This window comes from Oncorhynchus masou, chromosome 4 (assembly GCF_036934945.1).
Source record: "Oncorhynchus masou masou isolate Uvic2021 chromosome 4, UVic_Omas_1.1, whole genome shotgun sequence".
Classification (NCBI taxonomy): domain Eukaryota; kingdom Metazoa; phylum Chordata; class Actinopteri; order Salmoniformes; family Salmonidae; genus Oncorhynchus; species Oncorhynchus masou.
The window spans coordinates 6,303,542-6,447,070 of NC_088215.1; the positions used below are offsets into that span (position 1 = coordinate 6,303,542).

General features: G+C 43.3%; 6 protein-coding genes and 1 long non-coding RNA gene across 15 annotated transcripts in view; 3 read left to right on the top strand and 4 right to left on the bottom strand.

Moving 5' to 3' along the window:
• The first annotated feature begins 5,921 nt into the window (after nucleotides 1-5,921).
• Nucleotides 5,922-16,824, top strand: LOC135522267 (SERTA domain-containing protein 2-like). 3 transcript variants are annotated; one of them, XR_010452667.1, is made up of 4 exons: nucleotides 5,922-6,255; nucleotides 10,607-10,744; nucleotides 14,413-15,901; nucleotides 16,386-16,824. XR_010452667.1 is itself a non-coding variant. In XM_064948370.1 (3 exons), the coding sequence occupies exons 2-3, from the start codon at nucleotides 10,620-10,622 to the stop codon at nucleotides 15,476-15,478; spliced, it is 1,191 nt and encodes a 396-aa protein (XP_064804442.1). In that variant the 5' UTR covers nucleotides 5,922-6,255; nucleotides 10,607-10,619; the 3' UTR covers nucleotides 15,479-16,824. The 3 variants fall into 3 exon arrangements, 2 of the variants coding, with proteins under 2 accessions (XP_064804442.1, XP_064804452.1); XM_064948370.1 differs by having other exon boundaries at nucleotides 14,413-16,824; XM_064948380.1 differs by lacking the exon at nucleotides 10,607-10,744 and having other exon boundaries at nucleotides 5,925-6,255; nucleotides 14,413-16,824.
• Nucleotides 16,825-18,111: 1,287 nt separating this feature from the next.
• Nucleotides 18,112-32,868, bottom strand: LOC135522283 (aftiphilin-like). Of its 2 annotated transcripts, XM_064948392.1 has the most exons (10): nucleotides 32,718-32,868; nucleotides 28,860-30,747; nucleotides 27,986-28,149; nucleotides 27,384-27,513; nucleotides 26,997-27,053; nucleotides 26,568-26,699; nucleotides 23,975-24,035; nucleotides 23,079-23,162; nucleotides 22,214-22,337; nucleotides 18,112-19,895 (listed from the first exon to the last, which is right to left on the bottom strand). In XM_064948392.1, the coding sequence occupies exons 2-10, from the start codon at nucleotides 30,708-30,710 to the stop codon at nucleotides 19,742-19,744; spliced, it is 2,757 nt and encodes a 918-aa protein (XP_064804464.1). In that variant the 5' UTR covers nucleotides 30,711-30,747; nucleotides 32,718-32,868; the 3' UTR covers nucleotides 18,112-19,741. The 2 variants fall into 2 exon arrangements, with proteins under 2 accessions (XP_064804464.1, XP_064804471.1); XM_064948399.1 differs by lacking the exon at nucleotides 23,079-23,162.
• Nucleotides 32,869-44,762: 11,894 nt separating this feature from the next.
• LOC135522295 (E3 ubiquitin-protein ligase pellino homolog 1-like) lies at nucleotides 44,763-89,333 on the top strand. Its single transcript, XM_064948412.1, has 7 exons — nucleotides 44,763-45,032; nucleotides 69,314-69,555; nucleotides 84,766-84,895; nucleotides 85,121-85,222; nucleotides 85,649-85,864; nucleotides 86,072-86,260; nucleotides 87,447-89,333. The coding sequence occupies exons 2-7, from the start codon at nucleotides 69,470-69,472 to the stop codon at nucleotides 88,032-88,034; spliced, it is 1,311 nt and encodes a 436-aa protein (XP_064804484.1). The 5' UTR covers nucleotides 44,763-45,032; nucleotides 69,314-69,469; the 3' UTR covers nucleotides 88,035-89,333.
• On the bottom strand, nucleotides 54,343-59,603 carry LOC135520522 (uncharacterized). The gene is made up of 3 exons (XR_010452398.1): nucleotides 59,488-59,603; nucleotides 58,986-59,077; nucleotides 54,343-58,064 (listed from the first exon to the last, which is right to left on the bottom strand). It is a non-coding gene; the product is annotated as an uncharacterized LOC135520522 (long non-coding RNA).
• Nucleotides 89,334-91,609: 2,276 nt separating the features above from the next.
• On the top strand, nucleotides 91,610-109,311 carry LOC135522303 (vacuolar protein sorting-associated protein 54-like). 4 transcript variants are annotated; one of them, XM_064948433.1, is made up of 24 exons: nucleotides 91,610-91,726; nucleotides 93,330-93,521; nucleotides 93,949-94,193; nucleotides 94,593-94,677; nucleotides 94,840-94,874; nucleotides 95,124-95,255; nucleotides 95,354-95,739; nucleotides 96,108-96,234; nucleotides 96,394-96,441; nucleotides 96,861-96,968; nucleotides 97,212-97,267; nucleotides 100,615-100,711; nucleotides 101,226-101,587; nucleotides 103,213-103,342; nucleotides 103,558-103,739; nucleotides 103,855-103,967; nucleotides 104,787-104,850; nucleotides 104,974-105,079; nucleotides 105,206-105,293; nucleotides 106,805-106,926; nucleotides 107,068-107,148; nucleotides 107,259-107,366; nucleotides 107,582-107,676; nucleotides 107,965-109,311. In XM_064948433.1, the coding sequence occupies exons 2-24, from the start codon at nucleotides 93,380-93,382 to the stop codon at nucleotides 108,068-108,070; spliced, it is 3,018 nt and encodes a 1,005-aa protein (XP_064804505.1). In that variant the 5' UTR covers nucleotides 91,610-91,726; nucleotides 93,330-93,379; the 3' UTR covers nucleotides 108,071-109,311. The 4 variants fall into 4 exon arrangements, with proteins under 4 accessions (XP_064804505.1, XP_064804495.1, XP_064804522.1 ...); XM_064948423.1 differs by having other exon boundaries at nucleotides 93,350-93,521; XM_064948441.1 differs by lacking the exon at nucleotides 91,610-91,726 and adding an exon at nucleotides 91,864-92,055 and having other exon boundaries at nucleotides 93,350-93,521.
• A 110-nt stretch (nucleotides 109,312-109,421) lies between these two features.
• LOC135522319 (UTP--glucose-1-phosphate uridylyltransferase-like) lies at nucleotides 109,422-129,135 on the bottom strand. 2 transcript variants are annotated; one of them, XM_064948470.1, is made up of 10 exons: nucleotides 128,989-129,135; nucleotides 126,607-126,722; nucleotides 123,784-123,891; nucleotides 113,795-113,980; nucleotides 113,064-113,197; nucleotides 112,501-112,798; nucleotides 112,008-112,205; nucleotides 111,525-111,767; nucleotides 111,282-111,386; nucleotides 109,422-110,046 (listed from the first exon to the last, which is right to left on the bottom strand). In XM_064948470.1, the coding sequence occupies exons 2-10, from the start codon at nucleotides 126,703-126,705 to the stop codon at nucleotides 109,939-109,941; spliced, it is 1,479 nt and encodes a 492-aa protein (XP_064804542.1). In that variant the 5' UTR covers nucleotides 126,706-126,722; nucleotides 128,989-129,135; the 3' UTR covers nucleotides 109,422-109,938. The 2 variants fall into 2 exon arrangements, with proteins under 2 accessions (XP_064804542.1, XP_064804535.1); XM_064948463.1 differs by lacking the exon at nucleotides 128,989-129,135 and adding an exon at nucleotides 127,708-127,866.
• Nucleotides 129,136-132,064: 2,929 nt separating this feature from the next.
• Nucleotides 132,065-143,529, bottom strand: part of LOC135522332 (malate dehydrogenase, cytoplasmic-like) — an 11,722-nt gene continuing 257 nt past the window's right edge. Inside the window, exons 1-9 of one of the 2 annotated variants that reach the window (XM_064948489.1) lie at nucleotides 140,948-141,118; nucleotides 139,947-140,045; nucleotides 139,611-139,707; nucleotides 138,459-138,634; nucleotides 136,172-136,294; nucleotides 135,688-135,864; nucleotides 134,892-135,005; nucleotides 134,412-134,501; nucleotides 132,065-132,508 (exon numbers count right to left, since the gene is read on the bottom strand). In XM_064948489.1, coding sequence (XP_064804561.1) covers nucleotides 132,386-132,508; nucleotides 134,412-134,501; nucleotides 134,892-135,005; nucleotides 135,688-135,864; nucleotides 136,172-136,294; nucleotides 138,459-138,634; nucleotides 139,611-139,707; nucleotides 139,947-140,045; nucleotides 140,948-140,950 — 1,002 coding nt within the window. In that variant the 5' untranslated portion in view covers nucleotides 140,951-141,118 and the 3' untranslated portion in view covers nucleotides 132,065-132,385. Of the gene's footprint in view, nucleotides 132,509-134,411; nucleotides 134,502-134,891; nucleotides 135,006-135,687; nucleotides 135,865-136,171; nucleotides 136,295-138,458; nucleotides 138,635-139,610; nucleotides 139,708-139,946; nucleotides 140,046-140,947; nucleotides 141,119-143,529 lie in introns of those variants that run through there. The other variant, XM_064948480.1, reaches the window with a different exon arrangement.

Sequence of the window (143,529 nt, forward strand, 5' to 3'; positions counted from 1 at the left end):
GTGTTTCTGGCCTTAACTTTTAACCTTGGCTTTTGTGCTGATTTATACTGAGGTGTTAAACGTAACTTTGAACCAGTCCAAAGTTCATTACGGGTTCCACTGGTCACAGATGGGAATGCCATATCTTCAGCTCCTGCAATAATTTAAAGGGAATCAGCTGCTTGTGTTGGAGAGTCCTCCGGTTTTTATTCTTGCCATCTGGTTGCAATTATGTCATGCTCTGCCTAACTCGGGGATAACCACCACATTATTGAACAGATGCCAGAGAATGGAGTAGTATGGCGCTCACATCATTCTTTCATAAATGAGCATCTGCACACAAACAGATACACAGGTGTGCGCATAGCTGCATAACGACCCACGTCCATTTGGGCATATGAGCATTTGATAAATCCCTTGATAAAAATTATTATTTCTGCAGTTTGCTTATGCTCTATTATCTGACTAAGTGTTTTGTACATGTGGCCATGCGTTTGTCTTTGAAGCTCTCTGCTGCAGCATAGTTCTAACCTGTTTGACGAGTTGAAATTTGTCTCCAGTTATCAATTGAGAAGCTGTTGCCAGAGTGACAGATGGCTAAAACCAATTGAGAGTTTCAGAAAAGGTTGGTTTGATTTCTAAGCATTATAATGGAACAAATTACACTTTGATGTAAAAGTAATACACCTTGTGATGTACGTTAGAGCTACATTGTACGAGTGATCATTGTCAACACATTTAATTTCCCCAGCAAACAAAAATGCATTACAATATTGCACTGGCTAATACCAAGATGTCTAACGTTGAATAGCTTGGATGCCTTACATAGTTGTGGTTGCTCACTTACAGAAGAACTACTTGACAAGTAACTTGACAAATGCTCCCAAGAATAAGCTATGACTATTTCTCTCAATTACATATTATTCTGCCTGAAAGCAGCCTACACACGTAATGGGTTTTGTTCTATACACTAGCTTAGGATATTTACACTAGCGCAGCAAAATCCAACAGATGTTTGTTTTATTTTAGGCTATTATGTATGTCTAGTCTGTGCATGGGGTAGCCTGGGCAGATGCTAGTTGGCGCTATGGATCTCCGTTATAGACTGGGCTTAATGTTCCACACCGGTGATACACTCGTGTCCCCTGGCGACCAATTCGTACTAAAAACCATTCTGGCTGCAAAGGCTTCGATTTCGATTTCCTCCTTAACTCGATTTAATGGCTAGAAGGCAGGAACATTTTTGAAAATGTGCATATTTTCTTCATGAAACACAATTTTCCACAACCATGCAAGAGTGGCTAAATGCCAGAGTTGCTAACTTAGCGACTTTGTCGCTATATTTATAGAGTATTCGTGGTCTTCCTGTCTGGGTTGGCGCCCCCCCTTGGGTTGTGCCGTGGCGGAGATCTTTGTGGGTTATACACGGCCTTGTCTCAGGATGGTAAGTTGGTGGTTGAAGATATCCCTCGAGTGGTGTGGGGGCTGTGCTTTGGCAAAGTTGGTTTGGGTTATATCCTGCCTGTTTGGCCCTGTCCTGGGGTATCATCGGATGGGGCCACAGTGTCTCCTGACCCCTCCTGTCTCAGCCTCCAGTATTTATGCTGCAGTAGTTTGTGTCGGGGGGCTAGGATCAGTCCAACATATCTGGAGTGTTTCTCCTGTCTTATCCGGTGTCCTGTGTGAATTTAAGTATGCTCTCTCTAATTCTCTCTTTCTCTCTGAGGACCTGAGCCCTAGGACCATGCATCAGGACTACCTGCCTTGATGACTCCTTACTGTCCCCAGTCCACCTGGCCGTGCTGCTGCTCCAGTTTCAACTGTTCTGCCTGCGGCTATGGAAACCTGACCTATTCACCGGACGTGCTACCTGTCCCAGACCTGCTGGTTTTCAACTCTCTAGAGTCAGCAGGAGCGGTAGAGATACTCCATTATCGGCTATGAAAAGCCAACTGACATTTACTCCTGAGGTGCTACCTTGTTACACCCTCGACAACTGCGATTATTATTATTTGACCATGCTGGTGTCAGGGTTGCGTCAATTCGAATCTGGTATCAGGATAAATATGACAATGAGTCACCGATTGTATGATATGTATTTTTTATTAGCCAAGCAATAAGTGGTAAATGCAATTTTCTTATATACGGGCTCTCTATCCTACCTCGCAGGGCAAAACAGAGAACTGACTTGCTCTTGACAAAGATATTATAAATATACTCTGACAGAAATAGTTCCTGCTTCCGAGCCGGCCTGTCAGAGTAGCGACTGGGCGTGGTTTAGACTCACCCAGCCTATCGTTGATTGTTGGCGCAGAGCTGGGCCCGGCCCTCGGGCGCTCCAGTTGATAGATGTAGCGGTTGCTGTGAAGAATATCTATGCACTCATGCTCGATACCGTTCTCGCACCTGGCTCCTGTTATCTAACGAAAGACCGTTTGTTCTCGCAACACTATGTTCTAAATGTACCCCCCCCCAACTCATTGCACAGTTCCTGTCTTCATGTTATTCTGTATTTTCCCATCATGAGAAAGGCCCATGGCCCTGAAACTGTTAAATGTTTCAAGTCAACTATGTTGCATAACACATACATCCGCACAAGCCAACAGCAGGTAATATTCAATCACATATATAAATAAATCACATTTTATTTGTCACATACACATGGTTAGCAGATGTTAATGCGAGTGTAGCGAAATGCTTGTGCTTCTAGTTCCGACAATGCAGTAATAACCAACAAGTAATCTAACTAACAATTCCAAAACTGTCTTATACACAAGTGTAAGGGGATAAAGAATATGTACATAAGGATATATGAATGAGTGATGGTACAGAGCAGCATAGGCAAGATACAGTAGATGGTATCGAGTACAGTATATACATATAGTAATGGTTTTCTTGTGGGGAAAGAGAGGCGGACCAAAATGCAGCGTGGTTAGTTTTGTGCATCTTTAATAAAGATGAAAGTACTACAATCTACAAAACAAGAAACATGCAAAAACCAAAACAGTCCTATCTGGTGCCACAAAGACAGGAACAATCACCCACAAAACCCAACACAAAACAGGCTACCTAAATATGGTTCCCAATCAGAGACAATGACTAACACCTGCCTCTGATTGAGAACCATATCAGGCCTAACATAGAAATGGACAAACCAGACACACAACATAGAATGCCCACCCAGCTCACGTCCTGACCAAGAAAGACTAAAACAAGGAAAACACACACGAACGATGGTCAGAACGTGACACATATGAGATGAGTATGTAAACAAAGTGGCATAGTTAAAGTGGCTAGTGATACATGTATTACATAAAGATGCAGTAGATGATCGTGTAACAGGCTATAGTGCATAACACAGAATCCTCATACTGGTCATTTATGAACATTTGAACATCTTGGCCATGTTGTATTATAATCACCCGGCACAGCCAGAAGTGGACTGTCCGCCCCTCATAGCCTGGTTCCGCTCTAGGTTTCGGCCTTTCTAGGGATTTTTCCTAGCCACCGTGCTTCTACACCTGCATTGCTTGCTGTTTGGGGTTTTAGGCTGGGTTTCTGTACGGCACTTTGAGATATCAGCTGATGTAAGAAAGGCTATATAAATACATTTGATTTGATTTATTGAGACCGCTCTAGCGACACATTTTCAAAAAAGCGACTCTTTCTGGTGTTATTGGAGACGGACGTGAAAGCACTATCGTTCTTACTCTTCTCAATGAGCAGCGGCCGTGGGCCCCGTCCCAGACCTCGCGCAGCAGTCCCTCCCAGCTGCAGTCAGAGGAGGAGATGTTCACCCCTCCGAGACCAGACTGGAAATGAACCGCGCATGCTGGAAGCTGCTGCTGGCTGATCCCGCCCCGGCTTACATAAAAAAATTAAACAATTAACCTGAATTAGGGCCAGACTAGTTACCATAACTCTCACATTGCCATTGACAGTTTTTTCTATTGTCTCTTTTTGGTCCATTTAGATTGTTAATGTAGACTGTATACATTGTTTTTTTTATGTTATGGTTAAAAATGTTCATGTTTTACTGTGACTTGTTGTAGGCTCCTAAGTGGACCATAAGGTTAAAAACCAAACCAATTTAAGAAAAATAAACTAAAAAAAAACAAACAAAAAACTAAGTAACTCTGCCGTTGTCTCTTTTGAGTCACTTTTGCTGGTCCCAAACCCGGATAAAGGAGGAGGGTTGGAATTGTGACATTAAAAAAAAACAAGAATCGATAGAAGAAAGTTAATTTGTAGTTCTAAACATATTAAGGGTGTTTTTCACTCACTTTTTGTCTCTCCCAGACGTTATTCCTCTCTCCTACAGCGTAACATCACAATTACATTCACATGGCCAATTATGCAAATTATGTGATGACGTAATTTAGTGACTTTTAGGACAGCAAATAGCTACTTTCCTTACTGAGGAGTTTTGGCAACACTGGATATCGCATTCAGCTTATCAGGTTGCAGCAGTCTGTTTTCTCACACCTAACCTAACTAATGTACCTAGCAATCTAATTTTAGCGTTTTGTAATTTATTCCAATAAATTTCAGAATTCCCCAAAATATATTTATGGAGCTAGCTAAGTTTTAATGGGTCCTCACTACAAGAATAAGCCAATTTGCCAACGCTAAAATCAGTGCCATCTATATATATATTTTTTAGCAAGCTAATTTAATAATTTTGTCTGACATGCCGAAAATGCAATCGTGTTTGCGTTGAATTGTGGTTCATATCAACCCCACAAGTGATCAAAGTTCTTCACTTTCTACGTCGAGCTAAATCGATGGCCGAGTGGGCAACGTCGTTAGTGAATTGGACCTGCATCCGGTTTCGTAGTGGATTCCCCATGGGAAAGTGGCTACCGAGATGGCTGAGGGGGTCAAAATATAGTGTTTGGACTGCAGCCCTGGTCTGATAGTTTCGAAATAAAAGTTGTACCCACTGAACATCCAGTTTTAAATGACATGTATTTGATTTCTTTGCATGAACTCTTTTACAGAACATTGTTCACAGTTTTAATGCAAAATGTTAAACATTTGTGAAGTGAAATTATAAAGTTAAAACGAGATTTAGAGTAGAATACATATGTTTTTACCACCGATGCAATTAAGTTAGCAAGTTAGGTATGTGGGTGTGGTGGTAAGTGTCATAGTAGTCAGGGATCAGTCTAGGGCACGCCAGGTAGTCAGCAGCACGACCCGGTGGGCTTGAGACAGGCAAAGCCAGGAGGAATCATCAGGCCAGGGTGTCCTCGGGCATAGAGAGAGAAATAGGGCGATTAGTAAGAGCATTCGGATCCGATTGGTTTTATCTTTTTCATTATTAATTACACTTTTCAGATTGCACACGTTTATGAACATATAATTTAATGAACCTGTAAACAAAACTATAATTACGTTAATTGCATATTGCATCTGGGTATAAAAATACATTCTACTCAATCAAATTGTAACTTTATAATTTCACTTCATAAACGGAATAATGTTCTGTAAACGAGTTCATGCCAACAAATCCAATAGGTAATTTAAAACTATGTTCAGTAAACACGACTTTTATTACGACTTTTAGCACGACTATCCTTGTTTCTTTTACGCTGCTATGTTAGGGGTGGAAAAAACAGACTGCTTCAACCTGATTGGCTGAGCGTGATACGCTACATCTGAGACTAACATTTAGTCACTTTTAGCATGGTGGTGGGAAATGGTGTTTCCAAAAAAAGAAAGTACGCATATTTCTCCCGTTTTTTATTCCTTGATATTAAATCGAGTTACAAAGGAAATCGAAGCCTTTGCAGCCTGAATAGCGAATGTTTTAAATACAAGCCGTTCGCCGGGGGACACTAGTGTATTACCGGTTGGGCACATTAAGCCAGGACGATAGTTGAGATCCATAGCGCCCACTAGTGGCTTCCCAAGCTACATGGGGGCGAGGCGTGTGCCACCGTACCAGTCAACACTGTCAGTTCAGAGCGTAATTTCACTTTACGTCATTCCTAGCTAGTGTAGTTGTAGGTCTATCTGCAGATAAAAAAAATAGCTCCGACAGTGCTTGTCCTGCTGTTCAGTGAACGGTAGTTGTCTGTGACTACTCAACGGTCTCCTCGACAGCTCGCCATTGTGCAGAGCTCCACGGCTATTTTGGAGAACCGCGGCGGGGAAATGAAAGTATAGACGGCGAAGAGTTCGATGTCTGGTGTTCCTCGTTGTAGAGCCTATGTTCTTGGCGTCAATTTGACCCCGATGCAGGATTTGAAACCCTTGCTGGAACTACATGTGGTAAGTTTATGACTGCGTTGCTTTCACCAATGTTAGGATTATTTAAACACGCTTCAACATGGAATAATTACGCGTTAATTTACGTATAAATGAATTATTAGCCGTTATTGACCTGTTTGCCATTCTCTTAAAAAAAGCATTTTGTCGCATTTTGTTGCTGTGTCTTGAGTCGAGAGGGAGAAAGCACCTCTGTCTGAGTGGCTTTTTTTTGTTACATTTAGCTACTTGTCTTATGTTGCATGTGGAAGGAGGCCCTAATATATGAAACCAGAACGTAATATTGTTTTAAAGTCTCCAGTTCAGTGAAGAGCCGACTGAGTACTTTGTGGCAGGTGGCGGTGAGTAGGCTATGGCGCCCCCATCACAGCCATAGGCTATCTGTGGCGTATGCCTTTGGAGGTCAAGGGCAGCTGTTGTGACAGCTACAGTAATACGTCAGTGACAGCTCATACAGTGAATTGATCAAACATGCGTTTTGGCATTACAGAGAACCCCAAACCATTCAATTTATAAGATGCATCAATAAACACAATCGTTGTTAGTAGGCTAGTCATCCATACCATTTCCCGCAGTCTTAGTGCCCCAGTAGTGGGAATGTCTGAATAATGTTTTTCTGACATTTTGAAAGAGCAAGTGACACCCACGCGTGACTTAGTTTCGTTTCAAATGCTAGAGCCATGTCATACCAACAGTGATCATAGGGCCTTGGCTACAGAACCACTTTTTGGTGGCATGTAAGTCGTTGGGGGAGTGGGAGGAGGAACTTCACACCAATATAGCTTTGTTCACTGAAAACGTTGCGGTTCATGTGGGTCCCAGTACAATTGCTACTTTGTAAGTACAGGAGCGTTATGTAATGTTGCATATTTTCTACATTTGAGACTTGCCCATAGCTTTGTTGTGACTCATCGGCTATAGATTTGGTCATCACATTGTAGTTGTTAGAGTGACTCATTGTCACCTTTTTATAGGAATATGATGAGCCATAGGTCCTGGAAGCTAAACTAGTAGTTTAGAAAATAGAAGGCATACATGGCTTTTCAAACTGTTTAGGCTAAAAGTTAATGAGTGCCATACTTACAGACTTCACTGGGGGAATGGGGCCTCTGAATTAATCTGATACAGCCCTCCGGTTTTGTTTTACCAAAGCTTTTAACTACTGTTGTAAAGATTTCCGAATAGTTTAGTGCTGGTTCAGAGATGTGGGTGGTAAAAAAGGCTAGTTCTGACTGCTGCCTTGTAGGAACCTAACAGTGCAAAGTGTTATTTGCATTTCAACTGCAGGGCAGAGTGACATTCATATTTGCACAGGGAAATATGGATGTTTTTTTTTTTGTAGAGTTCGGTTGCATGATTTGGAAATGATTGTGCCTTAGTTCAACTCTGAGGCCTAATGCAACATTTCCTTAATTTGATTTAATAATGATTTTAAAAAATTAACATGTGCATGAATTGCCCATAAAAACACAAAATAATTGGAGTGAGGCATTATAATTAAATATGAAAAAGAATAGTAAAGAAATCCCCCAAAGGGTTACCAACATGCAATGATCAAACACAAGGAATCTGCACAGATTTGCAGTAGGCACACAGTCCACACTATTACTAGACTCAGCATTCTATCTCCGTGACTAAAGTCCACCTTTGCTTCCTTGACTCTGTCTGCTCTGGTTTCCAGTAAACACTATTCCATTCCTCTTTTTCCTTTTTCTTCTACTATGTGAGCAGGAGGGCTGAAGTTCACCTAAATATTTCAGCAAATTGGCTCTGAAATCTCCCTCTTGGTGATCAATCAAAATAACTCTCCGTAACTCTGCGTCTCTTCCAAACAAGCTTAGGTCCTTCCAAAATGGCACCCTATCCCTGTATAGTCAGATTATTTTGACCAAGGCCCTAGTCTAAAGTAGTGCACTATATAGGGTGCCGTTTCAGACGCAGTTGGAGTCTCTTCCAAACAAGCTCAGTAAATCAGTGCTACAAGCATCCACTTGCCTGCTGGAGAAACCTAGGCAAACAATCCTAATGCCAGGCCAGCCTAGCTTCTGAGTGTGGTTTCTTGCATGACCAGAGCCCAACAGTGAACCTTGTCTTTCAACCTGGCATAAAATTATCTTCTTCCAGGATCCTTTTGGGCAAAATTGAGGCCGAAAATGCTTGCATTCCAAATATGAATGTTTAGCTTTTACTGCAATCTTGAAGGACTTGGAAGTCTGACAGAACTTTAAAGAAGTAGTGTGGGAAATAGAATGATTGTTGATGAATGAGGGTTGCAATCTCCGGTGCAGGCTGCACTGTGTGCCATTGAGAGAGAGGCTGGAAGAGCAATTCCAGATCCTGCACAAGTGTGCACAGCAGAGTTTGTATTAGAAATCGGTGTGCAACCGAGACCACCCTCAAGATGACGATGCCTGCTGAGTATGAAAGGCATGCAGCTGCCTGCTACCACCCTAAAAAAATATATAATCCAATGACATTTTGACCTTGTCCCAGATGGGGCTCTACAAATCCCTGGCACTTCATGGAAGTACACACTAAAATAACATTAATAAATAATTATCAATAACATGTGGACGGATTCTGGGTCGTATTCACTAGGAAGCAAACAGGGAGGGACTGCTTGAACTTGTCCAATAAGGAACTCCTGTTTTAGTAAAAAAAAAAAATCTCCAGTTAAAGCACGTTGTGCTACGGTGTGCACTAATGAATATGACCCTGGTATATCAGAACAGAGCTCTTGGGAGAACCAAGAAGTTCATGTTGGGACATGAGTTTGAAGTGGTCATGTGCTCGAGGGGTGGACATTGCCTCGTCCCAATCTGAGTGTAATCTGAGTGCCATCGCTGTAAGCCTGCTGCGAGTATGAAGTGAAAGAAAGCCTTCTGTGTGCCTGGAATGCTGTTGTAATCAGACACTTCTGTGTTGTTTTTGTCAACGGAAGGTGTGTTCCTATTTCTATATTGCTGCTCTTTTTTTTTCCTTTCTCAACTCTCCTTTTCACCTTCCTTTCCTCTGTCTTTCTGTCACCCCTGTTTTTCCCGGTCAGCCGAAATCCCCTGTCAGTCTTCTCTATTCTGTCTCTCGCCCTCTCTCTGCATCTCTCAACTGACTTCAGACAGTGTCAGCAGATGGCAGCGTCAAAGGGCCCCACGTGTGAAAGGAATAAGTGAACGGAGCAGGGGTAGAATACGGGGCTGATGAATCATTTTACAGAGTGGGGGAGGCATAATATTTGCAGTGAGGGAACTACTACAAAATGTAGCCCAGTTACATCAAAGTAGTGCATTAGTGAATAAGGGGCCATTTTGGATGCACTCCAAGTTGCTCTCTTACCTCCACTTCCATATCCAAGCAGCAGCACTAGCTGCAATAGTGATGGCAGCCTGAGTGAAGAAACATTTTAGTTCTTTCTTTCCTCCTTTGCTTGTCCCTCCTCCCTACCTCATCCATTCCTCCTCCCTCTCTCTCCCTGGATTCCCAGCTGACTGTATTTGTCATGGTAACAGGCGAGTGTGGAGCTATCCCCAGCCGCGCATGCACTTCCCTCCGTGTGTGGGCCCCGGGGAGGGGGGGGTTGGTGTGCTCAGTGTTCAGAGTCCAAGTTGGCGTGTGTGGCTCTAAGCAAAGCTGACACACTCAAACCCTCTCTCTTTCTCACTCAGTCACTCACTCACTCTCTCACACAGCAATGTTCTCTACAAGAACATGGTTTGGAAATGGGATAGGGAATCTCTTTTCCTCTGGCTTTCATAAAGGTAGCACACGTTACACAACGGACTGAAAGGGGCGAGTCTCTCGCAGGCTGTGTGCAGTATTTTATGTAGCGGGGTAGAGTTACACGTACCAGTGAGACAATGCACTGCAGGAGAGGTGTGCTCTGTGCTCCATCTTAGGTGACAGTTTGGGAGGCATTCTAGTGCGGCAGTTCCCAAACTAGGAGTCCCTGATACGAAAATGGGGCCGTGGGAGAATTTCCCAAATCCTGAAAAGAAAAAAATATATATATGTTGTCTTTATCTCAATCATTGTAATGTAGTTTACCTTTTAAAAATCTAAATGGAAGATAAAATTAAACCAGAGAGTGCCGCACTTAGTCGTTGCCCACTACGCTATGAAACCGCACACTACTGCAGACCGGCCGCAATTGATATGGTGAAAACCGTGTGTGAGGGCTGAGATGATTATGCATTGACTTTTTTGTTCGCTATACATGTGGTGGATGTCATTCATAAGGACATATTGTTCTGTCTCATGATTCACGAGCATGAAACGTCACAGGGCGTGTTAAGTGTGCTGCGTGGCTATATTGACGTAAAACAGGTTCCATGGTATTGAATGATGGGCTTTTGCACAGATGGGGGCGCCAGATGGGGGCGCCTCTGCCATATGGACGCATTGTGACACGTCGAGAGCAACTGGCGGTAAAAGAGCTGATTGTAAAGTACATCAAACCACATTCACTGCGCACACACCTGTTCACAAAACTGTGGAGGTAAGAGATCAGAGCATGACAATGTTCTATTTCACATTGAGGCTTGGGGCTATTGGGGGGGGGGGGGGTGTTGGAAAGAATTTTTTTTTTTTTGCATTGAGTGAGGAGCTGTTGTCATTCACAATGGCTGTAAAAGACAACCGGCTTGATTGACTTCCTGTGTAATGGAAAAAGTGTCTCATTGCCTTTGTAACAGACATATTTGGGAAACTGAACACAAGCATGCAGGGGAAATACAAAAACATTCTACAGATCAGTGGATCCAGAGAGAACTATTATTATTGGAGAGCGAGGGGGGGAACCAAAAAAATGTGGGTGAAATGTATTTGAATGGTCATCCGTCTCAGAATACCAGCTCGGGAACTCGGGCCTCTTTCTATAGCTCCGACTGTCTGACCTGAAGATCACTGACGTCATGATTTTGCCTCCATCAGGCCTCCCGGGTGGCGCAGTGGTTAAGGGCGCTGTACTGCATCAGAGACTCTGGGTTCGCGCCCAGACTCTGTCGTAACCGGCCACGACCGGGAGGTCCGTGGGGCGACGCACAATTGGCCTAGCGTCGTCCGGGGTAGGGATGTCCTTGTCTCATCGCGCACCAGCGACTCCTGTGGCGGGATGGGCGCAGTGCGCGCTAACCAAGGTTGCCAGGTACAGTGTTTCCTCTGGCACATTGGTGCGGCTGGCTTCCGGGTTGGATGTGCGCTGTGTTAAGAAGCAGTGCGGCTGGTTGGGTTGTGTATCGGAGGACGCATGACTTTCAACCTTCGTCTCTCCCGAGCCCGTACGGCAGTTGTGGCGATGAGACAAGTTAGTAGCTACTACAACAATTGGATTCCACGAAATTGGGGAGAAAAAGGGGTAAAAAAAAAAAAAAAAAAGTTAAAAAATTTTTTTTGCCTCCATATTTCTAAGAGTTCCCAGTTGTCTTGAAAGCACCATCGGTGCTCTCGTCTGGAATAAATCAAATGTCGGTCCAGGTTGGCTGTGACAGCAGAGATGAGGTGGTGGTGAGAAGATTCATTATGTCAGACAAATTATCAATTGACTGCCATAGCCCCAAATAAAAAAGTAAACATTGGATATGAATTACATCAACAAACAATTCCCATGGTTGGGGTCCTGAAAAAGTTCAGATATCAAAATGGGGTCATGGCCCAAAAAAAGTTTGGGAACCCCTGGCCTAGTGTGTATGATACTATCTTTCCCTCTTTGTTTTCTGACCTCTATCTGTTTCTCATCTCAGAAAGGCAAGCTGACAATACATAAGGGAGGTGAGTGAATGAGTTGGAATTGATATGAGGAGGTGAGTGAATGAGTTGGAATTGATATGAGGACAGAAACTACACCTCAATGATAATTATCTATACATTTTACTCCTTTCCTACCTAGTTTGCAATAGGTAGGACAGGGGGCCCGGTTATGTTGCGCTGTGTGTCTGTAAATGTATTTTTTTTTAAATGACAATCAATCAGGTGACTAAGCCGGATGTGGAGGTCCTGGGCTGGTGTGGTTACACATGGTTATGAAGCCAGTTGGACGTACTGATTATCTTGGCAAAGGAGAAATGGTCACTAACAGGGATGACAACATTTGAGAGAGAAACTTTCTTTTTTGCATATGGAAAATTTCAGACATTTTATTTCCGCTCATGAAACATGGGACCAAGACTTTTTACATGTTGAGTTTTTATATTTTTGTTCAGTATGTATGTAAGAGATATATCTATCTTACATACATGCATACTGAACAAAAATATAAAAACTCAACATGTAAAAAGTCTTGGTCCCATGTTTCATGAGCGGAAATAAAATATCCTTGACCATTTCTCCTTTGCCAAGATAATCTGTGTGTGTATACAGTTGAAGTCATAAGTTTACATACACTTAGGTTGGAGTCATTATAACTAGTTTTTCAACCACTCCACAAATATCTTGTTAAAGGCCTACCTTCAAACTCATTGCCTCTTTACTTGACATCATGGGAAAGTTAAAAGAAATCAGCCAAGACCCCTTGTGCAACTGCACAAGGGGACAAAGATCATACTTTTTGGAGAAATGTCCTCAGGTATGATGAAACAAAAATAGAACTGTTTGGCCATAATGACCATTGTTATGTTTGGAGGAAAAAGGGGGAGGCTTGCAAGCCGAAGAACACCATCTCAACCGTGAAGCACTGGGGTGGTAGCATCATGTTGTGGGGGTGCTTTGCTGCAGGAGGGACTGGTGCACTTCACAAAACAGATGGCATCATGAGGAAGGGAAATTATGTGGATATATTGAAGCAACATCTTAAGACCTCAGTCAGGAAGTTAAAGTTAAAGCTTGGTTGCAAATGGGTCTTCCAAATGGACTATGACCCCAAGCATACTTCCAAAGTTGTGGCAAAATAGCTTAAGGACAACAAAGTCAAGGTATTGGAGTGGCCATCACAAAGCCCTGACCTCAATCCTATTGTAAATTTGTGGGCAGAACTGAAAAATTGTGTGTGAGCAAGGAGGCCTACAAACCTGACTGTTACACCAGCTCTGTCAGGAGGAATGGGCCAAAATTCACGGACTTATTGTGGGAAGATTGCGAAGGCTTCCCAAAACGTTTAAAGGCAATGCTGCCAAATACTAATTGAGTGTATGTTAACTTCTGACCCACTGGGAATGTGATGAAATAATTAAAAGCTTAAATAAATCATTCTCTCTACTATTATTCTGACATTTCACATTCTTAAATCAGTTAAGATCACCACTTTATTTTAACATAGGGATTTTTTTTCTAGGATTAAATGTCAGGAATTGTGAAACTGAGTTTACATACACCTTAGCCAAATACATTTAAACTTCAAAAGTATATGTGTGTATGTGTGTGAAACTGACTTCCTGCCCGGACACAGCATAGAAAACAGGCAGAAATGGACCTGCTGTTTTATCGATTTACGCTTAAATATATATATATTTTTTTAGAGCCCAAATGTGACCATTTTAAGCGTAAATCGATAAAACAGCAGGTCCATTTCTGCCTGTTTTCTATGCTGTGTCCGGGCAGGAAGTCAGTTTCCTGTGCTGACACGTCTGTTAGCACCGTATTCTGATTGAGTCAGGTGGTTCAGTTGGGAACTTGCTTGTGTCCCAAATGGCACCCTATTCAGTGTAGTACTTTTGACTAGGGCCCATAGAGCTGGTCAAAAGTAGTGCACTATAAAAGGAATGGGGTGCCATTTGTGACTATTCCACTTTGTCAGAGCTTGCTGCCACCCACCTAGTCAGCTGACATGGCCTCACATGCTAGTTGGTCAGCTGACACCAACCACCCCCCTTATACACTGACGCTGAGCGTGTGTTCGCTGCTTGCTCATTTAATTTCTTGTCACTGTTTGCAAGGAAGCCCCTCTGCTTCCAGGAAGCTTGTGTTGTAGTTTGAGTGAGAAGTGGGTGTTTTCCACTTGTTATATTGCTGATAAAACTATGAATGAGGGATTTTCCTCTCACAGATGTTTGTTAATTTTAAACACTCATATCACGTACAAGTGTAACTGACATCTATCTCACTTCTTTTTGATGCAGTAATTCTTTCACATAGCTGTGCCTCACTGACTACTACTCACTCTTTCACATATGATGTAAAAGCAACTATATATATTTTTCTCCTGACACACCTTGTTTCTGGTCTCTCCCACAGATATATGTTGGGTAACGGTGTGAAGCGCAAACTGGATGAGGACGGCCTGGAGGAGGGCAAGGCGCTCCTCACATCAGCGGCCGGAGCAGCGGGCAGCCACTCGAGGGTTAACTACACGCTGCAGCGCCAGACGGTGCTAAACATCTCCTTGATGAAGCTGTATGGGCCGCCGCGGACGCCCGCCACTGAGCCAGCCCTGCAGCGCCGCGTGCTCATCAACAACGTCATCCGCCGCATCCACCACGAGTTCAAAGAGGAAGGCGGTGCGGGGCTGCGCGCACACTTCTTTGCCGTCCCACCGCCGGCGCCGAACATCACCGAGGATGAGGGCTACCACGAAGCTCCGACATCTGCGTTCGGCGGCGTCCTCTCCCCGCCCCTCTCGCCACTGTCGTCGCTGGACTCTGGTTTGACCCCGGCCTCGCTCCTGGATGATGACCCGCCACTGTTCTTTGCCTTCCCGCCGTCCTCACCCCACCCCCTGGGTCACCACCCTGTCTCGCTGAGACCGTCAGAGCCCCCCCCGCCTCCTGCCAAGGACAGCTTCTCCTCAGCTTTGGAGGAGATCGAGGAGCTGTGCCCCATTGCAGTGACAACCTCTACTACCTCCTCCCTACCTTTGTCTCCTCCACCTTCACCCCAGCCCCCACTCTCTCTACCAGCAGGGATAGACATGAAAGAGGAAGGGAGGACATACAGCCCGAAGGACAAGGAGTCGCTCTTGCTGGACGAAAGCCAGGCTGCAAAAACAGACCCTCCCAGCGCCCACGCAGACATATCGCCCTCCTCCGGGGGCTTCCTCACTGACTTTGCCCTGGATGACATTCTATTCACGGACATCGACACCTCCATGTATGACTTTAACCTCCCCTGCGGTGCCTCTTCAATACCGCCGAACTTGGGGGTGTCCAAAACGACCCCCATGGTCACTGCGGACGACCTGGTCAAGACTCTGTCGAGTTACAGCGGGGGAGGGGTGGGCTCTCCCCCTCTGGCACAAAACCAGCCCTTCAAAATGGACCTGGCTGAGCTCGACCACATTATGGAAGTCCTGGTGGGGTCTTGACTGACATCGGGATCGTGTTCAATAGGCACAAAAAGGAAGAACTGAATGAAACGGCAAGTTGCTTGTCCAATAAGAAATGCTCATTTACATTTTCCGTTTTGCTACGGTGTGCCCTAAGGAACACGACAAACTCGATTAAAAAGTGCCGTAGGTGGCAAAATGTTAATTCTTGTTTTTTTTTTCCTATGTCCGGAAATTGTAAGACTTTACCAGAGACGTTTTAACTACACTGTGCATGCATTGTGCTCGCCTTTCCAAAATGGAAACAAAATGTTGAATATACTGTATGGAATGCATTTATTTGATTGCAATTTGAGTGCCTTTGTCTGTACTATTTTTTTTTTTTTTCTCTTCTCCAAATGCAAAGATATACATCTTTTGCACACAGCACCATGGGTATTCACCGAAGCGTCCAAATTGAGGGTACTTATTTTAACAATATTTTGTATGTGGACAGCTTATCAATGTTGACCTTTTTCATAGGCCTCATTCAAGTTTCTTTTTTTCCTTCTATATTTTAATGTATTATTCATAATTTGTTAGTTGAATTTATCATACTGCTGTGTATGAGCTTTCAACTCTCTATTTGTAGATGGACTACGTTTCCTTTATGGCATGTTTTTGAATTTGCTCAACTGATCTGACTCAAAAGGATATCAAGTGAAATATACAAGGGTAACCTTGCAAGGTCTTTAGTTCACAGTTCAAACACAATTGCATACATCAAGAAATGTTGAAAATAATCTGTACTAAGTGATTATGAAGTTATTTATTAATTTCTGGTGTACCACATATTTATTCAAAAATGACACTAACATTTGGGTTGTACAGAACATGCAGTCAAATTCTGCTAGTAATGTGTGAAGAAATGCTGTGTAATATATTTGACCCTCGTTTTGTTTTTCAGGGAAGTGAACGCCGGTAGTCAGTGTGGTGGGCTATGTGTCTGGTGTTTGGCAATCGATCAGTCGGGAAGCAGTTAGCCAACAACTCTCAGTGATGACTTTAGTAATCCAAAGCCTTTAAAACAAAGCATTTCTCGTCAGTCAGTGGCAAAAAAATGTTATGCTGCTTACTGTTCTTTGCATTATTGTTTATTATTCTTTCTTTTTTTAAATGGAAGCAAATGTCGTCATTTCCAGTAATCTCGCCGATTTTGTTTTTAAGTTGACCTGTTTTCAAGAATGGCTGTATTTTAACACTGACCTTCAATCTGTGCCTTGTTCTATGCAATATGTATTAATTGGTCTGAAATATCTGATTTTTATGTATAAATGTGCATACGACTTTAATGCAGTTATACTTTTGTAGATTTATTTTATACAATAAATGAAATGTCAACCATTCTCAACCTGTTCATGTGTCCCATTTGAACTAATACTCTATAACTTTCAAACTCACATCTGGACCTCCATATCTTGTTCCACTGCTTTTTTTCTCCACTGTTCCCTTCTAATTACGGGACTGACTTAGATCTGGGACACCAGGTGTGTGTAATTATCAGGTAGAACAGAACCAGCAGGCTCCGGACCTCTAAGATAAGAGTTGAATACCTTTGCTCTAAAATGTGCCCATGACTACTTGTGGCCTGTGCTGGTATGCCACAGTCTGGTTTCCCTCCATAGTATAACCTGACAATCAAAGGTACTCTGAGGTAATTTCCTGTTTTGAAGTTGACAAAGGGCCTGGCACGTCTGCATTCTTTGGTTCAAGACTTTTGTTGCCATGGGAGAATCTCAATTGCATTTCCTTAGGGTTTTCTCAAGTCTGTTCTCTGTGACCTGGGAAACTGATGTGGTGTAGTGGTTCCAGTGTATCCCACAAAATAAGCTTTTATCTGCCCCAACCCCTTTTAAATCAGTTGTTGATTGTCGGAGTAGAAAATCATGCACGTTTAAGAACTATGCTATTGTTTTATCAATATGACCATCTCATTTCAAACAAGCACCTTTGTCTACCTTCCCTCTCCTCGCTACCTCATTACTTTTGAAAAAGGTGAAAAGGAGACACAGGAATTGAGCAAAGGCCCTTGACTCCTGTGCTTTTCAAAACCCCATTTGAGGTGAGGGTTGGACCTGGTCGTTTGGTCTGCTCCTGCACATCAAACCGATGTGGGACCCAAATCCCTTTGACGGACCATTTTGATTTCTTTAATATACTTGTCATCACTCCAGGTGGTCAGCATTGCCGGTCAAAGTTTAGAAACTAAGCTGCCTGCCTCAAGGTACATACCTATCCACCTGCCCATGCTTACTCGCATATCTTCTGTACACAGGTTATGGACTCTTTTGGGCAGTCCTTGGACACACCAAGCATTGGATTTTCAGTAGTCTGGCTAACTGTCTAAAACAAGCTGGCTAGAGTCCTGGCCCCAAGTCCAGTGTGTCGTGTCCTCTTCGTAAGACCACACTGCTACTCATACTTTCCCTTTCAGAACTACTGTGGACCAAGCCCAATTGCTATGAATTAAAACAGTATATGAAAACTTTCTCTAGGCCTGGTTTTAAATAAGGCCCACTTTAGGAGTTTTAGGGAATTAATAAATATAAAATGTAGAGACAAGTTTGTATGAATTAATTGTTCATTCATTCCTTGTTGGGAGAAGTAATGGAGCATGAAGGACCACTGAGCACTTCTCTTAAATTATTTTAATTTCTTGTGTACACTAAAAGTAAAATTTACACACTTAAAGTCTGAAAAGAACCCGGACATGCATGTTAACCTTTTCACAGGCTCTTCAAGTTATTTTTTTTTCCATAGGAATTTTCCCCATACATTTTACAGTCCATAGTACACAGTCTAAAGCCACAGTGAACTATGATTACATCCATTTCATCTTTACAATGTGCAAAATCCTCCTGGGAACAGGTTGACAGTGGTAGAACAACAACAAAATTGGTAGAGAATGTCAGCAAAACTAAACAAAAGAAAAATAACTTCATAAGTGTATAACCAGACACATGGAAGCAGAAATTGGTCCCTTATTCCCTTGTAATGTAGGCTGACCTTCACTCAGACCAGCTATACTGATATAACGATTGAAATTATACGAATGACTGTCAGTGGTTCAAACCATGATTCCCCCTCTTTTTACCACCCGTCCCCAAAACAGAATAAAGTTCTAAAGAATAGAATTCAACACAAAACACAGTCGTCCGTGACATACCGCCATTTTCATGGCTGTTTGACTGCATCAATGGGAGACGCAAGAAAAACTGGCTACAGTTAAATCGCTTAACGAATGAGCATACATTAAGAGCGCATTTTTAGCCATGGGTTAAGAAATCAAGTTAAGAATAAAACCTAGGCCTTATGTAAAAGAACAAAACAACTAAGGCCATTAACACAACAGGGAAAAAAACATTCAGCTGGATTTTGCAGGCAGTGTGGTTTCAAGTCACACATACACACATACGTAGTCATACACTGAGTGAACAAAACATTAGGACTGCCTGCTCTTTCCATGACTGACCAGGTGAAAGCTATGATTCCTTATTGATGTCACTTGTTAAATCCACTTCCATCAGTGGAGATGAAATGTTAAAGAAGGATTTTTAAGCCTGGAGACAATTGAGACATGGATTGTGTATATGGGTGCCAATCAACTTGACAACTGTGGTATGCATTGGGCCAGCATCCCTGTGGAACACTTTCGACACCTTGTAGAGTCCACACCCCGACGAATTGAGGCTGTTCTGAGGGCAAAAGGAGGTGCAACTCAATACTAGGAAAGTGTTCCTAATGGTTTCTACACTCAGTGTATATCCCACTTCACTTTACTCAAGCCTCGCTTTGAAGAGGTTCAACCCCAGTGTTTCATTTCCTCACAAAGACAAACATTGACACACGCCCGCCACAATGAGAAACGTAAAAGCCACCTTTGAAAACCAACACAATTCGTCCCTGATTATGTACACATTGATTCTCCTATCATAAACAAGCGGCCTCTCTCAAGGACCTTGATCTAGAAGTTAAATTGCTTTAATATGTTCTCTTGCTCTGCTATCGACAAAGCTTCGCTTTACAGGCTTAGCCTAGTTCAGGTCTGACTAAACATTCTCCATTCACAAGGACAAATCGCTAAATGCTTCACTTGATTAAAAAGATTAAAACTGAAAATAACAAATAAAAAAAAGGGAGAAAATGACAAAAAAGGATGATGGCATGGAAGCAAAAAGGATAACTTCATGATATAGTGATAGAATGACAGACGGTGATAAGGAGGAGAAGAGGAGGGCATTGATGGAGTTGAGGTGGGGTGGATCAGTCGAGTGTGGGGTCAGGGTCAGAGGAGCAGCCCAGGGGGGTCAGCGTGGTGGGGAACATCAGCACCTTGGCCTGCATGAAAGACAGGTCTGGTAGCCCTGCAATCACCTTCAACGTCTCCTCACTTAGGTTCTCCTCTTTCCGGGGCTTTCTGCAGAATCAGAGAGAAGGAGAGGGACACCATTTTTATTGGAGAGCACACACACACACAATGTATCCCAAATAGCACAATATTCCCTTTGTGGAGCACTAGGTTTGACCAAGGTGCAAATGGAATAGGGACACATTCCTTCATCCTTCCCCCTTCACTAAATTAATGAGCCACAATCAGATTCTAAATGAGCTTCGCCCCTTTCTCATGTGTCTTTCCTCACCTCCTTCTCGAGACACATTGGAGAAGGTCAGAGGGGAGAAAAAGGGGACACGAGGAATCAAGGAAAGAGAATTGAGAAGGCCAAGATGTAGCAAGCGCTCTCTGGCTGATAATACAGATGTGTTTGTCTCGCCCCCATATACATCCTGTCTGCATGCTTATGCACGCGCCCCAGTGGCCTAATGGATAAGGCACTGGCCTCCTAAGCCAGGTTTTGTGGGTTCGTGTTCCATCTGGGCTGGACTATTTTTAGGGCTCCCGAGTGGCGCAGCGGTCTAAGGCACTGCATCTCAGTACAGTCCCTGGTTCGAATCCAGGCTGTATCACATCCGGCCGTGATTGAGAGTCCCATAGGTCGGCGCACAATTGACCAAGCATCATCCGGGTTTGGCCGGCATTGTAAATAAGAATTTGTTCTTAACTGACTTGCCTAGTTAAATAAAAAGGGTAAATAAAATGTTTAAAATGTAAGTGGGTTCCGACAGTGACGTTAGAAAATCTGTCTCCATCTAGTAGACCAACGGTTTCAAAGGGTCCCCACTAGAATGTGGTTAAATTAAAGTCATTCCATCCCTGCATGTCTAGAAATACCAGGGTTGCTTGTCTCTGTTCACATTTAACTAACTTTTGACTTTAAAAAAGTATCAACTCTAACTAACGGAAAATATATTAACGTTATCCTCTTTATAGCACCATTGCTTACCCAATAACTGCACACTGATCTGGTACTCCCTGTATATAGCTCCAATCTATTGTGCATTTTTATTCCTTGTGTTACTACTTTTTTTAAACTCTGCATTGTTGGGAATGGCTCGTAAGCAGACATTTCACTGTAGTCTACACCAGTTGTATTCGGCGCATGTGACAAATAAAACTTGATTTCATGTTTGGGAGTGAGATGTTGGTTGTGTTAGATTTGTACTGTTTTGCTATTCTCATCTCCAAGGGCTGCAATAGACTCTGGTCACATCCCAAATGTCACCCTATTCCCTTTATAGTGCACTACTTTTGGTCAACGCTAGTGCACTATAAAAAAGGGAAGCGGGTGCCATTTATAATATATGCCATTTAGCAGACGTTTTGATCCAAAGCGACTTAGTCATGCATGCAGGCATGTGCGCCGATAGCGGTCTACCTGTGCCCGAGCACCTGCCCCCCTTTTCCCTCCCCACTCGCCAATTGCCCTTTTATTTCGTTTTTGAACCCAAGTCGTCGTGACGTCGTCAAGTTCGCCACCCCGTTTTAGGACTATAATTTCCTCTTCATTATTGTGCAAATGTGTCTCCACTCACCTAGGCCTAAGCTATTGATGGATTCAAGACAAGGTCATTTGTATTAATCTCTGATGCTCAGTTTAATAGCCTGTCAATTCAATCATTTGTGCGGTAGTAGAAAAGATTTTGCCACCAGCCATTTAAAATGAATTGCATGAAATGTGTTTATAAAGCAGGCACATCTCCCAGACCCTAGTCTACTATAAATGGTCCCCATGTGTGCAACTTCTGTAAGCTCCTCTACTGCTCTATGCCACTACGTAAATGCAATGATACGCAGGCAATACTTTAACATAAAAAAAGGTTTAAAAAATAAATATATAATTCGCTCTGGTACCTCAGAGGTCTTCCCCCCGCACTCACTTTTTGTTCCGGTACCTCCCAATTGACAAATTAAGCACTGAACACAGGTAGTCTAGATTCTAACTAAGCACCATATATTAAAATATCCACACAAGCCACTAGCCAGCCAGCCATTTATCATGAGTTAGAAAATTATGAATATTAGGCCTTATTATGAAGTTATTAGGAGTAATGAAGTTAAATCAAAATGAGTAAAATAATAATTGAGCGACCTAACTAGAAAATTTACACCAATCATCAACGATCAGCTGATTGGGAAAAGAGTGTGGGCTATGTCAATCATGTCTTCAGGAGGCACTGTAAGTAGCTTGCTTAAAAATGTGCGCTACAGAGGCAGTTAGTATGTTACGAATTTCAGGATATGATTTATTAAAGTAGATTTTTTTTTTTTTAAAGGGGGGATTTTCATTTTGAGCACCTTCCCCCTGAAAGATTTTTGAGGTGCAGTAATAGACCAACCTGGTAGAGGTGCTGGTCTTCTCCATAGTAGACATAAGGCGGGCAAAGGCATCAGCCACACGGGTCCCAGAGACACTGGGGTCCAGTTTAGCGGTGGTTAGCTCATACAGCTCCGGGTCCACACCTAACCACACAAACACATTATATTGGATATGTCCCAAATGGCAGCCTATCCCCTATATAGTGCACTACATTGGTCAAAAGTAGTACACTATATAGGGAATAGGGAGCTAGTTGAGACACATTCATGGTCTACTAGTACACTCAGAACAAGGGAGGGGGATGCACTTTATTAAACTTCAGTGTAGCCAATTCCCAGATATTTTGGTAGATATTCTGATTCAGTTGTTAATATTAACACAGAAAAAACAAAGACCTTGATTTAGTGAGGTCAGTATCTAAAAGCGAAGACCAGAAGACATCTAAAACAAATAGTAGAAGAGAAAACTGAGTATGGCAGAGGCTCTTTAATAATTATCATTCCTCGCATCATCCTTCAGTCCTCGCCTCTTTCCCAAAACTCATTTGGAGAAGATCCAAGCTTCTTCCACTCTGACCTCCCCCAGTGCATTTTGACAGAAGTAAGAGGAATCGGGGAAAGAATAAGGCCTTATCCCAAATGGACTCCTAGAACTCTACACCCTGTGAAGATCCATGAGGATTCAATCGGTGTAAGCCATATATGATAGTAGGTCAACCTTGCCTTACGATCAGATAGGTGGAATTATCAGTATATTGTTTTACCGCTATACAATCCTCTCCGGTCTCTGCATAGGGTGTAGAGGGAAACAGTCAATTTGGGATTCAGACAAATTTATGAAAAAAATAATCTGGCAGTCAGGGGGTTGGAGTTTCCTGTGCTGACCTGGGATGGAGGTGGAGCTGCTAGGGCCAGAGTCCTCCACGGGCCCAAAGAAATCGAGGTTGAGCAGAGACGAGCCTCCGCTCGCTTGACATTCAACATAGCGGAGAGGCAGACCAAGGCGGCAGTGGGTTATAACACAGAGAAGAAGTCAGGAAAGAGACGCACTTAAAAGACATGCAGCTGAGCTGGTCATTATTGTTAGTTACAAAGAAAGAGCACAGGGTTCGTGTTCAGTAGGCACGAAAGGTTTGAAAACATTTTGTGACTGAAAAATAAGAAACTCCAGGAGTTTCTTAAATCCAGGAAGTCCCTCCGTTTTATTCCATTTGATGCCTAATGAACATGACCCAGGGCAAGCTAACTGACGTAGCTGTGTTAATGAGAAAATACTGTGAGATTCTATCTACAGGTTAATGAAAAATCTGCATTGACATTTTGAAGTATGAATGGCATCATGGCTTTGTAGCATGAACCGTGCAGAACAAATTATTTAGCAATTTAGCTAAATGATTTGTTGCTAACAAAAGGCATAAGGAGAAGATTTGATGAGATAAATATATTTTATGCATCTGGATATGACAAGTGGTCCAATATGGCAATGAAATACACAAAAAACATGGCGCATGTGGATAAGAATTTTCTGTAATCTTATACTAGTCTTTAAAACAAAATACATGTAACGCTGTGTAAAACTATAACATGTAATGACCAATGGTTGATGAAATAAACATAAAATGATGTTGTCCAATGGAAGACAGTAGGCAAAAACAGGTCTAGGCTGCTTGTGTGTTTGGACAAAACAGATGGAGTGGTAAAAAAAAGGAATAGGCTAGCTCTGGATAGAGCCAATGGGGACAATTCATTATCTCAGCAGGTGGTTTGGGGGAGGGACCTACCGTCCAGGGGGTTCGTAAGGCCACTGCTGCTCCAGTCAAACTGGACGGGCGGGAGCACTTCCTGGTGAGGAGGAACAAACAAGCTCAGAAGAGGGTGGTGACACTCAGTAAAAGTGAACAGATTTGTCAACAGGTGATTCGCCTATGCAGGTGGTCAGGAAGCCTGCTAATGGTCTGCTTCTATCCCAGGAGGTTAGTAACAACTTAATTAGGGAGGACGGGCTCGAGGAATCAGTGGAACAGTATCAAATACATCAAACACTTGGCCTTCCATTCAATCTGTTCCAGTCATTAATATGAGCCATCCACCACTCAGCAGCCTCCACTGGCTTCTACCCTTACAACAACTCAGCAGTCTAAGGTTGAGTTCCTACCAGACTACATTGCAGACCGATGCCATATCTTACAACGCCTGGATACAGTGCCTTGCGAAAGTATTCGGCCCCCTTGAACTTTGCAACCTTTTGCCACATTTCAGGCTTCAAACATAAAGATATAAAACTTTATTTTTTTGTGAAGAATCAACAACAAGTGGGACACAATCATGAAGTGGAACAACGCCCAATTTTTCAGTTTTTGATTTGTTAAAAAAGTTTGAAATATCCAATAAATGTCGTTCCACTTCATGATTGTGTCCCACTTGTTGTTGATTCTTCACAAAAAAAATACAGGTTTATAGCTTTATGTTTGAAGCCTGAAATGTGGCAAAAGGTCGCAAAGTTCAAGGGGGCCGAATACCTTCGCAAGGCACTGTAGGTATTTAACAAATCAGCTTACCACTTCATGGGCACGTTTCTCTGCCAAGGCCTTGCTGACGCTTGCCAAATATTACAATGCCCGGATAGGTATTTCATGTATCAGCTAACCAACATCATATGGTATAGCAATCTATCAGTCAATGACACAGTCGAAGATGTGCTTTAACAAAGTTAACCATTTTCACCATACTGTCCAAAACGTCTTTCAAGATGTCAGGCATTCCCTTGGCAGCAAGAGCCTCTCGGTGGATGCTGCAGTGTACCCAAGTGGCGTCGGGAGCAACTGCTTGCACGAGTGTTACCACTCCACTATGTCTCCCTGTCATGGCTTTTGCGCCATCAGTACAGATACCAACACATCTTGACCACCAAAGGCCATTTGACATCACAAAGCTTTCCAGTACTTAAAATATCCTCTCATGTTGTCCTGGTTTCCAGAAGAGGGTGTCTTCCTTAATTGACCCTCCCATAAACGTAATGGACTGTGCCAGGCCTGCCACGTATTTTGACTCATCCAGCTGTAACGCATATAATTCACTGGCTTGTATGCGACACAGTTATTGTTTCAAAACATCTCCTGCTATGTCACTGATGCGTCGTGAAACAGTGTTATTTGGAGACATTGTCTGTATAGTTTTTTTGGCCTATTGTCCCAGCCATATCCACAGCAGCAAGAGGAATGAAGTCCTCCACAATAGTATGGGGCTTGCCTGTCCTAGCCACTCAGGAGCTCACCATATAAGACGCTTCTAGCCCCTTCTTATTAATGGTACCTGTTGCTTTTATACGTCTTTATTCAAAAGTCGTCTTTATTCTCACTCAAAAAACTCCCGTGGCTTATTTTTCAAATTGTCATGTTTAGTTTCTAAATGTCTGTGCAAGAGTGAAGGTTTCTCGCGAGAGAATAACAGTTAATGTGATTGGATGTTAATTATTTGACATTGTGTTGTTATTTCACTGAACACTAGATGGTTTCCATTTTATTTTTGGCAGTGAAACGAGGCTACTCAGGCGAGAAAAAAACATCACCCAAATGTATAGTCCCGTTGGAAAATATAAATGTACTATTTGAAAATGTGATGAATAAAGAAAATATGTATCACATTTCTATTTGGCGTAACCCCGACGGCATTGCACGTACCCAAGTTTGGGAATATCTGATCTAGCCAAATAATTTATCCAACTTGTTTGAAAAGCACGTCAGGTTCTACATTAGACCAATTACTGTAGAACACAAACACACTCTATATTCATTGTATACAGTTGTGACAATTGGCCTTATAGTCAATACAGCAGTGGAGGCTGGTGGGAGGAGCTATAGGAGGACGGGCTCATTGTAAAGGTTGAAATGGAATAAAGGGAACAGAGTCAAACATGTGGATTGACACTGTTCCATTTATGCCATTCCAGTCATTACAATGAGCCCGTTCTCCTATAGCTCCTCCCACCAGCCTCCTCTGCAATACAGTATACACCACCAGGGATCTCCAACCCTGTTCCTGGAGAGCAACCCTCCTCTAGGTTTTCACTCCAACCCTGTTCCTGGAGAGCAACCCTCCTCTAGGTTTTCGCTCCAACCCCAGTTGAAACTAACCTGGTTCTGCTGATCAATCAATCAATTATTAGAATCAGGTGTGCTAGATTAGGGTTGAAAACCTACACGATGGTAGCTCTCCAGGATCAGGGTTGGAGAGCCCTGGTATATACTCATACGACTACTGATGAGAAGAAATGCATCTAAAAGGCCTGAAAAAAAAAAGCACAAAATATAAAAGATCAAAATTCCAAACATTGTGCCCCAAAAGGATCATAGTGATTCAATGTAGGAGTCCAACCTGGGCTGTGTCTGGTGGACTAGTGCTTATGATCTCTGCTGGGGCCACTGGAGGTACTTGTTGTGCTATGGACGTGATCATCTCTGCCGCTGATATGGGTTTTACTGGCTCTTTGGTGGGTTCCAGCATGCCCTAGGTAACAGAGAGGCAGGGTTACATCCTAAATGTACTAAATACTGGTATGTGTATAGGGTTGAACAATTCTGGTTAAAACCTGTTGTAACCATGTTGTAACCGTAGGACGTGTCAGTAAAAAACATTTTGCAACCAGTTGACATAAATGTCACCAGAATTTTTTAAATGTTATAATCCCCGAGTTAATTTGTCTCTTTCCTCCGTTTCCTCGAGAAGGGCAAAAACAATTGAGGGAGCAAGTGGGTGGTTTGAAGGGGGAGATGAATACATCTTTGCAGCGTATAGTTAACTCACCAGGCTGGCAGCATACATGGGAACTATCACTGGCTGCTTCTTCTGACCTGTGAAAAGCTATGGGGAAACACAGAACACATTTCACAATCATTCCTCCGCTCTCTGCTGCAAATAGTCTTAAACAACCTTTTTCCATTTGACAGACAAAAAGTTAAAACATTCTCGCAACATGATCTGAAATACAATCACGGTTAGTGTTTTTTCTCTCACAGAGCCATTAATAAAAAAGGACAAGGTCACAGGAAGGGGGAGAATGGCATGTCCCAAATGGCACCCTATTCCCTATATCACTATGTGCTCTGGTCAAAAATAGTGCACTATATAGGGAATATGGTGCCATTTGGGATACAGTCAATGTGATGACTTCTGACTGGCTGCAGAACTCACAATGTTCCTAATGTCGATGCCCAGGGAGCAGAGTAGTGTCTTGTTGCTGTGTGAGCCGCCCCACTGGTGCCGCAGGCCAAATGCCTCGTGGATGTCCAGCAGTTGCCTCCACAACACGTCCCCCTCGGCCCTGTAGCAACGGACACCGATGACAAAGCAGGAACAAAAAAATATGTCATAGTAGTACGCAAATATTCTTGACTGCATAGAATACACAGTAACAGTATATTTCTGTTGTATAAAAAAAAGATAGAGCAGACCAGAGTCTTTTTGTGTATTGATGAGATTGTGTGTAGTTATGGGATATTAGGGTCGAGACGATACTAGCATCCCGATACTCGTTGACATCATGGCAAGGAAACAAAACATGAAGCGGTTTAATTGCTTTAGGAAAACAGCCCTAATGCTGGAAACAAACATTATGTTGTCTTCCAGTCACATCTGTTTATTTTCCAAGCTATAGCACACAATATTTTACATACAGCAGGTTATGGATCAAGGAGTTTGGCCTGCTTCGTGTTTTCATTTTTGCCACAGAAAAAAATATTGCAATACTGGTATCGTCCCAGCCCTAATTTAAAAAAGGGGGGTATTTCTCTCACCCATTGTCTGGCACACCGCTCATCATTTCATGCTCTTCCTGCTGTAACCTCACAGGAGGCTCCAGCAGGGTTTTGAGGGAGACCACCTCCACCCTCACCTGCGGAGCAGGTGCGTCGGGGAAAATTTCCAGAAAAAGCTTCTCCAGCCGACTGCACAGCGCCACCTGGTATAACAAACACATGATAGCGACCAACATTGTTGAAGAAGACACTGGTTCAGTGATATAACAAACACTTAATAACAATAAATATTGTTGAATAAGATACGGGTTGAATAAGTCTTCTGTTATCACGCGTGGCAGCTGGCAGTTAGCCTGCATTGCTGGACAGGGGATGCACAATAAAATAGACAGCTCAGATATTCATGTCTGTTTCGATAGACAATAAAGCTGTATTCTAGTATGTCCAACAATGACCGACACTGACGTGATTCAATCAACACATTTCAAATCTTTAATAAATTGTAGCGCTTGACTCCAATAGCAAGGACAAGGAGGGGCATTGTTAAATGGTATGTACTTGAAAAGGTGGAATTCCCTGCCTGGTCACATTCCTAAGGGAGGGCAGGTGTACGGCTCTCTACAACTCTAGTGATAAACGTCATGAGAGCGTCAGAATTTCCCTAAGTGTCATTGAGCATACTTTTCCTGGATAGTACAATACAACAACATTCAATAGGGCACCTTCGAAATAGTGTAAGAGGGGTTTTTAAAACACCACTACTTTCCTGTCAAGTATGCTACAGACGCGGTTCAGAAACAAAGTTGCGTGATGAGTTCTCTTGCCTTTAGCCGAGAGGCGTAATATGTTATTGTGGTGCGCAGAAGAACAGAGTTCAAACCCTGAGTGGTTAAACTCGCACAGAAAAACTTACAGACTGACTGTCTCTTCTACTGATCTGATGGCTGCTGGATGAACGGGCTGCTACAGGTTCACTCTCCTGCCACTCGTCTTCACCCGTTTCCAAAGGAGCATTGGCGGTCGGCTCCTCTCCAAATGCAGCCCAGGAATTTCCCTCCCCTTGACCCTGTACAGGCTCATCAAAGGCATTCCAACCAGCATCTGGATCAGGGTCTGCACCAACAGGAGCTGAGCTAAAGTCGGCAAAACTGTTGCTGCTGGGAAAATCCGCAAACTTCCCCCTATCTTCATTCTCAATTGCCTTCCCACCACCAATATGGCTGTTGGGGGCGTCAAATTCACCAAAGTCTTTGTCGTGGTCCACTAGTTCCTGTGTGGGAGGTACAGGTGGTTCCTCTAGTTGCAACTCTGGCTGGTCAAAGTCAGCAAAGCCCTGTCCGCTAAAAGAGCCCACGTCCCCGAAGTCTCCAAAATCACCAAAGTCTTCACCGTCATCGTCCTCCAGCAGTTGGCTGTGGTCGGCAGGTGTGGCCGTCTCCTCTTGGAGCAGTGGCGAGGGCACAGAGCCCGTCGTGCTGATGTCCCCGTACTCCTCAAGGGCATCCGTGGACAGCGGTCGGCCGAAAGACGTTTCGGTCTCTGTTTCTGTTTCGTTTCCGGACCCAGACTTTTCATCTGCTTGCTCGCCATTCCCAGCTTCATCATCTGTATCGGGCAAACTCCTGTTTTCACTTACACCTGCCTTCTCTTCTTCTGCCTCCTCTTCCGACTGCTCCAAATACACACTGTTCTGGGCAACCGGTTCGTCAATATAAAGTGCCTTGGAGGCAGAATCCTCGCCACAAACCAACTCCTGGGTAGAATCCTCACTACAAACCTCCTCTGGGGCAGAATCCTCACTAACAATCACCTCAGTAGCAGAATGCTTGTGTGCAAAGTCCGGCTCTATGTTCCTTTGCTCAGAGTTAGCAGTGTCTCTTTGAAAGCCCCTGTCCCCGTTGCTCAAGCCTTCATCAGTGTCTCGAACCTCAGCAAGGTGCGATAGAGAATCAGAGCCAGCGATGTCGTTGGATCCAGTTGTAATGGGAGTGTCCCTGACGACGTCCCCTGACCCGATTCCCTGCTCTACATTAGAGTGCTTCTGCTGCCTCCGCTGCTGGCAGGTGTCCTCTGCCAGCCGTTCGTCCCGGTTGCTATTTTCCAAGTTCTCTCTGGAGTGTCCTTGAACGTCTACATTAGGAAAAGCAGAGAAATCCGCAAAGTCATCCTCGGGGCTGCTGGGAGGGCAGTTGTCGGCACACTCTGTGGTGGTTCCTTTCTTTTTAGAGCGGTTCGAATTCTGCAAAGATGGGATTCCCTCTATTTCAAAAGTCACAAAGCCGTTGGTTAGAACTTCCGGGACTCCACCATTGCAGTCGACAGGCTTGTCTATGTTGTCAGTCTGACCCCTCCCAGATTTGTCCAAGGAGGTAGAATGATTATTGGCTCGAGTGTGGTCGGCAAGCTTTTTTAACTCCTCCACATTCACAGTTCTCTCCAAAGGACTGTCGTACTGACAGCCTCCCGGCACAACACCATTTGACTTGGAGTTGGCGCGCTTGACCACGGGACCCCTTCCCAAGGGCCCTGAACTGAGGTTTGACAACCTAACCACCCCTCCATTGTTGAGGAGTTCAGGTGGTGAAGTGGCAGCCAAGGCTGGGGTCTGATTGAAGGTCGCTGGGGTGTCAAACTCATTGAAGCTGGTGCTGGTCGGAACTCCAGAGAAGCCCCCAAAGTCCCCAAACTCGTCCTCCTCTTCCTCAGCTCCGTCCTCCATTGGGGGTGGGGAGGAGGAGTACATGCGGATCACGTCCGGCTCCATGGTCCTAAAGCTGTCACACTACGCCTTGAGGTTACACCTAGAGAGTAAAGACACTAGTCAGTGTGACGAAACAAACAATGAAGGGCATATAAATGCTAGAAATTACACTATTTCCCTCTTAAAAACACATTTCTGAAGGCAAACGGTCAGAATTTACAAAACGACAATGTGTTAGCCTACAGACCTAGAAGCGGTCTCTGGGGGAGTCTAGGATCTTGGCTGTTTTCTTTGTCTGGTGTGTTGCTTCAGCCTTAAACACAAATTAAATTACCAAAGCTCTCCAGACTAAGAGTGGACAGATTGTTTTCAAATTGACAGTAATTAAGTGATAATGGTGAAGTGTTGTTGTGATGTAGAAAAGGCCTGAAAGGCAATGTTGAGCACTCATTTCTTATGACCTACCTAAATAGTAGCAAATGAGAACTGAAAATGAGCCACAATTTATTTTATCAGTACAAATATTTGTTGTGTTAATCTAAACTGGCCTAATTACTTCAACCAATGAACTTTGTACCCAATTTGTGTTCGCATTGACCTAAGTGTTGTGTGTGTAGTATTTGTATATTGACATAGGCCCGTCAAGATATGTAGAATGCCCCCTTTTGAAATATTAGATTTAGAGCATAGGCCTAGGCGTGTTGTGCCTCCAGGTGTGATCCATTTCTTTGCCCAGCTCTGATCCATTTCCTTGACAATTTTGAATTCATCACTAAACCAGACATCGGGCATAGAATATTGATGTTCTTTTTGGATGCTCAAGGCTGAACTTGCACAATTCACTTATAAGCCCACAGTGTGCTTTACTCGCATCCAGACTAAAGCTCTGAAAGTACAGTTCGGAGTCAAAACTGGACACAAATATGGACGTGTTTCAGAACAGAGAATTCATGCCCACGAAGCCTTGACTAGATATCTTAGGCCTAGTAAGCCTTGCCATGAAACCTTGGAAGGCATTTGAAACATTGTTAAATCTCTAGGCTACTCGAAGTGGCTTCTGATACTGTGTATGAAAGCAAGATGGCACTAAAGACAAATTATCTGATATGATAGTTATTCACAACAAATAACACTGCCTATTGCTTTATTATGTGCTCTGTGATTGCATGATATGGTATGTGTTATAATATGTTGTATCATAAACATTCTTAATGCAACATGAATCTCTTTATAATACAACATTGTTAACTAATTGACACATCAGAAACAGGTGTCCTCCAAACCCATGTCTTGTCCAGTTAGTCTAATTTGGTGAATGAATAACTGTCTGTCAACAAGCCTAAAACTGACAGATGACAGACCACTATCTAGAAACCTCTGGGTAAGCTAAACAAAGAAAGCACGCAACCCTTCCTATGATAATTTGTTGCCGACTACCCACAACCTAGCTATTTAGCTACATTTTAGCCGAGCAAAGATAGGTAGCTAGCTAGCAACTGGAAACAAGTTAGTTGCTAGCCAAATAGCTCACGTTAACCAGATAGTTAACTAGCTAACTGAATAAATCATGTTGATTATGCTAACAGAAATCACCATACGTGCCATCCAGGCTTAGGCTAGAACGGAAAACAGGCCATGGCTGGCATACACCGTACTCTCCATCAGCTGGGGAGGGCAGGGGATAGCTAGCTAGCTGGCTGTTAGCTAGTTAGCCGAGATACGTAGCCTGTGTATTTAGCTACCACTAGCCAGCACAAATGGCGTAGCTAGCAAGCTAATAACAACAGTCTGGTAGCCTATGCGAATGGATAGCTAACTAGTAATAGGCTAAATTATTATGAAAATATTTCTTCTACATTGATTCGATATGAGGGCAGGAGTGACAAAGTAACTAACCAGCTAGGTAAGTAGGTAGTTATGATGCTAGCAAGCTTGCTAATACACTGACATTTGTAGCTAACGTTAGCTAGCTATCTATGAAGTTGTCCTCCCGTCTCTCGCTAGCTTGCTTTAGCTAGTCTCATCGTATCCGGGTTGGTTGGCAGTGTACCAATAAACATTTCGGCATACCTTAAGATCTTGACCATTCATTCCCATGGTTCAGATGAAGTGGACACTTGTCAGACTTAAAACAAGACAGCAAAGTGGTTTCGCTCTGACTGAGAAAACTAGGTTGAGTCCGCCGGTTATGATGATCCTACTTTGGCCCCTTCTCTCTCCGAATATTACCCAGCATGCAACAAGAGCTTCTGGTTTTTCCACTGCTTGAGAAGCAGAGCATACTAGAGTTCATGAACAAGCGGAGAACAGTCTGCATCCAAAATCCATCGGTACTGGCTGTAGTATTACTTAGTAGTTAATGGTGGAAAAAGTACCCAATTGCCATACTCGAGTAAACGTTAAGATACCTTAATAGAAAAGGACTCAAGTAAATTGGGGGCTTCTTTTAGGTCAGTTAGAAGAGTGAGCCATCACTTGTTCTCCCATTCAAGCAGCTGGTCAACTGAGCAACGAAAAGATACTGTACTGCATACTTCTCTTTAGGTCTATAATAATCCTCAATCATTTTAATTTGAAACAATCCACAATCCAAATTTCCCAAATTAACTGATTCATCTATGACACATGTTCTTGATTCAAATATTTTAATTGAAAATGTTTAGGCCACTGAAAGAGCTTCTCAACATACATAGACATTGTCAAGCATCAAGGCGAGGGAATAGAAAATCACCATTCTACTCTTTAATAATAACCTGTGCCCCTACAATATAATCTACTGGCATGGTTCATGAATGTATTGCAATATGCCATGATTCAAAAGAAATGTAATTTAATTATTGCAGAACTGAAAGGTCACTGTGTAAACATAATACTCCACATAATTATTAATGACTTCATAACCATTCAATTATTAATTTCCAATCACACTTAAATATTATATCATACTGAAATATGTAGTCTGTTGTAGTTATAAATTAATCAATATTAGTTAACCAATATATAATCAAAATGTTCTCAAATAAAGGACACACTATGTCCTTTATTTAAATGCCATTCCCATCCAGTGGTTTCCCCTTGCGCCTGTCTGGTTCATGGTTTTGACCATTCTGCCTACCCTGTTCCTTGTCCTACCACACTGGATTATTTGACCTCTGCCTACCCTGAGACTGCCTGCCATTCGGTACCTTTTGGACTCTAATCTGGATTATTGACCTCTGGTTGACCTTTCGTTTTGCCTACCCCCTGTTCTAGTAATAAACTTTTGTTACTTCAACACTGTCTGCATCTGGGTCTTCCCTGAAACGTGATACTGGAAGCCTTTTTATTTCATGACCATTTCAAACCAACAGCACTCAATACCATGAAAAAAAAAATCACAACTAACAGAAATAGGTAGGCTATATTTTATAGAAAATCAGAAGACAGAACATTGCTGCACAATCAATTTTGTCAGCTAAGGCTCAAAGAGGCTAAAAAACGCAGTAGTTCACAATGTATTGCGATCTGGGGAAGAAACAACGAGAGGGGGGATGAAGTTCAGCCATATTGTTGTATTGTGAGTATTAAATCATGTGTTACCTTCTTGAACCTGAACGACACCAGACACTTTATTTCAGTGTTCTCAAAACGTGCTTAGTCTTATGAAACAATATTAAATGTTTCTGTTTATTCTTATGTAAACCTAACCCTATGCTATAACCACATTAGAACCTACTGTATATTATAATCATAACCCTCTGCTATAAATTGCAGGATTCAGTGGCACTATCAAAGGGTGGAGTACAAAAACGAGCCACTGAAAAAGAAATGAAGATCCTCCACATACCAGGAAAGGTTGATCCTCGATGAAGGGGAAGTAGGGATGGGCTTCTCAGCGTAGCCCCAGGTGCCTGAAACACAAGGCCCTTGCATAGGAACTGGCCGTCCTCGAACTTGGCACAGAGCTCCAGTGCCACGTCAGTGGGAGGAGCCTCCTCCACTGTGCCACACCCACAGGCCGGACTGATGTCAAAGCTGGGTAGCCAAGGTAAGTGTCTTAGAAAGGGTAGTTAGTCTAAGTCTTATGTACTTTGTTTAATTGTTTATATCTACAATACTTACTGACCTTGTCCAAAGTGGACATTGACACTTCCATCCTCCCAACTCTGGTGGCATTTTCCCAATCCACATGGCAATGGAATTCCAATACAACTTAGAGCAGGTTTTTTCTAAGGTACATCAAGATAATAAATATTATTTGTAGCTGAGCTAACTAGTATCTAATAAGCAGTGCCGATTTTAGCATGTAAATCTTGGCAGGGAAACCCCCCCCAAAATGAGGTCTGGGCTTTGACTAGGCCATTCCAAGATATTTAAATGTTCCCCTTAAACCACTCAAGTGTTGCTTTAGCAGTATGCTTAGGGTCATTGTCCTGCTGGAAGGTGAACCTCTGTCCAAGTCTCAAATCTCTGGAAGACAAACAGGTTTCCCTCAAGAATTTCCCTGTATTTTTCACCATCCATCATTCCTTCAATTCTGGCCAGTTTCCCAGTCCCTGATGGTGTTCTCGGGGTGATGAGAGGTGTTGGGTTTGCGCCAGACATAGCATTTTCCTTGATGGCCAAAAAGCTACATTTGAGTCTCATCTGACCTGAGTACCTTCTTCCATATGTTTGGGGAGTCTCCCACATGTCTTTTGGCGTACACCAAATGTGTTTACTTATTTCTCTCTTTAAACAATGGCTTTTTTTCTGTCCACTTTTCCATAAAGCCCAGCTCTGTGGAGTGTACGGCTGAAAGTGGTCCTATGGACAGATACTCCAATCTCCGCTGTGGCGCTTTGCAGCTCCTTCAGGGTTATCTTTGGTCTCTTTGTTGCTTCTCTGATTAATGCCCTCCTTGCTTGGTCCGTGAATTTTGGTGGGCGGCCCTCTCTTGGCAGATTTGTTGTGGTGCCATATTCTTTCCAATTTCAAATAATGGATTTAAGGGTGCTCCATGGAAACCCTAATCTCTTTTATAACCCTAATTTGAACTGTACTTCTCCACAACTTCATCCCTGACCTGTTTGGAGAGCTCCTTGGTCTTCATGGTGCCGCTTGCTTGGTGGTGCCCCTTGCGTACATACGCACCACTTTTCCATTTTTGTATTTTTTTAAACAAGTCATTTTTTTCATTTCACTTCACCAATTTGGACTATTTTGTGCATGTCCATTACATGAAATTCAAATAAAAATCAATTTAAGTTACAGCTTGTAATGCAACAAAATAGGAAAAACACCAAGGGGGATGAATACTTTTGCAAGGCACTGTAGCTGATATGGCTTGCTTAAACAAATGTGGTTTCTACTGACAATTGAGGTGTACAAACTATGGAATAAAGGAAAGACAAGCGGAAAAGAGGCAATCCGTAATTTCGATTAAGACATTAATGAACGCTCGACGACAGACCTAGTCCATATAACTATTTGTAACAATCAGCACATTCAAATGTACAGTGACAGAATTCAGAACATGGGCTGTTCTTACAGTGTACTCCCTGTACAACAAGTCAGAACCGTAGAATAAATAAAGTTGGCATATAAACAGACAATGAAAGCTCTTACAATAGTCAATGATTATATTTCTCTAAAACAGGTTATAGGCAACACGTGCTCCACCAACTTAGCACAATAGGTGTAAATAATAGGTGAAAATATACAAAATTATTAGGGTGAGGCACATTGAATGCTGTTTGGGTCTTTGCGTGTCAATAAAGATACGTCAAATAATTTTTGACGCGTTAAATAAGCTTTTAATTTGACACGTAAATAACACAATTCTATTATAGAATGTTGTGTGTGCTGAATTTGCATGTGCAAGCCAAGCACCACCACTACTATCAGTAACACTGTCACAGCTATACAAAAAAAGTTGTCAAACAAGCACACACCAGGTGTAACGGCTGGCTGAAGGAGAGGACCAAGATGCAGCGTGGTAAGTATCCATGTTAGATTTATTCGATAACTGAACACTGAAACACAAAGTAAACAAAAGAACAACCGAAACAGTCCTGTCTGGTAGAGAGACAGAAAACAACTACCCACAATTCAAGTGGGAAAAACAGGCTGCCTAAGTATGGTTCTCAATCAGAGACAACGATTGCCAGCTGCGTCTGATTGGGAACCATACCAGGCCAAACACATAGAAATGGAAAACATTGAAGACAAAACATAGAATGCCCACCCCAACTCACACCCTGACCAAACTAAAACGGAGATATAAAAAAGGAACTAAGGTCAGGACGTGACACTAGGCCATGAACGATGTGTTTACAATGCTGCGTTGGTGAAAATAGACCAAATTATTAGGGAGAGGCACATGGGCTACTAGCAGCTTACTACACAAAATACACTAAGTATTACTTTCTTAGCTACAGTATACATACAGTGCCTTGCGAAAGTATTTGGCCCCCTTGAACTTTGCGACCTTTTGCCACATTTCAGGCTTCAAACATAAAGATATAAAACTGTATTTTTTTTGTGAAGAATCAACAACAAGTGGGACACAATCATGAAGTGGAACGACATTTATTGGATATTTCAAACTTTTTTAACAAATCAAAAACTGAAAAAATGGGCGTGCAAAATTATTCAGCCCCTTTACTTTCAGTGCAGCAAACTCTCTCCAGAAGTTCAGTGAGGATCTCTGAATGATCCAATGTTGACCTAAATAACTAATGATGATAAATACAATCCACCTGTGTGTAATCAAGTCTCCGTATAAATGCACCTGCACTGTGATAGTCTCAGAGTTGCGTTAAAAGCGCAGAGAGCATCGTGAAGAACAAGGAACACACCAGGCAGGTCTGAGATACTGTTGTGAAGAAGTTTAAAACCGGATTTGGATACAAAAAGATTTCCCAAGCTTTAAACATCCCAAGGAGCACTGTGCAAGCGATACTATTGAAATGGAAGGAGTATCAAACCACTGCAAATCTACCAAGACCTGGCTGTCCCTCTAAACTTTCAGCTCATATAAGGAGAAGACTGATCAGAGATGCAGCCAAGAGGCCCATGATCACTCTGGATGAACTGCAGAGATCTACAGCTGAGATGGGAGACTCTGTCCATAGGACAACAATCAGTCGTATATTGCACAAATCTGGCCTTTATGGAAGAGTGGCAAGAAGAAAGCCATTTCTTAAAGATATCCACAAAAAGTGTCGTTTAAAGTTTGCCACAAGCCACCTGGGAGACACACCAAACATGTGGAAGAAGGTGCTCTGGTCAGATGAAACCAAAATTGAACTTTTTGGCAACAATGCAAAACGTTATGTTTGGCGTAAAAGCAACACAGCTCATCACCCTGGTCACAGGATCCCCACTGTCAAACATGGTGGTGGCAGCATCATGGTTTGGGCAAAAGGTGGCGCTACAAAGTATTAACTTAAGGGGACTGAATAATTTTGCTCGCCCAATTTTTCAGTTTTTGATTTGTTAAAAAAGTTTGAAATATCCAATAAATGTTGTTCCACTTCATGATTGTGTCCCACTTGTTGATTCTTCACAAAAAATAAAGTTTTATATCTTTATGTTTGAAGCCTGAAATGTGGCAAAAGGTCGCAAAGTTCAAGGGGACCGAATACTTTCGCAAGGCACTGTACACAAGTAATATTTTAAACTGGGTGACTTTCACTTTTACTTGAGTCATTTTCTATTAAGGTATCTTTACGTTTAGTAAAAAGTATGACAATTGGGTACTTTTTCCACCACTGCCTAAAATAAAATGCTCAATGGACATTTCACTTTTTAAAAGTTTCCTCTATCACAGAACCTCAAAGTAGAGTACCATAGCAATAATATTCTAAAATAGAAATACAAGGACTGTCTTTTGTTTATTGGTATGATGCATCTTTATCTGAGTAATTTATAGGCACAGTCTGTTTCAAATGTCATCATGTACTCTATACACTGATTGTACAAAACATTCGGAACACCTTCCTAATATTGAGTTCCAACCTCGTTCAACAAGGATGCAGGCCCATATGGACCCCAATGCTTCCCACAGTTGTGTCAAGTTGTCTAGATGTCCTTTGGGTGGTGGACCATTCTTGATACACACGTGAAACTGATGGGCTTGAAAAACCTGACACACTCAAACCGGTGCACCTGGCAACTACTACCATACCCTGATCAAAGGCACTTAAATCTTTTGTTTTTCCCGTTCACCCTCTGAATGGCACACATTCACAATCCATGTCTAAATTGTCTCAAGGCTTAAAAACCCTTCTGAGCCCTCTCCTGTACTCCCTGTTCACCCATGACTGCGCGGCAACGCACGCCTCCAACTCAATCATCAAGTTTGTGGACGACACAACAGTGGTAGGCTTGATTACCAACAACGACAAGACGGCCTACAGGGAGGAGGTGAGGGCCCTCGGAGTGTGGTGTCAGGACAATAACCTCACACTCAACGTCAACAAAACTAAGGAGATGATTGTGGACTTCAGGAAACAGCAGAGGGAACACCCCCCTATCCACATCGATGGAACAGTAGTGGAGAGGGTAGTAAGTTTTAAGTTCCTCGGCATACACATCACAGACAAACTGAATTGGTCCACTCACACAGACAGCATCGTGAAGAAGGCGCAGCAGCGCCTCTTCAACCTCAGGAGGCTGAAGAAATTCGGCTTGTCACCAAAAGCACTCACAAACTTCTACAGATGCACAATCGAGAGCATCCTGGCGGGCTGTATCAACGCCTGGTACGGCAACTGCTCCGCACACAACCGTAAGGCTCTCCAGAGGGTAGTGAGGTCTGCACAACGTATCACCGGGGGCAAACTACCCGCGCTCCAGGACACCTACACAACCCGATGTTACAGGAAGGCCATAAAGATCATCAAGGACAACACCCACCCGAGCCACTGCCTGTTCACCGCGCTATCATCCAGAAGGCGAGGTCAGTACAGGTGCATCAAAGCTGGGAAAGAGAGACTGAAAAACAGCTTCTATCTCAAGGCCATCAGGCTGTTAAACAGCAACCACTAACATTGAGTGGCTGCTGCCAACACACTGACTCAACTCCAGCCACTCCAATAATGGGAATTGATGGGAAAGGATGTAAAATATTTCACTAGCCACTTTAAACAATGCTACCTAATATGATGTTTACAGTGCCTTGCGAAAGTATTCGGCCCCCTTGAACTTTGCGACCTTTTGCCACATTTCAGGCTTCAAACATAAAGATATAAAACTTTATTTTTTTGTGAAGAATCAACAACAAGTGGGACACAATCATGAAGTGGAACGACATTTATTGGATATTTCAAACTTTTTTAACAAATCAAAAACTGAAAAATTGGCAGTGCAAAATTATTCAGCCCCCTTAAGTTAATACTTTGTAGCGCCACCTTTTGCTGTGATTACAGCTGTAAGTCGCTTGGGGTATGTCTCTATCAGTTTTGCACATCGAGAGACTGAAATTTTTTCCCATTCCTCCTTGCAAAACAGCTCGAGCTCAGTGAGGTTGGATGGAGAGCATTTGTGAACAGCAGTTTTCAGTTCCTTCCACAGATTCTCGATTGGATTCAGGTCTGGACTTTGGCTTGGCCATTCTAACACCTGGATATGTTTATTTTTGAACCATTCCATTGTAGATTTTGCTTTATGTTTTGGATCATTGTCTTGTTGGAAGACAAATCTCCGTCCCAGTCTCAGGTCTTTTGCAGACTCCATCAGGTTTTCTTCCAGAATGGTCCTGTATTTGGCTCCATCCATCTTCCCATCAATTTTAACCATCTTCCCTGTCCCTGCTGAAGAAAAGCAGGCCCAAACCATGATGCTGCCACCACCATGTTTGACAGTGGGGATCCTGTGACCAGGGTGATGAGCTGTGTTGCTTTTACGCCAAACATAACGTTTTGCATTGTTGCCAAAAAGTTCAATTTTGGTTTCATCTGACCAGAGCACCTTCTTCCACATGTTTGGTGTGTCTCCCAGGTGGCTTGTGGCAAACTTTAAACGACACTTTTTATGGATATCTTTAAGAAATGGCTTTCTTCTTGCCACTCTTCCATAAAGGCCAGATTTGTGCAATATACGACTGATTGTTGTCCTATGGACAGAGTCTCCCACCTCAGCTGTAGATCTCTGCAGTTCATCCAGAGTGATCATGGGCCTCTTGGCTGCATCTCTGATCAGTCTTCTCCTTGTATGAGCTGAAAGTTTAGAGGGACGGCCAGGTCTTGGTAGATTTGCAGTGGTCTGATACTCCTTCCATTTCAATATTATCACTTGCACAGTGCTCCTTGGGATGTTTAAAGCTTGGGAAATCTTTTTGTATCCAAATCCGGCTTTAAACTTCTTCACAACAGTATCTCGGACCTGATTGGTGTGTTCCTTGTTCTTCACGATGCTCTCTGCGCTTTTAACGGACCTCTGAGACTATCACAGTGCAGGTGCATTTATACAGAGACTTGATTACACACAGGTGGATTGTATTTATCATCATTAGTCATTTAGGTCAACATTGGATCATTCAGAGATCCTCACTGAACTTCTGGAGAGAGTTTGCTGCACTGAAAGTAAAGGGGCTGAATAATTTTGCACGCCCAATTTTTCAGTTTTTGATTTGTTAAAAAAGTTTGAAATATCCAATAAATGTCGTTCCACTTCATGATTGTGTCCCACTTGTTGTTGATTCTTCACAAAAAAATACAGTTTTATATCTTTATGTTTGAAGCCTGAAATGTGGCAAAAGGTCGCAAAGTTCAAGGGGGCCGAATACTTTCGCAAGGCACTGTACATACCCTACATTATTCATCTCATATGTATACGTATATACTGTACTCTATCATCTACCGCATCTTTATGTAATACATGTATCACTAGCCACTTTAACTATGCCACTTTGTTTACATACTCATCTCATATGTATATACTGTACTCGATACCATCTACAGTATCTTGCCTATGCTGCTCTGCACCATCACTCATTCATATCTTTATGTACATATTCTTTATCCCCTTACACTGTGTATAAGATATTAGTTTTGGAATTGTTAGTTAGATTACTTGTTGGTTATTACTGCATTGTCGGAACTGGAAGCACAAGCATTTCGCTACACTCGCATTAACATCTGCTAACCATGTGTATGTGACAAATAAAATTTGATTTGATTTGATTAACCTGCATCCTCACCTTCATCTACACTGATTGAAGTTTTAATTTTCATTGACTGACTTTAAAAGTGACATCAATAAGGGATCATCGCTTTCACCTGGATTCACCATGTCAGTAAATGTCATGGAAAGAGCAGGTGTTCCTAATATTTTGTACCCTCAGTGTATATACCCAACGTATGTCCATGTATTTACAAAATGAACACTAGATGGCACAACTTACTCAGTGTGGGTCTGCCATCTGAGTTCACCCATGGAACCCATGAATCATATACTTACTGTATGTGTATTTCTTTGCATTTCAATTGATCCTGTTCAGTCCAGGAAATGCGACCACGCCATGTGACAAAACTTTTGGGGTTAAGGGTTGGTCTCTAATGAAAAAGCACACCATTCAGGCATTGCACAGATATATGGACACAATATACAAACAGCCAAATCTCTAATCTGCACTCTCCACTATTTGCTCTTGTAAGGATCTTATTTGACACACTACCACTACAACTGCTACAGTACCCGCACCCGCCCTTTTTCACCTCACATCACATTGTCCATGACCTCTGGTCCCACGGTGACCTTGAACCAGCCATGTCATCGTTACCATGCTCGGAGAATGTATCTGATTACCCTAGCACCTGGCTGGTAGAGAGAGAGAGATGGAAGGAAGGATAAGGAGAAAGAGGAGGGATGTAGAAGAGAATAACTTTTTTTTTAAGAATAAGAGAGCTGTGCAAAAACATCTGGATGAAAAGGGATACTACTGAGATATTCCCAGCATTTTACCTTATATGGCCTATATAGCCCTTTGGTTCTTTGTCAAATAAAATTAAATGAATTTTCTGAGAAATTCTGTAAACACTAACATTGTACATGTAGTGATGATATTACTGTTATACGTTGTGATGTTTTTACTGTTATTGCTAGGTAATAGGAATACAGTGTATTGTATTTACTACACTGTTTGACACATTTCCTAAGGCAAATGCCTACAGACTGCCTTGTTCTTGTCTGGTAAAATTGAGTATTGGGAACATTATTGTAACCTCCCTACCCAACAATGAAGTGAGTGTTAGAGGAAAAACAAAAGGTATTGGACATCAGGAACAGATTATGAAACCTAAGTGTCATTCAGCTCAAGTACGATACAGAGACTTATTCACACACCACAGCCAACCATGACTCAGCTATCATCGCCTACATATTAAAGCTCCAACCAACACACACACACCCTGATGAAGAGGTTATTGAGAGGGCAGGCATTGATTCATTGACAATGACAATGCAGAAACAGACGCTCGCGCTTATGTATTGTCTCAGCTTGTCATCTCCCACCCCTATTCACTCAACTGTTTTATTTTAGAATGGACTGCAGTGGTGAATTCACTTATTTCACTTCATTTTACATAAGCTGTTATTATATACATGTACTGCTATTACCTATGTGCTCAAGCACACGGATAATGTATTTATCCTGGTTTCTCTCTCTTCCTTTCGCTCTCTCTCTCTCTCTCAAATGCAAGCACACGCACACACGCACACACACACACACACACACACACACACACACACACACACACACACACACACACACACACACACACACACACACACACACACACACATAGCATTACAATACTTGTGAAGACTTTTTGGGGACTGATCAACAATTGATTTCCATTCAAAATTCTACTTTTCTTTACTCTTTACCCTAACCCTAACTCCGTACCCTAAACCTAACCCCTAACACTAAACCTAATTTTTACCCTAAACCTAAACCCTAACCCTAAAATAGCCTTTTTCCTTGTGAGTATCGGCCAAATGTCCTGACTTGCCAAATGCCCCCCCCCTCCCCCCATACACACACACACACACACACACACACACACACACACAAATGCACCCTCCCCCCATACACACACATAAGAATCCAGAGAAGAAGGACTTCTGCGTCTTCCAAGTTTGTGGTATTTGAAACACTACGTAAACATATCAGTGTTCATGGTTACAGTCTCCATGACTGCATGACAACAGCTTACAGGTTAGCCGTACAAGCGCTTAGTGGTTTGGAAACGTAATATTTGCTAGTATTAGCACAGCGTTCGCTGCACCCTATGCTCCTACTGAACTCTCAAGAACCAAATGCAGCGCTGTTGCTATGTTGATGTGTGTTTCATTGCTGGAGGAAAAAAATGTCCCTCAGGTTTTCGGCAGTATGGTGTGAAGAGCTCTTTGAAAGTGTGGGACAAATGGCAGATATTGAAGCAGGAATACATGAATTATGTCTGTGTAAAGACAAGCAAGCAAGACTGAAGAAGACCATTTTTTTTCCAATCAAATGCAGAGGCAAACCAATAAATTGTGAACTAAGAGGTTATTCAAAAGTCACGGTATGGGACGATAAACGGGTGTCCTGACTCTCTGAGGTCATTAAAGATCCCATGGCACTTATCGTAAGAGCAGGGGTGTTAACCCCGGTGTCTTGGCTAAATTCCCAAGCTGTCCCTCATACCATTACGGTCACCTAATCATCTCCAGCTTACAATTGGCTCATTCATCCCCTCCTCTCCCCTGTAACTATTCCCCAGGTCATTGCTGTAAATGAGAATGTGTTCTCAGTCAATTTACCTGGTAAAATAACGCTTAAATTAATAAAAATAAAAATAAAGTGTAAAGGTAGTGTTAGGGGTTAGGGAAAATTGGATTTTGAATGGGACAGAATTGTTGCCACAAGGTTAGTTGTACTGTGTGTGTGTGTGTGTGTGTGTGTGTGTGTGTGTGTGTGTGTGTGTGTGTGTGTGTGTGTGTGTGTGTGTGTGTGTGTGTGTGTGTGTGTGTGTGTGTGTGTGTGTGTGTGTGTGTGTGTGTGTGTGTTATTTCCAGTAGACTGAGCGACAACTACAAGGCCCATGGTACGTTTCGACGCGTCTCATGACGTAACTTCATGTGAGCACAAGCAGACTGGAGCCCGATTGTAAAGATTGCTCACTCTAGTATTGTCCTACACTGAGTCCGTTTACCAGTACATTAGAGCGAAAATAGTTGGACAGCATATAACAACGTCATAAACACATTTTAGCAGGTGAATGTAAAAAATAACTCGACAATTCGGTGTTTAGGTCAGCACGGACAGAATTGCTTTCCTTTCAATCTTCGGTGTGCGTTTTTCTCAGCTGGAGCATTCAAATTGGATTTCGAGCGAATATCGGGAAAGTCCAGATGATGCTGTCGGATTGTCATTAGGTAAGGCGAGTTTGAAACGCATACAATGTGCTTTATTTTATGTAGCTAAAGTGTTATTTTACGGCAATTTGCTTGGCTACCAAGGGGAAAGTTATTGTCATCATCAGTCAAATATAAAATTGTAGCCTAATTGTTGCACACCTTTACACTTTTTGTTGTTGTCGACTATTACCCATAGTAGGCCTAGCCTACAATGTATGACTTTCCACTTTCAAGTTAGCCTTTTCATGGCACAGAAACCAAACAATGACAACGTTTTCCAGCGGTAAGAAATACCTAAACCGAGGTTGGTTTTTATTGCCCATTGTCATCATTCACACGTTGAAACCAAGTAGCTTACCTACCTATTTAACTATTAAGAGAGAGGTAAGTATGTGGACTTGAAATGTGCCTATGGCACTTTTTGAAGTATATATATGACGTTACTGGTTGTGCACAATGAAGGGTCTCTCTTTCCCTTGTGTGGTTGACAAGCCGGTTTGGCCCGCTCGGAGAAAGCCCAGCTGGGGGCTATTGTTCCCACCACATAAACTGATTTGCATGCATCATCTCGCTTGAGCATCTGGCCTCGTCAGTCTCTCTTTTGTTTCCTCCAAATTCGGCTCATTTGCTCAACTGTCCAGTCATATTCATTTCTGTCGGCTATCATAGTAGAGCTGTGTTTGTGTGTAGCATATGCCTGTCTTTACTTTGAAATACCCTTTGACCCTTCTCTGTGTAGGGCTAGGCCTATTTGAAGAGAAACTGGCTTCGATTCAAACTGTCATCTGTGTATGGTAGGTCTGTTGGTAGCCTACTGTGTATCCTTTGAAATTCCCTTTCCTCCTCTAGTCTATTATAAGCACGATTGTGCTGTCAGAGAACACTGACTTTGCATCATCATACTGTCATCTGACTACACTCCTCAGTAGTGGACGACATCCTCTGCGGATTGCTTGGGAGAGTTTAAAAATAACACCGTCATATCACTCTCACCAGAGTTTCCATTCCTGAAATGGGCTGGATCCGTTTCCTTTATTTAATCAGGCCGGTCTCCCTACTCGACTCCAACCTCCCCAGATGAGATGCTCTTACCGACTCACCCCTGGTATGTCGACGGGTTGTGCGGGGATCGGTTATGCAAGTCCATTTGTTTGGGGCGAAAAGCCCTCAGGATTGGGTGTCTGTTTCATGCCTTGATTAGGGAATAAAAAGAAACGTGGGGTCATCGAAGGCTGCTGAGGCTGAACATGAATGGAGCTCTTCAGAGACTGCCATTTGTGAGGATCCCGTTAGGATTCTATGGCTCGGCAGTCGCAAAAGGATAGCAAACACAATTAGTTAACATCAACCCCGGGGCACGTACTGAGAGCATGTAGCCTATGGTGTATTACACATAGCCTACTACAAGTTACTAAGTAATTCATAGGCTATATCATGTTAACAACAGCAACATTGGGTGTGCCACGATGACCCACATTTAGGCCTATGTTTGTGTAGTGTAAGCATGCACCGCTTATAACTGTATTTTAGCCTACATTCCCTGTCAAGGGCCCTTTACATGCTCACCATTCTCATGACTTTGGTTCATGTTTAGGTTATAACTTGTGTGACACATCTCTTTTGAACAGAGTGAATGAGCAGACAAAACATTCATTAAACTACACGCCACCTAGCCTGAACCTTTTTCTGTTCAACTTGATGTCTGTTCAACTTGCTGTCTGTTCAACTTGCTGTCTGTCATAGCTCTGAGTCAGCGAATGCTGTACATCTGTCTAAGTTGGAGATCTGCTTCTGTGGTAAAGTCAATTAATGAAAGTCATTCCTGGAAAGATCCCTTTGTTTCCCTTTTGCCCACTGGACAGAAAGATACAAATGCTATTGAATTGGTCCACTCCTCTCCTCTCCACATTCCTTCCTCTGCTTTACCCCACTCCTTCATTGTTATCAAGGTCGACTTGATGTGTTGGAAAGGTCCAGTCGTGGGCACCTACAAGCCACCACCTCTTATCTCTCTCGGGTTACGTCCGAAATGGCACCCTATTCCCTATGTAGTGCACTACTTTTGACCGGGGCCCATAGGGTTCAGCTCAAAAGTAGTAGCCTACATAGTAAATAGGACGCAACCTAATTTTCTTGTTCTCCCTGAACTTGGAAAATGGGGAGGTTGTCTACCTGGCCGATTTCGCTTCAACGCTATAGGTGGAACACATTTGCTTGGGAACTTTGTTTTGCCCATGGTTACCTCCCAACTTTTCACCGTTCTTCTGACTGATGATTGGAGAGTGTGGAAAAACAAATAAAAGTGGTGTCTTTCTGTCCTGAATTTGTATGATAGTATAATGTGGTGTGTTCTCTGTGACATTGCTGCTCATAAGCAAATGGCCGGTATCCTTACCTATAGCTAAATCGCTGCCTTGTATGAGGATGACACCAGTAGTTGACAGATGGAACCTATCTTTTTTAGTTTTCATTTCAGAAGACCATCTTCACTCTCTGAGGGAGATTCATAATTCATTTTTTTGTTGTTGTATTTAACCTTTGTTTAACTAGGCAAGTCATTTAAGAACAAATTCTTATTTATGACGGCCTTCCCCGGCCAAACCCTAACATGGACGATGCTGAGCCAGTTGTGCGCCGCCCTATGGGACTCCTAATCACGGCCGGTTGTGATACACCCTGGAATCAAACCATGGTCTGTAGTGACGCTTCTAGCACTGAGATGCAGTGCCCTAAACCGATGTGCCACTAGGCAGAACATAGTATACTTTTTTTCTAAAAACAATTATTTATTTGCCTTTCAGGGTAGTCTGTGTTCTACCTCAATGAATAATTCAAAGGGTTTGAAATGTAAACTGCCACCCTCCATCTGCTACCTCAACAGTCAGACTGCTGAGGTTATGTCACCGTTGGACTCCATTTTAAAACTGACATGATGACATCTCCCCTAACCCCCATTGTTAATGACGTTAATAAAGAAGAATAAACTTCGACTGTATTAAATGATCTGGAAAGTCAGTATCTCTCTTTCTGTCTCGGTCTCTTTCTTTCTCTTGCTCAAGACCGCCATAAGCTTATTAGCCTGCAGTCTAACCCTTTTTATGAGGTGCTGTGTTTGGATCAGACTTTGCCCCTCCCTTGATAATCTCTTTATAGAGACTGGGTGCCTATGAAATGGCCACCTACAGCCCATAGCAACCCTCTTTATTGGCACCTATGACTTCTGTGAACAGGATTACAGTAGAAGTCCTAAGAGCCTTGTTAGGCTTACACAGTATGTACTGGGTATTTTGTAAATAACCATCGTAACAATGACAAAAATAGTACAAAATGCATTAAATGTAATAATGCATCTTTGGAAATGAGCTACGACATACCTAATAAATACAACACAGCTCTGGTGACAGCCTTGTCTCAAAAAGGAATGGTTTTCACCACGTGGAAGTGAAGTTTCTCCCCCTGACCGTGCTGTTCTGCTCGTAAAATGACTACCAAATTTGCCCAACTTTGTTAGAGAAAATGCTATTGGGTGAACTATATCTACTTGAATATAAAGTTGAATCGCCCTTCTCCTAAAAATGAATGCGTTACGACGATTATGGCGATTCTTTTTGTTAGTTCACTGTTATTGTCCATTAGCTACAGTACTTGTTGATGTGCAGTTAGTGTTCTTTATTGCCATGACATGTCCTACCCGGACCACGTACAATGTCTCTCTCTCTCTGTACTACCACCAAGCACAGAAGCTGTGTCGTGTTTTCTCTGTGTGATGTTCGTCTGACACCAAATCGCGCGCCCCCTCCCCTCCCCCGACTCACTGTCTTGCGGTTAAAAACGATTCACCACCCAGTCAGGCCGGAGGCTGTTACGTTTGTCACGAGTGGAACGAAAGGGGTGCAACAACAGTGTCCTTGTTGCTGCGGGAGGAGTGAAGTCACTTTAGAAGTCGCCCTCCTTGTCTTGGGAGAGGGTGGGTCTCTGTGCTGTAGCTGCAAAGCTCCTCCATTATCCAGTAACAGGCTAGTGAATGGGCCTCTGTCCTCTGCAGTGAACTGGCTTTATTCATGGCCAGGGAATATATAAATGTGACTGATTTGCAGGGTGTTTCTTTTCAAGAAGACTTGGCCTCTGCTCTATTTTATCTGCTAACCTGTTGGGACCTTAAAAACACATATTGTCAGAGATTCTCTGTCTTTGGAAATGATGTTGAGAGCCTCCTCTAAGGGAGTCTTTGTAGGGTGCAACGGTGTATGATTGTTCCCAGTTCCGACTGAGGATAGTTGCTGCAACACACAGTTTGTAGGCTGATGTAATCTACTTACAGAGCCAGCTGAGCTATGGCTCATTGCCTTGGTGGTAGGTACAGTGAATTTGAATGAATTTGAATGTATGTTTTTGTAGGATATTCAAAATGCCATTATCGCGAGAATCAAGGTTTTGTTATTTTTGTTTTGTTTTATGAGTGTTTTTATTTTTTTTACCTTTCATTGAACTAGGCAAGTCAGTTAAGAACCAGTTCTTATTTTCAATGATGGCCTAAGTACAGTGGGTTAACTGCCTTGTTCAGGAGCAGAATGACAGATTTGTACCTTGTCAGCTCGGGGATTCGATCTCTCAAACTTTCGGTTACTAGTCCAACGCTCTAACCACTAGGCCACGCTGCCGTGTTTATGTCCGCTTGTTCTCATGTATTTTTGTTCTCGTCTCCTTCGCTCCTCTGTGCTGTGTGCACCTTCCCATTTACACCAGAGACCAATGCTTCGGTCCAAAATCAGCATTGGCGTTATTTTGGACAGATTTTAGCGAGAGTGTAACCTCTTGCTTCGCCTCTTCCTCTATGGTTTACGCACACACCATGCCCCTCCCCCTGCCTCTCACGACAACAAAGTTGAGAGATCACATCTTCCTCTCTGACAACCGGTTTCAACTCGCTATTTGACATGACTGACATGTTTCCCACGCCTCAGCAGAGGTGACCGGTCTGCTCCTGATCCCCAAGATCGTCAATAATTCAATTATTTGTGGGTCTTGTGGTTGTGGAAGGCTTATATTTAGCCTAGGTATAACTCCACAATGGGAACGGCCGACACCTCAAAGGGCCAGATAATACCACCATTGTTGTGGGGGTGCCATGTCCACAGCTCCACCCCTTACAGTTCCAGTGCCAGAATCACATGGCAGTGTGTGGAGATAATATAAACATGTCAAGGGGAGGTTCTGAGAAGAGAAGAAGAGTGGGAATGACATACATCAAATCAAATTTATTTGTCACATACACATGGTTAGCAGATGTTAATGCAAGTGTAGCGAAATGCTTGTGCTTCTAGTTCCGACAATGCAGTAATAACCAACGAGTAATCCAACCTAACAATTCCAAAACTACTGCCTTATACACACAAGTGTAAATGGATAAAGAATATGTACATAAAGATATATGAATGAGTGATGGTACAGAACGGCATAGCCAAGATGCAGTAGATGGTATTGAGTACAGTATATACATATGAGATGAGTAATGTAGGGTATGTAAACATGATATTAAGTAGCATTGTTTAAAGTGGCTAGTGATATATTTTACATCAATTTCCATCAATTCCCATTATTAAAGTGGCTGGAGTTGAGTCAGTGTGTTGGCAGCAGCCACTCAATGTTAGTGGTGGCTGTTTAACAGTCTGATGGCCTTGAGATAGAAGCTGTTTTTCAGTCTCTCGGTCCCTGCTTTGATGCACCTGTACTGACCTCACCTTCTGGATGATAGCGGGGTGAACAGGCAGTGGCTCGGGTGGTTGTTGTCCTTGATGATCTTTATGGCCTTCCTGTGACATTGGGTGGTGTAGGTGTCCTGGAGGGCAGGTAGTTTGCCCCCGGTGATGCGTTGTGCAGACCTCACTATCCTCTGGAGAGCCTTACGGTTGTGGGCGGAGCAGTTGCCGTACCAGGCGGTGATACAGCCCGACTGGATGCTCTCGATTGTGCATCTGTAGAAGTTTGTGAGTGCTTTTGGTGACAAGCCAAATTTCTTCAGCCTCCTGAGGTTGAAGAGGCGCTGCTGCACCTTCTTCACGACGCTGTCTGTGTGGGTGGACCAATTCAGTTTGTCCGTGATGTGTACGCAGAGGAACTTAAAACTTACTACCCTCTCCACTACTGCCCCATCGATGTGGATAAGGTGGTGCTCCCTCTGCTGTTTCCTGAAGTCCACAATCATCTCCTTTGTTTTGTTGACGTTGAGTGTGAGGTTATTTTCCTGACACCACATTCCGAGGGCCCTCACCTCCTCCCTGTAGGCCGTCATCGTCGTTGTTGGTAATCAAGCCTACCACTTTAGTGTTGTCCGCAAACCTGATGATTGAGTTGGAGACGTGCATGGCCACGCAGTCGTGGGTGAACAGGGAGTACAGGAGAGGGCTCAGAATGCACCCTTGTGGGGCCCCAGTGTTGAGGATCAGCGGGGTGGAGATGTTGTTACCTACCCTCACCACATGGGGGCGGCCCGTGAAGATGTCCAGTACCCAGTTGCACAGGGCGGGGTCGAGACCCAGGGTTTGGAGGGTACTATGGTACTATGGTGTTAAATGCTGAGCTGTAGTCGATGAACAGCATTCTCACATCGACATATTTTGTTATTTTATTTAGACAACAACAGAGGTCCACCAGAACAACAGAGTACACAGGTACAGTACCTTCAGAAAGTATTCATACCCCTTGACTTATTCCACATTTTGTTGTGTTACAGCCCGCATTTAAGTGCATTAAATTTAGATTTTGTGTCACTGGCCTATACAAACAATACACCACAATGTCAAATAATCTTTTACAAATGAATTACAAATAAAAACCTGAAATGTCTTGAGTCAATTACGATATAACCCCTTTGTTAGGGCATGCCTAAATGAGTTCAGGAGTTAAACATTTGCTTAAAATGTCACATAAGTTGCATGGACTCACTCTGTGCATGGAATGACTACCTCATCTCTGTACCCCACACATACAATTATCTGTAAGGTCCCTCAGATGAGCAGTGCATTTCTAACACAGATTAAACCACAAAGACCAGGGAGTTTTTCCAATGCCTCGCAAAGAAGGGCACTTATTGGTAGATGGGTAAAAAAAAAAAAAGAAGCAGATATCGCATATCCCTTTGAGCATAGTGAAGTTATTCATTACACGTTGGATGGTGTATCTGTCACGTCTGCTCCCGTTCTTCCTCCCCCTTGGAGTTTGAGGGCGCCAGGCTGCCCTGCATCACGCACTCCTTCCATCCATTACGCACACCTGCCTTCCCTCGTCACGTACATCAGCGATATTGGACTCACCTGGACTCACTCATCTGTTTATTTCCTCCCCTATATTTGTCAGTTCCCTTGCTCTGTTCCCCCGCGGCTGCATTAATTGTCTTTTGTTTGTGTTACCTGTTTGCTGACGCTGTTCCTGTCTCGTTCCATGTCCGTTCTTTATTAAATGTTTTACTCCCCGTACCTGCTTCGTCTCTACAGCGTCAACTCAAGTGACAGTATCAATACACCCAGTCACTACAAAGATACAGGCATCCACCCTAACTCAGTTGCCGGAGAGGCCGCTAAGGGATTTCATCATGAGGCCAATGGTGACTTTAAAACAGTTAAGAGTTTACTGGCTGTGATAACTAAGGATGGATCATCAACATTGTAGTTACTCCACAATACTAACCTAAATGACAGTGAAAAGAAGGAAGTCTGGAGAGAATAAATACATGCATCCTGTAAAGGGACTAAAGGAAAACTGAAAAACATTTGGCAAAGAAATTAACTTTATGTACTCAAAGCCTTGTAATTGAGGCGAATGGGAGACAGATATACCTTTCAGCAGGACAATAACCTGAAACAACAAGGCCAAATATACACTGGAGCTGCTTACCAAGACGACATTGAAGGTTCCTGAGAGGCCTAGTTACATTTTTGACTTCGGCATGAAAATCTATGGCAAGACTTGAAAATGACCATCTAGCAATGATCAACAACCAACTTGATACAGCCTGACATTTTTTTTAAAAGAATAATGGTCACATTTTGTACAATCCAGGTGTACGAAACTCTTGGACTCACAGCTGTAATCGCTGCCAAAGATGATTCCAACATGTATTGACTCAAGTGTGTAAATACTTATGTAAATGTGACATTTCTTTATTTAATTTTCAATAAAAGTGCTAAAAATTCTAAAAACATGTTTTCACTTTGTCATTTTGGGGTATTGTGTGTAGATGGTTGAGATTTTTATTTATTTAATCCAATTTGAATTTAGGCTGTGACAAAACAAAATGTGTAGTAAGTCAAGAGGTATGAATACTTTCTGATGGTGCTGTACCTGTGTACTCTGTTGTTCTGGTGGTCCTCTGTTGTTGTCTAAATAAAATGACCAAATATGTTGATGTATGTCATTCCCACTCTTCTTCTCTTCTCAGAACCTCCCCTTGACATGTTTATATTATCTCCACTCACTGCCATGTGATTCTGGCACTAGCACTGAAAGGGGTGGAGCTGTGGACATGGCACCCCCACAACAATGGTGGTATTATCTGGCCCTTTGAGGTGTCGGCTGTCCCCATTGGCACACAGAGTGGCATTCAGTGGGTGCAGCCACGGGCGGGCACGGCGTCACCAGACTCTCATTATTTATTGATCTAATGGCCGACTTAGCGGGAGAGCGACATGGAAAGGCCAGTGACTTTGGCCTCTCCAATCCTGGCCAGGGTCAGACAGAGAAGACCAGAGGAGAAGTTAGTGGCCCATGTTTAAATACCTGGGTTTCCTTTGTCAATGATGACTGGGTGGGTCACTTGTCTTGGGCTTGAAATAAATAGAAGTGAAACTGAATGAGTTGTTGTGACCTGGGACATGTCTACTGTAGGTATGTTTGGTTTATTGTGTTCCTTTCTGCACACAGTGGAGTACAGGTACAGATATAGGATCTTAATTTGAGCCAGTTTACTACTGAAGGAAAATAATCCTGCAGCAACAGGAAATGTGAATTATTATGTGGATGATAATTAATGGACATTTTTGTAGGGGTTGATAATATTTCTGTTAGGGCAAATCAAGTCTGAAATTTCTGTATGGAAATTACAAACTTTAGAAGCCTCTTTAACCCTTTGATGCTACAATCCCGTATTTGTGATCATTGTTGAGTGGTCCCTGCAGCGTACCGATCTCAAATACGTGATTGGAATAGTAGCAACAGAATGTATGACGCAACAAACATGTCGAAACACCATTGTTGTCTGAACAGCATCTAAAATGTTTTTTTTTTGTACTGATGGAAAATAAAGGTCTTAAACTTTATTCCTCATTTTGACCTTTTATTGTAAAAGATAAATGCGAACATCATCCAAGCATCACACGGAACACATCCACAGCCAAACTCACATCCACTACCAGATTCCATAAACAAGTCTAAATAACAGGTTGCTTTGACAAAAAAAAAACATAAATTAGCGACCTAACAGCTAGACTAGTTTACAAAGTATCACATCTCTGGTGAGCACAAGAGACTAATGTAATGCTGTTTAGAAAATAAATATATGTCAGCTAAGCTAACAGCAGCTAATTTGTTTATGATGGCAGCCATGTTTGTTTACGACTTCAACTGTAGCCAGCAAATAGCTTAGCATTAGCTCATCATAATCAGTACAACATTCAAGTATTTTACACACATCATATGTGTCCATTACAATCTATGCAAGATTCGGAATGCATGATTTGTCACCAGTACTTGAAAACATGTTAAATAAAACAGTAAATACATTATGATCCATCCAGTCGGAAGTTTACATACACTTAGGTTGGAGTCATTAAAACTTGTTTTTCAACCACTCCACAAATTTCTTGTTAGCAAACTATAGTTTTGGCAAGTCGGTTAGGACATCTACTTTGTGCATGACACAAATAATTTTTCCAACAATTGTTTACAGACAGATTATTTCACTTATAATTCACTGTATCACAATTTCAATGGGTCAGAAGTTTACATCCGCTAAGTTGACTGTGCCTTTAAACAGCTTGGAAAATTCCAGAAAATTATGTCATGGCTTTAGAAGCGTTTAATAGGCTAATTGACATCATTTGAGTCAATTGGAGGTGTACCTGTGGATGTATTTTAAGGCTTACCTTCAACTCAGTGCCTCTTTGCTTGACATCATGGGAAAATCAAAAGAAATCAGCCAAGACCTCAGAAAAAAATTTGAAGACCTCCACAAGTCTGGTTCATCCTTGGGAGCAATTTGCAAACGCATGAAGGTACCATGTTAATTTGTACGTAAGTATAAACACCATGGGACCACGCAGCCGTCATACCGCTCAGGATGGAGACATGTTCTGTCTCCTAGAGATGAACGTACTTTGGTGTGAAAAGTGCAAATCAATCTCAGAAAAACAGCAAAAGGACCTTGTGAAGATGCTGAAGGAAACAGGTACAAAAGTGTCTGTATCCACATTAAAACGAGTCCTATGTTGACATAACCTGAAAGGCTGCACAGCAAGCAAGAAGCCACTGCTCCAAAACCGCCATAAAATAGTCAGACTATGGTTTGCAACGGCACATGGGGACAAAGATCGTCTGATGAAACAAAAATAGAACTGTTTGGCCATCATGACCATCATTATGTTTGGAGGAAAAAGGGGGAGGCTTGCAAGCCGTGAAGCACGGGGGTGGCAGCATCATGTTGTGGGGGTGCTTTGCTGCAGGAGCGACTGGTGTACTTCACAAAATAGATGGCATCATGAGGGAGGGAAATTATGTGGATATATTGAAGCAACATCTCAAGACATCAGTCAGGAAGTTAAAGCTTGGTCGCAAATGGGTCTTCCAAATGGACAATGACCCCAGTCATATTGGATCCAAGTTAAACAATTTAAAGGCAATGCTACCAAATATTAATTGAGCGTATATAAACTTCTAACCCACTGCGAATATGATGAAAGAAAGAAATTCTGAAATAAATCATTCTCTCTACTATTTTTCTGACATTTCGAATTCTTAAAATAAAGTGGTGATCCTAACTGACCTAAAACAGGGATTTTTTTCTTGGATTAAATGTCAGAAATGGTGGAAAACTGAATTTAAATGTATTTGGCTGAGGTGTATGTAAACTTCCGACTTCAACTGTACATGTGGTGTGCTACAGCAGAAACGACAACACGATATACAGAAAATAAGCCACTTACTTTGATAGGAATGCATACATGCCCAATTTGCAAGACAAAGAACTATGAAGGCAATGTGGGCGCCAGCCAGAAAATGTTTTGGGAGAAAACGTTTGTTGTTTTGCCTGTTCTGACTAGAGATGCGCAATGTCTTCATCCTTGAGCTGGGGAAACACTCAGGAAGTACTTGGAAGAGAGAAGTTTGTCTCCTCAGTAAAGCCTCAAACATAAATTGTCCGCAAGAGTGAAATGGGCTACTACTTATACAAATTAACGAGGAGGCAGAACACACCTCAATTCAAACTGTTGTTAGAAAATAAAACTTGTTTGAAAATAATTTGAAATTGACAAGTTGAAACATAGCCTATTGATAATTAACAGGCAGCGTGCCTTGGTTTGAGGGCAGCGTGGGTAACTGTCCTGTTGAGAGCATTCTGACATCACGAGCATGAAAAAACTCACGCAGGGGCGATGGTTAGAGATATTTGCAACTCACTCGAGAAATATAACTCAAATACACTACAAATACACTCAGCAACAAAAGAGTGATGAAATTAAGATCCAGTCAGTGGAATCAGAAGATCAATCGTTGCACTGGTCATTAATAGTGGAGCTCCCAAACAGATCAAACAGTCAATAAATATTGAATTGGTTAGAATATTGAACACTTTTGAGATGACAATCCTATCCATTGCAGAGCACACAGAAGGCCATTGCATTGAACATTCTAATTTAGAACAGTATGATGTCATTGCATCATAACAATGAATGATATTACTGGCATTCCAAACATGTCATTAAACATTGTTGTGGTAAGTTTCCCAGGCAACACAATTCAAATTCCTGGATTCTGAAGACAGGAACCTCATTTAAAACATTTTATCATGAAGAGAAAAGGTGTGAGCAGAGGTTTGTGGTGGTTCTTCAGCGTTTTCATGTGTGGTGGCTCTACAGACATTGTGGATTCTACCCACCTTTACAGCAAAAGAAAGAAGACCACCCACCCAAAACCAGACCATGTACAACATTTTGACAATATCAGCTATGCGAGACAGACTAAAGAAGAAGCCAGATCAGATTACAAGTCTTTTGGCGATGGACCAATGGACAACCTCCTTGGACTGGTGAACCTGAGGGTGTCAATGTCCACCTTGTCCATGGATAGTCGAAAAGATGACCTGACCACTGATCCTCTTGTCTCTTGGAATTCTCAACCCTACTACCCCAAGAAACCATGGATGTCCGTCGATGAGATGCAGACGTACTCAGCAGAGACATCCTGGCCTTACTTCCCGTGGCAGATCGTGCCTCCTTCACCCCCTGTGCAGAGGAGAGCCTCCAGCATGTGGAGAGATATGGAGACGGCCCGTTCATCTAGCCCTGAGCTGCAGACTCCCACCCCAGAGGAGAGGAGCAGCTTCCTCCAGGAGAGCCGTTTATGTAAATATATGTCTTTGTCCTCCACTTCCTCCATGAGCCAGAACACTATCTCTCCCTGTGGGGGACTATGAGATGGAAAAGAAGTACATCAGATGCCAGAAGAACCAGGCTAAGGGCCAGGATGTGGCCCCACCTTACTGATGCCATCCAGCAGTGACGTGCAGAAAAAATGACTGTAAACAGGCAGACCACAATAAACAGACAGGCAGCAAGAAATAAATATACATTTTATCAATAATAATTTTCTCATCTTCATGATTTTTTTTTCTTCTGCATGATAAAATCGATTTCTGAACTAATACTTCCCAAATTTGCTGTGATCTGGTACAAGTCGCTCCTGCCTATGGACGTCACACGTCATCTGTTGCCTTTTTGACGGTTACGTTCGTTTTACGGCGAGTTAAAGTTGATCAGGACTGACGTGCTCTTCCGTGTTCTGCAGCAGAAAGTGATGGATATGGGTGTCTACCGTATCTGTATCAGCGACAACAATGAAAGCACTGGAACAGCAGCAAAAAGACTTTGTGATAGTTTCTATGAGCGATTTGAGCAGAAATGCAATGATCTGGCAGAAAGCAAAACTCATAGTAGCCCAAACAACTGATCAGAATAGAGAGGGGATGGCAAATCTACTTCAACATACTGGACAATATCAATGTTCATGTTCATGTTGTGCTGGGGACAATTAAAGGCCACTCTAAAATGTGCCGTTTTGTCACACAACACAATGCCACAGATGTCTCAAGTTTTGAGGGATCGTCCAATTGGCATGCTGAGTGCAGGAATGTCTAACAGAGCTGCTGCCAGAGAATTAAATGTTAATTTCTACCATAAGCCGCCTCCAATGTTGTTTTAGAGAATGTGGCAGTACGTCCAACCAGCCTTACAACCACATGTATGGCGTCATGTGGGCGAGCGGTTTTCTGTGGTCCACAGGCGTGGGGATATGGTATGGTTAAGCATAAGCTACGGACAATGAACACAATTACATTTTATCGAGGACAATTTGAATGCACAGAGAGACCGTGACGAGATCCTGAGGCCTATTGTCATGTCATTCATCCACCGCCGTCAACTCAATTAATTTGAAATGTTTCTAAAATCTCCTATGGGAAAAAGATTGGAACCATTTCCGTGTTTGACTTGCTAGGTTTTATGGGTATTATGACATGTCCGCTGTGGGGCTCAATAGTCAGCCTCAGACCTCACCGCACATCACTGCCATCCAGGGACAGCTATTTAATTGTGGTCCTAGACTGATTTCTAAATCAAGCGCTATTACTGTTATGACGTATGTAAGAAAGTACTGTGAGTTTTCCCGTTCTCACACTAGTAAGGAACAGAAAAAGTATGTTACCTTTCCTTGGATGAGATCGGACTGCTTCTGTAGCCACCGGGTGGTAGTTACTGATTTAAATCTAACAGACAGACAGGCCTTTGAAGAGTGATCTGTGAGAACAGAATGATGAGAAAAAAAGCCAGCCCGATTTTTTTGATGAAATTGAGAGATAGCTAATTGTGGGCACAGGATAGGTGGCTTATGACTTATAATTGGGACGGGTCAGGTTTTTTAAAATCTTGTGCTCATCTTTTTCTCTGTTCTTGTTGTTTCCCCATGGAAGCTTAAATCATTCATCAGATTTCACTGCTGTTCAAAGAACATACTCTGTCTCTTCAAACACTTAATACTTTACAGGGTTTTTTCTGGATCTAAAGGGTTTAGGTAGTGGGCGTGGCAAGGGGAGTGGCAGCGGGTACGGTTGGCCAGTCGGCGCGGCTGCATTTACAACAAAATCTATACCGCTAAATGAATTGTTTGGAAATTTTGAATTCTCCCTGACAAACAGGAAACCACTCACCCAGAGGCAGCGTTTCTGGTGGTCGAAGACTTTAACTCAGGAGAGCGACCAGGGGCGCAAAAACTCTAGAACACTTTTGTTCTACCCACAGAAATGCATACAAGGCCCTTCCTCGTCCTCCCTTCGGCAAATCTGACCATGACTCAATTCTCTTGCTTCCTGTTTACTAACAGAAGCTCAAACAGGAAGTACCAGTGATGTGCCCAATACGGAAGTGGTCGGATGAAGCAGACAAGAGGCTACAAGACTGTTTTGCTAGTCATATCCCAGACTGGGATAGGTTCCGGGATTCCTCCGATAGCATTGAGGTGTTTACCACAACAGTCACAGGCTTCATCAAGAAGTGCAAAGATGATGTTGTCTCCACAGTGACTATAAGAACGTATCCAATCCAAAAACCACGGATTACAAGCAAAATCCATGCAGGGCTAAAGGCTAGAGCTTCTGCTTACAAGGAACGGGACATAGACATGGACGCACGCATACAAGAAAGCCCACTACGACCTTCAACGAGACATCAAACATGCAAAAGGACAATATGGGAGGAAGTTGGAATCCTATTACATTGGTGCCGATGTTCATTGTATGTGGCAGGGGTTGCAGGCGATAATGGATTACAAAGGGAAACCCAGCCATGAATTGCCCAGCGATGCACAACCCCCAAACGTGTTAAATGCCTTTTATGGCCCAATTCGCATTACGCACCAACAGATCCTCAGGTGAAGCAATCTTAAGTGCACTTCACACTGCCCTCTCCCGCCTGGACAAGAGGGGAAATAACTATGTGAGAATGCTGTTCATAGACTACAGCTCAGCATTCAACACCATAGTCCCCTCCAAGCTCATCACCAAGCTGGGGACCCTGGGACTGAACCCCTCCCTCTGCAACTAGATACTGGACTTCCTGACACGCCGGCCCCAGATGGTGAGGGTATGCAACAACACCTCCGCCACACTGACCCTTAATACGAGGGCCCCTCTGAGGTGTGTACTTAGTCCCCTCCTGTACCCCCTTTTCACCCACGACTGCGTGGCCATACTCCAACACCATCATCAAGTTTGCTGACGACACCAAGTTGGTCGGCATGATCACCGACATTGATGAGTCAAGTTTCTTAACTTCAAGTTCCTTGATGTCCACATCACTAAGGACCTAACATGGTCCTCACACACCCGCACAGTTGTGAAGAGGGCATGGCATTGCCGCTTCTCCCTCAGCAGGCTGAAAAGATTTGGCATGGGCCCTCGGATCCTCAACAGGTTCTACAGCTGCACCATCAGCTGCACCGAAGCATCGGCTCTCAGACCAACAGGATCAGAGACAGCTTCTACCCGCAAGCCATAACACTGCTAAATAGCCAGACTGCTAAATAGTATATTAAGAGTACCCAAACTACCTGCACTGACTCTATCTTGCACTGACCCTACGCACACTCACTAGACTGTATTTACAAACCATATACATACGCACTCACACACACTACATTGACACTCCCACACAAAACCAACACACATTCACATACTGTACACTACACACACACACACTCACACACACACGCAGACCGCCACAACCCAAACACACACACATACACACACACACACTCACACACACACTTTTACACTCATCATTTGCTGCTCATCTGTTCTTTATTTGACATGTATTATTATCTATCCTGATGCTTAGTCACTTTACCCTGCCTTCTTGCACATACAGTGTCTACCTCAAATACCTCGTACAGTGGTTTCTCAACTAAAAGTTTTGCGATTATGCTGCGGGACTTACCGAGGTAATTTATGGTTTAGGACTGTACCTTCGTCACTGCTTCATTGCTCCAGGCCAGCGCAAGCGGGAGTTAGAGCACTGATTATGCTTTTGGGTCCCAAGGCGCTAATGTGTCTCTAACTGACAATGGATGGGCAACATAAACCAAATAGAAACTGATAATTGACTACAAAATTGAATTTCAATTATCTGAATGATGAGGATGAAGAGGGTGATTGAATTTAGAACAATAGTGTAAGAATTGCTATTCCTCTGTCCTGCGTGCGCACACCCTGAAAAATACACTTGTTTTTTGTTTCTACTCGTCAGGAATACTTTCTAAAACTGTTGTTACACTAAGATTTTTTATTCTAAGAGAAACTAAAATGTTGAATTATATTCTGTGATATTCTTAAGATATATGTGTTGATAAGCAAGTGATGTCTGCTAAATAATTACGTTGATGGCACAGTCATATAGCCCCGGTACCTACATAGAGCTGAGTGGCTCACTCATTCATGGCTTTGGATCAAAATAAACAAGTACCAACATTTTTTCTGATAGTCTTTAATAAAAGAAATGCTTTGGTTATCCTGACCTGGACACCATGTATTATAATAGCCCTTTATGGGCTATTAGCAGGACAATAGACTCTTGCCAACACCTCTCTGTATTTTGATACTTTGTGCAAGGCAATTGATCAGCATTGAAAACTTTGTGGGTTTGGCCTCCCGAGTGGCGCAGCGGTCTAAGACACTGCATCACAGTGCAAACTGCATTGCTACAGATGCTGGTTCAATACACATGCTGGCCGCAACCGGGAGACCTATGAGGCGACGGTGGGCTTCTGGTTTCTCTCCCTCTAAAAACAGAAATAAATCATTCTAAACAACAAACTGGCTTTATTTACAAATTAGTAATAATGTCTCACTCCATGTTCAAGAATGGCCTTTTTCTCACTCACTTTAGGATATTTGAAAACAAAATCTCCAAAATCTCATTATTTGTTTAAACAAAGAGATTATTATTATTAATTAATTTAGAATTATATAAAAGCTTAATAGATATTCTCACTGATCCTAACGAAAAATGCCCCTTAGATATTAATTTAGAATCCTCTAACCCTCTAAATCGAATTATTGGCAGAGAGTCACGTCATAGAATATATTTTTTCCCGATATACTGTAGGCCTATCGTAGGCGACATGAGTCTCACTATTGTTGAGTAATGTGCTGTTAAAAGTGGTTTAGGTCTTATTTATTTAAAAAGCATATTTCAGCATCGTTTCGCACTGCTCTGAGACAAGCATGGGGACTGGTCTTGATAAATTAATGAGATTTTTATTTTCTCAGAATCTCCGTTTGGGTATTGGTTAGACTCCAATTAGGGTGTGGAAATGTTATGCTCTTAGTACTGTAGCCTACTCCCGACCGTCACGTTATACAGCGCCATATTTTAGTTTTTCATTTTTCTTGGAATAGAAACACTATAATATTAATCAAATTAATTAAGCAACATTTCTTAAAATCAATCCCATATACTATGTTCTTACAAAAAAATATGTTAAATTCTCTAGTACTGCCAGTATTGAAGGTTATCAAATGCTTCTCAAAGATCCCCTCTGGTGGTCAAACTAGCACTAATGGTAACAATGGCTGACAATTTACCCTTTCACACGTACCATCACATGGGTGTGATCGTTCTACAGTGGTCCCTGAAGCGTACGATCACACCCTTGTGATTAGAACGCTTATTTAGAACGGCAAGTTTCGAATGAGGCAACAGTCAGCATTTGAGCTGGCCACACTTTTTTCAGAAACTATTTACACAAACACAGTCCTTACAAAGTTATGTCCAGAATGTGAGCAGTTTATTTTTGGATGCAATGTTCAGATATTCACAGAAGTATCTATAGCATAACACAATCATCTAAACCGGAAAAATGTAGGCTCCATTTGGCCTAGCGCTAACTGAGGAAAGATTGACGCAAAACAAGCGGTCATATTTTCTAACTCTCGGCTGACATAAACTACAATATTAATTAGCTAATAGCAATTACTATTTATAATGAATCACATCATGGGTGAGCTCACCATTGATCAAATTAATTAATTAAAGTGAAACACTTTCTAGAAATCAAAAGTCATCCGACGATGATTAATTTCAGAGTGCAGCCAGGCTTTTTTTCCTCACAGAAACCAAAGATAATAAGATTACTTTGGTCTGTTTATAGTGTGCATGTTGAAGGTTTGTGTCATCTACCATCGTTCACATCCCACCATTCACTTCCTGAAGTTCTCAAAAAACGAGTGAACCCTTACTCACCTCATTTTGTTGTAGCATTTTTGGTCCGACAGACGATTACGTGAAACCCAGAATGCAGGCTCCACACATAGCTGGAATTAGCTTAGCTCATCATAATCAGTACAGCCTTCAAAAAAGTATTTTACATACATAGTATGTGCCCATTACAATCTATGCAAGAATCGGAATGCATGATTTATCACCGGTACTTGAAAAACATCTGAATAAAACAGTAAATATATCATTAATTACCACACAAAACATTTTCTAATAGTGATTTATTGATACAAATAGTGTGTGCAGGCAGTCAATCACGTAACCTCTCACTCCCACTCTGAGCCATTCAGTGTTGTTGTTTATGTATGTAGCTAGTGAGCTAAGCTGTAGCATTAACAATGTCTTTCAAAAGGAGACAACTCACAAATGCGGAAATTCTGAGGATTTTTTTAAAATTCTGACAATGAGTCTGAAAGTCAGGAATGAGATTCTGACAGTGAGGAGCTGCCCCCCAGCCATTGAGAACCCTGAATCTGAGGACCCGTTGTCCACTGACAAAGTCCCAGTTCCCTTTGAAGATGCTGGTGGTGATGGAGGCAGACCGACAATGGATGAAGTACAGGAGTTCTGTGGTAGCTGGAAGGCCGCCAGCCATTTCACCCCTCCTGGCCCTGCTGTTTGCTTTGATGAGTCCCCTTCTGGAGGGCAACACCCCTTGCCATTTCCATCTGAGGCAGAGCGCTTCAAGTTGTTTCTGACAGAGGAGCTGGTGGGAGACATAGCAGAGACCAATCGCTATGCCTTGGAGCTACAGGAGTGGGGGGTCAATCACAATTAGTGAAATGTATACCTTCCTGGTGAATGTCTTTCTCATGGGGATAGTAAAGAAGAACTCCCTAAGAGAATACTGGAGCACAGATCCTATGTTTGCAACACCCTTCTTTGTCACCCTCTTTTCCCAAGACTGCTTCCTAGCTCTGCTGCGATTACTGCATTTCATCAACAATGCTACTGCCATCCTAAATGACCCGTTATACAAAATAAGAAATGTCAACAGCTGGCAGTAAAGTGGCATGACAAACGAGACGTCCATGTCCTCTCCACTGTCCATACAGCAACCATGTCGGCCACAGGGAAGGTGGACCACCTGACGGGAGAGAGAAAGATCAAACCAGACTGCGTGCTTGACTATAACCTCAAAATGGGGGCAGTGGATAAGGCGGACATGATAAACAGCTTTGTGGAATGCACTCGGAAAACGACCAAGTGGTATAAGAAGATATTTTTACATTTTTCCAAGGTAGCTTCAAAATACAAGCCAACACTTCTCTGACACAATTAGCATTGTTTTAAAGAGCTAATATAAGAATGTAACTAGCTACAGTGCCTTGCGAAAGTATTCGGCCCCCTTGAACTTTGTAACCTTTTGCCACATTTCAGGCTTCAAACATAACGATATAAAACTGTATTTTTTTGTGAAGAATCAACAACAAGTGGGACACAATCATGAAGTGGAACGACATTTATTGGATATTTCAAACTTTTTAATCCAAAACTGAAAAATTGGGCGTGCAAAATGATTCAGCCCCTTTACTTTCAGTGCAGCAAACTCTCTCCAGAAGTTGCGTAACAATCAGTTCTTGCAGTGCTTGCTGTGAGATGTTACCCCACTCTACCACCAAGGCACCTGCAAGTTCCCGGACATTTCTGGGGGGAATGGCCCTAGCCCTCACCCTCCAATCCAACAGGTCCCAGACGTGCTCAATGGGATTGAAATGTGGGCTCTTCGCTGGCCATGGCAGAACACGGACATTCCTGTCTTGCAGGAAATCACGCACCGTACGAGCAGTATGGCTGGTGGCATTGTCATGCTAGAGGGTCATGTCAGGATGAGACTGCAGGAAGGGTACCACATGAGGGAGGAGGATGTCTTCCCTGTAACGCACAGCATTGAGATTGCCTGCAATGACGACAAGCTCAGTCCGATGATGCTGTGACACACCGCCCCAGACCATGACGGACCCTCCACCTCCAAATCGATCCCGCTCCAGAGTACAGGCCTCGGTGTAACGGTCATTCCTTCAACGATAAACGCGAATCTGACCATCACCCCTGGTGAGTCAAAACCGCGACTTGTCAGTGGAGAGCACTTTTTGCCAGTCCTGTCTGGTCCAGCAACGGTGGGTTTGTGCCCATAGGCGATGTTGTTGCCGGTGATGTCTGCTGAGGACCTGCCTTACAAAAGGCCTGCAAGCCCTCAGTCCAGCCTCTCTCAGCCTATTGCGGACAGTCTGAGCACTGATGGAGGCATTGTGTGTTCCTCGTGTAACTAGGGCAGTTGTTGTTGCCACCCTGTACCAGTCCCACAGGTGTGATGTTCGGATGTACCGATCCTGTGCAGGTGTTGTTACACGTGGTCTGCCACTGCGAGGACGATCAGCTGTCCGTCCTGTCTCCCTGTTGCGCTGTCTTAGGCGTCTCACAGTACGGACATTGCAATTTCTTGCCCTGGCAACATCTGCAGTCCTCATGCCTTCTTGCAGCATGCCTAAGGCACATTCACGCAGATGAGCAGGGACCCTGAGCATCTCTCTTTTGGTATTTTTCAGTCAGTAGAACGCCCTCTTTGGTGTCTTAAGTTTTCATAATTGTGACCTTAATTGCCTAACGCCTGTAAGCTGTTGGTGTGTTAATGACCGTTCCACAGGTGCATGTTCATTAATTGTTTATGGTTCATTGAACAAGCATGGGAAACAGTGTTTAAACCCTTTACAATGAAGATCTGTGAAGTTATTTGGATTTTTGCAAATTTTCTTTGCAAGACAGGGTCCTGAAAAAGGGAGTTTATATCTTTATTTCCCAAACTGTAACGGCGTTCTTCGTTTGTCAAAAGAGAGTCGGACCGAAATGCAGCGTGTTGGTTACTCATGTTTAATAATGAAACAAATGACGATACATGAAAATACTGAGACAAATACAAAACAACAAAACGGAACGTGAAACCTAAGTACAGCTTATCTGGTGAAACTACACAGAGACAGGAACAATCACCCACGAAATACAAAGTGAAACCCAGGCTATCTAAATACGGTTCCCAATCAGAGACAACGAGAATCACCTGACTCTGATTGAGAACCGCCTCAGGCAGCCAAACCTATGCAACACCCCTGCTCAGCCGCAATCCCAATAACTAAAAAACCCCACTACGAAATACAACAACATAAACCCATGTCACACCCTGGCCTGACCAACTAATTAACGAAAACACAAAATACTAAGACCAAGGCGTGACACAAACACAATTCAACACCTTTGTGCTATTTTAAACACTTTTAACATAGGACAGGCCCTATTGTTACCTCATTTCTCAGCGATAAGGCATTGCGTTATGCCTGGGAAGAAAACAATTCAAATTGCTCAACTTTCCACTGGCTCAACCATTGGCTCAGCTTACCCCATGGCCATTGGCTCAAACATTTTGACTATATTAGGCCACACAGCTACAGGGATGCTCTTCCATGCTAGGTACAGGACCTCATATTGAAGCTTATAGAGACCCCAACAGATGCATAGAACAATCGTAAAAGTATCTACTTTGGTTTAGATACAAGCATCATGAAACCTCTAACACAATACATTAATTTGACTTGGTGAAAATCAGTTTTTTGGACCTAACTTGCTTACCACTATTTCCATGTCATTTCTTTCTTCACAGACCATGTGAAATGATGAGCTCTTCCTAAATATTTGATCAAATTATTAATTTTGTGTATGGTTTCCTAGAAAAAAGTGTGGCTCAACTTACCTCCTTAGCTTAATTTATGCCACTCTACCCTAATATTGGGCAAATTAATTAATTTTCAAATAAGTTCAATACATTTTAGAATATTGTTGAATTCCGTTTTAATGTCTGGATTCTGTGACTCCGTATGTGTTTTCCAAAACGCAGATTCTATTGGGCCCTACTGTCCTAAAACCTCCTTTAATTCCTTTCTCATCATCTCTCTCACTCAGTAGCATTATCAACCACACAGCGCTACTATGTGTGTCTCTCCCCTCTATCATAGACAGTTCCAATCATGCATCGAAATACTTGTCAAATCGGACAAACACACCAAATGTGTTTTTTTGTGCGCTAAGCCAGCCCCATGCTCTCTATTGTAGTACCATTGTAGTAATGAGTACTAGTGTGTTTAAGCTGTGGAGTGATTATGTATGTTTGTGTGGGTATCTGTCCCTGTGGTGCACCGCTACTGAGAGCTGAGTGGATTGGATTTGGGGGCTGTGTGAGTGTATGGTCAAGGTCAGCGTGTGGAGTAAGGGTCAGAAGACTATCGGGGGGAGCAGTCAAGCTCAGATCAGTCCCTGAAGCTGACACTGACCCACCCTCTATCCATACACCCCTCCTGTAGGGTGGAAGCACCCAGCCTCATGTACAAAAGGTTACCAAAGGTTGAACTAACATAAGTCAACTAACATAAGTGAGGGCAGGGACATTTCCCAGTTTACAGTCAACTCTGATAACTGATAAATGCAATGGCTTGGGACAGTTGTGACAGTTTGCACTAAATTGGAACATGCAGTTAGTTATCAGAGGCAATGAAAAACGATGTAATTGAATTGGGACGAGGAGCCATATTGCACTTTTTGAACAGTTTATCTAAAGTGCACTTATCAGGAGTCGACTGTAGTGCAAGATGACACAATTGAATTTTCCATTTAGAATTTGTGAGTTAATTTTCAGTTAAAGTTCTTGGATTTGTTGGCAATCAGACATATAAACGAATTGTGTGTCTCCATTCTTGCTTATAAGACGCTTATAAGATAAGCTCAGGCTATGCCCTGCACACAGCATAAAGAGAGCCAACCAAGGTCAACATTGATAACTATGGCCCGCGGTAGTCGACTGAAAATGGAAGGGTGTGACATATGTCTGGTCTAATTAGCTTTGTTTGCGCCCCACTAAGTCCCCTGTCGTTGCGATGCTAAGAGCCTGCTCTCTGAACTCTCCCTGCAGTAGCAGCAAAGCTGCAGATTAGTGCCGAGCCTGTCGAGCCGTGGAGAGTTGAGCTTTTTAGTCTCCGCCTGATGGATTTGTGTGACCGATCACTTTAGAGTCCTGCTGCACTATGTCACCGAAGCTAACATGCGTTCTACGGTATTACTATTATTGTATTAGTCTTGTTTCTTCAGGTGCACGTCTTATTAAGAAAGTTACAGTGTATGACTGGCAAGCAAAGCCAGGATAGCGGTTTAGCTGTCGCGTTCGATAGGCGCCACAGGTCACAGAGTGAGTAATCAATGTGGTTTGTCATGTGCTCTTTGGAGACCCATCCATCTCGGTTGTTGTGTCTTTGTTTGTTTAGCCTTTCTCTCTCTCTCTCTTACTGACTAATATCCGCCTATGGTACCTTTAGCACGCTGCTCGATAATCTCAACGTGAGTGTGAGTAATCGATGTGTTGTATCACGTGCTTCGGAGGCACAGCAATCTGAGCTGTTGTGTCTGTGGTTTGTTAAGTCTCGCTCACAGTCTCTTATTGGTTAGTATACTGTTCTAGACGCCCCTGTTGTGTCTGTTGTGTCTGTCGTGTCTGTTGTGTCTGTTATGTCTGTCGTGTCTGTCGTGTCGGTTGTGTCTGTTGTGTCTGTCCTGTCTGTTGTGTCTGTTATGTCTGTTGTGTCTGTTGTGTCTGCTCTGCGTGGCTGTTTGACCCTGACAAAAGTTCTCATCTGCTGTTTTTTTTATTGTTTTTTTATGCAGGTTGAGTGTTGGTGTTGTGAGTGACAGGATGACCAGTCTCTGAGGGAAAAGGAGCAGACTCTGAGGAAAAAGGAGACAGAGGAGTGAGTGTTCACCGTGGGAGAGCTCTTCATCACTCTACCCCCCCTCCCCCTCTCCCCCCTGACAGCTGCACCAATGTTCTCTCCCGACCAGGAAAACATCTCCACCACCCCAGCCTCCACCAAAGTGCCAGTCAAATATGGAGAGCTCATTGTTCTGGGGTAAGAGGGGGTTTAATTGCATTTTGTTGCCTATATACAGTACATAGGCCAGGGTTATCCCAATCTGATATTAGTGAGGGCGTGGGCGGGCAAGAGCAAGTGTTGGTTCAGGAATGTTTTTATTATTTTAAATTAGGGTGGGGGTTGAGATGAGGAGGGGGATTATTTAAGATACTCTTTGAAGAGGTAGGATTTCAGGTGCTTTCGGAAGATGTGCAGGGACTCTGCTGTCCTAGCTTCAGGGGGAAGCTGGTTCCACCATTGGAGTGCCAGGACAGAATAGAGCCTGGACTGGGCCAAGAGACCAAAGGTGGCAGAACAGAGTGCTCGGTTGGGGTGTAGGGTATGAGCATAGCCTGAAGGTAGGGAGGGGCAGTTCCTCTTGCTGCTCCGATGGCAAGTACCATGGTCTTGTATCGCAAGCACAGTGAAGTACTAATACCTAGAAATCTATGCAAAACAATACGCACATTCCAAAAGTAAAAAATTAAGAAATTAAGAAATATCAGAATGTCAGAGTCCGGAATAAAAATATATCAGTGGAGTCTGGTGGGAGGAGCTATAGGAGGATGGGCTTATTGTAATGGCTTTAATGGAATTAATGGAATGGAGTCAAACATGGTTTCCATATGTGTGATGTGTTTGATACCATTCCATTGATTCCATACATACATACATACATACATACATACATACATACATACATACATACATACATACATACATGCATGCATGCATACATGCATACATGCATACATACATACATACATACATACATACATACATACATACATACATACATGCATGCATGCATACATACATACATACATACATACATACATACATACATACATACATACATACATACATACATACATACATACAGTGGGGCAAAAAAGTATTTAGTCAGCCACCAATTGTGCAAGTTCTCCGACTTAAAAAGATGAGAGAGGCTTGTAATTTTCATCATAGGTACACTTCAACTATGACAGACAAAATGAGAAGAAAAAAAATCCAGAAAATCACATTGTAGGATTTTTAATGAATTTATTTGCAAATTATGGTGGAAAATAAGTATTTGGTCACCTACGAACAAGCAAGATTTCTGGCTCTCACAGACCTGTAACTTCTTGTTTAAGAGGCTCCTCTGTCCTCCACTCGTACCTGTATTAATGGCACTTGTTTTAACTTGTTATCAGTATAAAAGACACCTGTCCACAACCTCAAACAGTCACACTCCAAACTCCACTATGGCCAAGACCAAAGAGCTGTCAAAGGACACCAGAAACAAAATTGTAGACCTGCACCAGGCTGGGAAGACTGAATCTGCAATAGGTAAGCAGCTTGGTTTGAATAAATCAACTGTGGGAGCAATTATTAGGAAATGGAAGACATACAAGACCACTGATAATCTCCCTCGATCTGGGGCTCCACGCAAGATCTTACCCCGTGGGGTCAAAATGATCCCAAGAACGGTGAGCAAAAATCCCAGAACCACACGGGGGGACCTAGTGAATGACCTGCAGAGAGCTGGAACCAAAGTAACAAGCCTACCATCAGTAACACACTACGCCGCCAGGGACTAAAATCCTGCAGTGCCAGACGTGTCCCCCTGCTTAACTTCTTGAAACTCCCCATCCCGGATCCGGGTTTGTGACTAAAGCCTCAGGCTCATTAGCATAACGCAACGTTAACGATTTCTGAAAATCGCAAATAAAATGAAAATAATGCGTCTGCTCTCAAGCTTAGCCTTTTCTTAACAACACTGTCATCTCAGATTTTCAAAATATGCTTTTGAACCATAGAAATTGACTAATTTGTGTAAGAGTATGCAAAGCTAGCATAGCATTTTGAGTAGCATTTAGCACGCAACATTTTCACAAAAACCAGATAACCAAATAAATAAAATAATTTACCTTTGAAGAGCTTCTGATGTTTTCAATGAGGAGACTCTCAGTTACATACCAAATGCGCAGTTTTTCCTGAAAGCGTCTGTGTGTAGGAGAAATCGTTCCGTTTTCTACATTGCGTCTGGCTACCGAAACGAACCGAAAATTCAGTCACCTACAACGTAAAACTTTTTCCGGATTAACTACATAATATCGACCGAAACATGGCAAACGTTGTTTGGAATCAATCCTCAAGGTGTTTTTTCACATATCTCTTCATTGATATGCAGTTCGTGGAAGCTTGCTTTCCTCTCTGTATCGCATGGAAAAATACTGGCAGGTGACTTTTGCGCACCAATTTCGGCGCAGGACACCGGGCGGACGCCTGGTAAATGTGGTCTCTTATGGTCAATCTTCCAATGATCTGCCTACAAATACGTCACAATGCTGCAGACACCTTGGGGAAACGACAGAAAGGGTTGACTCATTCCACTCGCATTCACAGCCATATAAGGAGACAATGGAAAACAGAGCCTCAAAAATCCTTGTCATTTCCTGGATGCCATCTCATCTTGGTTTTGCCTGAAGCTCACGTTCTAGGGCACGCACAGAGAATATCTTGGTATTTCTGGACACGTCAAGAGTGTTTTCTTTCGAAAGCTATCAATTATATGCATAGTCGAGCATCTTTTTGTGACAAAATATCTTGTTTAAAACGGGAACGTTTTTCATCCAAAAATGAAATAGCGCCCCCATAGATGTAAGAGGTTTTAAGCCAGTACATGCCCAGGCCCGTCTGAAGTTTGCTAGAGAGCATTTGGATGATCCAGAAGAAGATTGGGAGAATGTCGTGTGGTCAGATGAAACCAAAATAGAACTTTTTGGTAAAAACTCAACTCGTCGTGTTTGGAGGACAAAGAATGCTGAGTTGCATCCAAAGAACACCATACCTACTGTGAAGCATGCTGGTGGAAACATCATGCTTTGGGGCTGTTTTTCTAAAAAGGGACCAGGACAACTGATCCGTGTAAAGGACAGAATGAATGGGGCCAGGTATTGTGAGATTTTGAGTGAAAACCTCCTTCCATCAGCAAGGGCATTGAAGATGAAACGTGGCTGGGTCTTTCAGCATGACAATGATCCCAAACACACCGCCTGGGCAACGAAGGAGTGGCTTCGTAAGAAGCATTTCAAGGTCCTGGAGTGGCCTAGCCAGTCTCCAGATCTTAACCCCATAGAAAATCTTTGGAGGGAGTTGAAAGTCCGTGTTGCCCAGCAACATCCCCAAAACATCACTGCTCTAGAGGAGATCTGCATGGAGGAATGGGCCAAAATACCAGCAACAGTGTGTGAAAACCTTGTGAAGACTTACAAAAAACATTTGACCTCTGTCATTGCCAACAAAGGGTATATAGCAAAGTAAACTTTTGTTATTGACCATTTATTTTCCACCATAATTTGCAAATAAATTCATTACAAATCCTACAATGTGATTTTCTGGATTTTTTTTCTCATTTTGTCTGTCATAGTTGAAGTGTACCTATGATGAAAATTACAGGCCTCTCTCATCTTTTTAAGTGGGAGAACTTGCACAATTGGTTGCTGACTAAATACTTTTTTGCCCCACTGTATATATATATATGTACATTCGGAAAGTATACAGACCCCTTCCCTTTTTCCACATTTTGTTACGTTACAGCCTTATTCTAAAATAGATTAGATTTTTTAAACATTTCTCATCAATCGACACACAAAAACCTTATTTACATAAGTATTCAGACCCTTTGCTATTAGAGCTCAGGTGCATCCTGTTTCCATTGATCATCCTTGAAATGTTTCTACAACTTGATTGGAGTCCACCTGTAGTAAATTCAGTTGATTGGACATGATTCGGAAAGGCTGTCTACATAAGGTCCCACAGTTGACAGTGCATGTCAGAGCAAAAACCATGCCAAGAGGTCGAAGGAATTGTCTTTAGAGGTCTGAGACAGAAAATGTATGCAGCATTGACGGTACCCAGCATTGACGGTACCCAAGACGGTACCCTTCTCTCAACCACCTTCATGAGGAATACTTTTCCAACAGCCTTGAAGGAGTTCCCACATATGTGACTTGTTTCAGGAAACTTGGTGTTTCAGGAAACTAGGCGTATGTTGCAAGTCACGATTTGAACGTTTATTTATATTTTTAATCTAAATGCATTTTTTGGCAGAAAAGCCTTCTGGGACATTTTAACTTTCATGTGCCTTAATAACACAATTGTATGCCATCTGTAAATACGAATAAAGTTGTTAAATTACGAGCCTAGTTGGTTTAGCCACAGAAAAAGTCAGGAACCTTCCCACTAGCCATGATTGGCTGAAATAAAGAATGGGCTGTACATGCAGAGAGATGAGTTTCGGATTGGTCTGCCTTGTAGAATCTTCTGTCTATAAAATGAGCTACTCGTTACGTGTAGATAATCCTTCTACTGCAGTTTTTTTCGAAAGATATAACAATAGCCATGGAGAACTACAAATGTGTTGCTAATGCTCTCAATAACATTGCTGCCTTGAATTTATCAGGCGCTATCGACAAAGGTCAGTGGGAAAAAGTTGTGATGGACTACTTTCAGGAGTACGATAGTACCATGATGACTCTCTGACTCTGAAAATGAATCAGACGTTGAGGATATCCCTGATTTAGGTAGAAACATTTTCATTGAAGAAGACATTGTAGTGTCTTCTGATGACAGTGATGGGGGAAGAAACGGCGATCAACATTGTTGTTGTCACGGAAGAAGTTGATCAAGTTTTGAAATCAGTGGAATGTCTGGTAGAAGCAGAGTATGATAAGGAGATGACTATAATTCTGTCGTTTGATTGAAAATGCAGAGGGAGTCGAAAAGAGAACACTGGTGGCTGTTGTAAAAAACACCTGCCTCCGGATGACATCTTCAAACTAAGGGAAACCATGGCATCCATGACAGAGAGGGAGAAAGATTTGATGATTCTTATGGCATAGCACACGGTCAGTGTGAACCAGAGTGACTTGACACAACGGGCCAAGCAAGCTGTACAAACAAAACGGAAACGACATAGGACGTCTTATTAAATGAAAGGGGTTGCAGTCTGGCATGAAGTGTTCATCCATGTATACAGGTAAGAGTCTAGATACAGTTTCAGATATTATACATTTCTAATTTTGTCAGAAAGTTGTTTTCATTGCAATTCAAAGCTTACTGTTAGCTAGTGTATGATCTGTGTAGTAATATTATCTCAGAAAGCCATTTGCATTGCTAGTTATAGCCTAATGTTAGCCAGCTAACATTGAACCTATTTGGTTTACTTGTGCTAGGTATGATACTCGGTTTGTATTGTTAGTACTCTATGGATTGTGATTATGGTTCATTGTTTAGCTAGCTAATGTTACATGTCTAAACAAAAGACCCCAAGTTAAAATGTACTGTTAGCTAGTTAGCTGACGTTCGCTGGCTGGCTCGCTAGCTAACATTACGTGTATGATCTGTGTAAGTAATATTATCTCAGCAAGCCATTTGCATTGCTAGTTATAGTCTAATGTTAGCTAGCTAACTAGCTAACATTAAACCTATTTGGTTACCTTTAGTTAGCTATGACAATCGGTTTGTATTGCTAGTACTCTATGGATTGGGATTATGGATAATTGTTTAGCTAGCTAGCTAGCTACATGTCTAAACAAACGTATCCACTTCGCCAGATGTTTATATGACCCATCAAGTTAGCCGTAATCACCATCAGACACACCAGGCTATCTACTGTATAACAATGCTAACATATTTGTGTCTGGAATTTGTCTTTCCGCATCAGTAGAACACGTCTTACTCTCCTCCACCAGTCATACAAGGAGAATGCCTCACATCAAAAAAAGAGCTGTCCCAAGCAAGAACAGGTTTCACCTGAAGCATGAGGACTTGCAGCGAGATGTGAACTTCATCAACAACTACGCAGAGGATAATGCAATAGCATTACCAGGACTCCACCCAGTACACAAATACTTTGGTGGAAAGTTGCTGCCATCTCAAGACCAGAGTGAACACTTTGTCTGAGATTGCTGGTGTTGTAAAGGACAGTGCTGTGACAGTGGTCAACATCCCACAGCTGGTTGGACTGGAGGTTGGTACGGTGCTGGTGGAAAGCTATGGCTGGCAACAACACCTGGCTCTGTACTTCAGGCCACTGCCACAGATCCAGCAGTACCAGCACTTCAGGTGAATATTATTTTCATTGCATTGTATGACGTTATTCTTCTTATCTAAACTTGGGAGGTGAATTGATGTTATATGCAAGGTTGTAATGTCTTCTCAATGTTTTTTGTTATTTCCTGTTTTACATCTTCGATGCTCTGATCCTGGTGTTGTTGTCACCAAGGAGCGTTCGGACTCAGTCGGGACCAGGTTTCAGCTGCTGCACAACGCTGACATCCTCCCTCCCATAGATGGTTGGCTTGTACAAGCACCACCTAGACTGGACACAGCTAGACAAACTCATCTTTTTGAGAAGATCAGGGAGTTTTGTGACTAAGAGACTATGTACATCACATGCCCTGCACTAAAGGCAAGGGCAGGACATCAGCGGGATCTCCGAATATCGATTCCTTTGTTCATTCGTGGTTCGGACGGACCAGTTCATCACTGGGTGAGAGTTCCCAGTCATCAGCGCTATCTGCAGTGCCTCTATAGACATTCACATACGCCATATGTTGCTGCTACTATTTGTTTTTGTATCCTGCTGCTCAGCCACTTTACCCCTCACTGTATGCATATAACTACCCCATCTATCACCAGTATCACTGATATTGTTATTAATATTGTTATTGTACATACTGTATCTTATTTTGTTCTTTCTCTACTGGCATTGACACGTGTTATTTTTTCTTTATATTCTTCTATTTTTGATATTGCTACTATGCAAGTAACCATTTCGCTGTACTGTATACACCTTCTGTAGAGACCCATCCACTTAGCAAGATGTGGCTGGTGGTTATAGCATTTCTTTCACATGACCCATCAATTTAGACAAGTGTGTCAGGGTAAGCGTCAACTAATATTTATCAAATATTTTTATCTGGACACGTTCTGTTTGCCTGGAATACTACTTCTACCACTTTTAGTCTTAATCTTTATCACACTACATGACCTTTAGCACATAGCCTCACATGTGAATCCTTAAAGAGATGGGTGGGGCTAAGGCTAAAGAGTGTGTGAACAATGCTGAATGGGTGTACACAAAATAGTTCTCCAGTAGGTGAACCAAAATATTCTAGGGCCATTTTCTCAAAAAGTGGAGTTACAAGTTTATCCATTTTCAAAGCATAATTACTTTCCCATTGTTCCTCAAATGCAGTGTATGATATACCATTTTGTAGCTCTGAGTCTCTACTTTTATCAAATGTAAAAACACAATTTGCTCCAGAAGATAGAATTAAGGCTGAATCATATTCTGAGCACATGTTGGCTGCTTTTCTATCACTCTGTGGTTCAACTCATCCCAAACCAACTCAATTGGTTTGAGGTCGGGTGATTGTAGACGCCAGGTCATCTGATGCAACACTCCATCACTCTCATTGGTCAAATAGCCCTTACACAGCCTCGAGGTGTGTTTTGGGTCATTGTCCTGTTGAAAAACAAATGATAGTTCCACTATGCGCAAACCAGATGGGATGGCATATCACTGCAGAATGCCGTGGTAGCCATGCTGGTTAAGTGTGCCTTGAGTTCTAAATAAATCACAGACAATGTCACCAGCAAAGCACCCCACACCATCACTCCTCCATGCTTCATGGTGGGAACCACACATGCAGAGATCATCCGTTCACCTACTCTGCGTCTCACAGACACAATGGTTGGAACCAAAAATCTCAAATTTGGACCAAAGAACAGATTTCCACCAGTCTAATGTCCATTGCTCGTGTTTCTTGGCGCAAGCAAGTCTCTTCTTATTATTGGTGTTCTTTGGTAGCGATTTCTTTGCAGCAATTTGACCATGAAGGCCTGATTCACGCAGTCTCCTCTGAACAGTTGATGTTGAGACGTGTCTGTTACTTGAACTCTGCAAAGCATTTATTTGGGCTGCAATCTGGGGTTCAGTTGACTCTAATGAACTTATCCTCTGCAGCAGAGCTAACTCTGGGCCTTCCTTTCCTGTGGCGGTCTTCATGAGAGCCAGTTTCATCATTGATGGTTTTTGCGACTGCACTTGAAGAAACTTTCAGATTTCTTTTTCATGTCTTAAAGTAATGATGGACTGTCATTTCTCTTTGCTTATTTGAGCTGTTCTTGCCATAATATGGACTTGGTATTTTACCAAATAGGTATATCTTCTGTATAATACCCATACCTTGTCACAACACAACTGATTGGCTCAAACTCATTAATAAGAAAGAAAGAAATTCCACAACTGAACTTTTAACAAGGCACACCTGTTAATTGAAATGCAGTCCAGGTGATTACCTCATGAAGCTGGTTGAGAGAATGCCAAGAGTGTGCAAAGTTGTCATCAAGGCAAAGGGTGACTACTTTGAAGAATCACAAATATAAAATATATTTCGATTTTTTTTAAAACTTTTAGCTACCACATGATTCCATATGTGTTATTTCATAGTTTTGATGTTTTCACTATTATTCTACAATGTAGAAATATGCAAAAAATTATGAAATACCCTTGAATGAGTAGGTGTGTCCAAACTTTTGACTGGTACTCTTTATATATATATATATATGACAGTATGGGTAGTGTATGAATAGAAAAGGTGTGTACAGCAGTAGTTATATAGGATGAATCATGACTAGAATACAGTATATACATATAAAGTTGTTAAAACAGTATGTATTTCGGGTATTTTATTAGGATCCCCATTAGTCATTGCGAAGGCAGCAGGTACTCTTCCTGGGGTCCACACACAGAACACGAAACATTACATGATACACAATATGAATAGACAGGAACAGCTCAAGGACAGAACTACATATGTTTAAAACATTACAGTCTACATTTCAGTACATACACAAGAAATATCTAGGTCAAAAAGGGGAAAGGCATTGCCTTTTCTGTTTTTTTAAAGCAGGTTTTCTGTTCATTTGAGTAATCTGATATGGAAGGGAGTTCCATGCAATCATGGCTCTATATAATACTGTACTTTTTCTTGAATTTGTTCTGGATTTGGGGACTGTGAAAGAAAACCTGGTAACATGTCTGGTGGGGTAAGTGTGTGTGTCAGAGCTGTGTGTAAGTTGACTATGCAAACCATTTGGGATTTTCTTATGAAAAGAAGAAGTGATGCAGTCAGTCTCTCCTCTACTTTTAGCTAAGAGAAACTGGCATACATAGTATTGATTTTAGCCCTCTGATTATAGTGAAGAGCAAGACGTGCTGCTCTATGGGCCAGCTGTAGTTTTCTAGGTCCTTCTTTGCAGCACCTGACCATGTGACGGGGCAATAATCAAGATAAGATAAAACTAGACTCTGCAGGAGTTTGGTGTCAAAAAAAGCAGAGCATCTCTTTATCACTGACAGACCATGTAAACATTATTAAAGTAACAAGTGTTCAATGACTCTATGTACATAGGGCAAAGCAGTCTCTAAGATGCAGGGTAGAGTACCTGGTGGTAGCTAGCTAGTAACAGTGACTAAGGTTCAGGGCAGGGTACTGGGTGGAGGCCGGCTAATTTAACATTCTGATGGCCTGGAGATAGAAGCTGTTCAATTAACAGTGTCTCGCTCCCAGCTTTGATGCACCTGTACTGTCTCCTCCTTCTAGATGGTAGCGGGGTGAACAGGCCGTGGCTCGGGTGGTCTTGGCCTTCCTGTGACACCGGGTGCTGTAGACATCCTGGATGGCAGGCAGTGTGCCCCCGATGATGCGTTGGGCCGACCACACCACCCTCTGGAGAGTGCTGCCATTGTGGACTGTGCAATTGCAGTACCAGGCAGGGGATACAGCAATGGTGCATATGTAGACGTTTGTGACGATCCTAGGGGCCCCTGCCGAATCTCTTCAGCCTCCTGAGGTTGAAGAAGCGCTGTAGCTCCTTCTTCACCACACTGTCTGTGTGAAGGGACCATTTCAGGTCACCAGCGATGTGCACGCCAAGGAATTTGAAGCTTTTAACCTTCTCGCCTGCGGCCCTGTCGATGTGGATGGGGGCGTGCTCTCTCTGCTGTCTCCTGTAGTCCCCGATCAGCTCCTTTGTTTTGTTGACATTGAGGAGAGAGGTTATTCTCATGGCACCACTTTGCCAGGGCTCTCACCTCCTTCCTGTAGGCTGTCTCGTCGTTGTTGGTAATCAGGCGTCCCCCGGGGTGGTTTCGTCAGCAAACTTGATGGTTTAGTTGGAGACTTGCGTAGCCACGCATGTATGAACAGAGAGTACATGAGAGGGCTGAGCACACGCCCCTGTGGTGTTGTTGTTTACATTTCACTGCTTGGGGTCGGCCAGTCTGGAGTTGCACAGGGAGGGGTTCAGACCCAGGGCCTTGAGCTTAGTGATGAGCTTGGACGGCACTATGGTGTCGAAGGCAGAGCTGTTGTCGATGACCAGCATTCTCAAATAAATATTTATCTTGTGCAGGTGGGATAGGGCTGTGTGCAGTACAATGGTGAATGCTTCGTCCGTGGATCTGTTGGGGTGGTATGTAAATTGTAGGGGGTCTAGGTTGTCGGGTAAGGTGGAGGTGATATGGCCCTTAACTAGCCTTTCAAAGCACTTCACAATGAAAGAAGTCAATAGTCATGTGGTGCAATCATTGTTTTGAGGTTTGAAACAGTCCTGTTCAATGCGTAGCAACATGCAGTGCCTTCCGAAAGTATTCACACCCCTTATTCCACATTTTTTTGTGTTACAAAGTGGGATTAAAATTGATTTAATATGCATTTTCTGTCAACGATCTACACAAAATACTTTGTAATGTCAAAGTGGAAGAAAAATCTAAAATGTGTCAAAAATGCATTAAAAATAAAACACTAATATATCTTGATTAGATAAGTATTCAACCGCCTGAGCCAATACATGTTAGAAGCACTTTTGGCAGCGATTACAGCTGTGAGTCTTTCTGGGTAAGTCTGAAAGAGCTTTCCACACATGGATTGTGCCACGTTTGCCCATTATTCTTTTCAAGCTTTGTCAAATTGGTTGTTGATCATTGCTAGACAACCATTTCAGGTCTTTCCATAGATTTTCAAGCAGATTTAAGTCAAAACTGTAACCCGGCCACTCAGGAACATTCACTGTCTTCTTGGTAAGTAACTCCAGTGTAGATTGGGCCTTGTGTTTTAGGTTATTGTCCTGCTGAAAGGTGAATTAATCTCCCAGTGTCTGATGGAAAACAGATTAAACCAAGCTTTCCTCTAAGATGTTGCCTGTGCTTAGCTCAATTGCGCTTATTTTTTTATCCTGAAAAACTCCCCCGTCCTTAACAATTACAAGCATACCCATAACATGATGCAGTCACCACTATTCTTGAAAATATGGAGAGTGGTTCTCAGTAATGTGTTGTATTGGATTTTCCCCAAACATAACACTTTATATTCAGGACAAAAGGTGAATTGCTTTGTCACATTTTTTTACATTGCCTTGTTAGTTGTTACTTACTTAGTGCCTTGTTGCAACAGGATGCATGTTTTGTAATATTTTTATTCTGTACAGACTTGTAACGTGCGTCGTCCTCGTCTGAGGATTATGAAGGATCGGAGGACCAATGCGCAGCGTGGTACGTGTTCATGATGATATTTATTAAACTCAGAACACTAAACAAAAATAACAAAGCGTATGACACGAAACAGTCCTGTACGGTGAATACACAAAACAGAAAACAATCACCCACAAAACACAGGTGGGAAAAGGCTACCTGTAGGATTCTCAATCAGAGACAACGAACGACACCTGCCTCTGATTGAGAACCATACCAGGCCAAACACAAAACCACAACATAGAAAAAAGAACATAGACTACGCACCCAACACACGCCCTGACCATACTAAAACAAAGACATAAGAAAATAACTAAGGTCAGAACGTGACACGGCTTCCTTCTTTTCACTCTGTCATTTAGGTTAGTTGTGGAGTAACTACAATGTTATTGATCCATCCGTAGTTTTCTCCTATCACTGCAATTCAACTCTGTTACTGTTGTAAAGTCAGCATTGGCCTCATGGTGAAATCCCTACTAATAGGTGCCCTTCTTTGCGAGCCATTGGAAAACCTTCCTGGTCTTTGTGACTAATATGTGTTTGAAATTCACTGCTTGACTGATGGACCTTACAGATAATTATATGTGTGTACAGAGATGAGGTAGTCATTCAAAAATCATGTTAAACACTATTTTTGCACACAGAGTTATGTGACTTGTTAACCAATTTCTATTATTATGTGACTTGTTGACCAATTTCTTACTTCTGAATTTATTTAGGCTTGCCATAAAAAAAAGAGTTAAAGTAATTATTGACACAAGACATTTCAGCTTTTAATTTTTTTAATTCATTTGTAAAACAATTCCACATTCACATTATGGGGTATTGTGTGTACAACAGTAATCAAAAAAATCAGGGTGTAACACAACAAAATGTGGAAAAAGTCAAGGGATTTAAATACTTTCTGAAGGCACTGTACATGTTAAATTATTGGCAACTGTAGTATGAAACAACTGTGCTACGTGGAGGTTCTTTGAAATAAATGCCAGTCAGCCCTTATGCTCTAAATGTGAACCACATTGTTCCAACTTCCATCAGACACAATTGTACATGTTCATTTACGACAATTGAACTGGGCAGTTTTGTTTCTTCTAAAAAAGGGGGAGCAGGGTGGTTCAATCTAAATCCAGTTAAATGCACACTGCAACTCAGCCACAGTGAGGGTAAACAAAGAACGCTGCTGGCTTCCTGAGTGTAGGACGTTTTTTCGGACAAAGGAGAATGTAGCCTATGTGGCGCAGAGAGAGGGAGGATGTGAGCTGAGTTGTTGGAAGGTTGTTGTGGCTTTCGAAAGTTCTCTCTCACGTTCACATTGTATTCAGCAGTAGAATTCAACTGAAAAGAAAACAATGTTCAACTGACAATTAAGTGTTCATAGACAACTTTCTTTTTTCAGTTCCAAATAGTTAACAAATGCATTGGATGTCTCAGTTAGCACATGATTTAATGCTACTCATCAAGATGTGAAATTAGTGAATGCACTCTTTACACTTCAGCTTGTCCAGGACAAGTAGGCAGCTGCTTACGTTCGATGAAGTAACAGGAAAGACCTCATTTCCCAATGAAATCTTTGCACTCATACTGTCTGAAAGTCGAATGTTTACACGGCAGATGCTGGCAGGGGTAAGCGACCAAAAGATAACCTCCTAGCTTAGCTCGTCTGATTGGACGAAAGAGGATTGTTTTAGGATAGGTGGAATAGGATTGACCCTATTCCACCAAGGAGTTACAGTAAAGTTACAGTAAAGTAGATGTCCCCTCTCAATTGTCACTTTATTTTAGAAGTGGATCAAATGACTTCATTACATTTACATTTTGGTAATTTAGCAGACGCTTTAATCCAGAGCGATTTACATGAGCAATTAGGGTTAAGTGCCTTGCTCACGGGCACATCAACAGTTCTCATTCATTTCCCTTTTAAATGGGTTTACAGTGGTTAAACTATTGGTTTTAGTTGTGTTAAGAGTCTTAGTTAACATAGTCTTATTTTCACATATAAACAAAATATTGAAATAAAAATGCACACTGTGGCCAAAAGTATGTGGACACCTGCTCCATCTTGTTCCAAAATCATGGGCATTAATGTCGAGTTGGTCCCCCATTTGCTGCAATAACAGCATCCACTCTTCTGGAAAGGCTTTCCGATGTTGGAACATTGCTGCGGGGACATGGTTCCATTCAGCCACAAGAGCATTAGTGAGGTCGGGCACTGATGTTGGGCGATTAGGCCTGGCTCGCAGTTGGCATTCCAATTCATCCCAAAGGTGTATAGCTATTTTCAGGTCTCTCCAGAGATGTTTGATCGGGTTCAAGTCCAGGGTCTGGCTGGGCCACTCAAGAACATTCAGAGACTAGGGTTGTTGTCCTGTTGGAAGGTGAACCTTCACCCCAGTCTTGAGGTCCTGAATGCTCTGCAGCAGGTTTTCATCAAGGATCTCTCTGTACTTTGCTCCGTTCATCTTTCCCTCAATCCTAACTAGTCTCCCAGTCCTTGCCACTGAAAAACATCCCCACAGCATTATGCTGCCACCATCACGCTTCACCGTAGGGATGGCGCCAGGTTTCCTCCAGACACACATGACACTTGGCATTCAGGTCAAAGAGTTTTTGGTTTTTGGCAAACTCCAAGAGGGCTGTCATGTGCCTTTTTTTCATCTGGCCACTCTACCATAAAGGCCTGATTGGTGGAGTGCTGCAGAGAGTTTTCCTTCTGGAAGATTCTCCCAACTCCACAGAGGAACTCTGGAGCCATGTCAGAGTGACAATCGGTTTCTCGGTCACCTCCCTGACCAAGGCCCTTCTCCCTCGATTTCTCAGTTTGGCCGAGTGGCCAGCTCTGGGAAGAGTCTTGGTGGTCAAGGGGCCACTGTGTTCTAGGGTACCTTCAATACTGCAGACATGTTTTGTTACCCTTCCCCAGATCTGTGCTTCGACACAATCCTGTCTTGGAGCTCTACTGAAAGTTCCTTTGACCTCATGGCTTAGTTTTTGCATTGACATGCACTGTCAACTGTGGGACATTAGATAGACAGGTACCTTACCAAATCATGTCCATTCAGGTGAATTTACCACAGGTGTGTACCTTTCCAAATCATGTCCAATCAAGTGAATTTACCACAGGTGTGTACCTTTCCAAATCATGTCCAATCAAGTGAATTTACCACAGGTGTGTACCTTTCCAAATCATGTCCAATCAAGTGAATTTACCACAGGTGGACTCCAATAAAGTTGCAGAAACATGTAGAAACAGGATGATCAATGTAAACTATACTGATCAATAAACAATAAATAAGGGGTATGCTCAAATAAAAAATAAAACATGTTTTTTAGAATAAAGCAATAATGTAACAAAATGTGGAAAAAGTCAAGGGGTCTGAATATGTTCCGAATGCACTGTATATATCCTATATGATGAAACAAACAATCAACAGCTTCTTTTGTACTGTAACTTTTGATGGTTCCCCCAAGCCTGGTCTCATACTGGTATGACACCAAATGAATACGGAGAGGAGTTTGCTAAAGCACGAAACAGACTGGAACACCAGTCTAGGATCTCACTGCCAGGATGTCTTGATTCAAATTGTTAATTTATATGGGGTGTGTTCTTGTCTACACAGGTACAATGGCTCCCTACCCAACGGGGACAGGGGGAGGCGGAAAAGCCGCTTTGCACTGTGCCGGAGACCCAAGGCCAGCGGGGTGAAACCCAGTACAGTGCACGTGGCGTGTACACCTCAGGCAGCCAAGGTAGGAGCTAGGAAACAGTCATACTGTATGCTGGAATTTAAGACTTATTTCTGTAATCGTTGAAACGCTCTTATATAATGTAGTGTGTGCTTGATAAAAACACAAGCTTCTCTCTATAAGAGGCATTTTATCTCCACGCAGAACGAGGGCGCCTGAAGTAAATGTAATTGTTAATGACATCATCCGGCTACTCCTAACATCAAACTTTTCCCTCACCACCTGCAGGCCATCAGCAACAAGGACCAGCACAGTATCTCCTACACTCTGTCCCGGGCCCAGACGGTGGTGGTGGAGTACACTCATGACGGCAATACAGACATGTTCCAGGTGAGTGTGTCCTCAGCGTGTCCTCACTGCTCAAGTCAAGCCTGGTCCCAGATCTGTTGTGCTGTGTCTTGCCAACTCATATGGTCGACTGTGTGATCACGCTCTCCGTAGCCGATGTGAGTGAGACCTTATATAACTTTAACTAATAAATGGCATGAAAACGATAGAAGACTTGGCTAACAGGCAACAATCTTAGTGAAAGCACTAATGGTTGAGAGACCACATAAAAAGGAGACAAGGAAAGGAAGCCATTTGAGTACTGAGACATAGAATACATATCTGGGATTCCGAAAGCTAATCTAAATACAGAACTGAATCAGTTTAGTTACTATATATGCCTCTCTAAAACAAATGTTTGCAAGAACATTACTAAAGCTAAAAGGAGTATACACTGATAATTCATATACCTCTTCCCTTCTATCCCAGATTGGGCGTTCCACAGAGAGCCCCATAGACTTTGTGGTGACGGACACAGTGCCTGGCAGCCAGCAGAGCCACGGGGGGGAGGGCCAGACCCAGACCCAGTCTATCCAGAGCACCATCTCGCGCTTCGCCTGCCGCATCATCTGCCAGCGGAGCCCGCCGTACACCGCTCACATCTACGCCGCCGGCTTCGACTCCTCCAAGAACATCTTCCTGGGGGTGGGTTGGGGATTGGGATGAAAACAAAATAGCTGCCATATAATTAGGATAGAAATACTACTAATGTGATATACTGTTTCTCTGCAAGCATTTGCAATTGGCATGCGTGAGGCAATGATGTTTAAAAGTCATAATATCACCTTGAAATAACTATGAACATATTTCTGAAACTCTCCTTTTCTACTTTCTACCCCTTCTTTTCCCCAGGAGAAGGCAGCCAAGTGGAGGACACAGGAAGGACAGATGGACGGGCTGACCACTAATGGCGTGCTGGTGATGCACCCTCGCCACGGCTTCACGCAGGACTCCAAGCCGGGCGTGTGGAGAGAGATCTCTGTCTGTGGCAACGTCTTCACCCTCAGAGAGACCCGCTCTGCCCAGCAGCGGGGCAAGATGGTGGGTAGCTAGTAGATACATAAACAGACCCAAACATGCACACATGCACACACACAGATGCCGTGTGCACACGTGAAGTAACAAGCACTAAGATGTGTAGATGTTCACGCACACACTCCTGTGCAGTCGCATTGAGTGATTCTCCTCCCTGTCAGCCGTGCTTTGACATTATTTTGCAGGGACATTGTTTTAAGAAGCTGTTTCTGAAGCCTTAACACTGCACTAACTGAATGGAAGCCACCAGCGAATGTCCCCAATTCTCACACTAACTTGGAACAATATATCTCTCAAACAATTTTTCAGAACATCGACTCCACCGTTCTCCAAAATGTTATTGTTGGGTAACTTCATTAAGCCATTGAACAGCAGCTCTGTGATCTGAGCAGATGGGACATCTTAACTAATTAATTAGTTATCTCAGTTGTACAGAATAGTCTGGTTGGATGGGCTCCAGCTGTTTGAGGTCTCTGTTTCTCAAGCACAGAAATCGGCCTCTGATTTATTATGTGATACAGTAGGTCTGTTATGTCACCGATGATAACCTCCCCTGGAAAACCCTGAGTCTAGACTTTTAAGTTCCATCCCTTCCTCCCAGAGACCACACAGTCAGTTTGGAAGATTTCAGTGTGTCAAGAGTCATTCTCATAGGAATACCCCCCTTCCTCACCGTCATTTTGGGAGGAATGACTGAGTCTGAGACATGCTGTTATTATGATTATGATGTGGTTTGGCCTTTAAACTTTAAAAATGAGGCACGAGAATGGCCAGGGAAGGGGGGGAGAATCCAGAGAGCTGATGAGAGGAAGGGATGCTGGTTCAATGGGTTTAGTCACCGCAGGTCTGCACTCTGTCGGAAACAAAACCAAGATTTCTTTGATGTATTATTGAGGTACATACTGAAGGCCAATAATACAGGACAATGCTCAATATAATGTACTTACAATATCTCTTCTCACTCCAAACAAATGAAAAGCACTACATTAAGTCCCTTAATGGAGAACCCAGGATCCCATCTTCACCCCACAGCTATTAAATGTGGCATCCATAGGTTGCCGTCTACTGGACCGTTGACACATTGCAGAGCAACTCCATGTGGAGCATGTGTTTGTATTGTGTCTGTTAATATCTTGCCATCTCTTTTCTAATATTTCTGTATCTCTTGTCCTGAACCTCTCTCCCATTGCAGGTGGAGAGCGAGAGCCAGGAACTGGTGGATGGCTCGCTGATCGACCTGTGCGGCGCCACCCTCCTGTGGCGCACGGCCGAGGGTCTCTCGCGCACTCCCACCGTGAAGCACCTGGAGGCCCTGAGGCAGGAGCTGAATGCCGGGCGGCCCCAGTGCCCCGTGGGTTTCAACACCCTGGCCTTCCCCAGCCTCCGCCGCAAGGAGATCCTGGATGAGAAACAGCCCTGGGCCTACCTCCGATGCGGCCATGTGCACGGCTACCACGCCTGGGGAGGCCAAGGACGGGAGCCCGAGGATGAGGTGGTGGAGGTGGGCCGTGAGAGGGAGTGCCCCATGTGCCGAACCAGGGGACCATATGTACCGTTATGGCTGGGGTGTGAGGCGGGGTTTTACTTGGACGCGGCACCGCCCACACACGCCTTTAGTCCGTGCGGTCATGTGTGCTCGGAGAAGACGGCGGCGTTCTGGAGCCAGATCCCGCTGCCACACGGCACACACACTTTCCACGCCGCGTGTCCGTTCTGCGTGCAGCAGCTGGCCGGCGAGAGCGGCTACCTCAGACTCATCTTCCAAGGGCCCCTGGACTAGATAATGGACAGCGGTCTCCTTCCAAACCCCAACTGACGCTTAACAACTACCAGGGTTGTGATCATTGGGGCACACAACCGAAAAGATCTTAAAATGTTTTGCAACAGAAAATGAAAATGTTAGTTTCTTATTGGACAAATCCAGGTAGTCCCTCACTGTTTCAGACAGTTTTCTTCTGTTTGGTGGCTCATGAACATGACCCAAGGGCCATTCAATAACCAAGTGAATGGTGGAAATACAGCTTAAAGGACTGTTAAACATTTCTTAACTTAAATATTTTGGAGAGCTACAGAATACTTTTTTCCAAGTGTCCTTTTTTCTAGCAGTGCTGTTTTCGATACTATAATTCTATTTTTATGTTAACAATGAAAAAGCGCTACAGTATACGCTAACACAGAAAACTCTTCCACAGGTGCAGATTTGTAATGTTCTGATGCAAAATCCATTGTGAGGCTGTGTGTGTGTGGCTTGACGTTTATAGTCATTTCTTTTTCTATCTGAAACTTACGAGGTAATTGTAGCAGAAACAAGCATACTTTGTAATGCTCGCTACTGTTTTGGAATGACCTCCTTTTTCTTAGACATGAAGACCCATGTTGTTAAACTAGGCCTATTAAGTCATTATTTGGCGATTGCATTAAAAAAAGTGCTTATGGCCTTGTACCTTTTTTTTACGATGAAACCCAACATGTTCTCTATCTAAATGTTATCAATCACCACATCGACATGGTGACAAGGTGGAAGTGGAAGAATTACATAATACAAAATAATATCACTTTTCTCTCTGTGTACCCTTCTGAACAAGGACTAGAGAAACAGATCTATGAATTGACTGATGGAAACTTGTTGACAATGACACATATCTGAATGTCCAGACTGTGTTCAAAGCAAGTGATCAGTTTTTTCTTTCTTTCAATTGAAGTGTGGCCCTAAAACACATAGACTTTTCAGATGGTATGAAAGTTTTCCCCTCTCATCTTCCATGTGCACCTGCATTCAGTGTGTATATAATATTTATGTTTGTGTGCATGTTAATTTACCCGTGTATCGCCTTCTGATCTTAATTTACGCAGTGATTGGTACCCCAATTTGAGTAATGTGTGAGAGCTTATGTTCTTTACCGTTCAACCAACTTCCATTCATGTTTTACCAGTTTGTTCTGCTTTATATCCTCTTGGTCGCCTGATGCCTTTATTCAGGACGTTGAGTATTATTTCTGCAAAGAGGGTTGCTGTTGCAGACAACAGATTTATTTTTTACCAACTGTAAACAATAAAAGTGAAAAGCTTTTAAATTGTTCACATTTGTGTGAGTCCTCGCTCTTTTTCCCGTCCACTGTTGGAATCCAAGATCATCAAATCCACACTAGACAGAACTTACGTATACTAGATATTTGGTTGACTTGGCTGAAATAAATAACATATGCAATGACATTCACCCTATTATACACGGGATTCATTTGGATTGACAGTACTTAGCTAGTTCACATAAAAATGACTTTTGCCACTTATGAGAATGTGAAAATTGTCAGTTATAAGCAGTAGGTAGGAGATTGGGCAACTATATTTGTATTTTTTTTTAGGAACTCAGTCGGGGTCTCAACTTACTTAATAATAGAATACACAAGGTGCAATTTGGTTGCGCATCAGCAGTCACTCAAATAGCCCAAGTCAGCTAAACGTTTTTTTGATTGGTAAGTCAGTCTAGCGGCCAGCTATCTAAACTTGTAGTAAGCATGGGGGAATTACCAACTGGGGTGGGGCCCATTGATCATCAGTTACCATATTAAAAACTGCAAACATTTGCCTTCATCCTATGGCAAAATGACACAACAGTGGTAGGCCTGATCACCGACAACGACGAGACAGCCTATAGGGAGGAGGTCAGAGACCTGGCAGTGTGGTGCCAGGACAACAACCTCTCCCTCAATGTGAGCAAGACAAAGGAGCTGATGGTGGACTACAGGAAAAGGTGGGGGCCGAACAGGCCCCCATTAACATCAACAGGGAGCGGATCGGGAGTTTCAAGTTCCTTGGTGTCCATCACATCATGTGTCCATCACATCATGGTCCAAACACACTAAGACAGTTGTGAAGAGGGCACGACAACACCTTTTCCCCCTCATGAGACTGAAATGATTTGGCATGGGTCCACAGATCCTCAAAAAGTTATACAGCTGCACCATCAAGAGCATCCTGACCGGTTGCATCAACGCCAGGTATAGTAACTGCTCGGCATCTGAACGTAAGGCGATACAGAGGGTAGTGCTTACGGCCCAGTACATCACTGAGACCAAGCCTCCTACCATCCAGGACCTATATACTAGATGGTGTCAGAGGAAAAGCCAAAGAATTGTCAAAGACTCCAATCACCAAAGTCATAGACTGTTTTCTCTTCTACCGCAGCGTCAAGTCTAGTACCAAAAGGCTCCATAACAGCTTCTACCCCCAAGCCATAAGACTGCTGAACAATTAACCAAATGGCCACCGGATCATTTACATTGACCCCCCCCCCCATTTGTTTTTTACACTGCTGCTACCCGCGGTTGATTATCTATGCGTAGTCACTTCATGTACACTTCGTGTACAAATTACCTTGACTAACCTGTACCCCCGCACATTGACTTGTTACCGGTACCCCCTGTATATAGCCTTGTTATTGTTACTTTATTGTGTTACTTTTTATAATTTTTTACTTTAGTTTATTTGGTCAATATTTTCTTAAATCTTTCTTGAACTGCACTGTTGGTTAAGGGCATGTTGTATTCAGCGCATGTGGGGGCGGCAGGTGGCCTAGTGGTTAGAGCCAGTAACCGAGAGGTTGCTAGTGGGTGGCAGGTAGCCTAGTGGTTAATCGAGAAGTTGCTAGATCGAATCCCCTAGCTGACAAGGTAAACCCATGTCATTCTGCTCCTGAACAAGGCAGTTAACCCACTGTCATTGTAAATAAAGAAATTGTTCTTAACTGGTTTGCCTAGTTAAATAAAAACATGTGACAAATAAAGTTTGAAATGTGTAGAACTGCAGGAAATAAGCTGCAAAACTGCACACTTTTCTCTCCACCCCATGGCAAAATGAGTAGAACTACATGAAATGAGTCGTACAATTGAAACATGTTCTCTGCCCCATGGCTAAATGTGTCGATTGCAGCAAACTTGCTTTAAAACTACAACATTTTATCTACACCCCATAGCAAAATGCGTAAAATTGCAGGAAATTAACTTAATTGTTTTGCATCTCTTCACTCACATGTGGGGGGCCACTAAAATGTTTCGCTTGCAAGGTGGGGAGTGGGCTGGATAGATGTGGGTACGCAGACCCACGCCAGGAACCACTTCAGCCCCTCATGGCCCCCACGCCAAGAGCCACTGCAGCCCCTCATGGTCCCCCACGCCACGAACCACTGCAGCCCCTCATGGCCCCCCACGCCACGAACCACTGCAGCCCCTCATGCACCCCCACGCCACGAACCACTGCAGCCCCTCATGCCCCCACGCCTATCCCTGCAGTAAAGTATGTTGTGGCAGTGTGCTGTGACTGCATCGTAATACACGTAGGAACTCGAAGAAGATTGTTTGCGCAGTGCATTCTGGTTACGGTACCGGCGGCGGTGGTTTGCTTGATGTTTTCTCCTGGTTCGTATAATGTGATGGTGGAAAGAAGAATCAAGAGCTAATGCGATTCTAACAACAGGTACCAGACATGACGCACCTTCTTTTTTTGTCTGCTCTTCAACAACAAAAAGCTCAGCGGTCATCTATTTGTGTGGACTGCTTCCGTTTCTGTTTTGCTGTCGGACTAGCGTTCTACTAGCTTTGATTATCAGTCGACGTGTAACCAGCTGGTCTCTTCAGGCCGCTGTGGTCGTGGGTAGCTACTCGAATATCGATGCTCGAAGAGTTAATCGTATCTCGTCTGTAAAGAGTAATTAGAAAAATGGTCAATGACGATTAATGTTGCAGCATGACGGGGAAATGCGAATGTGGACGGCGGTGTTTCATATTTAGCTATAACGTTAGTAGGTAACTGGCTAACGTTACCTACTTAGCTAACTGGAGTTATCGTGCTATCTTGGTCCCCTCCTGAGATAGTTAAGGCGCTGCAGTTGTCTAGCAGTGTGGTGAGGGAAGCACCTCTACTCAGTTATCTAGCTATGTAAAAAGTGAAATAACGTTAACTAGCTAACTGGATTAATGTAAGTTAAAACTGCCATCTGATCAGATAAGTTACCCAGCTAACGTTAGTTAATTGACCACATCATCCCTGGTGGAGTTGGAACATTATCTGAATCGCAGAAATAGCTGACTATATTTTCTTGACATTTTATATAGTACAGTTTTGATCCATATAGCCCTAAGCTAGCGAATTTAGGCTGACTGTAGCTGTCCAGTTAGTTAGCAAGCTACATGCGTTAACATTTGACGTTGTTGATATAGGCAGCTACGATGTCATTACCCAATGACCTGTTCAGTGTCTTGTGATGTTTTATTTTATTTTTATTTCACCTTTATTTAACGTGATGGAGTGACGTTGGTGTTAGTCAGTCACATGACAGACGTACTATATGTCTCTGGTGTAAATCATTTGTTTTCTAATTTCACCCTGCATTCGAGAATGTATGTTACTGAAACTGACAACACATCCATATTGACAGGAGCTGATTGTAGACTATAGGTAGATGATACCTGCCCACCTTTCACCCTAATCTTTTCAACAGACAGATTAGACAACAAAGGATCTTCGCTCCTGTAGGCAGTTAAACATCTCAGTTGCTGACACAACACTGTCTTCTAGTCTGATTATATTGGTTAACATAGGCTCTGTTCTAGGCACCCTCTACTTTAATCACCAATGATGAATTACTTTGAATTTGATCATTCAGTTTAGGTAGACTGGGCTTGTTATGCAGACAAAGCAATAACTGAATCAGTACACAGTGGAAGTGAGTCAAAAGGCATCGCTTTCCTCACTGTTCAGATTATAGCCTAACATCTGCTCAACTGTACCTTTGAGCCACAATTGTCTGAGCAACACCACATCTGCACTTTCACTTCTGCTTCACACTTGTGACTTGTGACAATGACTGAAGGTCATTGCCCTGCACAGAAAAATGGTCTGACTTTTGAATGGATTGACTGAATTGATTGACTACTGACACAAGTTTTCTATGTCCCTATTTTCAATGCCATTGGACTAAGAACTCTGCAGATGTTCCGGTTTAGTGTTTTGTTGTTTTGTTACCGCAAACATTAATGTTTAGGCTATGTCTTTGTTTTGTATTGATACTCTCTGACAGAGCTATTTTTGCTAACTCAGCTAGCCTCTGTGGAGAGGTGCACCGATGCCATGGCCTCCCACAGCTCCTCCCCAGTGCCTCATCCCAGCAGTGGTGGCAGCGAGGGGATCTTCCGGAAGGACAGGGACCCTTCCTCACGACACTACAGGCCCGTCCACTCCCTGCCCGACGTCTGCCCCAAGGAGCCCACTGGTAAAGAACTAGCCTACATTTATGGTTGGCCAGCAGTCTTACAAGATTATTATCTATAAAGGTTCATCTTGTGTCACTGTTGATCAACCATATGCTGACTGCAGTCCTATTTTCTACCCCTCTCCCAAAGTTTGCACTTGTACACTCTCCCTCATGGATTTAAAAGGAATGGATTGGTGTAAGGCACTCCCTCCAGCCATTCTTGCACCAATCCAAAGCTTTTAAATGCATTAACGGAAGTGAAATAGTGCACACTTCTTGGTGAAGGGTAGTAGAGAATTGGTAGCCTCAGTAGGAGCGCATCGGTGAGGATGGTGGGTCAGGCTAGTGAATTGGAGCGCAACCATGTAATGCATCTCAAGATGCATGAAATGTTTTAATACTGCTGAATGTTTCTATTGACTACATTTCCCACATGCCCTTGCAGGCGAGGCAGCCCGGGGGCTGTGCGAGGGCCCGTCGGTGGTGGTCGACCAGCACAGGTGGACGGTGTACAACTCCAAGGTGAACCTTCCAGCCGCGCTAAATGACCCACGGCTGGCCAAGAGGGAGTCTGACTTCTTCACCAAATCCTGGGGCCTGGACTTTGCCGAGACGGAAGTCATGCCCTCCTTCTACCTCCCCAACATCACAAAGGAACACTTTGGCCCCTACCTGCAGGAAACAGCTCAGGTAACCAACACACTCTGCTGCCCCTGTCATTCAGTTTGAATTATTTAGTAGATTGGACAGAAGTAGAAGCCACTGTCTGGCCTGGGTTGTGTTCATTAGGGCATGCAACAGAAAACATATAAAAACACGTTGCAATGAAAAATAAAAAAGTGCATTTCTTATTGGGCAAGTCCAGCTAGTCCCTTCCAGTTTGACTGTTTGGTGCCTGATGAACACAGTCCAGGTGTCAAATCCTCTTTCTATTGTTTGAATGTAATGAACATGGCTTTTTAAGCTATTTCTAAGACTTTGTCCTCTTCCCTTTACTCATGGTCGAAATAGCACTAAGAAAATGTATCCACTATAATTAAACTGTATAAGCTATTAGGCCTAAACTAAATTGTCTGTGTTTCTCTGTAGAGGGAGAAAATCCATGAGCGATGCAAGAATATCTGTCCCAACAAGGATGAGCTGGATGAGGTCTCCAGCATCACAAACAACCACGGTATGCAATATTAAACAGCTCTGCACCATAATGGCTGGGGCCTACCGTATCTATTTTGGACCATACGGACAGATCAATCTTATTTGTTTTGTCAAATATCAAATTTCCTTTCAGTGTTGAAGTGAGTTGATTCAACTAATATGCTCTTTCTCTTCTTCGTAGACAAATCAAGAACAGAGTTGGAGCAGGTTCCCAAGGTAATTACTTCCTCTTGTTTTGGGTTGTATCCATGTGAGTTGTGGGGATTTCTAGAGCCCTATTGAACCATCTCGTCCCCTTAATTTGACTGTATGCTTTCATGATCCTCAAACTGTCATTAATACCGTAAACTTTTTAATATAATATCTTTTTAATTGTATTAATATCTGCCTTGTCTAGACAAAGCAGCACACATATTTTGTTCTGGATTCCAAAATGAATATCTGCCTAATGTCTGGCTTAAACAGATCTTCATGAAGCCTGACTTTGCACTAGACGACCCAACGACCTTTAACACGGTCCTACCATGGTCCCACTTCAACAGCGCTGGGCGGAAGAGCAGCAGGGACATGGCATCGTCACGGTTACTACAGGAAAAGGTGAGACGGCGAAAACTTGAACAATTGTCATGTCCTGCGTTGTTTCATTGGTTCACCATCATGTTTCCTGTTGTTGGCTTCTCCCTCTCTTTCTTCAGCTGAGCCACTACCTCGACGTGGTGGAGGTGAGCATCGCGCGCCAGATCTCCCTGCGCTCCGAGGCCTTCTTCCACGCCATGTCCTCTCAGCACGAGCTCCAGGACCGCCTCACCGAAACCGCCCGCGCCGTGGCAGTCCTCCGGGGCCGCACGGCCGCCATCGAACGCATCATGTGCGAAGGTCCGCTGCGGGCACTGCGGCAGGCGCTGACGCGCTCCAACTGCGCGCGGCTGCACAACAAGCTGAAGCTGATGGCGGCGGTGCATCAGAGCCAGCCCACTGTGCAGCTGCTGCTCTCCACCTCGGAGTTCGTTGGGGCCCTGGAGCTCATCGCCACCACCAAGGAGGTGCTGCAGCAGGAGCTGCAGGGGATACACAGCTTCAGGTGGGGGGGGGATGGGTGTGTGTAGCATGTTTGTTGTTACATACTCAGATCTATCGACGCACACAGTGGTGACACTTGTCTGATTAAATGCGCTGACACTCATATGAGACAAACAACATACATCAAATCAGAGTAAGCAGCAGTCCACGCCAACTATTTATTGTGAGTAAGCTTGAAGCACAAATACAGCGTGGTTGCAGAACGGAATCATGCTGAAAGTTTAAAGTACACACCACTTCTAGTCAGAATACTTTTCAGAGTTTCATGTCAATAAAAGTCATTTTAAACACGAGTCCCATCGTGAAATACTCTGAATACACAGAGTGTGGCCTTTGGACCCTGTGACGTCTCCTGTCTCCCCCCTGCAGACACCTGGGCTCGCAGCTGTGTGAGATGGAGAAGCTGATAGACAAGATGATGGTGGAGGACTTTAGCATGTACTCCAGGAGTGACCTCAGCAGGAGTCTGGAGGACGATGGACAGGTCATGGAGAAGGTCTGTACCATTGAGATAAAAAATAAATATATAAACAATGTTTACATTTTAATTAAGTTGTGGTTTGAACCCTACAGCTTGAGTTCAACCATAAATGGAAAATGTTGAGAATGTGTAGGTGTGGTTGGAGCACCAAACTGAGGTTGTGTTTTGTCACAGTGGTCACTGTTCTCACAGATGCAATACAAACGTTCAGTCTCAATAAAGGTGGGTCTGACTCTTCCGAACAAGTTTGCTACTTGGAATCAAGTAAATAAAAATGGCACATGTTGGGTACTCTTGTATAGTTTGTTCAGATCAGAGGAAAACATCAATGTTGCCGATCTCTTCAATCGTCAACCTAATTTACATTTCAGTAACACAATTGGCAATTGCCTTGTTGTTATTATGGGTATGGTAACTTTGAATGACTCTGAAGGGGATTTTAATTATCTTCGTTATGCGGAAATCGTTGTCTTAATTGGTTTGAAATATGAATCTCTTTGTTTATTAGTTTATTGTAATTGATTTGATGAATTGGTGTCTTATCATAATTGATCTCTTGAAGTGAAGAATTACTCTGATTGGAGTTATTGGGCTTTATAGTATTGCTCACTGTGTGTGTGTGTGTGTGTCGGGGGATACAGGACAGGCTGGAGTCTCTGGTGTTTGGCTTGCTCAGGCAGCGGAAGCTGGATTTTCTGGACATCTACAGCGACGAGATGATCCTAGCAGCCAAAAGCATCGTCACGCAGGTAAAAGGCCAGACATAAAAAGTATCAGAGAATAGACTTATACTTCATGATCATAAACATTTATGGTGAAATTGGGAAAAGGGTTTTGACATGTTAAGTGTATTTCCCAAACCTCTCCTCCAGCACCCTCCTCCGAGTTCCACTTTTTTGGTCTATTCCTGAACTAGCATACCTTTATCAAACGAGAAATACATTTTGAGTTGGTAAAACAGATATGGAAAGTAACATACTCTTATCCCACAGTCTGTTGTCGACTCGGTGTCACAGATTGAAGAAATCGACACTGACATCGTCACAAAGTGAGTAGTACAGCTAGCTATACATTGAATGTGTTTGTAATTGCTTGAGCACATTGAGCTGCTGGTAATATCTACCGAATGCACTGGAAGTGTTGTCAAAATATGGCCTGGTGTTCTGAGAATCCTTCCTCAACAAAGGAAAGGAAGCTAAACCAGTTGGTTATGGTTGTCTTAACAACAACAATGAGTTAGACTGCGTTAATCTGTCATTGAAAGGAGTGCTTGGAATATGACGCGAGGGCTGTGAAACCAATCTGGGTGTGGAAATCTAGTTATGAGGGCGTACGTTAGATTGTCAGATAAACGTATTGTTTAGGACAGGGCTCTTCAACAGTCGGCCCACTGGCCAAATTCTGCCTTCAGATCATTTGATTTGGCCCCGCAAGTTCTTTTTTTGTTATTGAATTTTCATTGTTGCATAAATAGAGAGACAGACCGTGCCTTCATAATGTATTCAGACCCCTTGAATTTTTCCACATTTTGTTACGTTACAGCCTTATTCAAAAATTGATTCAATAAATACAAAACCTCAGCAATCTACACACAATACCCCATAACGACAAAGCAAACTGGTTTTTAGAAGTTTTTGCTAATGTAATAAAACATTTAAAAAAAACACTTGTAAATAAGGTATCAGACCCTTTGTTATGAGACTCGAAATTGTGCTCAGGTGCATCCTGTTTCCATTGATCATCCTTGATATGTTTCTACAACTTGATTGGAGTCCACCTGTGGTAAATTCAATAGGGTGAACATGATTTGGAAATGCAGACACCTGACTATATAAAGGTCCCATATTTGACAGTGCATGTTAAAGCACAAACCAAGCCATGAGGTCAAAGGAATTGTCCGTAGAGCTCTGAGACAGGATTGTGTCGAGGCACAAATCTGGGGAAGGGTTCCAAAAAATGTCTGCGGCATTAAAGGTTCCCAAGAACACAGTGGCCTCCATCATTCTTAAATGGAAGAAGTTTGGAACCAACAAGACTCATCGTAGAGCTGGCCGCCCGGCCAAACTGAGCAATCGGGAGAGAAGAGCCTTGGTCTGGGAGATGACCAAGAACCTGATGGTCACTCTGACAGAGCTCTAGAGTTCCTCTGTGGAGATGGGAGAAACTTTTAGAATGACAACCATCTTTCAGCATTCCACCAATCAGGTCTTTATGGTAGAGTGGCCAGACGGAAGCCTCTCCCTAGTAAAAGGCACATGACAGCCTGCTTGGAGTTTGCCAAAAGGCACCGAAAGACTCAAGATTATCTGGTCTGATGAAACCAAGATTCACGCCTGAATGCCAAGCGTCACGCCTGGAGGAAACCTGGCACCATCCCTATGGTGAAGCATGGTGGTGGCAGCATCATGCTGTGGGGATGTTTTTCAGCGACAGGGAGACTAGTCAGGATCAAGGGAAAGATGAAAGGAGCAAAGTACAGAGAGATCCTTGATGAAAACCTGCTCCAGAGCGCACAGGACCTCAGAATGGGGCAAATGTTCACCACCTAACAGGATAACAACCTTAAGCACACAGCCAAGACAATGCAAGAGGAGCTTCAGAAAAGTCTCAATGTCCTTGAGTGGCCCAGCCAGAGCCCGAACTTGTAACCGATCAAACATCTCTGGAGAGACCTGAAAATAGCTGTGCAGCAATGCTCCCTAGCCAACCTGAAAGTGCTTGAGGATCTGCAGAAAATTTGAGAAACTCCCCAAATACAGGTGTGCCAAGCTTGTAGTATCATACGCAAGAAGACTTGAGGCTGTAATCGCTGCCAAAGCTCTTCAACAAAGTACTGAGTAAAGGGTCTGAATACTTATGTAAATGTGATATTCAGTTTATTTTTAATACATTTGCAAAAATGTCTAAACTAGTTTTTGCTTTATCATTATAGGGTATTGTGTGTAAATTGATGAGGGGAAAAAAACAATCAATTTTAGAATAAGGATGTAACATAAAAATACGAGGAAAAAGTCAGAGGTTTGAATACTTTCCGAATGCACTTGATCGTATCCCAATTTAATCAAGGTTTGAAATTAAATCTTGGAATTTGGTCAGTTTTTTTTTTATTTTTGTACTTTTCTATCTTCTGTGTTCTTAAAGTTTATCATCACAATGCCCCTGGGTCGTATTCACTAGACACCAACTGGAAGAACCTGAATATGTCCAATAACCGATTAACCCTATTCTCAACGGGCTGGTAGAGCATGTTTTGACAATGGATTTAGAAGTGGATATGAACAAAACATTTTGAATTCCCCAGCCCTCCTGCATAATTTAAAGCCAAACATAGGATTTTCCTGTGTGTGCATGCGTGCGTATGTACGTACATATACAGTTGCAAGAAAAAGTTTGAACCCTTTGGAATTACCTGGATTTTTGCATTGATTACTCATAAAATGTGGTCTGATCTTCATCAAAGTCATAATAATTGGACACAATCTGTCTAAACTAATAACACACAAACAGTTGTACTTTTACATTTTTTTATTGAAGACGTGTGTGTGTGTGTGTGTGTGTGTGTGTGTGTGTGTGTGCGCGCGCGCATGTAGCCTACATACATACACAGGCAAATATTTTCAGCTGGCAGGCTGACCCTGGAAAATGTTTCTGATTGACAGTGAGGGCTTTACTTAAGCACTGGACTAAGAATAGGGTACATTTATTTTTTTGAATAAAAAAATACTTATTTTGGTGAAAAATACGATTTCAATTGACAACACTACCGGGCAACAAATTGGTTAAACCACATTTCATGACCCATGGGGTCAATTCATCAATATTCAGACTTAAAGTTGTGTATATTATAATAATAAAAAAACTGCACGTTGTCATATTTTCTCAATGTAGTCTGAACATTGAGAAACCTGAAAAACCTTGATCATTTAGAAATGTAACAACCATTCTGAGGGACTTGGCACTATACACCACTTGAAAGTAATTGAATATGAATGTTTTGGACATACAAAATGACCATAATTTGTAATAATTTGTCATCAGTCCTCATTTAACAAGGCTTACCTACCTATGAAAGCCATTGAAGCAGACCTAAAGTTTAAAAAAAATATTGTTCACATGAGTAAAAATGCTATGCAAATTACCATTCTGATATGGCATTGCTGGTATGACCCTCCTGGTAGAGCTCTGTTATTTCGAAAATAAACATCAAGCTGGCAAAGAAAAGAAAAAGACGTTCTTGTTTGAGTTGTTAGTAATAGGAATTTAAGGTGACATTTTTTTCGAGGTGTTTTTCAAGAGACCATTTTAAAGGATTGAAGAACCTCTTTCTGTTGCAAAACATTTTGCTATGGTTTGCACTAATGAATAAGACCCTTCTCTCTGCTTCTGGTTGGTCAGGCTGGCAGACCAGATGCGTCTGATGACCTTCCCCCAGTGGTTTGAGCTGCTGAAGTCCGTCTTTGAGAACTTCATTCTCTTCCTGAAGAGGATCAAGGTGAGGATCATACTTTATTAAAAATACAATCCCGGTTGGTCAGATTGAATCAAAATGGGATTTATGGAATTGTCCTCTTGCTGAATAGAATACTTAAAGGGTGTATTAAGAGGTAAAGAAAATGGAAGGTAGTTAGATGTCTTGCTATAAAATTGGCATAGAAGAATAGGACAACACTTTAGCATTGGTTATTTTGGCGGTGTCTACACATTTCTCATTGGTTGATGTGCAAACCAGCTGTTTAAAGTGCATTACTTTACTGGCCCGTTGTAGGACTCGAAAGTTGATGATCTGTGCCTTTTTATTTATCTGGTGTAGTTAGCAAGGTTGGGGTCAATTCTATTTAAATTCAAGAAGTACACTGAAATACCAATTCTCTTCAATGCTTTTCAATGAGGGACATTTCTAATTGGTATGGTTTACTTTCTGAATTGACTGGAATTTAAATGGAAGTGACCCCAACCCTGGTAGTTGGTTCCTCTGCCCTCTAAGTTAACCATATGTCCTCATCCAGGCAACGCTCAGTGTGGTGAGGAATGTGGTGCTGGAGGCGCTGGACAGCAACCAGAGGAGCCGTCTGCTGGAGCGGGCTGCGACTGCAGCCAGGGGCCTGGCTGAGGCCCCAGGGACCCCTCTCAATCAGGGTGAAGCAGAACTGGCCTACCTCACCCACGAGGGCCTGTTCATCAGCGACGCTCTAAATGATGCACAGCTGCACCTGGGGGCAGGCGGGGGCCAGGAGCAGAGCTCCACGGTGGGGCCCAGGCAGGCCCTGTCACGTTTGGATGGTTGTGGTAGTGACTCCGCCTCAGGGACCACCGAGTCGTCCTCCAGCAGGGAACACGCTCTCCAGCCAGGAGGAGCCGCCGGCATCTCGTGAGTCACTCACCACCTTCACCAACCACAAACACGCACTGTTAACACTACTGAGTCAGGCTATACTGTGCTGGCCTGGTTATTTTTCCACCAAAGTAAAGTTTGGGTTGGCAAGGCAGTGTGAAAAAGATTGTATTCAGCTGTGCAGCATGTATTGACTCAGGAAATCAAAGTAACTGTCCAGTGTTTCCAGATTTCTATCAAATATGACCTGTAATTAATTACAATATACGTGAAATGGTTTTCCTTCCAAAATGTTAAGGAAGTATGTTTAAAAGCAGCTTTTCTGTGTTAGAATGGTGTGAGCGTACCCCAACCAGAGAATACAGGGTTATTCTGGATCAAAAAGGGGCTTCGGTGGTGGGTTGGGTTGTGGGCCGGTCCGTTGGCCAGGCAACATTTTTGAGAACATTTGAGGCCCCCATTTTGGTGGTGTAAAGACATTTAAGTTAAGCTAATTTCCTGAAATGTGGTTTTTATAGCTAATTTTCTGCAATTCTACATTCTCCCATGGAGCTGAGAGAACATTTAGCCGTTTTAAAGCAAGTTTCCGGTGATTCTATGCATTTTGCCATGGTTAACCCTAGAGTCGATATCCCGCTCCCCTTTGGAAATCAAGTTGACATAATAAAACAATCCCCCTGTTTAAGCCAGAGATACACCTCCGATGTCAGCCTTCTGCGGCGGAAGCTGGCTGAGCTACAGCAGTGTTTGTTAGACCAGGAGACATCCCGAAAATCGGTCTTCTCACAAACGTCTAAGCGTCCGAACAGTTTGGCCTACATGACCCCTTTTTATATAAAAACTCAAACACCATTTTTCCCTACGACCCCCACAAAGCGTCACGGGACTCGTCTAAAGTTGCTACTGCCGATCTGCCAACTTTTATCTGTAGCATCCAAACAGTTTGGGCTACACACTAATATGACCCCTCTGTGGAAAGGTGAGTCTCTGACACCTCAAGACTCGTCTCAAGGTAGCCCAGTATACACTTGCTGGACAGTTTTTTTTTTTTAGATACACCACCCCATACACAAAACTGGACCTACAGACAGTGAGTCACGTGGCTTGCTGTATAAAGCAGGCAGACATGCATCGTGGCATTCTGTTACTGTTCCATTAAACGTTATAATGGGCAAAACGAGTGACCTAAGCGACTTTGAGCGGCAGTCCTGTGGGCGAAAAACAGCTCGTTGACGTGAGAGGTAAGAATCGTGCAAGCTAACAGGTGGGCCACAAAGCCAAATAACAGCGCAGAACAACATCTCGGAACTCACAACTAGTCGGTCCTTGTCACGGATGGGCTACTGCAGTAGACAACCACATCGGGTTCCACTCCTATCAGCCAGAAACAAGAAGCGGCTCCAGCAGGCACACGATGACCAACACAAACTCAAACACCATTTTGCTGATAAGTCAGGAGGCTGGTACTAGATGGCTGTACCGAATAAACTGCCAATGAGTGTATGTGTTTGAAGGTTGGGACCAGCTAGGACCTTTTTATACTCTGTAGTAGACAAAAAAAATGGTGTCCCTTCCTAAGTGCCATCTGTATAATAGAAATAGAATGTCTAAAAAAGTGTCTTTCTAGTAATTGTATTTCTGTGTTGTCTGTCCGGCTGCAGGTCCAGTGAGGACATGATGCCCAGTGACCTGGAGCTGGGCCGCGTGGCCAATAACATCCAGGAGCTGCTCTACACCGCCTCAGACGTCAGCCACGACCGCTGTGTCAAAGTCCTCATGGCCAGAGCCAAGGTAGCTAGCTAGCTTAACGCATGCCATGACAGGAAAAACAACACGCAGCATGACCAATGCACTCTCAGCTGGCTTTGTGTGACTGTACAGGCAGGGTTTGAATTTCCATTGGTGCTCTGAATTGACCAGGTAAAATTGAAATAACTCCAAACCCTGCCTGGTAGTGTTTCCTGTTTTGTAACCTTGAATAATCACTTTCTCTCTCTCTCCGCCAGGATGGCTCCCTGGAGCGTCTGAGCTCGGCCGAGTTTGTGTTTCTGTCCCAGGCGGTGGAAGGCTTTGTGAGGGACACGGAGGAGCTGTGCTGCAGGCGCAGTGTGTCCCTAAGGGGGGCGCTACAGAGCCAGGCCAACCGCTTTGTCCACCGCTTCCACGAGGAGCGCAAGACCAAGCTCAGGTACTAGACTGGAGAGTATACATACACACACACACACCTTACTAGGGAAGAGATGTGCAATACTTAAGGAACTTGAAAACCGTCTAACTGTGTGTGTGTGTGGGTTCATCTCCAGTCTGCTGCTGGACAATGAGCGGTGGAAACAGGCAGAGGTCCCTGCAGAATTCCAGGACCTGGTTAACTCCATAGCAGATGGCAGGATCACACTACCCGAACGCAAACCCCAAGGTAATCTACCATTTGAGCATAAAATTAGCACCCGCCACCCACGTGTAGATATTGGCAGGTAAGTGTATTTCACCAGCCATGTTGGCGGGTGGTCCATTTGCAGGGATCTACAGTGCGAGCATTACATTAACAAATAAAAATTGTCAAAAGTCAAGTATGAGCACGAGAAATGTTGCAATAGCTGTTTATATAAAGTATTTCTGCTGTTCCGTTTCATAACTGCTAATCGCTCAAATAAATAGGAATCCTATATCCCGCTGTAACACTGCCTGGCAGGTGAGATGTGCACACTGAATTAAGTACTGATAGATTCATTTTTGGAGGTGCTGTGAAAGTTGGTCTAATTTACTCAAGTTTACAAAGTGAAACTTTGTCCTCGTTTTTTGGTTATTTAGATTGCGTCTGCTGCTTCAACTGATAGCAAAGAGATCCCAAATCTCAGAGACACTGAAAGGGGCAGCTGAACATTTTGTCTCTGATATTTTGGACTCAGGTCACATGAAATGAAATTCAGCAATATACCACATTACTTCGTACTAATACATTTCTTGTTTTTAGAAACATTACAAAGCATGATCATTGTTTTGTTTTTTTAACAAATGTTTTATGTAATTATGGCAAAAATATTTTGTCTGGTAAAAAACCTGAGTGGTTGGTAGACCACAAAGTGAATTTTAGGCTCTGTATACCATGTTTACCAGTCTGTCACTGACCCACGCTCTGCACAACTGTCAGGTCAGGTTCCCGATGGTCAGTCCCCCCAAAATATTTGTCTGTCCCCAGACTGACTGAGTTTATTTTCTGTATTCTCAACACCAGGCACAGAAGAAAGGAAACCAAGTGATTATTTGCACATTGATGGCCAGAAATATGCTGTTGTCGGGTGAGTTTTGATTTACTAACTACGATTAATGTGCTTTTCCACTCCCACATTCAAAACAGAAGGCATGTAGGGAAAAATGATTGCGACCCATATTGACTGGTGACCTCTGTTCCTCCTCATCAGCACGGTGTTACTACTAATCCGGATCTTCCTGGAGTACTGTCAGTGTGTCAACGACATCCCTTCCATCTCCACAGACATGCTCACCCGCCTCTCAGACCTACTCAAGGTAACAACACACCACCCCCTGTGGTAGGATGGTCTGAGAGTTGGATACATTTACCTGTCAAGCATCCCACTAACAAACTGCCATGTTGTATTGAATGGTCCCTGACCCTCTCTCTCTCTCTGACAGCACTTCAACTCGCGGAGCTGCCAGCTGGTCCTGGGGGCAGGAGCACTACAAGTGGTGGGACTCAAGACCATCACCACTAAAAACCTGGGTATGCCCGGCCCAGCATGCATTTGTAGCCTACTTGTGCGCTGCTAGCTAGAACCCATTGCTTTAATTCTGTAAATATTTTAATAAAGAAACTGAGAACACACATGCTGAATCAAGGTGACTTACAAAGAGTAAGAGAGGGAGTGCGGTGATGTGTCCACAACTAAAGAATCATTGTGGAATCGGAAAAGATACATATCCCTAAAGCATGACTTACTGCATGCACATGCTTAAAGAAAGAAGGGAACGATGTGGGTAGATAACTAAATGGGTCATTGTAGCAAAGGATTTTCAAACTAAAAATCAGATCTGTCAGCTCGGGGATTCGATCCAGCAACCTTTCGGTTACTGGCCCAACGCTCTAACCACTACCTGCCTAGTGGTTAGAGCGTTGGGCCAGTAACCGAAAGGTTGCTGAATCGAGTCCCCGAGCTGACAAGGTAAAAATTTGTCGTTCTGCCCCTGAACAAGGCCGTTAACCCACTGTTCCTAGGCCGCCATTGTAATTAAGAATTTGTTCTTAACTGACTTGCCTAGTTAAATAAAGGGTCAGAACAAAAATTAATTTAATTTGAATTTATTTATCTATTCAATAAGCTTTCTGTTTTTATTGGGTTATATTACCTAAAAACCTTTTAGGCCTACCTATAGAAGGAACAAAAAAAAAAAAAACTGCATCTCTGCCCAGCCTGGTAAGAGTGACCAAAATGGTGTTTAACATCCCCAGTGGCTCTGCAAGAGTGGAGAGGATGTTCTCTGCTGCCGGCCGGCTCTCCTGACACCACAGACTGGCCAAACGTGTGCTTCTAAAAAATACATTCAAAGGCACTAATAAGTACATTTGTTAAATTTGTATTGAATTCTAAATAAGTCACAGCCTACGCAATTTATAGACTATAATGATTTAATGCTGAAGGCTTTATGTCCCTACCAGCCAATTGTGTCGCACTCGCAAATGCTTCACAATGTATTTCTTTGTAAGCTATAGCCTTGAACTAATATAGATCATTCATTTTGGTTCCTTCTTAGACTCCCTGTCCTATTTAGTTTATATGCTGTTTAATATGAAATGGAGCCTATTTGAAATGTGCGTTTTTTACATTCACCTTTTTCATTTTTATTCCAATCATATGGTTTGTGTTCAATTCTTCAGAACCACATGGTAGGTCCCGGTAGTCTCTCAAATCGACGGGTGTTTGTTGAATGGAGTGAATTTTTAGAAGCGGTTGTTAGTGGAGCGGTTAGGAGTTGGCACTGCTCCATGAAAAAAATCCTGCTCAACTCCACTCACATACTCTGCTATGTACTACTTGGGCGTGTCCAATAAGACGAGCAATTTAATTTTCCATTTCAAAACTCTCACTATGGAGTGTGCCCTACTGAACACAACCCAGTGCTTTGTTCAGAACCGTAGGTTTTGCCCCACTACAGGGTAACCTCCACATTCGTATTAGCCGTGTGTTCCTGTCTGTGATGTCCGTGTAGAAATAACCAGTGTGTGTCTTTCCTCAGCCCTGGCCTCTCGCTGTCTTCAGCTGGTGGTTCACTACATTCCCATCATCAGGGCCCACTTTGAGACCAAGCTGACGCCCAAGCAGTACAGCGTCCTCAGGCACTTTGACCACATCACTAAGGTGAGCACTGGCCTGCACGGACCTCCACGCACGAGGACAGTACTCTAGTTCGGAGATTCACTTGTAAGCCGTGAGTGACACAACGTGTAGGCCTTTCGAGTTTTAAGAAATGTTTTTCTTTTTCGGGGGGGGGGGTGCCAGGACTACAACGATCACATAGCGGAGATCTCCGCTAAACTGGTGTCGATCATGGACAGCATGTTTGAGAAGGTGCTGTCTAAGGTGAGTTCTACAGGTCCAAACCACTCTCAAACTCTCCCCGTCTAACCTACAATACCACTTTATAAGATTGCTGTAGCCAATGTCAACATATCTATCTCGTCTCCCGCCAGTATGAAGTCAAGGCCCCCATGCCGTCGGCCTGCTTTCGCAACGTCTGTAAACAAATGGCCAAAATGCATGAAGCCCTCTACGAGCTGCTACCTGCGGAACAGGCACAGGTAATATGCCAATAATACCACAGATCCTCTTCAATAACTTCTAATTATTCAAATGTGTAATAATGAATAATACAATGTACTACGTAACGACGCTGTAGTTAATTCTACCGCTATTCTCAACATACTGGGCACGGTCCAGGTGGTCTTCATTGCATTCGCAGCTGACTAGATGTTTTGAGGGTAACATATTGTGTTTGTTTTTTCTCTGGGCCTAGATGTTGTTTCTGAGGATCAATGCCAGCCTTAAAATTCACCTTAAAAGGCAGCTGGCCCGTCTCGGGGTGCACCACGACGGTGGACCTCAACATGGGTGAGTGTTTCTCACCTCGGATTCTGTGGGGGTTGAGAACATTTCTGTAATATTCCCCCAAAATGTGTCCTACAGTTCCCAAAAATAGTAATAAAACATGTATTTACAATACACAGATTAAATCTACTCCTGGACTAAAAAGCATGCTCAACAGAGAATCTCTAATGAAAGTAATTTGTCCAGAACTAGGCTTAATGTGTCTGATAAAACAGCTTATTGTCGCTAAAAGTCCATTTCAATGGACTTGTTGATGACTTGAAAGCACTTCTCTGATCCCCCCCGCTCCAGGCTGGTGACGGTGGATGTCGCGTTTTACACTGAGAATGTTCAATCACTGAGGACACTTGAGAAGCTAGACTTGAACATGGCTGAGATCTGGGAGCAGAAGAGGTGATGATGGGGGTAGTAGTCGTCCTACCTACAGTGTGTAACGCCTTGTTAACCCACCCCGGAGGGAGGGGAGAAACTAACTCTATAATCAGATTCTTGTTGTAAAGAGACTGCACCTCCAGCAGCCAGCCTGCCCAGGGATCTCACTGAAGCCCACGCTGTCTGTGTACAGAAAGAGAGTGGAGGAGGTCTGGTAGTGGTGCTTCTTCAAGGGAGAAACTCCCCCAGGCAGCAACGGTGTGGGACCAAACACTGAAGCGGCCATTGTGTAGGACAGGCTACATAACATGGCACCCTATTCCCTATACAATGTACCACTAGTGCATGATCTAGGGAATATGGTGCCATTACAGACACTGACATGGGCTTTTTTTAAAGAGCACCTCCCTGATGGGGCTACAATGAGATACGAGACACCTTTAGGACGCAACTGCTGCCCGTTACCTCATCACACTGTAATTCAACTATAGATGACTTATTAAAAACAGATGAATACATGGACTTTGATTGGACTGAAATGCTGACATGGTTCAGAACATGTCACTTACTGGAGAACTGATTTTATTTATTTTCAGGTTGAAAGCATAGTTTTTCTTGCGTCGGTCAACGAAGTAAGGAATAGCAAGGCCACTTCGACACACTCAAGACCCATGTTTAAGCTAAATGGCATTTAAGTTGACTAAAAACACTGTTCTCTAAAGAGAGCTTCAGATGGAGCATAATTTGCACTGAATGCATCTGCAAACAAATTCCTTCCAATTCTCAATTGTTAGTGTTCCCTTCCATGGCCCTAAATTAAACCTTTACTGTGCTGTCTGTACAGTAAGAGTGAGCCATTTCATCACAATGCCGCATTGATAAACTATATGCCCGAGCTAAGTAATTCTATTTAAAGCATTATTATCTCTTGGAAGCATGAACGAACATTAGCCTCTGATTGGTTTGTCTTTTTTAAAGTAGTTGAGCTCCAACCAAAAGTCTTGTTTCCCAGTTCTATTCACTGCCTGTCTTACACTGTGAGGATCTACTGGTGTATATAACAAAAAGTGGTCTACTTCAAAAGTGCCTACTTTTGATAAATATCATAGACAGACTTCTTTACAATAGTATACTGTTTGAGTGCCTGTGAGCGTATGACTGTTGGGCACTCTGGGTAAGAAAGTGTGGCAAACTGAAAATCTGACCGCATGCCTGAGTGTTTGTCTTGAATCCCAGGAAACTGAATAAAACATGGAAGCATTTCTACTTTGGCCTTTTCTCTCTGTCCATCTGCTGCCCTTGATTGAGATGGAATCGACAAGAACCATTACACCAGGGGTCTCCAACCCTGTTCCTGGAGAGATACGCACCATCCAGATAATTGCTAGTTTAGGGTTGGAGCAAAAACCTCCAGGACTAGCTCTCCAGGAACAGGGTTGGAGTGTTGAGATGGGCTCTTCATCAGAGGCCGCACCTTTATATGATTTGCCACTAAACTATTCTAGTTTTAAAATCAAGACCAGTTGAATCCATATTGCACTTTATTCAGGTCAAGAGTTGGCAACAGAGGCTGTTTACGCAGGCAGCCAGCCCGATTCTGATCTTTTTCCACTAATATGCCTTATCACCAATTAGCTCTCGTCAGAATTGGACTGCTTGTGTAAACACAGCCTTAGAAGCCTTGTGTGCTGAACCACAACGCTCATTAGGAGGACCATCCCACCCATTTAAAACGGATTAAAATGAACCTGACTGTGGTCAAGTCTTTCTTTGTAAGCTGCAGATAAATGATCTGAAATGGTGGATCACAGTGAAACCTTTCTTGCTCTAAAACAGTCCTAGGTATAGTTTGTCCTTGAGTCTCGTCTGTGCAACTGTCTTGTCCTGAAGGCCTTAGTGGTCGAGGATGCGCAGGTTGCCAGATACAATCTTGTTTTCCAGCACTGCTCTGGCAGGAATATCAATCCTATCTCCGTGATTGGCAATAATGATGACAGTTCCCTGTGGAATGGATAGTGAGGGGACGTAGACAAATGTAACACACAAAATACCTACAGTTGGAGAGAAATGTCAAGCAAAAGTAGCCCAATATCATTTTTCTGTATTCAAGTAGAGGTCGACACCGATTATTGGAGGACCAAAAAAGCAGATACCGATTAATCGGCCAATTCTTTTAGAAATGTATTTGTAATAATGACTTATTTTAACTTAATATAATACATCAATCAATTTAGCCTCAAGTAAATAATGCAAAAACAAAGTGTTGGAGAAGAAAGTAAAAGTGCAATATGTAAAAAAGCTATCGTTTCAGTTCCTTGCTCATATGAACATATGAAAGCTGGTGGTTCCTTTTAACATGAGTCTTCAATATTCCCAGGTAATAAGTTTTAGGTTGTAGTTATTATAGGACTATTTCCCTCTATACCATTTGTATTTCATTAACCTTTGACTATTGGATGTTCTTATAGGCACTTTAGTATTGCCAGTGTAACAGTATAGCTTCCGTCCCTCTCCTCGCTCGAACCAGCAGCACAACGACAACAGCCACCATCAAAGCAGCGTTACCCATGCAGAGCAAGGGAAAAAAACACAGGCTCAGAGTGAGTGATGTTTGAAACGCTATTAGCGTGTGCTAACTAGCTAGCCATTTCACTTCGGTTACACCAGCCTCATTTCGGGAGTTGATAGGCTTGACGCACAACGAAGAGCTGCAGGCAAAACGCACGAAAGTGCTGTTTGAATCAATGTTTACGTGCCTGCTTCTGCCTACCACCGCTCAGTCAAATTATATGCAACGCAGGACACACTAGATAATATCTAGTAATATCATCAACCATGTGTAGTTAACTAGTGATTATGATTGATTGTTTTTCTAAGATAAGTTAATGCTAGCTAGCAACTTGCATTCTCATAACAGGCAGTCTCCTTGTGGAGTGCAACGAGAGAGAGGCAGGTCGTTATTGCGTTGGACTAGGTAACTAAAGTTGCAAGATTGAATCCCCCGAGCTGACAATGTGAAAATCTGTCGTTCTGCCCCTGAACAAGGCAGTTAACCTACCGTTCCTAGGCAGTCATTGAAAATAAAGGCATATAAAAAAATTAATTAAAACGGCAAATCGGCGCCCAAAAAATACCGATTTCCGATTGTTATGAACACTTGAAATCGGTCGACCTCTAATTCCAAGTAGATACTATAAAATAGGAATGAGTTACCATTTTGGGTATGAAGGCTTTACCTTGAGAGAGACGTTCTTTCCGAAGGTAACGTCTCCTGACACTGTGAGGTGATCCAGTTCTAGCATGTCTGGGATGCTCTCAAACCTCATCAGAAAGTCATGCACCTGCAACCATAACAGGTCAAGAACCTATACTAACAATTCAAACCATGAAATAATAAGAATGACTACCTCCAATGTAAATCAAAATGTCTGCCATTATGACTCAACAAAATGCATTCATCTACATTTTGGTTCCATTACCTTGGTGAAAGAGCTGCCCAGTTTGACGTGTGGCGTGGAGGGGAACTCCCTCTTCTTGCTCATGGTGAGCGAGCCGGCGTCCAGGCTGTAGAGGTTGGACATGACCAGCAGCAGGTCCGACGAGGTCTTGACGGGCAGGAAGCGGCTACGGGGCACGTTGACGCCCAGGGCGTTGTCGAAGGCCTTGATAGCGGCGCCCACCGCTGTTTCCAGCTGGATCACATTCAGACCACCGTCCAGCGTCTGGGGAGGAGGTAGTTGAGGGGTAATTGGCTCTAACGTTCAGTGAGCTTGTGGCGGCTATTTAATTGTTATGCAAATCTAATCGTAGGTGAGTTGCCATGGGTGACAGTCTTCTGAAAAGTATTAATTCATATAAAATTATGGTTAAGAGTAAAAACAAAGGAAACGCTAAAACGCATCGCTACGAATTAAACAGATACAGGGACCAGTTTTAATTTGAAGACTCCCCTGTCCTCTCACCTTGGGGTTGACGATGATCTCCATGTCCATGGTGTTCTGCTCGTGCAGCCTCTTAATTGCGGCCAGTGAGATCCAAAGGTTGTTGGTGTTGAAGATCTTGAACTTGGTGACGGATTTGAACTCGTCCACGTGGGCTTTGGGCACCTGGGCAATCTCCAGCAGACGCAGCTTGTCGTCGTACTGGATCAGCGTGCCACCCTGCGGAGAGATTGAGAGGCGTGGCAGAACCATGAGTAGTCAGGAAATGTTTAAAAAAAATGGTAGGCTGTATGCCATTTTACACTGAGGTATAATACATCGTAAAATGGATCATACAATTGTAGGGAATTCCATTGTCGCTTTAGCACTCTTTTTAATGGTCTTACATCTTTTGTGCCGAGGTGGGTGGACTCTGACCATCAGCGACATTAACAATTCAATGAACCACCAAGGAGAAAGGAAAACCAGCAGTACCCCTTGCCTGCTTCTAGCTAGCAGACAAACCTCTGCTCACCTTGACGTCTGCACGGGTCTTGTCCGTCACCTCCATGATGAACTCGCAGCGCTTGTCTTTGGGCTGCGTCATCAGGTGGTTGAGGATGAACAGGTCCACGGTGGCACCCAGGTTGTCTATGTTGGACACGAAGATGTACTCCTTGCCCGCGGCAATCAGCTGGTCCAGCAGGCCAGAGTTGTAGAAACTGGCGTAGATGTCTCCGTGGCCGGGCGGGTACCAGGCGTCGGCGTGCTCGCCGTGCATTCCCAGGTCCTTTGCCACGGGCAGCAGGGACTCCTTGTTGATCCTCGGGTATCTAGAGGGGCGGGAGGAGAGTTTTAATAATGTTCATTTACCTTTATCTACACAGGTAAGTCAATGAGAACTGATTCTTATTTACAATGACAACCTGTCAAGTGAGGTCGAGGTGAGAAGAGAGTGAAATGGAGAGATGGAGGAGTGTAAAAAGAGGGAGAGGATGTTCAGGAAAGAGTTAAGGAGGATCGTAATAGAACAGGATCATGTCCAGTACAGAGAAAATGTTTTGAAACATTCTGTAGGTGCGGACATCTGTGTGTTACCTGCTCTGGTTGAAAGTGTGGATGTGCACCCGGTGGTGTGTGTACTTCTGCAGGATTTTCTTGGTGTCCTCGTCTGTGTTGAAGGAGTTCATGAGAACAAGAGGCACATCCACGTTGAATGTCTTGTTTAAGTGCTGAGAGGGAAAGCATTTATTTTAAATTATTTTTAGCCCCTTTTTCTCCCCAATTAGTAGTAAGTTCGTCTTGTCCCATTGCTGCAACTCCCGTACGGACTCGGGAGAGATGAATGTCGAGACCCGTGCATCCTCCGAAACACAACCCCGCCTAGCCGCACTGCTTCTTGACACATTGTACGCTTCACCCGGGAGCACCAATGTGTCGGAGGAAGTCGCTAGAGCGCGATGGGACAAGGACATCCCGGCCAGCCAAACCCTCCCCTAACCCGGACGACCCTGGGCCAAATTGTGCGTCGCCCAGGATCTGTAGTAACGCAGCTAGCATTGCAGTGCTTTAGACCACTGCCCCACTCAGGATACATTTTTATGACTGGAGTTTGGCTCCCAAATAGTTTTTTTTAATCATACTGTAATTTCCTCCAAATTATGTTGAATGTAGAAATTGAAAGAAATGAATATCTAGTACTACAATAACTAGCTCTAGTTAACATTCTGTCTCATACTGAATATTTGTATATCTTGAAAAAAAATGTCAAGTGTTATGTTCTCTCGGACCAAAAAAAGTATACTACAGTACAATATAATATCCTCTACCTCTATCTGATGGACGGTGAGGTCCAGGAAGGTATTCTCATTGCGGACACTGATGACACTCTTGGGGCCTTTGCAGCCCATGCTGGTGCCCAGGCCTCCATTGAGCTTGACCACCACCAGCTTGTTGAGGCTAGCCGCTACGTTGTCCGGCAGCGCCTGGGCCTTGATCTTGTCATAGGGGTGAATCTGCAACAGGGAGGGAAAGAGGTGCAGGTCAGATACTGGGAGTAGCCTGAAGATTATGATCACTTGCCCAAAAATGTAGATGTTTACACATACTGGCAATGTTAGAATGCTTCAGTGCAGGCCCTACGTTCCTCCATTAACAAAGTAGTAAGTTACACAGAAATTACAATTTGGCAGATTTTCAATTAAACAAATGGGGAGGATCCAGAAATCTGTTTAGGATACAGCAATGCTTTTCAGTTTGGTTGTTTTCAACAAGAACAAAAATTATTTAACCAGGTAGGCAAGTTGAGAACAAGTTCTCATTTACAACTGAGACCTGGCCAAGATAAAGCAAAGAAGTTCGACACAGAGTTACACATGGAGTAAAACAAACATGCAGTCAATAATACAGTCTATATACAATGTGAGCAAATGAGGTGAGATAAGGGAGGCAAAGGCGAAATAAAGGCCACGGTGGCGAAGTAAATACAATATAGCAATTAAAACACTGGAATGGTAGATTTGACAGATGAGTGTGCAAAGTAGAAATAATGGGGTGCGAAGGAGCAAAATAAATAAATACAGTAGGGGAAGAGGTAGTTGTTTGGGCTATTTATAGATGGGCTATGTACAGATGCAGTGATCTGTGAGCTGCTCTGACAGCTGGTACTTCAAACTAGTGAGGGAGATAAGCATTTCCAGTTTCAGGGATTTTTGTAGTTCGTTCCAGCCATTGGCAGCAGAGAACTGGAGAGGCAGCAAAAGGAGGAATTGGCTTTGGGGGTGACAAGTGAGATATACCTGCTGGAACGCGTGCTACGGGTGGGTGCAGCGAGCAGAGATAAGGCGGGACTTTACCTAGCAGCGTCTTGTAGATAACCTGTAGCCAGTGGGTTTGGCCACGAGTATGAAGCGAGGGCCAGCCAACGAGAGCATACAGGTCGCAGTGGTGGGTAGTATATGGGGCTTTGGTGACAAAACGAATGGCACTGTGATAGACTGCATCCAATTTGTTGAGTAGGGTGTTGGAGGCTATTTTGTAAATGACATCGCCAAAGTCGAGGATTGGTAAGATGGTCAGTTTTATAAGGGTATGTTTGGCAGCATGAGTGAAGGATGCTTTGTTGTGAAATAGGAAGCCAATTCTAGATTTTAACTTTGGATTGGAGATGTTTAATGTGAGTCTGGAAGGAGAGTTTACAGTCTAACCAGACACCTAGGTATTTGTAGTAGTCCACATATTCTAAGTCAGAACTGTCCAGAGAAGTGATGCTGGACGAGCAGGCAGGTGCGGGCAGCGATCGGTTGAAGAACATGCATTTAATTTTACTTGTATTTACGAGCAGTTGGAGGCCACAGAATGAGAGTTATGGCAGATCCACCTGACAGGTGTGGCATATCAAGAAGCTATAAAGTTAAAATACAATAAATAAAATTATTAACCTAACCAATGGGGTAACCACAGAGAAGACTCAACCTGCCGACTGCTATATCAATCCCTGTGAAAGTTGGATCTTCAGTTCAGCATTTGACAACTTGGGGGCAGTATTGGGGTTGCTCAAGGCAGGGAGGGGGAGGTGCTCTGTTTTGGAGCGTAGGAGGGGTGGAGAGGGGGGAGCTGGCATCACTCCAGACTCCCATTATGTAACAGTGCTGTTCAGTGAAGCCATGACAGCAAACCCCAGAGTGGTGGGGATAAAGTAAATGAAATCAAATTTTATTTGTCACATACACATGGTTAGCAGATGTTAATGCGAGTGTAGCAAAATGCTTGTGCTTCTAGTTCCGACAATGCAGTAATAACCAACAAGTAATCTCGCTAACAATTCCAAAACTACTACCTTATACACAAGTGTAAAGGGATAAAGAATATGTACATAAAGATATGAATGAGTGATGGTACAGAGCGGCATAGGCAAGATACAGTAGATGGTATTTTTTTTTTTTTACCTTTATTTAACCAGGCAAGTCAGTTAAGAACAAATTCTTATTTTCAATGACGGCCTGGGAACAGAGGGTTAACTGCCTGTTCAGGGGCAGAACAACAGATTTTGTACCTTGTCAGCTCGGGGGTTTGAACTCTCAACCTTGCGGTTACTAGTCAAACGCTCTAACCACTAGGCTACACTGCCGCCCCACAGTGTACAGTATATACATATGAGATGAGTATGTAAACAAAGTGGCATAGTTAAAGTGGCTAGTGATACATGTATTACATAAAGATGCAGTAGATGATACAGTATATATACGTATACATATGAGATTAATAATGTAGGGTATGTAAACATATTAGGTAGCATTGTTTAAAGTGGCTAGTGATATATTTTACATCATTTCCCATCAATTCCCATTATTAAAGTGGCTAGAGTTGAGTCAGTGTGTTGGCAGCAGCCACTCAATGTTAGTGGTGGCTGTTTAAGTCTGATGGCCTTGATAGAAGCTGTTTTTCAGTCTCTCGGTCCCAGCTTTGATGCACCTGTACTGACCTCGCCTTCTGGATGATAGCGGGGTGAACAGGCAGTGGCTCGGGTGGGTGTTGTCCTTGATGATCTTCATGGCCTTCCTGTAACATCGGGTGGTGTAGGTGTCCTGGAGGGCAGGTAGTTTGCCCCAGGTGATGCGTTGTGCAGACCTCACTATCCTCTGGAGAGCCTTACGGTTGTGGGCGGAGCAGTTGCCGTACCAGGCGGTGATACAGCCCGACAGGATGCTCTCGATTGTGCATCTGTAGAAGTTTGAGTCCTTTTGGTGACAAGCCAAATTTCTTCAGCCTCCTGAGGTTGAAGAGGCGCTGCTGCGCCTTCTTCACAATGCTGTCTGTGTGGGTGGACCAATTCAGTTTGTCTGTGATGTGTACACCGAGGAACTTAACTTACTACCCTCTCCACTACTGTTCCATCGATGTGGATAGGGGGGTGTTCCCTCTGCTGTTTCCTGAAGTCCACAATCATCTCCTTAGTTTTGTTGATGTTGAGTATGAGGTTATTTTCCTGACACGACACTCCGAGGGCCCTCACCTCCTCCCTGTAGGCCGTCTCGTCGTTGTTGGTAATCAAGCCTAGCACCGTTGTGTCGTCCGCAAACTTGATGATTGAGTTGGAGGCGTGCGTGGCCACACAGTCGTGGGTGAACAGGGAGTACAGGAGAGGGCTCAGAAGGCACCCTTGTGGGGCCCCAGTGTTGAGGATCAGCGGGGTGGAGATGTTGTTGCCTACCCTCACCACCTGGGGGCGGCCCGTCAGGAAGTCCAGTACCCAGTTGCACAGGGCGGGGTCGAGACCCAGGGTCTCGAGCTTGATGACGAGCTTGGAGGGCACTATGGTGTTAAATGCCGAGCTGTAGTCGATGAACAGCATTCTCACATAGGTATTCCTCTTGTCCAGATGGGTTAGGGCAGTGTGCAGTGTGGTTGAGATTGCATCGTCTGTGGACCTATTTGGGCGGTAAGCAAATTGGAGTGGGTCTAGGGTGTCAGGTAGGGTGGAGGTGATATGGTCCTTGACTAGTCTTTCAAAGCACTTCATGATGACGGAAATGAGTGCTACGGGGCGGTAGTCGTTTAGCTCAGCTACCTTAGCTTTCTTGGAAACAGGAACAATGGTGGCCCTCTTGAAGCATGTGGGAACAACAGACTGGGATAGGGATTGATTGAATATGTCTGTAAACACACCAGCCAGCTGGTCTGCGCATGCTCTGAGGGCGCGGCTGGGGATGCCGTCTGGGCCAGCAGCCTTGCGAGGGTTAACACGTTTAAATGTTTTACTCACGTCGGCTGCAGTGAAGGAGAGTCCGCAGGTTTTGGTAGCGGGCCGTGTCAGTGGCACTGTATTGTCCTCAAAGCGGACAAAAAAGTTATTTAGTCTGTCTGGGAGCAAGACATCCTGGTCCGTGACGGGGCTGGTTTTCTTTTTGTAATCCGTGATTGACTGTAGACCCTGCCACATACCTCGTGTCTGAGCCGTTGAATTGAGATTCTACTTTGTCTCTATACTGACGCTTAGCTTGTTTGATTGCCTTGCGGAGGGAATAGCTACACTGTTTGTACATCCTCACACAGCGACTGAAGGGAGAACAAAACACCCCTACAGAAAATATCACCCCTGACATAGGAGGGACAGCCACAAAGGCTGTAGCAAAGTGTTAGCGGTAAAGGATGACGCTGGTGTTAACTATGTATCTGGTCAGCGTTTTATTTGTGTATCCATATTGAAATACTGTATCTTCATGCCAAATTAAAAACATGGGTCCAGAAATAGATTTGTCCAATAGGAAAAAACAATAGGCCCACATCAAGGTTCAGCGGTAGCCTGCATAATTGAAAAAAGGCACACTGCTAATATGGTATGTTTGACTGTGAACTGAATACAGGGTAAGCCAGATGTGGTATAGTCAGACTGTGGGTATAATTCACTTCATTTGAATTACCTTTCCTGTACATCCAGTCATTTAGAATAAGTCCCAGGGAGGAGGAACCTGCCCTCTGGCCTTTACTGGCCCTGCTGTTGCCAAATGGAAAGATGACAGATGTACAACACAAGAGGACAAAAAGGACAGGGAGTAATTATAGACTGTGTGTGTCACACTCAAGACCTTAACTTTTACACAATCCGTTACTCTGCCTTCAACTCTCAACTTATATACACACCTAACTTTACCTCCCTCCCATCGTGGTCAAATGCATAGACAGACGCAGGAGAGTATGATGGGAGTGTACGATGACACCTCCTGCACTACCTTTACACACACACACACTTCCTGCACCGTCAGAGGGAGGCTACAGTTTCAGAGTTGGCATGGTAACAGGCAGCCAGGCCTCTTCCTTATACCGCTCACCTTTATGAGACGAACCATCGAGATGAGAGTGCGACCATGAAGGAACTCAAACTGCCTCGCATTATCTTGACAATGTCTTCCCACAGATTTCCCAATGCTATGGGCAGTGTTCTCCAGGACCAGACATATTAGGAGAAAGCCTCGTCCTGCACTAAAAAACATGTTCAATGGAGACTCACCATTGAAAGTGGTGGGCTACTTCTTACTAGTCACTCCTGAGGGGCGCAGCGGTCTAAGGCACTGCATCTCAGCGCTAGAGGCGTCCCTACAGACCCTAGTTCAATTCCAGGCTGTATCACAACCGGTCGTGATTGGGAGTCCCCAAGGGCGGCGCACAATTGGCTCAGCGTCGTCCGGGTTTGGCCGGGGTAGGCAGTCATTGTAAATAATCATTTGTTCTTAACGGACCAGCCTAGTTTAATAAAATAAATAGTATATGACTAGGCCTACTGTCTGGGAAACCGGCCCTATAGGTTACAGAGGCAGATTGTACACACTCTCCCAACAACCCCAATTTGTTTTACAGTGTGTACTGTATTCAGTGTGTATGGACTATTGGGAATATACACAAAGCAACGTGTAAGACACATTAATGGGGAACTCCTTAAGAAAAAACTAAAAGACACGTATTGGTCCATTGCCAGAAGCTACAACCTCACGTGAGTTGTTGTTAGGCAGAAGTTTCAAAACACTTTTATAGCTCAACTACTATTAGGCTAACTATCACCAAAACCATAGCCCCTTTTTAAATGAATAGGAGTCTGGAGAGCCGTGTCATTCTACAATTATACTCCCCTCAAGACATACAGGCTATAATAATCTTCAATAAAGGATTTAACAAACAACATTTAGACTTCATGTTAGTCCCCATTTGACATTAACAAAGACTGGCCCAAGACCTCACAACTCTCTCGTGTCAGAAAGTCACATCAAGATGTGGGCCGGTCCAATCAGTAGCGGAGTAAAATCACTAGGGAAGCCAAGCCAGAAAATAAATGCCATATTACAACCAGTTTTCTGATATTTGCCTTGTTTGCTCTATAACCTGTTTGTTCATGCGCCTTGCGACCGTGACATAGAAGTACGTGGACACCCCTTCAAATGAGTGGATTAGTCTATTTCAGCCACACCCGTTGCTAACAGGTGTGTAAAAACAATTGAGCACAGGGGCACAATGTATGAATTTATGGTTTGATCAGAATTGCCGTTATAATCATTGGCCAGTACGGAAAATCAGGTAAAACCACAAGTCCAAATCCTTCTGAACAAAAATAAACAGAACATGTTTTGGTCCCATGTTTAATGAGCTAAAATAAAACCTTCCAGACATTTTCCATACGCACAAAAAGCTTACTTCTCTTAAATGTTGTGGACAAATTTGATAATCCACTCTGACAGGTGTGGCATATCAAGAAGCTGATTAAACAGCATGATCATTACACACATACACCTTTTGCTAGGCCACTCTAAAATGTGCAGTTTTGTCACACAACAATGCCACAGATGTCTCAAGTTGAGGGAGTGTGAAATTGGCATGCTGACTGCAGGCATGTCCACCAGAGCTGTTGCTAGGGAAATTAATGTTAATTTCTCTACCATAAGCCACCTCCAACATTGTTTTAGAGAACTTGGCATTACGTCCGACTTGCCTCACGACTGCAGACCACATAAGCATGTCAGCCCAGGACCTCATCCGACTTCTTCACCTGCGGGATCGTCTGAGACCAGCCACCTGGACAGCTGATGAAACTGAGGAGTATTTCTGTTTGTAATAAAAGCCCTTTTGTGGAGGGAAACTCGTTCTGATTGGCAGGTCCTGGCTACCAAGTGAGTGGGCCAATGCCCTCCCAGGCACACCCATGGCGGTGCCACTGCCCAGTTATGTGAAATCCATAGATTAGGGCCTAATGCATTTATTTAATTTGACTGATTTCCTTATATGAACTGTAACTCAGTAAAATTGTTGCATGTTGCGTTTATATTTTTGTTCGGTATAGGAAAGGGGCAATTTTAGCTAGCTAGCCACTGGAGGAAAACACAACAAGATTAAACAAATCAAGTTTCTGTCAATGTATTGATGTATTGCTCTTGATGTATTAGGGTGAAGCCAAGTATGGCTATTTTAATAAAGGGAGGCCAAATGCTCGCTGGCTTCCCTTGCACTCAATGCTACGGGTGGCAACAATGTCATACTATTTTTGACCAGACAGCATCAGATAGATGGTCTACACATAGACAGAGGGGCACTGTTTCACTCGCTCATATGCTTTCTCTGGTGTTGGTACTTTTGGGGTAAGCCTGGCTACCCTTGGCATCTATGAATACACACCACTGGGAATGATACCAGTATTGGGATTTTTGTTCCATGGCAAACATGAAAACACGAAGCCGAACAAACACTTTGGTCCTTTAAAACCTGCTGTATGTAAAATATTGTGTGCTATAGCTTGAAAAAATAAATGTGACTCTGGATGACACCATAATGACGTTTGTTTACAACATTAAGGCCTAAATAATTTAAATACGCTTAGAGTTTTGTTTCCTTGCCAGGATCACCATGAACATTTTGCTCTCCAGGACCAGACATATTAGGAGAAAGCCTAGACATACCAATGTTTCTTACCTTATGGGGAATCTTCCCAACATACAACAGTCTCTCATGGCTGTGTTTGTCATCGTCAGTCATAACACAGCACAATAAGATGTGTTTACCCAAGTCTGGGCTATTGAGGTGAGGTGCCATTACTCTCGATGACAAACAGGTTACTTTCATTGCGAGCTCTGTAGTTCTCTTTACAAAAGGCGAAGCCACCCATTATTAGGAAACAATTTTAGAAAATTTGATTTGGCTTCCTGCGTGATCTTTCAAGAGAATTTCTGTCGCTCGAAGTCATAAGGGTTCAGATAGTCCATGGTTTTTTAGGGATCTAACCAAGTTAAATCATGAAAGAAATGTGGTTTGGGCCAAAGTAAGACAGTCCAATCTGGACTAGATTTAGGGAAGGGAAACACATATCTCACTTATTCATTAGTTAGTCAGAGTTTTACTAGAGTGAAACAGCAAAGAACCTGAATAATCCCTTTAGAATGTGGAAAACTAGCTAATCAAAATGTGTACAGGTTGATTGTACAATGTCTGAAATGCTTCCTATAAATACTGTCGTGCTGCAAGGTTCCATTCTTGGGACGTTGTTATTCGCTAGGCTACTCAAAATGTAGGGTTCTTCCCAAGCACTTAGCTAGCTGATGAAGCATTAGAACTACTAAATGTTGAGACTACAAACTCAAGGTGCGTTTTAGCAACCATGGACTTTGCAAAAACTCTGCAAAACAAGCAATATTGACATATGAGCAATTACATAACTGGGAGGGAATGGAGAATCTGTGGGAATCTGGTAGAGAAGTAGACCGTATCCATTGGATAATAGAAAACCACTTTGCATGGACTGTTTTTTGTGAGATTCACTCAATTAGGTACATTAACTCACAAGTCAACACTGCAGATTTACTGCATAAGACTGACATTACTGTTATATTGGATAAGCGATTAACCCTTTCAGAGCCATACAGCTTCTGTCGATAACAAGAAATACAACACCATGCGATTTAACTCATAAGAACTTGAACAACCGAGTTATTTGAACTTAACACAACTTCAAAACTCAAGGTCTCCAAGGTGACCTTGTCTCGATGTCACAAGTGCGGAACGAGTCCAGAGACGGTTTCAAATTCCCTACTTACGGTCGTGACCATGAACCACGTCCCAAAACAAGACTGTCCAAAGACGGTCCGACAGTGAGGCTGCTAGAGCAGATAGGACGACACACCCACCCATGGGTAGCAAGAGTGTAAACTTGGGCTCGGGGCAGGGTAAGCCAAATATCACCCCAGGCCAGAATCATGCTCCCTCAAGGCTGTGCTTTTGAATGCTGGAAAGGTCAGGCTATTTATAGGGTAACCTATGAGCTAGGGGTTATTTTCGGAAGGAGGTGGGGGGGGGGTGTCAGGCTCTGAGATACTGAAATGTCACCCAGGTGATAAATAGCTGGCTTGCTTTGGCCCACAGCTACACACAGTGATCTTGGTTACTTCGTTTCAGTTCTGTTGGTGTGGGGTGCTTGTTTCCATCCCTTACTACATGCTCATTAAGATCTGTGGGCTTCACGTGCTTGGGAATGTACCGACTCACAAACAAGGGTGTGCAACTATATACCAACTGGATGTAGCCTTCCTGCATGTGGCCCAAGTGTTCCATGGGTCAGTGGTTCCAGCCAGGTCTCCCTGAAACGCCCCCCCCCTCGTTCCTTTAAACGGAGTCTACCTCCTGTCACCATAGGCGCAGACACTTGTCCAGCACTACTCAAAACGCTAAGTTCTTAGACGTTTTAGACTTGGGAAAAGCCCACGCCCCAGTGACCCTTCAGATGTAACACTCCCTCTCTGCCTGGAGCCTCAGATGTTCCAGTGGTACTTGGCTGGGCTTTCTGTCCCAGACTCTCTGCTGCAGGACGACAGGACCACAGCATTCTGCCCCCATAGAGCCAGCGTCACTTGACAGCCACTAAATCCACAGCTCTCATGCTCAGTCGAAAGGGGCCGCGTTGGCATCCATCTGTTCAGATGGAGGTGTGGATGCTCATTGTAGAAGAGGGCTTTGGCCTAGATATCCAATCTCATCCAACATACACAGAGAGATGCTACACTCAAAACAGTGTTTCTGAGAGTTTGTGGACTAGCACTAAATATGCAACAAAGTTGATTAAAAAAAGCAAAATAAACTACAGGTCAGACAATCCCTTGTACAAGAGGGGTAACATGAAAATAGGTCTGCGCCTGCAGAAACAATGGATTTCCAATGGTAAGGAACCATTTTCAGACATAGGCTGATCTGTATGACAATGTCTTGTAATTTCTTATGCAAATTAACAAATGCCTGAGCTTTCAGCTTGTGGCGTGTAGACAACCAGGGTTAAAATCGAACTACTCACCAGATCCTCTGGGGGCTTGTGGATCTTGTCCCATTTCACAGAGGGTCCTTTTACCTGGAGGAATCTGTGGAAGAGGTTCTTAAAACCCTCAAAGTCCTTTTTGGAAATCTGAAACAGAAAGTGCCACGTCTCAGACTTCTGAATGGACGCAAATGATCAAAATCCACATAATTTATTCATAAATCGCATCCAATTCACACGCAAAACATAGCTTGATGAAAGACACACGATTGAAATCATAACATTACTAAAGCCTAAAACGGTGTCTCCCAAACCTCTAGTAACTTCAGCCATCTCCATTTATTTGATATATTCCAGCACCAGCACACCTGATTCAACTATTTATTATTTTATTACACTCATATAGCAGTCAGTACAAATCCACGAGCATACAAAATATTAATTGATATGAGTAACATTCATTTATATACATTTTTTAACAAAAATCTTAAATCAATAACATCCTGCGGTCTTAAAGAGAATAATTAACCAATGAGCAGAAATATGGGATTGGTAAACTAGACTTTGGTATAGTCAGTTCGTTTTGAATGCAGGTGTTCCTGCCTGTCACTGTGATTCAGTCAGGGGTTAGCCAGACTCTGAATTGAGATTTTAGGAGGCTGACAGCGGGTTAGGGTCAGTATCTGAAGTGCCTCAGTATAGCTGGAGTATCCGCCTAGGATGGTGCTGCATACCCTCTTCTGAATACGCTCCAGGTCACCAAACTGGGCCTGGGTCAGTGAGCTGTGTCGAGCAGGAGCGGCATATTCCAGGGTGGGGCGTCTGTAGTCGGTGTATATGCTAACCAGGTATTCCTGTGGCACATGGAACCTTATAATACTGCGAAGGACAAAGAGTTCTCTGTTGCTCCTGGTTACCGTAGTAGCAACCTGCTCGCCCCATTGTACATCTTTCTGTACCATTACCCCTAAAATCTTCACACAATCACACACTTTGAGCTCCTGGCGCTCAATCCGGAGAGGGCACGGGACCAAATTTCCACCTACTTTCGACATCCCGGGCTGCGCTGTTTATGACTGAAAGGAAGATGAGGGCACAGAAGAGTTCCTTGTGCCACACCTCCAGTCGGCTTCAAGTCTGATGATTAGTAAAACATTTGAATCAGGTGTGCTTGTACTGGAATATAGTACCACAGTATGAGTCATAAAACCTAGTGGTCAAACAGGGAAATGGTTTTGATAACCGTCTAACTCTCTAGGACAAGGTGACTTTTATCAATATATTCACCTGTATTTACCCCCCCCCCACACACACAAAAAAAATTAACGCTAATTAGCTGCCAAAGTGGCTGTCATAAAGAACTACAAATGACATGATCTGGACGAGACTGCTGAATTGAGGCAAAGGTAAGAATCTGTGGATTAGCTTTCTAATGTTGGCTAAATGTAGTAATGAATAAATTGGCTACATTTCTTTAAATGGACAATTCTGTGAACTATCTTGTGCAAGTTTTAAAATTGACATAATACCTGTTAGCAAAGGTGTCAGGTAGCGATGACGTGTAGGAGCTTCCAGGGATTTGTAGGTGTGCATGTCTCCTTTGATGCTAATTAGCATTTTCGAATTTGAGAGTAAATCCAGCCGAATTTATTGATAAGTCACCTTGTCCAAGAGAGATTTACATTGTTATCAAAGCATCACACCAGTGTAAGACTACATGAAACATCCCTTATTTTAAGTGCTTCTAAAATCCCCTATGGGGAAAAATGAATAGAAATACAATTGGAACCATGTCCATGGTTTTATGGGTATTATGACACCTCCACGGTGGGGCTCTATAGACCAAATCAAATGGAGCTGGTGGAGGTTATTTGAGAAAATGCTGGCCTGACCAAACCTATAGCAGCATACACAGAATTGTTTTTTTGATGTGCCATATAAGCCACATCTGAACTCAATAGTTCTATTCCAAATGATATGCAATCATTATTGCTCTAGTCTGTTGATGCAGTCTGTTTGGTGACGCGTAGACTTTCATCCTCTCCTGCCCACTCCCTATAATCAAAGTATTCTGCCCGCAACCCTCCTTTCTGACCTTTGCTTAATGGCTTTCATGTCCATTTCAGTTCAGTGTGTTCTAAATGCCCCCATTGGGATAATCATTAGAACTCCCACCTAGCCAATCTCACTGTTCATTCCTCAACCCTCCGGGCTCCTTAGTGGGTTTTAATTGCGTTTCTCCCCCCTCCGCAATCTAACTTTAATGTGATGTGTTTGAAGTGAAACCAGGAGGAGTGTAAAAAAGGAACTACTTACTCTAAAGAGTGAATGCTTATCTTGTAAGCTTTTGCCATCATGCCAATGCCTTAGTTAGCAGTAGCAATGCTAACTGCATACAAATAGTTTGCTTAGCAGGGAGAATTGTCTTTCCAGTTTCTGGGCAAATGGGTTGTTTTTAATGGGTTGTGCGCTGTGCTTGTTGGATAGCATGGCAATAGCTGATGCTTTGTAAGGTGAGGGCTCAGTGGTGAGGAAAAGGGACAATGATTTCTGTGGGAATGTATGGCCTACATCATATATAGAGAAAGGGTTTAACATCAAGCCTGCTGGGGCAAAGAGTTGGGAGGTGAAAAAAATGGGGAGAGGAGTAGAAAGAGATATAAAGAGTGAATCCATGTCAATGAAATCGTGAAGTGTGTGCATCTGTGTTTGACCCATCGAGAGACACACGGGTCATTCACCATCCGGTTACCCTCTCAGAACTCAGTCCAGCACGCCAAGAATTGTCCTCACTCCTCCAAAACAACCACCCTGGATCCACAAACATGCACCAGGTACTCTCGCTCCAAACCCCAGGCCCACCTCCTGCTCAGCCCCCTTGGCTGTGGTCAGCAGCTTCTCCAGCTCTTTGTGCATGGTGGCCTCATGCTGCAGCCGCAGCTTCTCCTGAAACTCTGCCATCCCGGCTTTGCTGATATCTGCCGGGAGAAAGGAGAGAAAGAAAGCGACAGAGGGATTTCATCATTCAGTCCGCTTCAACCATTCGAAACAATCAATGAGTATGAGGCCAAAGGAGAGAAAGGAGAGAATGAAAGGGAGAGGGAGAAGGCTAAGTTTGTTCATTCTGCTGGAACCATTCAAAACTATCAGACAGAGGATAAGGTCAGTTTAAAGACGTTCTGTCATAAAGCCTTCTTGACACCGCATGAGCGAGGCAGCTTGTAGTCATTAAGCAAGCAAGCACATTATTTTACAATAGGTGAAATGGAACATTGTTACATATGATGCCATGAAAATGTCTACCCACATATTGCTTATTGGATCTATTTTAATGGACATCTAGAATTTTCTTCCTATATCCAAGTCAAGCCTATTGGGTCAATATTATCATATCTTTTTTTAAAGTCATTTAGCAGATGTACTTGTCCAGAGGGACTTATTAGGAGCAATTAGGGTTAAGTGCCTTGCTCAAGGGCACAGAGATTTTTCACCTCGTCCGCTCTGAGATTCGACCCAGCGACCTTTCGGTCACCTCCAGGCTACCTGCCCCTCCATTATTGAACCAGTCAATTGCGATTTGTTCACCCTGTGTTCAATACAGGATGTATTATGTTAAGAAAATATAGACATAGCAGCAACCAAGCTCTGGGTACAATTGACATGCAAAATCACTCAAGATGAAAATATCCCCCACTAAGAGATTGGTAGCCTAATTTGGCAATTCCCAGTATTGCATAATACCAATGTGGTGAAATCTATATTCTCAGTAGCCTAAATTCAACACATCAGAAATATAGATAAGTAAAAAGAACGCACTGCCTTCTAAAAAGTTGAAATCATTAAACACTAAAAAGAGAAGTCAAGAAGTGACTTATAGTCATGGAAAAGATAACTGTCAAGAGCAATCAATAGCAATGGGAAAGTAGCTATCTGACTCATTACCAACAGGTACAGAAAACTTACCATCCAAAACAGACATCTTTGGACATATGACAAAATATGTGCCAAGATAATTTCTCCAAATAAGATTCCAAAAGCCTAGCCTATAGTCGTCGAGCAAATATTAGACATCGTTCAATAAAAGATCAACATCAATGGCTTGACACCAGACACCAGTGACACCCACTCGCGCTTGAGAAAATGAACTGCAGTCCCAAGAAACAATGTATCAATCCATCAGTAAACCCGACACCACCCATTCTCAGTTCGCCCACCTCTTTTGGGTTTCCACTAAATAACACATCCACACAAATGGGCTACATCGTCGAAATTTCTGGAAAAAAGGGTTGCTTTTTTTGTGTTAATTTCAAGTTTGGCACAAGGTTAGCAGTGTGGTTAGGTTTAAAAATCATATTTTAAGAAGAACAATTGTAGGAATAGGCGGAGTTTAAGACTTGGTGGATAAGCTAGTGACGACCCCTCTTTAGCAGGAAACAATCGCAAAATATCTCACTAACGGAACTATTTTATTTAACTAGGGAAGTCAATTAAGAACAAATTCTTATTTACAATGACGGCCTACCCCGGTGAAACCCAGACGATGCTGGGGCAATTGTGCGCCGCCCTATGGGACTCCCAATCACGGCCGGCTGTGATACAACCTGGATTCGAACCAGGGTCTGTAGTGACACCTCTAGCACTGAGATGCAGTGCATTAGACCGCCTGACGTTATTTGACAAGTGCTTGCCAGCTGATATGTCCGATGTTTTTATGTGGGCTACAGTACCTACATGTAGCCCTATAGCACAGCAGGCAGCCGAGAGAGCTAGGAATTAAATAGAATATTTAGTTCATTTATTATGGAACACGCCTCTCTGGTCAAATCCATACGCACATACTCGTTGCCAAATATGTTACGTTAGAGGCAAATACATGATTCGTCCACATTTCCCCATAACGCAGTTTCTTGAATAGCATCATAGCCCTTCTATTGCATGGTTGGTCCTACCCCGCCGTTAACAGGCGGCTGTTTGGCACGCTGGCGTATGGTTCATACATTATTTGTAGTGATTAATTTGACCCTGGACTGACTTTAGCCACACGATTCGCTATCTTGGCTACATGCCCCGGTAAACTTGGGAGACGCAGGGGCAAACTAGCCATTCTGCAGCAGCGGTAGCTAAAATATCCATGCCAGCAGCCAATGTTTTTGTTTAAAAGGCTCTAGTAGTGCATTTTACATCACAAGCACCACGTTTTCAAGCATAATGTTTCAAACGTCATTCATTGCATTGGCTACCCACCTGATGATAATTATTTTGATATCAATCCACCAAAGAACTCCAAGGTGCTTGGCTACTTTAGCGAGCTGGGTTTCGGCCTGTGAAAAATTAACACTTTAAAATGTACGTTGTCACCGTCCTGAGGAGTATATTTATTTTGGACAGGTTTCTTGCACCACGCGATGCCAAATGAAGGCCTGTCAATGAGGGCAAACGATTGGTGAGTCAGTGGCCAATCAAAGCATGCGAAAATCCACTTACCCCAATCAGAATCTTGTTCACGAGGGCGGACCTGAGCTCTTCCGACTCTTTCTCGCTGACTGTGCATATTTGTCTCTACAGTTTATTCATCTATAGAAAATATTTTTTCTAACAAAGGCTCGCCATCAAAATAAAAAGCATGACTCTTTAATGAAATGATTGACAAATGACCTAATCAAATCAAATCAAACTTTATTTGTCACATATTTGTCACAAGTGTCGACCTTACGGTTAAATGCTTACTTACAAGCCCAACAGTGCAGTTCAAGAAGAGTTAAGAAAATATTTACTAAATAAACCAAAGTAAAAAATAATAAAAAGTAACACAATAAAATAACGAGGCTATATACAGGGGGCACCAGTACTGAGGCAGTATGCAAGGGTACAGGTTAGTTGAAGTAATTTGTACATAGGTAGGGGTGATGTGACTATGCACAGATAATAAACAGCAGTAGCAGCAGTGTATAAAACAAATGGAGGGGAAGTGGGGGTGTCAATGTAAATAGTCCAGAGGCCATTTGATTAATTGTTCTGCAGGGGGGTGGCTTGGGGGTAGAAGCTGTTAAGGAGCCTTTTGGTCCTAGACCAAAAGCTCCAGTACTGGTGCTGCTTGCCGTGTGGTAGCAGAGAAAACAGTCTATGATTTGGGTGACTGGAGTCTGACACCGCCTATTATATGGATGGCAGGAAACTTGGCCCCATTGATGTACTGGGCCGTACGCACTATCCTCTGTTGCGCCTTACGGTAAGATGCAGTTGACATACCAAGCGGTGATTCAACCAGTCTGCTCTCGATGGTGTAGCTATCAAACCTTTTGAGGATCTGCTCCACTACAGCCCTGTCTATGTTGAATGGGGGCCTGTTCGGCCCGTCTTTTCCTGTGTTCCATGATCAGCCCCTTTGTCTTGCTCATGTTGAGGAAGAGGTTGTTGTCCTGGCACCACACTGTCAGTTCTCTGACCTCCTCCTTATAGGCTGTCTCAACGTTGTCGGTGATCAGGCCTACCATTGTTGCCTCGTCGGCAAACTTAATGGTGTTGGAGTCGTGTTTGGCCACCGAGTCGTGGGTGAACAGGGAGTACAGGTGGGGACTAAGTACACACCCCTGAGGGGCCCCAGAGTGGAGGATCAGCGTGGCAGACATGTTGTTGCCTACCCTTACCACCTGGGGGTCGCCCATCAGGAATTCCAGGATCCAGTTGCAACGGGAGGTGTTTAGTCCCAGGGTCCTTAGCTTAGTGATGAGTTTCGTGGGCAACTATGGTGTTGAACGCTGAGCTGTAGTCAATGAACAGCATTCTCACATAGGTGTTCCTTTTGTCCAGGTGGGAAAGGGCAGTGTGGAGTGGGATTGAGATTGCGTCATCTGTTGGGGCGGTATGCGAATTGGAGTGGGTCTAGAGTGTCCGGGAGGATGGTGTTGATGTGAGCCATGACCAGTCTTTCAAAGTACTTCATGGCTACCGATGTGAGTGCTACAGGGCGGTAATCATTTAGGCAGATTACCTTCACTTCCATGGGCACAGGGAATATGGTGGTCTGCCTTCCAGATGGCAACTCTGCTGACTAATAGTAGTCGAGAATGAGTTTATTCAGTAGATTGCCTAAATCACTTTCTTCTCAAATAGTCTCTTTTCCCTTTAATAGCCTTTCTTTCCAAACATCTTTGAGGCTTAATCCACCCCTCCAAGTAATCCCCAAATATACCCCAAACCTCAGTGGAAGCCTTCTGTTTTTGGGCCCAGTACCATGCCTTTTTGGCCCACCAGACTCCCTGGTTCTGGTGGTCAGCTGATGAGGGACCAAAAGCCTGAAAATACATTCCAGAAACTGATCAAATACTATAAACTAAGATCTCCTATGTGATCTCTTCAAATAGTTCCCAAAAGCCTAGCCGATATAGTCTTTGATCGCCTTCTGTAATTTGATAGCAAATATTGGACATTCAATGAAAGATGGACGTCAACGACTTGAGAGAGAACAGACACCAGTGACAGCCGCACGCGCTGTGTTGGTAAAGGAACACTTTCATTCCAGCAATTGAGAAAGTATAAAATGTTTAAAACAATTCATATGTCATTTAATAGGATCTCTATGTGAGAGACTGTGTCCCTCTTCTCATTTTCTCTGGAGTGGGGTGTCTGGGTCTTCCCGACCACCCTCTGCCTGCGTAGCACAGCTCACCAAACAGTAGACTTAAAGTTCAGCCCCTGGCCGCTGTGCAGTTTGTCAGGCACTGCAAAATGGGCAAAGAGTGCCTTCCGACGGGCAGTCCCGGATGGTTGATTAAATAATAGATTCCTGTTTCATGATAGGTTCTCAGTTGGTTGTCAAAAATAACTTCACATGCATGCAACTGCTATTTTTTAAAACATTGATAACGTGGCTTAGAAATGATTGGGTAACAGGGAGATTAAAATCCCCCACAAATCTTAGGCTTTTCACTACTTGAATCTTGTTAATATGGTTAAACTACCATTTGATCGATTTGAGAGGGTCCCTGAGTAGTAAAACGCTGTCAACACTGCCTCCATGTGGTCAAACGTTTCATTGCAAAGAGCAATGAACCTCACCATCTATGACATCAACATGTAATGATTGTTTGTCTTTCTTTCTGACTGACAAGATAATTAGCTTCAGAAATACCCTCTTTGATCACAATACTTTGAGTTCAACATGTTTGAAGGCTCAACGGAAAGAGGGGTTAGAAAAAGTATTACTCAACATTTCACTAGTCATGATATAACTACCATATTTCTATAAACTGGAAAAAAAATAACAGAAAACCCTAGCTTGAAAGATATTGAGTCAAATAACCAACCACAATCCACAGAATGGGTCTTCAGTTGTATCTGTTTTTATTGTTAGATAACACGTACAAGTACAGTAGAACTATTGTGTGTTACCATCTACCCAAAGGACAATCCTCCAGTGTCTTCCGACAAAGGCCAACGTTTAGATAGCATTTCTTTATTACAGGTTTATTATTAATAACCGTGACCTTACACACACACATACATACAGAGAGGTACACACACACACCAATTGCGCAGGGGACTCGAGTGGGTCTATTGGTCACAGACGTGAGTCAGGAGGGTTCTGGGGGTCTTCTAAGTGCTGCTGTTGTGGCGGTGTGTCAGTAAGTGGCACTGCGAGTCACTGGCTCAGGAAGGACAGGGCCGTGTCTCTCTCCTCCACCAGCTCGGCGGCTGTGGCGTCCATCTTGGCGCGGGAGAAGTCGTTGATAGGCAGACCGTCATGGATATTCCACGACTTGTTCTGTGGGGAGAATATGGATGAGGATGAAACAGGGGGCTCTTTAGCACACCTCATCTAGTCCAGGATCACAACTACAGTACATGACTACAGTACCCACAATGCTCTGCGTAACACAGTTGTGTCACGATTTTCCAATTGCAAATGAATGCGGCAAAAGTCTGTGTAAACTGCTGGCTTGCAATAGTAGGCCGATGTTGGTATAACCTAAACTCTGAAAAGCAGATGTTGGGTAACAAGGACTTTCAATAACCACCCATCGGTAAATGATATATAAACTCAGCAAAAAAAGAAACATCCTCTCCCTGTCAACTGCGTTTATTTTCAGCAAACTTAACATGTAAGTATTTGTATGAACATAAGATTCAACAACTGAGACATAAACTGAACAAGTTCCACAGACATGTGACTAACAGAAATGTAATAATGTGTCCCTGAACAAAGGGGGGGTGAAAAATCAAAAATAACAGTCAGTATCTGGTTTGGCCACCAGCTGCATTAAGTACTGCAGTGCATCTCCTCCTCATGGACTGCACCAGATTTGCCAGTTCCTGCTGTGAGATGTTACCTCACTCTTCCACTAAGGCACCTGCAAGTTCCCGGACATTTCTGGGGGGGAATGGCCCTAGCCCTCACCCTCCGATCCAACAGGTCCCAGACGTGCTCAATGGGATTGAGATCCGGGCTATTCGCTGGCCATGGCAGAACACTGACATTCCTGTTTTGCAGGAAATCACACACAGAACGGGCAGTATGGCTGGTGGCAATTGTCATGCTGGAGGGTCATGTCAAGATGAGCCTGCAAGGGTACCACATGAGGGAGGATGTCTTCCCTGTAAACGCACAGCGTTGAGACTGCCTGCAATGACAACAAGCTCAGTCCGATGATGCTGTGACAAACCGCACCAGACCACAACGGACCCTCCACCTCGATCCCGCTCCGGAGTACAGGCCTCGGTGTAACGCTCATTCCTACGACAATAAACGCGAATCCGACTATCACCCCTGGTGATACAAAACCGTGACTTGTCATTGAAGAGCAATTACTGCTAGTCCTGTCTGGTCCAGCGACGGTGGGTTTGTGCCCATAGGCGACGTTGTTGCCGGTGAGGACCTGCCTTACAACAGGCCTACATGCCCTCAGTCCAGCCTCTCTCTTCCTATTGCAGACAGTCTGAGCACTGATGGAGGGATAGTGCGTTCCTGGTGTAACTTGGGCAGTTGTTGTTGCCATCCTGTACCTGTCCCGCAGGTGTGATGTTCGGATGTACTTATCCTGTGCAGGTGTTGTTACACATGTTCTGCCACTGCGAGGACGATCAGCTGTCCGTCCTGTCTCCCTCTAGCGCTGTCTTAGGCGTCTCACAGTACGGACATTGCAATTTCTTGCACTGGCCACACCTGCAGTCCTCATGCCTCCTTGCAGCATGCCTAAGTCACGTTCACGCAGATGAGCAGGGACCCTGGGCATCTTTCTTTTGGTGTTTTTCAGAGTCAGTAAAAAGGCCTCTTTAGTGTCCTAAGTTTTCATAACTGTGACCTTAATTGCCTACCGTGTGTAATCCGTTAGTGTCTTATCCACCGTTCCACAGGTGCATGTTCATTAATTGTTTATTCATTGAAAAAGCATGGGAAACAGTGTTTAAACCCTTTACAATGAAGATCTGTGAAGTTATTTAGATGTTTGCGAATTATCTTTGAAAGATGGTCCTAAAAAAGGGACGTTTCTTTTTTTGCTGAGTTTATATGTTCTATTAATACACCTTGCCAGGGTTGATTTAGTTATGTCCATAGAGATGCTATGTATACAATGGCCTTTTCTGTGACAGAATGAGCAGTGCCATTGAGGGCTATAAATAAACTGTGGCACAAGAGCCCTCTATCCATCTCTATGGTTATGCCTTACCTTGATATGAACAGGGAATGAGTAAATGAGGTCTTCGGGGATTCCGTAGGAGTTTCCACCAGCGTAAACACCCATAGACATGAACTCACCCTGAAAATAACAACAGGACAAACAGTCAGGCCAGGGACTCAGCTTCACAAAACACAACATTTTGTAACCCCCCCCCCCCCCCAATTCCCAGGAAAGTTAGCAGAATTATGCAACCCCATGATATTGGCTTCCCACTTAAGAGTACCGACAAATTAACATGAATTTGTCTGAGACATCCAAACAAAACGCTTTTCATGTTTGTGGATTCTTCCAGATTGAAAATAATGAGGAGTCATGGTGCTCTGTTCCAAGATATCACTTTTCAATATATAAACATTTGAACAATGTTAGTTGTTTAGCATTAAATGTTAGTGTTTTAATGGTGTTTGGGGGGGGTTCGCTGCAGACCCTTGACGTCATTCCACCCCACCTCCCAAACACACGACTTACATCGAGAGTGCCGAACCACCAGTCCCTCATGTGGTCACAGATGGCCTTGGCGGCAGACATGGCACTGGAGAGCTTCCTGGCCTTGATGACGGCAGCACCACGCAGTTGCACCGTCTGCAGGAGACAGAGAGGAGAGAGGGAGAGAGAGTGGGGGGGGGATTTAGGACGGCTTCATTACAACTAAAGGAACAACACGAGTCAATAGATTCAGTGAAAATGCTTGTATTCAGATAAGAGATTATTGAAAGATGAGACATGGGGTCCAGATGACACCCACAACCCACACTCACTTTTCCCTGAATAGGGATTCATTCAGGTAAGGATCGCACATTTATAATACCTATGAGCTATGCATACGCAACATTGGTGCAAATAGCTGATCATTAATATGTATAACTACATTCATAAAGCATTATTTGTTTATATATTTTTTACTTAACAAAATTTTTCTTAAAACTGCATTGTTGGTTCAGGGCTTGTAAGCATTTCACTGTAAGGGTCTACCTACACCTGTTGAATTCGGCACATGTGACAAATAAAATTTGATTTGATTATGAGCAGTAGTCCAAGCGACGTGTGCAGATTTGGGTCGAATTGTTTTCTTTTTCCATAAGGCATGAAACTTGGTACATTTGTACAGTTTGAGGCCATGAACATTTTCATAAACGAAGCCATGAAAAAACAGGCAGAATAATGCCTTTTGAAGCAAATTGTTAGGATGCCCTACAGTACATTTTTATGGGAAATTATGTCAAAATGGGTTTGGTCAGAAGAGCCAAAACTAGAGTTCACTTACAGAGATGAAGTCTCCCTTGAGCCAGCTGTCGTCCTTCACGGCGTTGTACGCCTCCACCTCTTTGCCATGCACGTTGACCATGGCGTGGTGCACGTCGGGGTACTGGGTGGATGAGTGGTTGCCCCAGATGATGACGTTCTTGACTGCATCGGCGGGCACGCCGCAACGCATCGCCACCTAGTGGCAGACACAGGCTATGATGTCATTCATGGGGTTTTTGACCATATTGGAATACCCATTTGTTTCAGATCGAATTCCAAATGGACTTACAGCCCCTACACCTTATGCACTTGTAGAGATAAGATGATTGACTAGGTTTAAGCAATATGGTAAAATGTCCAACTAGCCAATCACATTGCTCACACTTAATCCTCTCAGATATCCAGAAGTACATAGGGTATAGATGGATTGGACATTACAACAAGTGCCTCGAGGCTAGGAACTAGTGTGTTTTTCTGGACGGAGACTCTTGGCTTTGGCCTACCTGGGAACGAGCCCTGTTGTGGTCTAGACGGGTCAGGCAGGAGAAGTTCTCCTTGGGGATGGAGGGGGCGGACTTGGAGGCAATCAGACAGTTGGTGTTAGCAGGGTTTCCCACCACCAAGACCTGAGGGAAAGAGAGAGAAACATCAAAGAGCCTCCCGGGTGGCGCAGTGGTTAAGGGCGCTGTACTGCAGCGCCAGCTGTGCCACCAGAGACTCTGGGTTTGCGCCCAGGCTCTGTCGTAACCGGCCGCGACCGGGAGGTCTGTGGGGCGACGCACAATTGGCCGAGCGTAGTCCGGGTTAGGGAGGGTTTGGCAGGTAGGGAAATCCTTGTCTCATCGCGCACCAGCGACTCCTGTGGCGGGCCGGGCGCAGTGCACGCTAACCAAGGTTGCCAGGTGCATGGTGTTTCCTCCGACACATTGGTGCGGTTGGCTTCCGAGTTGGATGGCGCTGTGTTAAGAAGCAGTGTGGCTTGGTTGGGTTGTGTATCGTATGACTTTCGACCTTCGTTTCTCCCGAGCCCGTACGGGAGTTGTAGCAATGAGACAAGATAGTAGCTACTAAACAATTGGATACCACGAAATTGGGGAGAAAATCAAAGAGTCATCACTCACTCAAACTACAGATTCACGAACAGCTCCATTTCAGAGTAGGAAACGAGAGTAAGTCCTATTTTAAGTCCTCATCTTCATGTGTGCCATTGTATGTGACTATTTATACATCTAAAAGCATACGCATGGTTTTATGCAAAGCAGAGATGGCACATCATCAGAAAGAGTAGCAGAGACCTCCCGAGTGGCGCAGCGGTCTAAGGCACTGCAGTGGGGTTTGGACGGCTGGGATGTCCTTGTCACCTCTGTGGCGGGCCAGGCGCATGCACGCCGACACAGTCAACAGGTGTACGGTGTTTCCTCCGACACATTGGTGCGGCTGGCTTCTGGGTTAAGTGAGCAGTGTTTCAAGAAGCAGCGCGGCTTGACAGGGTTGTGTTTCTGAGGACGCATGGCTCTTGACCATCGCCTCTCCCGAGTCCGTACGGGAGTTGCAGGGATGGGACACGACTGTAACTACCAATTGGATATCATGAAATTAATATATATTTAAAAAGTGCAAATATATATATAAAAAAAAGAGTAGCAGTGCAACTGAGAAACATGAGTCACGACTAAGGGAAATGCTGACACTTTCTAAATGCCCCCCAAAAAATCAATATAAGATTGATGTCACGCACAGAATACATCTCCTGTAAATGAAGGTCGAGGATTAGCTCGATTTAAAGGGATCGCTGTGTGTACATGAGTGTTATGGCTGCCAGCGCCAACCCTAGAAAGATAACATCTCCCGCCATTATGGCCCCTGAGCAAGGCACTCAACCCCTAAACTACTCACCGGGTCGCTGTACTGTTCCTGGCTAATGTGGGTACTAGGTATAGGAGGGATTGGGTAAAGTACAATCCACATTTCCGTCTCGTATGGATCAATAAAGTACTCTTCTTCTAAAAACACACTCGCTTTAGAGGACGGGCATTCAGTTCTTATGTAGCTACATAGATTGTATAGAAACCTGACCACTCAAATTCACACACATTCCTGGATCAGAAGTCGTTGACCTTGGCCATTAGAAGAGGTGAGGCTTTGTTCGTCTCACTGACGTCTAGTTGTTGCTGCAAACCCGCAGTGGCCAAAGGCCCCCCTTGTGACACCAGTGACTGCAGTGTGTACACACACACACACAACACAGCGTGGAGTAGTTTTCATCACTGGCTTTGGAACACAGCCCACTCCACACAGGGTTAATAGCCTGTAAGATGTGAACTTGCGCCGATACTATAGAAGTATAAGGCTGTTAAAAAAAAACTGGCCCTTTTTAAATGTGAAAAGGTCAAACTATAGTCTGATTTGTCAAAAAGGTTTGTGTGACTTTTAAAGGAAGGAAAGTTCTACAAGCTGGTTCATGTCAAATGTCATAGAACTAGAGGTATTGTGTCAAGTCTTTAACAGGAATCAAAAATGTATCTCACCAAAATGTTACATCTGTAAAAGCAGATGAACCTTTCCCCAAAACACCTTTTAACATCATTCAACACCCCACAACCGGGCCTTTGCAGTACTGTTGTGCCTTCATGTCCCTTGATTATCGTTAACAATGAGAGCTATCTGTTTGGTGCGGGGTGGGTGTGTGTGTGTGTGTGTGTGTCTCTCCCTCTCTCCAGCCAGGCTGCTGCTGCTCTGCGGCAGTGGCCCGAAACATGCCGAGTCATAGACACACAGAGGGACAGTTACCCTGACGGACTTCTTGGCGTACTTCTCCAGGGCGGCTCCCTGGGTCTTAAAGATGGCCACGTTGGCCTTCAGGAGGTCCTTCCTCTCCATGCCCTCCTTCCTGGGCATAGAGCCCACCAAGATGGCGGCGTCCAGATCTTTGAAGCCCAGCTCCACCTTGTCGGTGGGGATGACCTCTGTGGATGAAGATGGGGGTGGGGTGACGGTTAGTTATGATGGATATTGTGTTGGATAGAGTGGATGTAGTTGTCAACGGTGTTACTGCCCCATCTGTAGAGAGATGTAATGGTTTTACTGGATTCTGCAATGAACATAAAAAGTCAGATTTGACAAAAAAGCAACACAATCATGGTTTTAAGATGCGTTAAAAAAAACTTTCTATAAGACAAATTAAGCATAGAATGTCTGCTAAAGTTAGTAAAATAGTAGGTGTGTTGGCAGTTTCTGTTTGTGGTGGTAGCTGAACGTTTTAATGACCTTTTTAATTTACAGTAATTATACTGCTATTTCTGGCTCATCTGGGTGTACATGAATGCAAGATCAGGGAAGGACAAACAGTCTCTGTGTGGGAAATGCCCTTAGGTAATTGTGCACACACACACACACACACACACCAGGTTATTTGATTTGATTTGATTTCCAAACCGATAGTCTAGCACTCAGTGGCTCCACCTTGCTGATAAATTGTCTCGTTTCTTGAAACACTGCCAAATGTGCTGATTTCGTGGATAATGTTTGCTCTGTGGCAACTAATGAAAAAGTCTATCCCTGTTTTATCAGGATGAACTTCAGTCAGGGCTCATTGGTGCACGAGATGTCTTGTACCCCCACCTCCCCTATTGTTGCCCCACCACTCCCAGGATTGGTTGGAATGTCCAATAGGCCCCTGGGAACCGACGAATAGTAGGCCTCCTTTCTGACACTCCTTCCCACAGCAGTCTGTCGTGGACCATCCCTGCTGCTGTGAAATTAGAGCTATTGGAAAAGTACAGCAGCAACAGGGAGGCACACATACAGTCCACACCCAATGCATTTTAAATGTTTCAGGTGGGGGAGGACACAATGTAAATCATGCCAAAAAGCACGCCTATGTATAATGGGTGCATATGTTCTCACGACCAGCCCAGGCAGAAATAGAAAAGCATTGCTCACCCCTCAGGAGTGGGAGAGCACAGTCCTGCAGCTCCATCACAACCCCATCCAGAACCGGCAACATGGGAGGGATGTCCAACAGGACCAAGATGATGGGCTAGAACAGAAACGATTGCAAAGAGGGATTTTTTTTCTTCTTCAAGCAGCTGACAAAAATAAGAGCTGGCCCTTCCCGACCTCATGCCAAAAATTCACAACCCATGCATAATTCACATGCGCTTATGTAACGATATCTTTATAGCCTACATGTTACAGCATCCGTCTACCTCCTGTGCTCGAGGACAAAGCTGATTTGAAAGAGCGTGTGCGGGTAGAAGTAGGCCTTGGCCGTGTTACCTGGTCCTTGCCGAAGACATCTCCCTTGGCGATGCTGTACAGCAGGGAGTAGGCGATCTGTCCAGCAGCGCCAGTCACCAGCACACGGATTGGGTCGGCCTGTAAAACAACACACACACACACCATAATCATTCTGTGCAATCTTCCAACACAGCAGTAATGACCTACATAGCAGGGATACGCAAATGAAGCGGCAGTAATCGCATCTGACTGCTATGTTGATTAAAATGACAAAATTCAGTGTCGACAGATGGAAACGCACTTTGCATTAGCTGGCAGAGGAACTGAATGAAATAAAGATGATGATGATGATGATGATGATGATGATGATGCCATTTTCGACTAATGCCACGCGCGAAAGTCGTTACAAGCTGACCACACCGCTCTTGAAGACACCGCGGCTACATTGTTGCTAGCGTGAAAAAGCGGAAACAATTTCCGAATCAGGCACTTTACGTTATCTTCTTAATTTCGGAATTGTAGTCTGGAGACTATTTTTAAAAATCCAGCATCCTCATTTCTTAAAATCAAATGTTATTTGTTATTCACCTTACAGTGAAATGCTTACTTATACAGGCCCTTAACCAACAATGCAGGTAAGAAAAAATACGTACAAAACAATACCTAAAATAAAACAAGAAATAAAAGTTACAACTAATTAAAGAGCGGCAGTAAAATAGCAATAGCGAGGCTTTAATACAGGGGTTACCGCACAAGATGGCTGGTTGGCCATCTTTCTGACTAATGTTAGCGAACGACTTCAGAAAGAGATGGTGAACGTTAGCCAGAAATCTTTGCTGAAACAACAGACTAATCTTTGATCAAACATGAGATTAACCGCTGATGCTCGCTCCCGGCTTCAATGACAAGTGGACACAAACCCCAAGTTGCTCATCAAAAATGACAAGCATCTGTTTTCCTACCTAGCAAAAACGTTCGATGCATCATTCATATAACAGTTAGCTATAACTTGACGGCAACAAAATAAACATACATCTTACCATATTCACTTGAGATAGAGGATCTCGGTTAAACCTGCAAACACCGTTTCTCTCGCTAGGACTAGACAGAAGGGTCACCTCTGCGCTTGTATTGAAATGTAAGACGGTGGCGCACTGGATTCCTGTCCAGGGATCTGTAGTTGAATATTCACTGATGCTGGTCTTTTTACCCGCTCAAATCACGAAAAGGAACACATTCCCCATGAAGAACCGCTGCAGTGCCAGCTCGTTGTTCTCGAAGGCCACGCCCACATGACCTTATATGGACCACACACAAAAGCTGAGTGTGGGCCGCGTTCATATATCTTCTTTTACAAATACCTTGCTTCTTGCGTCTTTCAGCCACACATTTTTTTAAATAACTTTTTAAATAAATTAGCAGACGTTCATCACTCCTCTAAAAGGACTAGATAGACAGTATCCTAGGGATTTTCTGTACACAGTCATTTGCAGTTCTTACTGTGGCCTAATCAATGAATGAAGGAGGATAGCATAGTTTTAACACTTGGCCAAGCTTTTTTTCAATCTCTGTTTAAGAAAACACACATTTGAATCTATATACACTTCATTAATCAGAGATATACATTAGAGTTGTGTTGGGATGTTGTTAGTGGATTTTTGGTAGCCTATGCCAAGTTGAATTCAGCCAATGAATTCAACCCCTTGCCTATACCCTGATATCAATCTATGTTTGCTTTTACAAATGCATCACGCCTACATTACATCACACAGCATTTTCCTATAAAGATTGAGCCCGCCGACAGGATAAATGTTTAGCCAATCAAAAACATGCTTTGTAAATGATCTATTAATGGCTCATAATTCAAGTTAATAAGACTAAGACATTAACAATATTTCAAGCAATGATTAATTCAACAACCCAACAAAAGCCTGATTTAGACGGAGTCAAAGGTTGGTTCTGTGACTTACGACTAAGCAACTATTAATGGCCATTGTCTATAAGATGGAGACACTTCTCTTTCATGGCCTCATTGTTTCATGATCACTGATAAGTGAAAGTGCTGGGCAAGATTTGTCCATATTGGTTTAACTTGAAAACCACTGTCCTCTCCCAGCCTTACTTACTATCTGCATCTTTATTTGGTAGGTGGGTACAATCAAATAGGTCATAGGCCAACTGGTAGCCTAATTCAAACACAAAATACGATTCATCCTCACGTAGTAAGTATAACGTCCACCTAACTTTTTCTAACAGAAGACTATTGGAAGAAGATGTCTGTCTGTAACCTCCACTGGGGCACGAGCGGGGTCATTTGAAGTCAAGTGCAGTGATGTGGCTCTGGTAGACTCGTCACAAGATGCTTAGCAATAGAACAGACTAAAGTGGCATTATCTTCACAACTGATGAGCAGGCATATGAGCTTTTTTTTCTAGGGCGGGGGTAAGAACAAGGTTAGGTTTAGTGAATGCAATTTAGTTTGGATGCACCATAATCCCATCGTTTCTGGCATGTCCCTCTGTGGATGCATTCAGAGGTTTCAAAAGAACTTGTTTCAAAAGCCTGTTGACTTTTTATCTATAATTCATGTCCTCTCTATTACATGAAGCAACCAGGACAGAACACAGCATATTTAAAATGTCACTTAGTTATTATTTACAATGATTTAAGTTGTATTAGTCGTATATACAGGATGTACACGGTATACACCATCTAACAAAAACGCTACATGGCTAAACATTTAGATTATTGTTATGCAAACAGATATAAAAACGAATTATAAATTGGGTGGTTTGAGCCCTGAATGCTGATTGGCTAACTGCCGTGATATATCAGACCTATACCAAGGGTATGACAAAACATGTATTTTTACTGCTCTAATTACTTTGGTAACCAGTTTATAATAGCAATAAGGCACCTCAGGGGTTTGTGGTATATGACCAATATACCACGGCTAAAGGCTGTATCCAGGCACTCCGCGTTGCGTCGTCCTTGCACAAGAACAGCCGTTAGCCGTGGTATATGGCCATGTAGCACACCCCTCGTGCTTTATTGCTTAATTAGATCCGTTTCATTAGGATTGTGGGAAGTGGGGCATTAATGTTACATAATCGCCCGGTGAAAATAGTTGGTTTCCCTATGGAGGCAGCGCCTGTCTGACGCACCGGGTGGCATGGAGCTATCCATGGTGCAATGAACACCCGCTCGCGTTCTTCACCAAAGCTGCCGAGGGGAGGCAGTCAATGAATAAATGATGATGTGGTCACACAGACAGGACGGTCGAGCCACAGACACTTTGATCAAGTCTGTAGGCTATTGTGAATGAGTAGGCCTCACAGTAGTCTACTCAATTCGAATGTCTTGTTGACTGAGGATAGATACCCCCAAATAGTAGCCTATGGGCCTATCATTTTCTAGTCGACAGTGTCTACTACCCAGAAAGAATAGATGAAGCTTCGGCAAAAACTAACGGGGACCCGAATAAACCAATATTTCACTAGGCTACCCTATAGGATTAGGTATGTAAGAGCTTATCACGGTAATTCAACAAGACATAGGCTATAGGGAGGAGAGTCAATGTCGAATTGGCAACTGTAGTTAATTCAAAGGAAGCCTTAATATT

Excerpts from the sequence above, each read along its gene's own strand:
- LOC135522303 (XM_064948433.1), top strand. The coding sequence starts at position 93,380 with ATGGCCTCCCACAGCTCCTCCCCAGTGCCTCATCCCAGCAGTGGTGGC. Across the intron at positions 94,194-94,592 it reads ACCTGCAGGAAACAGCTCAG|AGGGAGAAAATCCATGAGCG; the intron begins GTAACCAACACA and ends GTTTCTCTGTAG. Across the intron at positions 107,367-107,581 it reads TACCTGCGGAACAGGCACAG|ATGTTGTTTCTGAGGATCAA; the intron begins GTAATATGCCAA and ends CTCTGGGCCTAG.
- LOC135522295 (XM_064948412.1), top strand. The coding sequence starts at position 69,470 with ATGTTCTCTCCCGACCAGGAAAACATCTCCACCACCCCAGCCTCCACC. Across the intron at positions 84,896-85,120 it reads GTACACCTCAGGCAGCCAAG|GCCATCAGCAACAAGGACCA; the intron begins GTAGGAGCTAGG and ends CACCACCTGCAG. Across the intron at positions 85,865-86,071 it reads CCAAGAACATCTTCCTGGGG|GAGAAGGCAGCCAAGTGGAG; the intron begins GTGGGTTGGGGA and ends TCTTTTCCCCAG.
- LOC135522283 (XM_064948392.1), bottom strand. The coding sequence starts at position 30,710 with ATGGAGCCGGACGTGATCCGCATGTACTCCTCCTCCCCACCCCCAATG. Across the intron at positions 27,514-27,985 it reads AGCGGTGTGCCAGACAATGG|GGCCGAGGGGGACGTGTTGT; the intron begins GTGAGAGAAATA and ends CCGTTGCTACAG. Across the intron at positions 27,054-27,383 it reads GCATCGACATTAGGAACATT|CTTTTCACAGGTCAGAAGAA; the intron begins GTGAGTTCTGCA and ends GTTTCCCCATAG.
- LOC135522267 (XM_064948370.1), top strand. The coding sequence starts at position 10,620 with ATGGGGGCGCCTCTGCCATATGGACGCATTGTGACACGTCGAGAGCAA. Across the intron at positions 10,745-14,412 it reads CTGTTCACAAAACTGTGGAG|ATATATGTTGGGTAACGGTG; the intron begins GTAAGAGATCAG and ends TCTCTCCCACAG.
- LOC135522319 (XM_064948463.1), bottom strand. Across the intron at positions 111,387-111,524 it reads TGGGCAGCTCTTTCACCAAG|GTGCATGACTTTCTGATGAG; the intron begins GTAATGGAACCA and ends TTATGGTTGCAG. Across the intron at positions 110,047-111,281 it reads GAAAGAACGTCTCTCTCAAG|GGAACTGTCATCATTATTGC; the intron begins GTAAAGCCTTCA and ends TCCATTCCACAG.